The sequence below is a fragment of the Pteronotus mesoamericanus genome, unplaced genomic scaffold, assembly GCF_021234165.1.
Source record: "Pteronotus mesoamericanus isolate MK-2021 breed Mesoamerican mustached bat unplaced genomic scaffold, CSHL_Meso_final contig_74, whole genome shotgun sequence".
Lineage (NCBI taxonomy): Eukaryota > Metazoa > Chordata > Mammalia > Chiroptera > Mormoopidae > Pteronotus > Pteronotus mesoamericanus.
This window is the reverse complement of record NW_026555247.1, coordinates 6610568-6727084: the sequence shown is the minus strand read 5'-3', so window position 1 is coordinate 6727084 and position 116517 is coordinate 6610568. Positions and strand designations below refer to the sequence as shown.

At 42.6% G+C, this 116517-nt stretch overlaps 1 protein-coding gene, 1 non-coding gene and 1 pseudogene across 3 annotated transcripts; 1 reads left to right on the top strand and 2 right to left on the bottom strand.

Annotated features, from left to right (window-relative positions):
• Positions 1–376: 376 nt before the first annotated feature.
• TMEM241 (transmembrane protein 241) lies at positions 377–114706 on the top strand. 2 transcript variants are annotated; one of them, XM_054583447.1, is made up of 15 exons: positions 377–512; positions 4558–4604; positions 9058–9135; positions 24857–24938; positions 36691–36768; positions 40151–40176; positions 43669–43720; positions 45289–45337; positions 46098–46143; positions 47278–47313; positions 52169–52203; positions 62817–62886; positions 66858–66951; positions 104317–104381; positions 114623–114706. In XM_054583447.1, exons 1-15 carry the CDS (start codon positions 441–443, stop codon positions 114681–114683), a joined length of 891 nt encoding a protein of 296 aa, XP_054439422.1. In that variant the 5' UTR covers positions 377–440; the 3' UTR covers positions 114684–114706. The 2 variants fall into 2 exon arrangements, with proteins under 2 accessions (XP_054439422.1, XP_054439423.1); XM_054583448.1 differs by lacking the exon at positions 9058–9135.
• On the bottom strand, positions 21181–22857 carry LOC129078794 (60S ribosomal protein L4-like; annotated as a pseudogene).
• Positions 80113–80215, bottom strand: LOC129078953 (U6 spliceosomal RNA). The gene has a single exon (XR_008530022.1). It is a non-coding gene; the product is annotated as a U6 spliceosomal RNA (small nuclear RNA).
• Positions 114707–116517: the final 1811 nt, after the last annotated feature.

The following is a 116517-nucleotide window of genomic DNA, read 5'->3' as shown; positions in this document are numbered from 1 at the left end:
AAACTGGGAAAATTCAGTAAAGTACAAACAACATTTCAGTCCCACTGGATAGGGATAGCTATGATCATTTTTCTGTAGATGGTAATGGGGTTTAGTAACTGTTTTGTCAAATGCATTTTTCCCTTCTTTCATTTTCTACTTTTTTACAACTACTACCCATTCTTCCTCTACTGGTGGTTGGAGCCCTGGTTGACCTAGTTTCTCCTCAAAGGTCATTCTGCCTTTCAGGTGCCGCCCCGCCCACCTCGAGTAGGCCGGGCCCTACACAGACGCGACCCCCTTAAGAGCCAGGCGCGGGGGCGGGCGCGGGGCGGGGGCGGTCCCCGTGCCGATTGGTGGAACTCGGAGCCACGTGGCGGTCTAGGCAGAGGCGGCGGCCCAGCTCCAGGGGGGTTTCTGAGATGACCGCGGGGTCTCCGGGAAGGCCTGCAAGTTGACAGATGTGCATGAGGAAGGGCCTGGTCGGCCTCACCTTTTGTATCTGCTACCTGGCTTTTTATCTCACGAATAAGGTGAGGGGGGCGGGCGCGGGGAAGCGAGGATTCCGCGTGGGAGATTTGAGTGCCATAACTGTAGGTGGAACAAATGTAGGCTCCAGCTTTTTATCTGTTTTGGTTTGTTTGTTTTTACCCCCTGATGGTGCTAGAGAAGAAATCCACTCTGTGAGGGATGCTCTTTTAGAAATAGCATTTGTTGCACTGTACTGCCCCGTTCCCCGTCCTGTGCAGCATTCTGTACATTTCCTGGTTAACCGGATTTTGGGGGGGCAAGTTTGCAGGAACTTAATTTTCGGCAGTATGGACTACTTTTAAGGGAAAGAAAGCAATTGGCTCCCGTTCCCTCGGGGAAGGAAGAACAGGGAAAGAAATCGGACACATCCTGCCTTCTCTTCTAGACATGACCCCGCCCCAGAACCCCACAAGATTCCAGAAGCCTTTAAATGGAACGGAACAATCAGCCCATCTCCATCTGAGCCTCACACCACTGGTTCCCAAACCGGTTTTTAAAAGTGTGTGTTACCATCCCTCGCACTTCTGGCATATTCAAGAGTTTTTCGTGGAATTATTTGTAAAATAAAGTGTAAACTTAATTTTTCTAAAGTAATGTCATGAAACCCTTTTTATAAAGAGGCAGAAAAGCAGTGGCATCATGTTTTTTGTTTTGTTAGGAGTGGGAAGCTGGCCTTGGGTTTGGTACATGCAGGGAATGTTGGGTAGGGGGAGAATTACCCCCTATCCTGGGCTCTGGGCTGGACACGAAGCCAAAGTGGTAATACAGGGCAAGGACCACCTTCCCCCACTGCTGCTGTCTCTACTGTTCCCTGTACCCCGCCCCCCACCCAAAAAACCTCTTGCTCTCTAGGAAAGAACCGTTAACAAATAGCTTTTCCTTAGACTGTCTTTCTTAGTAGGTGTGGATGTCTTTAGCATATTCAGAGGATGCTACTGAAGGCCCCTTCCTTGTCCAGTTGATGTTTAGTTATGGTGATGGGCCTTTAATACCTCCTTGCTGGGAGCCCGAAGTGGGTTTGCATCCTGACTCCACTTATTTGGTCTTTGGGATTGTAATCTCTCTAAACCTAAGTGTTTTATATTTAAAACAGGATTAAATTTTTCCCCTTCTTAGGGTTGTCACAAGGATTAATCAAAATTGATGTTCTAAAGGTGTTTGGGTGAGTGCCCAACGTCATGTAATGTTCTCCATAAAATAAGTGGTAGTTTCTCTAGAAGAGGGAAGGGAGGAAGAAAAGACTTTTGCCGATGGTATGACACAGTAATTATTAGCTTTTAACAGATTTGTTTTTTCCTCATGGGACAGGGAGCTAAACTAAAAGATTTTTTTTTTTTTAGGATTTACTTAGAAATATGTGAATTTGTGAAATCTTGGCCTTTACATTTAACTATTTTAATTTGTCTAGCTAACTTGATGAATATATTGATAATGTTACATTTTAAAACAGGATGACCTTTCTTTAATTTCTATATAATCACCAGAAGAAAAAGAGTAACACATCTTTCTTGATAGCCCACAAGTTGTGGCGTTGGTTAGAAAACAAAATGTGTATCTCAGCAAAAAAATCCAGCAGGGAGACAGTGTTGAGATCACTGAAATGTATCCCCCTTCTGAATGTACATTTGCATCTGTCGCATTGTTTTTGTATTTATTGGGGCCTCACAGCATTTTGTAATTAATGTAATAAAGATGGAGTACCTTCTATGTGCATCATCTCAAGGTGCTACATAAAAATAAACGAAATCCTTGTGCCCCCTGGAATATCTGATCTGAGTAATAGAAATCAGATTCCCAAGGGCCCTCAGAATTTAAACAATAAGCCAAAGACATCCTTCTGCATTTTCCATGATAGTTTGGATGCTTTGCTTTAGGGCTGTTGGGAGGTATCAGGAACTAGATGGAGAGTAGGAGATTAACAGCAGAAGGCAGAGAGAAAGGGAGGCAAGGAAATAGTATAAAGAGGAAGGAAGAGGTGAAGTCAAGACTGATGGAGAGCAGATGCAAGACCCAGATAGGGGTGGAAAGGTGGTTGTTCATAATGGGACCCTCGTAGAGACTTAGTAACGTTCAGATTATGCTGCTGTTTCATCTTTTCAACCAGAGCAGTCTCGCTTCCTTCCAGCAGCCAAGGCAAGTGGGCTTGGACCGAACAGAGGCCAAATGGAAAGGGGGCTGTGCAGTGGCTATGCCCATGGGCATAGTCTTCTGCATCTAGTCTCTACCAAATGAAATGTTTTTGAATTAGTGAAGTTCTTTTGTATCTACAATAGAGGATCTTTTCGTTTTCCTCAAGTGCTTAGGACACTCTATGCTAGTTTCTTTATTTTCATATTTCTCTGTAGTTTTCTTCACAAACTGTTTCTTTCTCTATTTGTATAAAGAAAATTCATTAAGAAAATACTGTACGTCGATTAGTTTCATACCTTAGTCTCATTACTGTTTAAAAGAATGGTTGATTTTTGTTCATAGCTTGAACAGCAAGTGTCCTGGCTTCCCTGGCCTGGCTGGCCCAGGCAGGGTGGCATGTTCCCTGATGCTGTGGGCGGTTCCAGCAGCAGCCGGACCTAGGGCACAGGCCACCAGCTGCCCTTCCCCTCACGGATGTTAAGCCTTCAGATGGGAGGCGAAGTCCACATCTGCTCTCCTTTTAAAGGCTCCCACGTTGCTCCTCCTTTTTCCTTGAGAAGGTCTCACTGCCCTTCTTCCAAATAGCATTTTGCTCTCTCTGAGCAACACTTTTCAGTGATTTGAGGTGTTGCTGAAAGGGGGAAGGTTGAAGACTAGATACCCTTTGTCAGAGATTTGTTTGTTTTTTCACTGTTCTTTAGGGAGGCGAAGCAAGAGCTTCAGCGTTTTCTATCTCCCCCAGTATCTAGTATAAAGCTCAGCACATGATAAATTAAGTGATTATTGGTTATCATCACGAAGGTTGTTAAGGGTGATGCAGGTTATGGCCCAGATAGTCACTCAGTGCTTTCTCTATCTCTGTTTTAGAATGGGAATATCAGGGAAGAGTGGGGAGGAACATACTGAATTATGTGAGTAAATAAACCAGAGTAGAATGAAGGTAATTTCTAATAAATATGTACCAGGACACAGGCAGTTAGCCAGAATTGTGACATTCAGGAACTCATACAAGGACAATTATGTGTAGAGTAATCCATGAGGAAAAAATAGATGTGTAAACTTGTCCAACACTATTCTATTCCATTTTTTAGACCATGGGAAGAATCAGTAGAGTCCTTCCTAATGTCGTGTAATGGTTTTAGACTTTTAAAAAATTTTTAAGGTATGTAATAATAGAAAACAGCAAAAGATGTCCAGAAGGGCACAACACAATCCTCCCATTTGTAAAGTGCTGTAAATTTGATTAAAAGACAATAGAAATACAAGGTGACCTTAGCTGAGTCATTTTCTCAAAAATGCTTAAAATGCTAAAAGCACAGCAAAAATTGTGACATCTAAGCAGAATTAGTTAGAAGAAGGTTCTTAGAGAGCAAAAACCAAACAAAACCCTAAAAATGGAAAACAAAGGACAGAGTAGGATGTACTTCTTACTTGAAGAGAAGCAAAGAAGGGGGCTGGATTTTTAGGTAAATTGGGTAGCAGATAAAGTGGGTACCCTGAGAAAACAGACTGTGTTCAGGGGTTTGTCTGGTTTTCTCTGGAGTTGCTACAGTAACAGCATGACACTTGTGGGGTCTGGGAAGATGCTGAGTTGCCAGCCGTCCTAACAGCAGACGCAGCCACTGTCCCATTTTGTTCATAGTACCAGTTCCATCCCCTATTGAGGTGGTCAGGTGTCTGGTGACCCTGGAGCAAAGCAGACCCACAATCCTTAGTGTGACTTGGAAGGTCTTTTTTTACATTTTTTAATTTTTTATTTTTTGCCAGTATGTAATTTTGGTGGGGAAAGGATGGGAATAAAGACCTTTTTGAAACTTGAGTGTACTTAAGTTTCTTTGGTAGGGATCTCTTTGATTTTGTGTCCTATCAATTCTCTATAAGTTGAAAGTGTCCAATAATCTGGTATTTGTTTTTCAGTATGTCCTGTCGGTCTTGAAATTTACCTACCCTACATTGTTCCAAGGGTGAGTATTTTTTATGCTCTTTATATACATTTGTAGGAAATGTTCAACCATTGTCATCAAATGTTATTTAAAATACAGATTTTAAAAAATTTAAGTGTATTGGTGTGACCTTGATTAGTAAAATTATATAGGTTGCAAGTATACAATTTTATAATGCATCTCTATATTGCATAGTGTTTACCACTCAAAGTTGAATCTCTGTCACCATATATTTGACCCTCTTTACCCTTCATCTTTAAAATATTTTTAATGACTGCATAGATTTTTCACCAAATAGACATACTGTAATTTATTTAGCTATTGTATTAATGGACATTTAAATTGTGTCTCGTTTGGGTGATATAAACGCAGCAATGTTGTCAGACAGTTTTTGTATTTAACTCTGGCAAATTTCCAGCTATTTCTTTGGCATAGATTCCTACATAAGAGATTTGGGTTAAAGAATTTGAACTTCCTTAGTATTCTTTTTGAATATTAACAAAATCATTTTCAAAAATATTTTACCAATTTACATTGTTACCAGGCTATATATGAAAGTTTCTGTAATATTATTCTCAAACCATGACTGTTTTTTCTTCTCTCTGTTGATTTCATGAGCCCCAAATGGTATCACATTGTTTTACTTACCATTTTTTAGGTTATTCATGAGTTGGACAGTTTTCTTATGTTTATTGCTCACTTGTATCTTTTTTCTTCAGTGTATTTTCTATTTGTGCTTTTTACCCTTTTATTTTTACAGGAATTTTAGTATTTTTTCTTAGCAGTGTAATGAATTCTTCATGTTTTAAGAGTGCCACCCACTTGTCCATAATGTTTACTGGAATTTTTAAATTTTTTTTTGCAACTTGTTCTTTGCCTTTTCATTTTGTTTATAAGTATTTTTATTATTTAAATATTTAAAAAAGTGACATCATAGAGACTTTATTGTTTGAACGTGATACGAAACAACAGGGAGAACACGAGATGAATCCAGTGTGTGGTCTTGTGGCCGAGGGATACTCTTATTAGAAAGGAGACAGAAGGAAAAGATGGCGCAGGGTCAGGTCAGCCGTCGAGGTACCACCGTGGGAGCGACTTGCAGTGCTCTGACACTCACGCTTCTCTTTTTCGCCATGCCCGCCTCTCATCTTTTCATTTTTGAAATGTTTCATATTTATGTAGGAAAAAAATATTGATTCTTTTGTGGTTTACAATTGCTTTTACATTTATTCTTCTTCATCACAAGATTATGTTGCTATTCACCTACATTTTATTAAAGCTTTATTCAATTCTTGATCATCATCTCTTTATTTTAGTGTATGGTGTAATTTGAAGAAATCATTCCTCTCCTAATAGTTATATTTATTCTGTCCCCATTTATTATGTTTTATTCTGTAATACGTCCTTTGCCTTTGGGTTGTTAATATAATATATAAAGTTATTTTTCTGGGGTCTATTTTTTATTATCCTGGTAATAATTTTTTTCCTTTAGTTTTTGAAATTATCTTGGTAATACATTTCTTTTTCTTTGACTTTTTAAAAAAATTAACCATTGACAACATAGTTGTTTCAGGTGTACAATGTAGTGAGTAGACATTTATATAACTTACAATGTGATCACCCTGATAAATCTAGTATTGGGTCTATTTTTGAATATTTGACAACTTTTATGGAAAGGGGCTATGCTAAATTGTTTTAATTATTATAGCATTTAAATATGTGGGAGAGCTCTTCATCTCTCATTTTTATTACTTTTTTAATATTACACAAATGCAAACAAAAAAGCAGGGGCCATGATCTTAATGTCAGACAAGGCTGAATTCAGGACTGAAAACATTAAACAAGCGAAGACAACTATGTGTTATAATGCTAAAGCATGCAATTCAAAATGAAAGTAAAATGGTGATGAACATCTATACCACTGAAACCATAGGGCATCATCATTTATCAAACAAAAAGTGCAGGAATACCAGGGATAAATAAGAATATACTAGTAGTAGGAGACCAATTTACTGCTATATTTTCATGATAGTTCAATTAGACTAGTAACTTCACATATATATTAATTGTATTATTTATCACATATGTATATATGCTAAATATGTGTATGTGTACTTATATGCATTCAGTAGTACAATTAATATATAAATATCAAACACTGTATCTTGAAAATAGAGATTATGTCCTCTTTTCAAATGCCCATGGAATATTCACCATGAATACAGTGAGGTACACAGTAGGGAAGAGTAAGTCATTCTACAAATATTAATTGGGTGCATACTATGTGCCAGGCACTATTCTAGACACTCCTAGACCTCAGTGAAGAAAACAAAGATCTCTGTCCTTGTCGAGCTTGCTGTTCTCTTTTGCCTGTCCCTTAAATTTACCTGCAGTGCCCCATATCCTCCGTCCAGTTGTCCGACTCAGAAACCTGGTAGTTATTCTTGATTCCTCGGACTCCTTCATCCCTAACATACAATTAACCACCAGGACCTCCTAGACATGGTTAGAATCTGTCCACCTTATTCATCCAGTTGCCCCTTCCTGGGCCACTGTCATCTCTCAAATTACTCTAACAATTTCCAGCTTGCCTTCTGGCCACTGATTTTGCTTTTCTCAAAGATACTCTCTCCTTTGCAAAGAGAGGGAGCTTTCCCAAATGTAATTCTTTGTTGTGGGCACTGTCCTGCACACTGTGGGAAGGTCAGCAGCATCCCTGGCTTCAACTCACCAGGTGCCAGTAGCAAGCCTCCCCGCACCTGCTCGCAGTCTGACGACCGAAACTGTCTTCAGATCCTACCAAAGAGCCCCTGGGAGAAAAGCCATGTGGTTGCTCTAGACCAAACTGTTGGAAGGCGCCACCCGTAGCTGTCTGTTCTGCCTGTCCGTCAGTGAAAGTGCCACAAAGGAGCCTTAACACCTGCATCGTATAGAATAAGCAGGTGTCCACCGACACACAGGGAGATGCGAAGAACATTACAGGACAAGAGGTCAACATGGGCAAACTCTTACAAGTATGAAATGGCCTGGCAATTTCCCGAGACTGGGGGCTGCTCATTGTGGCCAGGATGTGGCTGTGCATGGCAGGCAGGCGGGAACTGATCCTGGAGGGGGGCGGGTCCAAGTTCCAGAAGGCTTGTGTGTCACACACAGATGACTTTATCCTGTAAGTCAAGGGTTCTCAGCTGTGGTGTCGCAATACGGAGGTGTGTCGTAATCATTTCTGAGTTAGTGTTTCAAGTCATAACTAAAAATAGTTTTAAAATTTATGAATGAGTCACCTAAAGTTTAAAAAAAACCAGAATGAAACAGGATGAAATTATGTCTGTAGTTTTCTTCTCATTCATTTGGTGTTTTTCTGTGCTTTCTGCCGTGGGAAAGGGCGGGATGTCTATTTTATAACCTATGCTCCCCCTAAACTTGGCTTACTGAGGAAGTGTGTCTTACATGAGCTTCATAACCCCAAGTATGTTGTGGCAGAAAAGAGGCTGACAACTGCTACCTGCAGCACTGGGAAGAACTGACCATTTTAATTTTCTATTTAAAACTTTTTTAAAATTTACTAATTTTAGAGAGAGGAGGGAAGAGAGAGAGGTGGAAACATTGATTTGTTATTTCACTTATTTATACATTTCCTGGTTGATTCTTGTAGTTTCCCTGACCAGGGATTGAACCCACAACCTGTGTATTGGGACGACGCTCTAACCAGCTGAGCTACCTGGCCAGGGCAGAACTGACCGTTTTTTTTAAAACAAGCGAGTAGCACAATTCAGGTTGCACAGATCCTTTGGCTTCAAGGTGGCAGCTGGTGGGGGTGGGACAACCCTGCAGAGAGGGGATGAGGGCTGCGCTTCAGCTGTGAGATGACCAAAGTCTGAAGTATGCAGAGGCGTAAGGGATGGAAGGGAAGGCTTCAGATTTGAGAAGTGTTATACGGATAAAAATCAACAGGATTCTGCAAGTAAATAAAGGAGGTGAGGATGGAAGAAGGGCTGGGAGGACATGTAGCTTTCTGGTCTGGCTGATTAGGGATCGTGGGAGGACGATCAGCATGGGCAGGGGGAAGTTTAAGGTAATGTTTCAGGCACGTTTAGGCATTCGGTGATGTTGGGAGCTTGTGGGGTGCCTGGGTGAGAAGGGGGATTTGGGAATGCTCAGTGCAGAGGCAATGGGAAGAGAGGTGGCTGTGAGTGAGGTTGTTCAGGGCAAGTCTAGAATTAGGAGAGGCCCAATGTCGGCACTTAATGGTACAGCTGGATTCAAGGGAATAAATGGAGGTTGGGAACGACAGGTCTGAGATTGGGATGATAATTAGGAGAGAGTAGGAGAAAAAGGTTGTAAGAAGGTTTGGGTGTGTGTAGTTGTGTCAGTTGACAGGTCTGCTGGGGTTGGATGACTTTCAAGACCGTGACACTATTAAATTCAGATTGGAAAAAAAATAAAATAAATTCAAAATGACCGTTATTCTTTTCAGGTGGCAGACGTTAATCGGCGGACTTTTGCTTCATGTGTCATGGAAACTGGGCTGGGTGGAGATCAACAGCAATTCAAGGTAGAGCCTCTTCTTGGCTTCATGAGTCATGCCCACTTCCTTTTTACCTTACTTCTTAAGTTTTACATTGGGAAACGTGGATGTTTACTTGAGTTGTTTGGTCTCTTAGTTGCCCTCTAGTCTTGAGATTCAATGATTTTATAATCAAATAGAACTTGAGTAGTGTTTTTTTTCTGGTTTATAATGCCACTAATATAATACTAAAATTAGTTGAGTTACGTAATGTGTGATACTACATTCACTTGGCTTTGTTTTAGTACCTCTCTGAATGAGTTTTTAAATACACCTCAAAAATTTTTAGTCAATTTCTATTTTGAAATTATTTCCTTATAGAAGAATTAGAAATAGGGTAAAGAATTTCCATAATCTTTACCAGATGCCTCAGTTATTATTTTACCATACTTTTATCATTTTTTCTTTTTATATAAAGATATAATATTTTTCTGAAACATTTGAGAATAAGTTCCAGATTTCAGAGGAAGATGCCTCCTCTAAGTTTTTTAGTGTGTATTTTCTAAGAGTAAGGATACTTTTTTACATGACTAGAGTATAGTTAGGAAAATCAGGAAATTAAACATTGATACAATACTTATCTATAAACCATTTTTGTATTTTTTCCAGTTTTCTCAGTAATATCCTTTATAACCCTCTCCCCACCCCATTCTGATCCAGCGTCCAATTCATAGCATACATTGCATTAATTGTTATAATTCTATTAATACAGCTTTTCAAATATATTTAAAAGAAATCTCAAAGGCTATGACATTTTTCAGCCAAAGTTATAATCTGACTTGACTATTCATTTTCTGGTTCATCAAGAAAAATTGTCATGATTCCTCGAGAGCGTCATGCCTTGCCTGAAAAGATGCACTAAATTAAAAGAAAATGAAGTTAAGTTTTACATGAATAAGGTAAACATCCCAACTGAAAAATCCGGCCAAGTCATTCGCCTTGTGGTCCAGGTTATCTGTCCAACTTCCCCAATAGTCAGGCAAACTGCATAATTGCTAGGTTATCCCTGTGCTTGGCGTCCTGGAGAAGCTTTAGAGATGTGTCCAGTGTAATTATTAATAATCTTCCAAAGATATAAAACTAGAGAGGAAAAGCTAGTATTAAGAGGCTTTATGAAGGAAAGGCCCTGGGAACAGAGGTGTGGATTAATTTCTCTGACCTGAATATATCAAAGTCTGTATGCTGAAACAATATTCCACACAAGATGCTTAACTAATCCAAAGGAGTAGTTCATTAAGTCAAATTTTTGCATTTCCATGATATAGTGCCTTCAACTTGGTAAAATAAAGATACTTCTGGGATTTTATATGTGATATTACTTTATTGATATGCTGGTAGTTCAGTAAGAACTAGGTCTTCATTTAAACAAATATGGACCCTGAGTTCACAAGGCCTGTGATAGTTCTAATATTCTAGTAGTTGAATAATGAAGCATTCCAACTCCAAATGTTGAATTTATTCCTCCAAAGAAGCAAGAGTGGACTAGAATGAAGGAATTTGCTGTCAGATTTTCAACTGGAGAGCATGGTCTTCCACTTTCACAGCGTTCCTGACCGTAATTATCCTATAATTTCTGATGTGAAGTGTTTACTTATTAATAATAGTCTTTTAAACATTCCTTAGTCATGTTTCCCTAAATGCAATAGCATTGTTCATACTTAAAAACTTTCTGTATGTAAAACATACATAGCATAAAATTTACCACTTATTAACAGTTTGTAAGTGTACAGTTCGGTAGCATTAAGGACGTTCACACTGTTGTGCAGTCATTACCACCGTCCATTTCCAAAACTTTGTCATCATTCCAAACAGAAATTCTGTTCCTATTAAACAGAAGCTCCCCATTCTCCCTTACCTCCAGCCCCTGGTAAAGCACTGTTCTACTTTTGTATTCTATGAATTTGCGTATTTTGGGTACTCCATGTAAGTGGAATCAGACAATATTTGTCCTTTTGTGACTGGCTTATTTCACTTAGCATAACGTTTTAAGGTTCATCTGTGATGTACCATGTGTCAGAAGTTCATTCCTTTTTTAAGGCTGAATATATTGTGGTATGTGTACCATATTTTGTATGTGTATCACATTATATATGTGTACCATATTTTATTTATCCATTCATCTGTTGATGGAATTTTTCATCTTTTTATTGCTTTGTTTTATGGGGGTAGCGGGAGGAATGACTAGTAGAACTGGGTGAGGTCAAAGATCCTCAAGATTCTTTCCCTGAGAGAAGCGGTCCTCTGACAGTACAACTTTGAGACCCACTAGACACTCTTGTCCCTTGAACTCACATGATGCTAGGTTCCACTAATCTCAGAAGATCCATGATCATATCCCTTCCAGTCCCCTTGCTAAACTTCTTAGAGATCTTTTCATCTCTGTCTCCTGGGCCTCCTTAGATAGTTTCACAGCCACACACATGATGTGAGCTCACTTAATCCTCTTGTCCAAGATCTCAGTGCCGTAGAGTTACCAGTTTCTATTGTAGTTAATAAATGTGGCACAGCTCAGAATTTCCAGTTGTCCTGGGCCCTTGGCAAAGGGGACTTACCAGGTGGCACACAGCAAGGGCATAGCACTGTGCCTGAGCTGGGTTTGTGTGTGCTGTGGCTGCTGTTTCGTGCTGGGCTTGGCTACCTGCTGATGTCATTAGGAAGCCCAAGCCCACCGTTGTTGTGTGACCATGTACTTGTGCGGAGATGGCAGAGGTTGGATTCTACAAAAAATGAAAACAACAGCAGGAAGATGGTGGAGTCCCTGAGGTCATCGTGGAGTGGGGATTATAATGGTGGGGCTGGAGGGTCGGTCCCAAATGGGTACTTAATAGCATATGCCAAAGAGAGCATATTCAGACTGTCCTTATAGCCTGGAGCAGAGCAGAATCCCAGATTCCCTCTCAAACAAGTTACAGAACTGGGTACCATATTTCTTATGTTGCAAAGAGGCCATATCTGCTGTGTCAGTCAGTCTCTGGTCATATCGTATTGACTCCACCAAGTAACCCAATGGAATTGTTCTCCTCTGGGATGTTTTCATGGCAACTGGTTATTACCACCAAGTGCTGGATGATGCCCATGAAGGCTTCTGTCTTGGGCAAGATAGCAGTGGTTCCCAGCTACAAGCTTGTCATTCATTATTTGGTAGCTACTGCCACTGCCAAGCCACTGCAGAATGTTGAAGTGGTTTTTCTAGCAGATGTTGAAGTCCTTTGCTGAAGGCTTCTGTATTTCTAAAAGCTAATCCCAAAAGATCTTTGCGACCCGTTTCATCTGGTAGGTAACACAGCAAGAACAGGGTGCTCTTTACTATATTCTTGAACCATTGCTGATCTCACTGGAGATTGAAGACCTCATCTTCCAGATCCTGAATTACCAGGCTACATGTTTAAATGAAAACACTTCGAAAGTAATTTTTAACCTACCTGCCACTTTTAACTCTCAAGTTTTCAAGTATGAGAAGTTATACATTGAACATCTGCTTCCAAAACACCTTTGTGACCAGAGATTTCTTAGAAAAATCCTCACCTGAGGATATATTGATTTTTATTTTTTTAGAGAGAGAAGAAGGTGGAAGAGAAAGAGAGAGAGAGAAAGAAACATCTGTTGGTTGCTTCCCATACATGCCACAACTGGAGATCCAACCCGCAACCTTTTTGGTGTACAGAAAAATGCTCCAGCCAAATGAGTCACCCAGCCAGGGCTATGACCAGAGATTTCTAACAGATGAGAGAGAAGCCCCCACCCCTTAATTTTCCATTGAGAGTCTTTGTGGAGAACCATAACATATTTTTGACATAACCTCCAAATTATCTCAGCTCTGTCCCTAAAGAAATGAACAGCGAGACAATCAGCGTCCAGACTGTACTTCCTTTTAATGTTTGGTTATTTGTTTTTAATTGAGAAGCTCACCATCATCAATACTATTGGTGGATGGAATTTCCCAAAAATGTTTTAAGTTTGTCCACCTTTAATTTTGAGTGACTCTTGCAGTTTTATAACAAGTCATCTTTGCTCACAGAGGAAAGTTAGCACTCAAATTCATGTGTTTTTGATATTTTCCCCTGTTGTCTTCTCTCCAGAGGAATGCGGCAAGTATGTATGTAGAAATTACTTTTGGAGGATAATAAAACCAACTTCCAAAACTTCCTTGGGATAGCATGCTGAATACTAAGTAAGATCTGATTGACGTCGGTGTGGTGACAGTGGTAGTTCCCAGGAGAAGAGTCCGCGTGACCAGGGATGATAAAAGAAAGGGATTTTTTTTTTTCAGCTTTACTGAGGTATAGTTGACAAATAAAATTTGAAGATATTTAAATTGTATTGGGTTGGCCAAAAAATCCATATGGTTTTTTTCCCATAAAATAAAAGAGGCGTGTTTCGTTTTCACCAATAACTATTTATGTGGACATTTTTTAGTATGTTGGCTATCTCCTGCATGGTATAATGTTGATTGTTCTCAGTTAAAGTCTTGATTTGATTTTTTGCTATCAACTTTAGCTGGTTGACTCAGCTGTGGAGCATCATCCAGTGAGAAATCTCCAGCAGAAAACTTCACAAACCACTTTTGACATGTTGGATCCGTCACAGCCTGTTTGCCATACACTGCACAAACCGTGTATTTTTTTTTTTTTGCATTCCAGTTGCATTTTTACCTTTTTTGACATGATAATGCATAATATGCCAAAAATGTTCTGTATTTTCTTCCATCTTAAGTATTTAAATGGCTACATAAAAATTAACCAGTTTTGACAAGTGTTTTTAAAAATGCACGCTGATATGACAGCTGTCACAATATAATCTAACAAACTCATTTCAAATGAAGCGAAAGACAGCTAAGCAATACTAGAGCCATCTTACAGAAGGAACCAAACGAACTTTTTGGCCTACCCAATACATTGTGGTGATTTGATATAAGTATATATTGTGAAAGATTCCTACCATCTAATTATTTAACACATCCATCACCTCACATATTTACCTTTTATAGTGAGAACATTTAAGTTCTACTCTCTTAGCAGGTTTCAATTATGTAACACAGTGTTATTAACTGTAGTCACCATAGATCCTCAGATCCTGTTCATTTTATAGCCGAAAATTTGTGTCCTTTACCAACTTCTCTCTATTTCCCCACCCCCTAACTCCTGGCAACCGCTCTTCTGCTGTTTCTATGAGTGACGTTTTTTTATTTTTTAAGATTCACGTGTAAGTGTTACCCTGAAGTGTTGTATTCATCTTTTTCAGGACAGGATTTTTGACCTTTGGTAGCTGCAGGCAGTGCCTGTCCTACCTGGTGCGTATGAATGAATCTACTGGACTCAGGCTTTATTGTAGACCACACCTCCTGTCCCTGCCAGTCTGCGTCAGTACAGCCCCTCTGGCCTCTTCCTGGCTGTGCTGGTGCTATGAAATGTAACACTTCCCAGACCTGAGATTGAAGGCGTGTGACTTGCGCAGTAGTTTGGAACTTTAGTCACTTGTGGACTATGTACTGGCATGGTGCTTGTACTGGAACTTTTTTTCCTCATTTTTATTAGAAATGAGATCTGTATATCTCCTAGCCTGTCTCACTTACTATTTGGGGACCGGGGTGACTTACTTTTTTTTTCACTTTTTTCTTTTTTGGTCTCTATCTCTTAATACTAGTATCTCCTCTGTTCTGTGCTGTCCCTGCAGCCTGTCCCCGAAAGCTCACTCCACATCAGCCTTGGCCCTCTCAGGGGCGGGCGAGGGGCCTGGGACTGGGGGGAGAGGAATCCGCTCTGAGGGGAGGCTGCAGGCGGCAGCTTGAAGGCTGCAGCGGGGTCCAGGCCTGAACTACACGGAGGGAAAATAGCGGTCTTTCAGCCAGGGCACTGTGGAGATTTGGGAACTGGTTTCTTTGAGGCCCTTGTTTGGCCTTCAGGGATTGTCAGAGCCTCACTAAAGGTGACAAGATTTTCATTTCAGCACAAAATGGGGTTACCCTTTGAGAATCTCAGGCCAGTAAATGAAATGGGAAATGGGAAGAAGAGATGTTTCCAAGTGGGGAGAACCACTTACGAAAGTGCCCTGAAAAATGGAACTTTATAGAAAAGGTGTAACTGGGTCCTTCGTGTTTAGCCAGGGGACTCTGCCTTGTGTATAAAGTCTTGGGCCCCCCAGCTTGTAAGTTCCAGAGGCTGGGACTCACTTTAAATCAGGAGTCAGGAAACAAGGGACAGAGAATAAGTATTTTAGGCCTTATAGGCCAGATAGCTTCTGTCGCAACTACTCAACTCTACCTTTGTCACATGACAGCAGTCACAGATGGTACATAAACAGACAGGAATGGTTGTGTACAAACAAACTGCTGTGTTCAGAACCAGGAAGCAGGAGGGGATTTGGCCCATGGGCCATGGTTTGCTGACTCTAAGTTATGCTCTGTGACAGAGTATCATCACAGGGTTCTTGGGACAAGTAATATTAGGGTTGAACTTTGTCAAAGGCCTGTGGCCTTCTCTGAATCAGAGGAAAAGTAAGGAAGGAGAAAGGTCTAGGAAAAGAAAGAAGGGAGGAGAAAAGGGAACCACATTCACCAGTAAGGACCAAACAAAAAAAAAGTAGGAATTTTCCGTAAGTATTCAGTTATTGTATCTAGAAGTCCTTACAAACTATAAAACAAATGTTGACTTTACGACTGTAAGGTATTACTGTTTAGGCCAGTGCCAGTGGTCAATATGTGAACCTTCGTATCTCGGTTGCTTGTTATTCCTACATTTGGAAACAGTTTATAGCTCCACTGGGTGTCAGTATAACACAGAGAGTTTTCAAGAATTCAGCTCAAGAAACCCTTCTGGCACTCTCGTTCAGATAAACTGGGTGTTTTCAAGGGAGCAGATGTTCCCGCAATAATGCATGCTCTATTTGAAAAACAAGTGATTTAATTTAATTAGCCTTCATCTCAATAATAACAGTTTTATAAGTCATGCCAACATTTTACATGCTTCTTGTAAAATGCCTTATTCATTAGCGTTCTATGGACAGTAGAGTGTGCACACACAAAAAAGTGAGTCCATAGCTCAAAGATGTGGTATTTGTGCTTGTGTGAGGTATAAATCATAAGCACTGTAAGAATAATTATGTCTCGGCACCATTTTCAAACCAGACCCTGTGGCAAATAGGCCTTCGACAGGGACTGCAGTCTGCAATTGTATAGCGTACAATCTTTCCCCCTAGAAGTTGCTGTGAGATCCCTTCCTACACACATGCGTGCACACACACACAGAGATATAGACACACACACATACATAGACACACATAGACACACACTCACTGGCTCAGCTGCTCCCCTGAGGCCCATGCAGCACAGAGACCCAAGGTTCTGCACGGACCACCTACGGATTTAATTCGTCTTGCCTCCTTTGTTGGCCCAGAGGGCAATGTAAGAAAAACCAGCATGGGAGGTCCAAATGGTGCCACATTGTGAATGAAAGTTGGAGAGAGAAAGAGTGCATTATAAGTAGTATGTGCCTCCTTTGTTCCTACAGTGGAGGCCTTTGGCTATTTTAGAATCATACAGTGTTAGAGCTATAATGGAGGGTGTCTTAGTGTGGGCTGCTACAACAAAAATACCATAGGCTAGATGGTTTAAGCAACAGAAATTTATTTCTCACAGTTCTGGAGACTGGGAAGCCCAAGATCAGAGTGCCAGTGTGGTTGGGTTCTGGTGAGGCCTCTTCTTGGTTTACAGATAGCTGCTCTCTTGGGTCTCATCTTCGAAGGGCACTAATTCTGTCATAAGAGCTCCACCATCATGACCTAGTTTCCTCCTAAATGCCCCACCTCCAAATACCATCTGGAGTGAGGGTATCAACATGTGATTTTGTGGGGGACACAAACATGTAGTTCATAGCAGAGAATGAGTCAGTATAACCTCTGGAAGGCAATTTTATGACAGTTACACACTTTATGCATGTATCTTTGAACAACAGTTGCACTTAAGGGAATTTATCCTGAATATTGCAAAAACATCATGAATGTAAGAAGAGAATATATTCAAGGATAACCATTACAGCATTAGAATAGTAAAAAATAGGATTAACTTAAATGTGCAGTAATAGCTTTGTATTTAATGATTAATAAATTGGGAATGGTTTTTGACATGGAAAGGGGTTAAGCAGATTATAAAGCAGTATATACACTAGGATACCATTTTTATTGAAGTGCTTATATACGGGCATGTGGCATTGTTTGGAAGGAGACATAACAAGGTCTTAAGAGTGGTTATTTTGGGTAGTAGGATTGTAATTGTAATGTTTTTGTTGATCTATTTTTCAATATTTGATAGCATGGATAGGTACTACTTTTTAATAAGACAATCAATACAACACACAGATGATGTATTATAGAACTATATACCTGAATCCTATATGATTTTATTAACCAATGTTAGCCCAATAAATTCAATAAAAAAAGAAAAAGAGATAAGTGATTGTCGGAAATAAAAAAGCCTCCATTCCAAGTTTCTACTAAGCTCATGTCTATTGAAGAAAAACATGTTTGTTTTTTAATGCAGTTAGTTTTTTGGTTGTCATAGTTATAAGTTATAACATGATTGGTATAAATGTTTATTGGATTTGAAACTGTTTGAATTCCCCGCTAGGGCCATTCAGAGAGGCAGCTGGCAGGATGCAGGTAATCTTTGCTCTCACCCATGCCCTTCAAAACTGACTAGCTGTAAGCACCAGCAGTTCTGTTCAGGGCTTGAGAAAAGCAGACAAAGAAATGTGAATTAGGGTCATGACTGGAGTTTCCTGATATATTTTGTTGCTGCAGTTTTCCTCTGGTACCAATCTAGAGGGTCTGTAATGCATCGTTCTCAGTGCTGGGAGCGCACAGTGAACAAAGCAGACAAAAATCCTTGCCCTCCACTAGCTTCTATTCCAAGTGAAATAGACAGACAAGAAACAAATACAGATGGCAGTGTATGACGTGTCAGATGGTGATAAGTGTGGAGACAAATAAAGCCAGGTAAGGGGATAGATGCGTGTGCCCGTGTGTGAGTGCCCGTGGGTGTGGGGCTGGTGGTTGTTATTTTGCATATGGAGGGTGAGACAGACTCATGGACAAGATGACTTTGTGAGCAGAGATCTGAGTGTGTGAGAGAGTGGGCCGTGCAGGTGTCTGCAGGGAGAGGGAGGGTTCCCAGCAGGGAAAGCAATAGCGCACCCTCAGGTGCTGGCATCTCAGGTGAAGAGCAAGGAGACCAGAATGCACTTTGTTCCACTTGTAAATGAAAACATCTTGGATACCATTAAATACATTAGAGAGTATTTTTAAGGTTTTTGATAAGTGTGGCCAAGTAGTACATACATACCCTCCAGAAAGATATCAATTTATATCTCATAACCATATATGAAGGAATTGATTTCATGAGTCTTATATTACATACTAACTTTAAGAAATTCCTAGTCTTGGAAAAAACTTGATATGTGATTGTCTTGAAGTTCTTTTATTATTAGGGAGGTTGGGTAACTTTCTATATGTTTATTGGCCATTTATATTGTGTGTGTATGTGTGAAAGAGAGTGAGAGAAACATAGAATTACCTGGTTTTGTCCGCTGATTTTTTCTTTTCTTTTTTTCTACTTTATTATTTTATTGTTTATTCCATTACAGTTGTCCCAAGTTTTTTCCCTTTCCCCTCCTCCACCCAGCCCACTCCTCTCACCCACAGTCAATCCCCTTGATATTTTTTTTCTTTTGTAGAGTTGATTTTTTTTCTCATTCAATTATAAGTACTCGTTATACATTAAGGATATTAAACTCCAGCCTGTTTTATATGTTGCCAATATGTTTTCCTAGTTTGTTAATTATCTCTCAATTTTCTTTATGGTGTCTGGCTTTTTTATGTAGGTGGATCTATCAGTCTTTCTTCATGGCTTCTGTCCTTGGGGTTATGGGTCGAAAAGCCAGAAGGAGGACATTTATTGAGTGTTGTTGCTGTTTTTCATGTGCCGTGCCCTGCCCCAAATACTGCATATTCATTCTCTTGGCTCATCTTCTCAATAGCTATCCAAGCATTATTATCCCCATTTTATGAATGAAAAAAAGTAAACTGAGTGCTTATTGCAAACTAGCTTTAGAGTAGGGATATAAACTTTCTATATGAAAGTTTGCCTGACCATAAAGGCACATTCTTTCCACTGCACAAAACCTCGGCCCTGTGCTTCTGCCCCCTGCCCCTAGATGACCCAGATGACCCTTAGATGACCTCAGCCCTAGATGACCTGACATAGAAGAAAGGGCTCAGTCCAGAGAGATGTGTGAAGTCTGTCTGTCCCTTAGTGCTACTGGTTGAAGTTAGTCAGCTAATTGGCGGGACGTTCCTTGGGAGAGAAGAGAGCTGATTATTCTTTCCAGTGATGTGTATAACGATGCCATTGTTGCAAGATTATACTCCCCAGTGCCCAAAACCCAGTATGATTTCCATCTGTTCTTACTGCACCTCCCTAGAAAACAATCCTGAGTTGTGGTGCCTAGAGTTAACTAGGATCTTAAAGTTATAGTTTTATTTTTTTTCCTGAAGAAATGATGTTTTAAAAATGTGCCAAGATGGCAAAAGCACAAAGAAGCACCAGCACCTTTGTAGCTCATGTCTTTACCTTGTTTCCACACTATTGCAAAAATATGGAACATAGGTGGCATGTATTTTACCTGCCCTGGGTAACTGGTCAAAGGTTTGACCCCTCTGTGTTGTGACAGCACATTAACAGTGGTGGAAAGCTTGAAAGGCAGAGCTACATTCTAGTTCCTGAAGCAGCAAGTGGAAGCAATTGTCCCAGTTATGTGAGCGCAGCTGCCAGTTGACTCCCCTCCTTGGAGCAGTTCTCTGTGGGCAGGGGGCCTGATGGTGCGCTCCCGTGACTGCCAGCTGTTTGCTGCCCTGTGTCTCACTAGCTTGTGAATTTTATGAGATCAATGTTGCCTAGAATTTGGGAATAAGCAATTAATGAAGAATAAGTTGGTGACAAAGTTTTACCAAACCGTAAGAGGCTCTTATTGCCGAGAATTATGGACCAAGGGGGAAAATTATGTCAAATAAAATACATTTGAATTTTATCCTCAAAACTGAGGGGTCAGGGGATACTGGAAAATCAAATGTAAGACATTTAATAGTGCCTTCTTGCTCACTGAAGAACAGGGGACGATCCACCTCAAGTTTGTAATAGTCAAGACTGAGCTACTGATTTTCCCACTCAAACCTCTTCCAGTTTTTCAAATGTTAGTGCACCACCATCCATCCACTATTCAAACTGGAAACCTGGAAGTCATTCTTGGTGCCTTCTGTCCCTCACCCCAAGTAGAAATTATCACCAGGTTCTATCAATTTCTCAAACTGGTCCATTCTTTCCACCTCCATTATCTCCTGTCTGGACCACTGCAGTGTGCACCTAACCGATCTCCTGCCCTCACATCCCTAACCCCATTCCATCTTTCCTCCATACTGTAGCCAATATTTGCAACATGCAAATTAGATTATATGACGTCTGTCCAGAGAAAGTCCAGCCATTGTTAATATAACGAGGATGGTTGGTACGACGTCAATGTAACCTGGCAGCCAAGGAGAGTAGACTGGAATCTCATGCGTGAACAATGACAACTTCACTGTACTAGTTAGTGTAGGTGGTAGATGCCACTGAGTGAGCATGTGCACTGTGTGGCCATGGCATTCAAAGAGACTGAGTAGGTAGAGCAACGAATGTTGTGTAAAGCCTGAACATTCCTCTGTGGAAACTATTTGGGTGATTCAGAAGCCACAGCTATGGGCAACTGGTGATTGGCAGCTTCGACATGACAACACGCTGGCTTATGTATCACATCTTGTGCAGAGTTTTTTGGCGAAACAGCAATTCACCCCGGTGACTCAGCCCCGCTATATCCCAGATTTGGTGCCCTGAAACTTCTGGCTTTTCCCAAAAACTGAAATCAGCTTTGAAAGAGAAAACCACCGATGAGGTTCAGGAAAAGACGACGAAGCAGCTGATTGGGAGGACTGTGTGAGGTCCCCAGGTGCCTACTCTGAAGGGGACTGAGGCGCGGGAAGGTTGTAGTTACTCTCGAGGGAGGCAGCTTTATTCCAGGTGCCATAAAGAACATCTAACTTGTGGAAAGCATTATTAGTCCAAACGCAAAAATGGCCCACATGCACACCAGGAAAGTTTGAAAATGTTCAGTTTGCATACATTGAGCGGAGTAGTTCTAGGGATGTTTCTGAAGACTGTGATGATATCATCATCCACATTATAGATGATGCAAAGTCCCCTGTGCTGGACACAACAATGGTTTCTCATTTTGTCTTGCCAGCTCTCATTCGCCGAGAGGCATGGGCCTTTTTAATATCATTCCAGGCCTTAAGTTTCTTAAGAAGGAAAAGAGCCTTCTTAGTTTCTTGCAGGCTTCAACTTTATCTTCAGCCACCAAAGGAAGTTCAAGAACTTCCTCAATATGATGACCTTTAGACATGGCCAGTGCTGGTAAGGCCGGAGCAGCCAGGGCAGAGCAGATGGCATATCGCTTCTTTGTGTGTCCACTCTGTGATGCCAGCGGCATCGTTGGTGCAAACACACGGCCCCCATGGTACATTTTTCCAAAAGCACCATGGCCAGAAGGTGTCTGACCTCAAACTCTGGGAATTTGAGGCACAGCTCTGCCAGCGCTCCACACCTCACCTCTGGTTTTGTGACCTGCTGATCATCACAGACAGCATAGAGCTGTCTGTTGTTTTTGAGTAAGTCAGTGTGAACAAAGGTCACAATATCTGATCAAATGGGAGCCTTGACACAGCAGGCAAAGCGACTTTTTTGCCAGACGATGCCCCCTTTTCAGAGTGCTCTGATGGCAGTGGACGAGCACACGCTGGGGCTTGGGGAGGGGAGGGCCACACTCTTCTCAACCCAGTGGCTCCCACAGGAAAGAGAAGCAATCAATTTTAATTTAAGATCTAGAAATATGCATTAATTTGCCAATCCTTTGGTAAGGTTTTTCTTTTACATATGGATGGTCAACTAGTATTCCCTTGAGTATTTTCTTGCATAGATGACCCTTAACGTTTACTCGGATTTTTAGTAAAATGAGAGCTTTGCTACTTTGAAACAATATGAGTACAGAATCCTTCTCAATTTTCCATGATTTTTTCTTATCTCTTTATCCTTTCACACTTGTCTTGCCCACACCTGGTTCGGCAGCAGTTTTTCTAGTGACTCACATTTGTTATTGCTTTTTTTAAAAAAGCTTTTATTTATTTATTTTTAGAGAGAGAGAGGAAGCGAGGGAGAAAGAGACGGAGGGAAACATTGATGTGTGAGAGAAACATCGATCAGGTGCCTCTCACATGCCCCCAGCTGGGGCCCTGGCCTGCAAACTAGGCACGTGCCCTGCCCAGGAATCAAACTGGTGACCTTGTGGTTTGTGGGATGATGCCCAACCCCCTGAGCTACACCAGTCGGGGCTCACATTTGTTATTCTTACTAGCAGCTCTAGTTTATGTTGGTGTGTGGTGGAGGAAGGCAGCTGTCTCACTGATAAGAGGTTAGGAGGTGGGCCACGAAATCTCTCTGCAACCAAAATCTTCGCAGGCGTCAGAAGTCCCACCGTGAGTGCAGGTTGCTCTGACTGCATCCACCTTGAGGATGGGCCCCGAGTGAGATGACGGGGCAGAGCGCAGGCACGAGCGCCTCTGTGTCTGGCTCATAGTCCCCATATTTGGAGCCAAATGCTCATACAGCTGCCCTGTAGCATCCATCTCCCAGGTATTTCTTTGATCCAACTAGACCTGTGCATATTTTTTGTAGTTAAGTTTATGTCTTCATGTTTTCAGAAAAAAGGGTTAAAATACAAGATGTTCCAAGCCGTGTTTTCTTTTCTTCCTGTCTGTGACTGCTCAGATACCCTAATGTCTCTTGGAGTACACGACTCGGCAGGAGTTTTCTTTGTTTGAGAGGGAATGGAGCACAAATGCATGGGGCCTCACTGACCTTACGTTCCAAAGTCCTGGGCCTGCTGCAGCTAGGCCAGCTGCCACTTCACCCGGAGCCTGCCTGCCTGCCTGCCTGCCTGCCGCCTCCCTCCCTCATCAGTGCTCCCTGCAGTATATGCTGTGAGCTTCCTTCCTGTGCACAGCGGGCCTTGGGTCTGGATCCTGTCTCTGTTGACCCTTAACGTCCAATGGGAAAGCCTTTTCCTAGAAGACAAGCACTTGGCTGATGTTACACTTGACCCATTAGGATAGAGGATGGCTTCTCCCTTCCTCTGTCCCCCTTTTGGTTGGAAGTGCAGACCTCTATTATGGCAGCAGGACTGGTGATATTCCTCAGATCATTAGCTGTTTGGTCCACTACCAGAGCAAAATCATGTTGTGTTTGCTGCCATTAGATAATGAAGTCCTTGAAGGTGAAGTGTAAAGGGGTGGTTAAAATCTGGGGCTTTAGCATCAGGTAGACCTGAATTCAAAGTCTGGCTTTGCCATTACTAACTCTCTCAACCATAGGCAAATTGCTTAAACACTTTGTGCCTTAGTTTCCTCATCTGCATGTTGGGGATAATAATAGTCACTTTCCTCATAAGACTGTTGTGCAGATTTTTAAAAAGGTATAATGTAGAAAACATTGAACATAGTGTCTGGTTTGTAGCTAGTGCTCAACAAATGTCAACTGTGGTGTTGCCGTTAATAAGATTTCTGGTGCTATCAGCACCTTCCAAGTTGCTGTAGGTATTTGCTGAATGAAAGGAAGTAGTGTTTAAAGGCCTTGCAAGAGAATGGAAACATTTTAATGCTATGTACCCTGGGAAGCAGGTCTGACCATGGATAGAGTGCCTGCTCATGCTAATAAAATTAACAAATATCATTTCTTGAGCAGACACCCTCCCAGGAGAGCAGTTCATTGAGTTAGTTGGGATTATTATGTTATATCCTGCTGGAATGGTTTCATTTATTTATATCTACTATTAGAATAGCTCTGGGAGCTTGAATTAGTGGACTGAATGCATTTGTAACTGATGAAGGGAAGCAAGTTATAACCTTTGGGATATGCACTCCACATAAAAATTGGGATTTTGCTTTTCTTGAGGAGAGCAAGATTCTAAATTGTAATGAAAAAGCAGTTCTTGGTGTGGCCGCATTTGAATCAAGTCCTTAAAGATTCCAGGAACCGACATTCCAGGTTAATGGTTGAAGAAGAACTTGAGCAGGGCCTCCCAGCTCAAGTTCTAGCACTCTCTTATTTTTCAATTCTGCCCTTTGACACTGTGGCTCCTTTTGTTGTGGAACCCTGGAGCCGTTTGATATATTGCCTAGGTAAATAGCCTTTTAACATTTTTTAATGGTTTGGCATATGTTCAACACTTCTGGGTACTTAAAATCCAAAGAGTAATGTTTACTGTCCCCTTAAAAAATTCTATTTGTTCTCTCTCCCAACCTGTGGGAAGGCTTTTTCCATGCCCAGCTTATCTATGTCCTGTTGGAGGGTCAGTAACACTAGGGAGGTAGCAGGGTGGTGGGCCGTAGGCAGGGTGGCTTTGTTAGCCTCCATCACTGTCAGTAGATACAGACCCTGTCACGCTTCTCAAGTCACTCAGGGATGTTTAGATAACTGCTGTCACTGTACTTAGTGCATCTGAAGGGTGATACCTTCCAGCTAGCTCTTTTGGACATAAAGTAACAGAAGTATTTTGGCCTCTTTTCTTCTTTCTAGATCTAACGTTTTGACGTGGCTTCCTGCTTCGGTGCTGTTTGTGGGCATAATCTACGCTGGTTCCAGAGCATTGTCCAGACTGGTAAGTGTCAAAGATCTTGAGGGACAGAGTTTCTCTCTTCTGCCCCTTTGCCCTTTAACTTATTGCACCCGGATCAATAGGGAACGAAGTGCTAGCTTTAATGATGGTATAGCTAGATTGGAGAACAAGCCTTGGACTTGAGCCCAACAGGGGGACCTTTTACTTCCTCTCCCTGAATTGAAGCTAAACAGGTAACAGGGAAGGGCCAACACATTTTATCAGATGGAGGGGCACACAGGGAGATGCAGAAAGAAAGGAAAGAGACATTCGTGGGGTCTGTCACAGATAAGGAAAGCCTGCTCTCCCTGAGCATAGTCCATCCTCAGGAGCAGGGAGAGAGCCTGCCCCTTGCCCCTGGGGAACCGTAACCCTGCCCATTGGTCACGTGGCCCAGGGCATGCTGGGTTCAGTTATGGATGCACATTCCTGACACAGAGTCAATACCCAGTAACAAGGGGAGTCTAGTGAAAAAGTCTGTGTCCTCCTACCCTAGTCCCCCTCCCCGGATTGAGCTCCTCAAAGGTGGGGCCTGTGAAGAACAAACTCCCTCCAGTTTCATTATATGGAACTCCAAAAATTTAGTTATTTTGCCATCAAAAAAGAATCCATAAATACCACATTGACCAGAGACTCAGAGTGCAGCTTAAAAATCGGTAATGGGAGTAATGCCTTTTCCTGTTTTTTATCTTGACTACTAACTGTTTTTATGTATCAGAAAATGATTGCATTCTTATTTTTGGGAAAATGCAAAATTTGCAAGAACAATTCAGTCTTTTTATGTAAAGTATATTGTCATATTGGTCCCTTAGCTCTCAGATATAAAAACAGTAAAAAAAACAAAGAAGATCTGCCTAACTGGATAACAATATTATTATTAACAACTCCAAAGTTGCAAAATAGTGGTTGAGAATGAACAGCAGTAATTTATAAATTACATCAACATTTTTTCCATGATTTATAAGTTGATGAACTTTCCAACTACTTAAGTAGATGGGATGATGTGTGCAGTGCGGGGGGTGGGGGCGAAACGTTCTGGGTGGGCCGAAGAAATAACCCACAGTGCACCTTGGTGCTCGGCCCAGGCCAGGAGGCCTGTGCTGGCCTTGGGCTGCCTCTCCTTGCTTCTGCCAGGCTCCTGCAAGTCTGTCACCTTACTTTACAGCCTGTGGCCTGCAGAGGGTGCCTCCTGTCCTAGTATAGCATTTGATAAAAAACAATGTGTTGTATAAGGCCTTTAAAATTTTTATAGGATCTGGGTAGTTATTGATTACCTTGAATAACTAAGTTTGAAATTTGAGTAACTAAGGTGTTGTGCCAATAATAATACTTGTTATTTGTACAGTGCTTTTGAAGTTTGAATAACTAAGGTGTTGTGCTAACAATAATACTTTTTATGTGTGCCGGGTTTTTTCATGTTTCCAGAGTGATTTTTTTTTTTTTTTCTGTATGTCATAGTCACCTGATAGGTGATGGGTGAGGCTGACGTTAACCGCAAGACAGGAAGGAACTCAGGTGTGGAGAGCCTTGGTCACCCGCCTCTGGTTCTAGATAGTGACAGCTCTTCTGACCTTTTGCCTTTTCAGATTCGCTCTTTAGGACCAATGTCTATGGATTTTAGAACAGACGCAGGGTACGGTAGTCATGCGTAAGTTCAGACTCCTGGTTGCAAGTGTTGAAAAGCTCATAAACTGGTCTAAATAAAAGGGAAATTTACTGGTTTACATAAATGAAAAGTCAGATGGCAGATACCTACTTCAGGCGAGGCTTGATCCAGACAATCCAATGATGTACTCAGAATCCAGCTTCTGTCTCTCTTTCTTTTAGTTGTGCTCTCTGTCTTTGCCCCATTTCTGACCTTTTGCCAGGCTCTCCCCTCATGGATGTTGTTGACTACAGACTCACATCCTCTCAGTTTTAAGTGTAATGGAAAGAGACTGTTTTCCGTGGAGCTCCTGTGTGAGTCCCTGGATTCACGCTGGTTGGCTCAGTCAGGGCCACTACCCATCCCAGGTCTGAAAGCTAACCTGGAGCATGGAATCATGCCGGCTGCCTGGCCCTGGACCAAGGCCTCCCTCAGCCAGTCACTGTGGCCGGAGAGACACAGAGCGCTGTTCAGCCAGCCCTGGTCATACAGGATCCCTAACTGGATCTTACGGACTGAGAGAGGGTGTGGCAGAGCCTCAATATTGGGGTGCTTTACCAAAAGAAGGGATAAGGATACGTGGTGGCAAAACTCCCTCAAAAGTCCATCATAAATGTCAGTCTGGTATGTCCTCAGGCATATGGGCAGTTCCATAACATGGAAAATGCTTCTTGAAGTGTGGCGCCCCGGTGGTGCAGGTCTGTGATCTCTGTGTTACCTGTCCATAGGAAAGGTACGTCAGCTTCTGCACTGACCATACTGTTCAGCTGCGCTGACATCTTATTTTTAAGCAATACCGTTTGTAGAAGGAAGCAAAAAATTGATTTACATCCTGGTCCAAGCTGCTTATCTTCTTGAGGACCAGCACTTTGGGTGGCATTGACCTAGAGCACAGCCTCCTTTAATAGGCGAAAAGAAGCTGCCCCAGTTCAAACTCTGAGCAAAGGGAAAGAGCCAAAAACCCAAATACACCCAATCAGGGAGGGAAGATGACAGAGAGGAGACACACATTGTTTTGTAGGTGAAATAACAACCCAGCCTATTTTCTTTGTTTTCTGAGTTTTTTATTTTCACATAGTTGCTTAAAAAGTCAGAGTGGATTAAACATGGGGCACTTGTACGGCTTGTGTTAGATGGAAAACAGGCATCAGTATGCTGGTGCCGAGCTGTCAGTTCAGTGGATCCAGGAGGAATTGGGGGAAAAGTGCTCAGTTAAAATCTGTGGGTGCATTGTTATGCAAAACACTTTTAGGTAGCTCTGCTCTGTCAAGGCCTCCTTTCTCTGACAAGACTGAAGCTCTGGTCTCCTGATGTGCAGCCCCTGAGAGGAAGCTGGTTTAACTCTGCCAAGTCCCAGTGGGGACATACTTTATTGATTTTCCTACCTGAAACTCACAACCAAATTCTATACAGAGATAAGGGAAAGAGATTCTTCTTGTGGCTACCCATTCAGCAAATATTTATTGAGGATCTGTTATGTCCTGTGGGCTTAATGACAAATCACAGTCCCTGACCTTGAGGAACTTCAAGGGGAGTCAGTGAGAGACACACAGCTCACTATGGGAACAGCCACCATGAATATTCAGGGTTAGTATGTGTTGGGCACTTCCCATAGCCAACCTTTATGACTATATAAAGTCCGACTTAATTACTCCCATTTGCAGATGAGGAAACTGCGATGCAGATTATTTGGCCAAGGTCAACAGCTAGTAACGGTTGAAGTAGAGACACAAACCCAAGCCCATGAACTTTACAGTGCATCTCCAAAGTTTACCCTGTTTCCCTAAATTTCACAGACCAAAGGAGATCAGCCCATCTGGACTGAGCAGGGTGAAGGGGAGAGGAACCGTATTGTTGTTCTCTCTTGTACTGGGGCTAATTCGAGTCTGCTTCTCCAGCTTCCCTACAACTGAATAAAGTCACAATGCTGATGGCTCTGATGGCATGAGTGCCAGTCTTTGGAGGGACAGAACAGTCCTGACTAGTCATGATTACTCTTGTTATAATTTTCTGGCCAGAGCCATTTCAGCTGGACAGGATTGCCTCAAAGCCTGTGCTGGTGAGTGTTTAGAACAGATGTGCAGATTCGTACATTAGGGAGCTTGCCTGTGAGAGGCTGGGCTGGTGGTAGTGGTTTGGCTCCTCAGACCCTGCTGTGTCGTTGCTTGGGGAAGCCAGGGTCAGAGGTTGGAGAGACTCTGCAAATCTAAGTTAAGGCATCTTGACAGGACTGGACTTGGTTTGTTACCCAGCTCTTTGATCTTGGTCCTTCCCTAATTGCTTGTCAGGATTTCTGTCTTCCATGAGCACAACATTCACTCAGCACGTTAGGATGGAGATTGGATGGGGGTGTTGGTGAGGAAACACACATGGAGTAAGTTACTCAGTTAAGCGAGCTGGAGCCCATGGATCATGTAAAAGAACTTGGATCCACAAAGGAAAAGAATGTAAATGTGGATGTGGAGTGGAGACTCTTCCTCTAATGTTCCCTGTCACTGCTGGGGCGAGGCAGCTCTCTCCTTTCATGTTGTTTTCTTATCAGAGCGAAACAGAGTGCAATTGCAAGGACTACTTATTAAGCTGTGGGCTGTCTGGCAAATCAGTAAGCCCCTTCTCTGGACCTTATGTATCTACTTGTTCCATCAAAAGATATTCTCCATAACCCTTATAAAGTGAGTTATTAAAATGGGGCTCCAAGGGGAAAACTTTACAACATTGGATTGGGCAATGATTTCTAAGCTATGATAACAAAGACATAAACATCAAAAGAAAAAATAGACAAGTTGGACTTCATCAAAATGAAAAACTGTGGTGCATCAAAGGACACTATCAGTAGAGTAAAAAGGCAACCCACAGAATGGGAGAAAATATTTGGAAATCATTTATCCGATAAGGGATTAATATCCAGAATATATAGAAAACTCAACAACAAAAACCAAACAACTTGACTCAAAAATGAGCAAAGGACTTACATAGACATTTCTCCAAAGAAGATATGCAAATGACCAATATACTCATGAAAAGATGCTCAACATCATTAATCATTAGGGAAATGCAAATCAAAACTATAATGAGATAACACTTCATACACATTAGATTGGCTGTTATCAACAATACAGAAAATAAGAAGTATTGATGAGGATGTGAACAAATTGGAACCCTTGTGCAGTGCTGTTAGGAAAGTAAAATGATGCATCTGCTATGGAAAACAGTGCAGTAGATCCTTAAAAAATTAAAAATAGGTATTTGTATTCTTACGCTCATAGCAGCATTCTACACAAAAGTCAAGAAGTGGAAGCAATCCAAGTGTCCATTGATGGGTTAATGGATAAACAAAATGTGATAGGTCCACAAAATGGAATATTACTCGTCCTTAAAAAGGAGGAGATTCTGATGCATGCTACAGGGGTGTCCAGCCTGTGGTGTCTCCGGGCCACCCTGGGAGAAGAAGAGTTGCCTTGGGCCAGAGAGTAAATACATTGTGACATGTAATCACAAAAAAATCTCATAATTTTTAAAATAACTTTACAATTTTGTGTTGAGCCACGTTCACAGCCATCCTGGGCTGCATGCGGCCTGCGGGCCGCAGGTTGGACATCCCTGTTGGATGAACTTTGAGGACATTATATTAAATGATATAAGCCAGTTACAAAAGGATAAATGCTGTATAAATCCATTTATATGAGGTACCTAGAGTAGTCAAACTCATATAGAGGCAGGAAGTGGAACAGTGCCTGCCACGGGCTGGGGGAGAAGAGAATGGTGAGTTAGTATTTAATAAGTGCAGAGTTTAATAGGTGCAGTGTTGCAAGATGAAAAGTTTTTGGAGATGGATGGTGGTGATGGTTGCAGAACAGTGTTAACATATTTAATGCCACTGAACTGTACTTAAAAATGGTTAAAATTATAAATTTTATATGTATATTTTACTACAATTTAAAATATATATTTATTTTTAAAAACCCTGGGTTCCAATAGAGGTTTTCTTGAGGACCGATTCTATGAAGAGGATGGGATGATAATGTTCTCTCACTTGCCTCCTTCAGAACTCCTTTGAGTGCTGTAGGATATGCATATTTATTTCTGTGTACTTGGGTAAAGTGTGAGAGAAATAGCCATTCCTTCAGAGCAGGCCAGTCTGCCCTGTGTTCTGTCCTGTCCGTTTACGTTCCCAAGTGAGTGAGCTGGAGAACTGATGCTGCCCTTTTGGCCTTTTCCTATCCCAATGCACCTCACCAAGCTGGAGGAGCTCCTGGTGTTTTAAGATGCCTGCTTTTCATATGGCAAGGCCCGTAAACATCGGTGAGATCCACAGGAAGGACTGAGATGGCCTCCAAGCTGGTACCGGGGACATACTGAGGAAGAGGGATGTCTGGTCCTCTGCCTGTAAGGAGTTTACCATCTAATGACAGAATAATGAAACCACTGTAAATAAACACTTACATTTATGTCATGCAGATCAATTTACAAATGTGTTCATTTATCCCTACATATGTACATGTACTAATAATACCTCATCAGCCTCCAAAAAGGATGTCTGGTGGCTTAAAAGAGTAATTATGATTAAAATAAGACAAACATTTTTTTATAAATAGAATTTTAAAAGATATCTAGGTAAAGGGTACCAAGAACTCGATGATGTTGCAGGGATAGTTAACACATAGGAATTTATGCTGTGATATTTTACAAAATAAACATAGTCGGCCCCTGACTTCAGCTCTCAGCTTTCCGTAGCCAGATAAAGTTACAGACTCTCGGTGCTTGTAAGATAATAGCAGGGACATTGCTGAAGAAAAGCAAAGCTCTTCCTTGCTCTCAGGTCCTGAGTCCTCATAAAGGGTAGACAGGGCTACTTAGCGAGGCAAGGTCTTTAGTAACGACTTAATAATGAACACAATGCTAACCTAATTTCTAGGATTCGTAATGCATGTTTGAGGCATGATGACCTAGCACAATTCAGTAGGAGCAGTTCTCGGGGTAAAGCCACGGCTTTCTAGTTTTCTGGCTCTCTTCACAGGTGGGCAGATTGCCTATAGGTGGTCTTCTAGGAATATTGTTCCCGGCATGCACAATTTTGATAAAAATTGGGCAGCCAAGAGTTCAAAGTTACATTCTTTTTTGGTCAAGGGCCTGGGGTGCAATTATTCTGTACTGTAGACTAATGCCACAGCCACTCATCGAAAAATCAACCAAAAAGAAGGTAGGGCAGACATTCTTTCACAAGTAGTAGAAGGAGTCGTCCACACCTCTGCAGAGTGACCCAAGGCCGTGCCTGTGAGTAGGGCCACGATTTTCCATAGCAAACTGTTGTAAGTCTCAGCCCTAACACCTGAACAAATAACACGTCTTTAAAAATTCCACTCTGGGAAGCATGGGAATAATAAAAATTTTAAAGTAATAGTTGCCAATATCTCTTCACTGAGAAAAATTTCCAGTGTTTTATAGATGAAATGTCAAATTTTAAGCAAATGGGTTCTAAATTAGTTGCAAATTGTGCTCTTAAGTAACTAAACGAATTGACCTGCAGTGTGTAGTTGAATTTGGTCAATTACATTTTGTATAAAAAGTTATGGCTTTATGGTAGTTGATCTTGGGCCATTTTTCCTGATGAAAGATGATCGGACCTTTTGTTGTTGAGGTCATTCCTAGAGTCTTGACCATGTGGAAGACATGTTTATTTTTCTGTTCTCTTCAGCAGGAAGCAAGTACCTGGATCATTCAATTATTAAGAGGCAGGTTACAGAAGGAACCAGACTATATCCCTTTATTTTCTCATCTCTGTGATGGTGATGTAACAGTATTGTCTTCACAGAGTTATTATGAAGATTAAGTATGTAAAAGCAGTTAGAACAGTGTTTGGCACATAATAAGCATTCAACATATCTTAGCTATTATGATTGCCTCTTATCATTTCTCAGAGTTTTTGTTGGATTTGACAAAGTAAGTCCTGCTGACCCTCATTCCATAAAGACAGTAAAGGGCTGGTTTTCTGAAGGAATTAGTCTCTAGCAGGTCTCCTGAACTATTTGTACAGATCAGACTGAGACTTGAGCCCAGAGTTAGAAGCCAAGGAAAAACCAATAATTAAATTTGCACACTGCCTTCTCTGTGGAGACTGATACAGTCAATTGTAGAATTATTTTTTCTAAAATAGAAAAAAAAATGACTTGAGAAGTTCACATTTAATTTTTTAAAGTAGAAATGGAATATATTCCTTTTCAAAATGGCAGACTTTATCCTGTGTTCATCCATTTTCGATCATATCAGTTTTATTACTGAAGCAAGCAGACTGGCAGGATTTGGAACACACCAGTTGTATTGGACTTTGGAGAGCTATAGGTCCAGGAGGTTTAAACTGGGGGCTTGAGGTAATGTGGATATGATAACATTGAGACTAGGAATGTAGCCTTTGCAGTTAGACAGGCCTGGATTGGAGGCATGGCTCTGTCCCTGAACTAGCTGTGAGACTTCAGCAAGTTACTCAATCTTCTAAGCTTCAGTTTCCTTGCCTATAAATCAAGGTAATATCACCCACTAACACAGTTGTTGGGAAGAGGTTCAACTAAGACAATGCAATGAAAATAATTATCCCAGTGCTTAACACATCATTGGTAGCTATTATTAGTGTACTTTAAAATCTGTTTTACATGTGTTGATAGATTCCTTTCCAGAATCTATATCTAATCAGAATAGGACTTAGGGAGATTAAGAAACCTGTCCATAGTTTATAAAATTGAGAAAATTAAGCATCCTTGGAGCCTAGATTTAAGGTCTAGGTGTTCCATAATCTTAGTCCTGAATCTGGTCTCATTATTGGTTTTATAGTCAAGTTGGCAAAATATTTAATATACAGTCTTAATTTTAAATAAATAAGATCCAGTCCTGGCCAGATGGCTCACCTGGTTGGAGCACTGTCTGAACACCACAAAGGCTGTGGATTCAAACCCCAGTCAGAGCACATACCTGGGTTGGGGGTTTGAGCCTCAGTCACAGGGCGTATGAGAGGCAACCAGTCGACATTTCTCACTCACATCGATGCTTCTTTCACTTTCCTCCACCTTAGACAAATCAAAATGTACAAAACAAAATAAATCAAAAATAAAAACAAACTAAGCAAACAGCTAGAACAGAAACAGAATCACAGAAATGGAGATCACATGGATGGATATTAGTGGGGAGGGACTGGGGGAAAAGGTACAGGGAATAAGAAACATAATTGGCAGGTACAAAATAGACAGGGGAAGGTTAAGAATAGTATAGGAAATGGAGAAGCCAAAGAACTTACATGTGCGACCCACGGACATGAACTAAGGGTGGGAATGCTGGCGGGAGGGGATGTACAGGGTGGAGGGTGATAAAAGGGAGGGAAAAAAATGGGACAAATGTAATAGTGTAATCAATAAAATATACTTAGAAAACAAAATTTTTAAAGGAATAAAAATAAGCACAAAAGACAAATAAAAAGAAAATAATTATGATTTTTTAAAAGGAAAAAGTTTGAGTTGAATTTTTAATGAAAGATAAAATAAGAATAAAAAACATTAAAAAGGCAAGGAAAATGTAAGGCAAGAACTCAAAAAGAAATAAAACAGTGAAAATCAGTACAAAATGCTAAAATAGGGCAGCACTATGAAGTTATAAAAACTTTAAAAACGAGGTAAAAATGTTGGGTTGGCCAAAAATTTCTTTTGTTTTTTTCCGTAAGGTGGCTCTAGTAACACTTAGTTGTCTTTAACTTCATTCAAAACAATTGTGTTAGACTTCATTTAGACAGCTGTCATATCAGTGTGCATTTAAAAAAACATCAAAATTGGTGAATTTTTGTGTAGCCATTTTAAAATTGAAAGTGGAAGAAAATACACAACATTTTTGGCATATTATGCTTTATTATTTCAAGAAAGGTAAAAATGCAACTGAAATGCAAAAAAAAAAAAAAAAAGATTTGTGCAGTGTATGGAGAAGTTGTTATAACTGATCAAACATACCAAAAGCTGTTTGAGAGGTTTTGTGCTTGGAGATTTCTCGCTGGATGATGCTTCATAGTCGGGTAGACCAGTTGAAGTTGATGGCAATCAAATTGAGACATTAACTGAGAAAAATCAATGTTCTATCATGAGGGATATAGCCAACATACTCAAAATATCCAAATCAACAAAGTTATTGGTGAAAGTGAAAAATATGTCTTTTGTTTCATGGGGAAAACTAAATGGACTTTTTGGCCAACCTAATATATCCTCCAAAAAGATAAAGACTACATCCATCTGGAGGCAGGCAAGTAGCATGATCTTTAAGCAGTTCCTTGAAGCTGGGACAGTTTCCCAATTCAGGGTCCTGTGGAGGCTGCTGAGGGTGGGCTTGGTACCCATTGATCCAGACAACCTTCTGAGCAGTGCTCCTGGACCACTCACTAAGCCCTTCATGTGTCCATGGTTCCTCCCAGTAGCTCCTGATCAGAGGTACTGTTACCCTCATGCTTCAGAGGAGGTTAAGGCTTGGGTAAGTGTCCTGTTACACTAACAGATGGTGGAGCTGGGGTCTGAAGCTTGCCCTGATGCTGAAGCACATGTATGTTATTTACCTTTTTCTGCCTTTTAGGAAAATCATCATCAACAGCAAAGACAGTTACAAAATCCTATTCCCCTTAATTCTTCCCCTCACCTTGTCAAGATAATCTATCAAATTCAGAAAGACTGCCATTCTTAGCAAATAGTCCAGCTACAGTCAATGTGCAGTAGGTACTCTGTGTGTCTTAATAACTGGAGTGTTACTTTTTAAAATTTATTCCTCCCCCCTTTTTGTTTTTTGGTGCAAAGTTGATTCCATTCATTCTAATATTAACCTCAGTTCAGTTTCCTATCTCCTGAACGGGGAGATTCTTCTTCATCTTCGCTACTACCAAGTTCAGGCCGCCATCTTGTCATTCCTCGTCTTAGTTTCCTGTGGGTGTTGTAACAAATTACCACACACCTGGGTGTCTTATATAAACAGAAATTTATTCTTCCTCTGTTCTGGAGGCCAGAAGTCGAAAATCAGTATCACTGGGCTGAAGGTGGGGCAGCAGGGCCACACTTCCTCCAGGGACTCTGGGGAGAACATGGAGTTTCTTGATTTGTGGCTTTATCACATCAGTCTCTACCTCTGTGGTCACATCCTCCTCCTCTGCATGTGTGTGAGATCTCTGCCTATCTCTTATAAATGCATGTGTTTACCTTTAGGGCCTGCCCACATAATCCAGGGTACATTCCCCATCTCAAGATTCTCAACTTAATTACATTTTCAAAGATCCCTTCTTACCATGTAGGGTGGTGTTCACAGGTTCGGGATTAGGATGTGGCTGTTTTGAGGGGTGAGGTGTTCAGTCTACCATACCCTTAGATTTTTGCCACTGTCGCTGCCTCCTGTCCTCTGTGCTGCAGACAGCTTTAAACACACAGCTCAAATCAGATCACTGTCTGCTTCAAAACTGTTCAGCAGCTCCTGTGGCCCTCAGCACATCCTGATTCTGTGATTTGGCGGGAATCACCTTTCTACCTTCCTCCCCCCAACTTCTCCCTTCCAGGTTACGTTCCACCCTGCTCAACGCCCCCCGGTTCTGTTGGAGCCGGGTTCACTCTCCTTGGGGCCATCGTGTGTTCCTCTGTCTGCCACACACTCCATTCTGTTTGGCTCACTCTAGTTCACCATTCCCTTCTTGGTTAGACTTTGGACTTCCCTTATTCTGGGAAGACTTGCTCTTCCCTGAGTGGATTAGGTGTGTCTTTCTGTGTGCCCTGTCACATGGCTCTTACTGTAATAGGGACAGTCTCCCTAACATGCATCCACCTTGTTCAAGGGATGTCCCCTGCACCTGGCACAGTGCTTGACACAGAGCAGGTGCTTAATAAATGTGTATTGGTGAGAATACCGTAGGAAGGTAGTCTTTTCATCCACCCTCCTAAGAATAATACTACAACCAAGAACATCAATCCATCCAGAAAAGTTGCTGGAGAGGATTACGTATTTGAATGCCAAAAATTTCCATGGAGCTTTATTTTTAAGCAGAAATCAAGAATTATGTAATTATGAGATCAAAGAAAGTATTTTCATGCTTATTATTCTGTTTTCTTTCAGGCCATTCCTGTGTTTCTCACTTTGCATAATGTAGCCGAAGTTATTATCTGTGGGCACCAGAAATGTTTTCGGAAAGAGGTAAATGATAACGCAAAATGCTAGTTTCACTTCCCTTGCTTTAAATTTCAAAAACATGCCTTTTTTTTTTTTATGGCTCAAATTAGTATCTACCTTTTCCTGACATCTGTTTTTAGTCAGGACTGCCTGACAGCAGTTATTAATTTCAAGGACCACGGTTTTGACATTGACCGTGGGCCTGCTGGTTCCCACCCAGAGCTCGTCCCAGTGCCATGTGGACGTCAATGTCAGAGCTTCACAGAGGGTGCTGGGGGCATTCGCCCACCCCGGGGACAGACATTCCTTTTTCCTCCCTGCCTCAGCTCAGCCTCAAACCAGCTAGAACAAGTTTCTTTACCTCTTTGCCTCCGTCTGTGAAAAGGGGTAGTAACCCCACCTAGCTCATAGGGTTGTGGGGAGGGCGTACCACGGTGCACTTCTTAAGTACTTCCAACACTTCCTGGCACGTAGTAGGTGCTCTGTACATGTTAGTTGTATTTATTGACATTATTAGCGGTGATTTTAATTTGGTCCCTCTTTCGGGAGTTCTTTTTTCCTAATATCTCCCCGTTTGAAATGATTTCATATCAAAATCTTGGAACTTTTAAATGGGAGAGGCTGGTAGGCCCTCAGGCAGCATACTTCTTACAGGCCTACAGGAGAGGGAGGTGTCCTTCCCCTGGCCGAGGCCACTCTGCATGCCTGGGCGCCCTCTGTCATCCCTGCCTGCTACTTGGAGGCAGCTCCATGGGTTACCTACCTTCTTCTTTCATGGACCTTTAACCTCTACCTGTCTGCTGACTTATTTCCCTTGGCCCATAAACATGCTCAGGGTTCTCAGTCCCCCATGGGTGGAACAGGCCCTAAGACACCCACTCACATCAACCCAGCTCTGGGACGCTGTGTTATAGAACCAAAATTCAGCAGGAGAGCCAGCACACTGCTTTGCCTGTGCACCTCCACCTCCACCCCATCTCGTTCCCGCTCTCCCCGCCACAAGTGCCTTCACAGAGGGTCGGCCTCCATGCCGCCCACAGTGTCCTGTCCCTCTCCCCTCCAACCACTCCTGCTTCCGCCGCCGCCATTAACCTGAAATTGCTCTGGCTGAAGTCACTGATGGCTTCATTTATGCGACTCTGTTGGTCTTTTGCAGTGTTCATCAGCCTACACCCTTTTCTTGACTCTCTTAGCTCAATTGATCAGCATTTCCCTTTCCCTGCTGGTCTCTTCCTGAGTCTCTGGCTCTTTCTTTATAGCCGCCTGTCCTTTCCTTTGTCTCCTTGTCAGGGTCTCCTAGGGCTCTGTCTCAGGAGCCTTTTGTTCCCATGCCACACACTAGCTGGATCATCTCATCCACACCCATGACACCAGCTACCTTCAGTTCGTTGCTGACTTCCAAGTCCCCATTGCCAGCCCAGACCTGTCCCTTCAGCTTAGACCCCGTGGCCTGCTGGCCTCCGGTTCTCTGCCTGGCTGTTTCCTGGGCATCCAAAATGTAAAGGGATCAAAATGGAACTGATGTGTTTCTTCAGAGTCACTTCTCACTTGCTAACCCTAACTTGATCATCATCTCCCAAGTCAGAAAGAGCAAATAAAGGCTAGTAGCCTGGAAGGGCTGGTGGGGTGTTATTGCAGAACTGGCAGGCGGGCTGTGGCAGAACAGTGTCATAAAGGATCATGCTCTGGAGCTAGGTCACCTTGGCCTAGGCCTTTGACCTTGGGCAACTGACCTAATTTCCCAGTGCCTCGGTGTCGTCATGTGTAGCGTATAACCTAAGACTGTTAATTAACTTGTAACGCAGTCAGTGCTTGAAGAGCATGTATAACAGCATCGACACAGAACGAATAGCCCTCAATGGTACATATTTATTGTGATTTTTGGCAATGTGACTTTGGAGGCGTATACTGACCCAGTCAGAACCCTGAGATAGCACCAGGACGTATTACTGGGTGATTTTTGGACTGAGGGGCGTGAAAAGGTAAATACCCCGTCATTGGCTCCCCCGGTGTTTCTGGAGCCCTGGGGCTCTGGAGCTCAGTCATGAATTTATTGTGTGTCTCAGGTTCTGGGCTCCTTCAGTCTGAGAGGTTTAAAATGAAAAAGGATCTTCTGGAATGGGTGAACTCTTTCAGCTACTGGACTTATTTGCTGCTCTGTAACAGAAACCATCAAACATCTGCTGGGTAAACATGTTACTAAGAGTTGGGGACATTCCTTTTGTCTCTCTTCCTCTGTTCCACCAGTCCATTGAGATATTGGTTATATTTAGCCCAGACTGTTTTAGTGATACATTTTTCCCCTAATGGGGACAATTATCCAGGTGTTGAGAGCCAGGCCACCTTTGCGTGGACCATCCTTTTTGTATTGAGGGGATAGGTGTCCCCACCAGGGGGCAGTGGAGTCAAAGTCGCCATGTCCTCTCTACCCTACTGAGACAGGGTCCATAAAAAGAGCTTGAAGGATCTGAAGATGCAAGCCACTGCTTTGCACACAAACAGAATCTGCTTATTGGAACTGTGCATGCTGGGTTATTTAGTAATGTGTGAAGACTTAAGCTCTCCTTCATAGCAAACCACACGTTTCTCTTGATAGCTCTTCTGTTTTAAATGATATGGTCATACTTCATACTTATCTAAACTGGAGTCAAAAAATTGTAGTTTGTCCTCTACCAGCGAAGTAACCCTTCTGAAATGTTCAGAATTAATTCGTTATCCTACTTGACCATTTCCCCTATCAAATATAGAACAATCTGTGCTTCTCCCTGCTAGAACTTTCTTCCTGGGTGCAATGACTAATTCCTTTAAACTGACTCACAGCAAGGAGGTGATCCAGGTACAGTCTGCATTAGAATTTCTTCATTTCAGGGAGCTTTTCAGTGCCAAGTTGAGACTTCCTCAATCTGCTCTTTTTTTCCCTTCTTTATAGGGGTGGAGTCAAGTGTCCCTTCTTTTTTCCTGTTTCTTAATTTACACATCATACCAGAGAATTTATAGCACTGCTGAGAGTCAGGGCTGGATTAACGAAGGGAAAATTTAAAGAGACAGAGCGGAACAGAAGTTGAACACAAGCTTAATTTCTGTCCTTGCAGAGGTTACATTGATCTCTCTCTCTCCCCTTCATGGTGTGTAAGATATGGGAAGGCTTGGCCCTGGTGTCACTTTGTTTTTATTCACAAGTAAACATCATGCAAACGAGGAGAGTGGTAAAGCTGCACATCCAGGGCGCTTTGCCGAGGTGACTCAGCTCTGAACCTCTGAGTCATTCTTCATTGAGTCCAAGAAGAAAAAGCCTCAACAAACACTAAAGTACAACAAGCTGTTAAGCCCCCATAAACTTGATCTATTTTCTTGGAAAAAATAAGAAGTTTTTCAAGACTAATTATATCTCTTTATTCTTGCACAGAAAACATCTCCTGCAAGGATCTGTAGGTAAGTTTTAAAAAAACCCACAAACCTGTAAAATACAAGATTTAACCAGATTTTTAACTTCGATGATAAACTGTTGAAGATTTATACTTGAGAGTTGACAGAGAGATTTATTATAAATACTCATATATCCCAATATGAGTATTTTGTGTCTAATTCTAAAATTTACTATCTTTTTCTTGAAGTATTTTATTCATAAGGCAAAAACAACCCGTGCTAGATTCCAGTCGTTGATGCCCAAAACTTTACTAAGAGTTGTGCAATACTGATGGAGAATGAAAATGGAAAACATGGTAATGACTTAAAAATTTAAAAATAATGCTTGCAGTTTGTTGGGTTTTTAAGAATTCCATGGTAGAAAACCACCAGCCTGTGAGTCCAGGGACCTGAGTTGTGACCCTGGGCCATGCAAAGTGACACTGGGCAGGTGTCATCGCCCTCCGTGCTTCAGTTTCCTGGGCTGGACTCTGAGGCAGATCCCTGTGCCCAGGTGTGCTGAGTCCAACCTGAGCGCCTGTTTCTCTGACTGCTTCTTGCCTCCTCTGCAGAAGCTAGGAAGCTCAGTCCTGTAGATAGAAAACCAGGAGAGATGCTTTGATACATGAATTTAGGACTTTTTGTTTCAAATATTTCTGGGTTTTCATCCAGTTTCTCTCTCTCTCTCTCTCTCTCTTTTACTTTATTACAGGCTGCTACTTGGAAAAAAAAAAGAACCATAAGAAAACTTATCCTCTTGTTTAAAAGATTAGCAGGTATTAAAGAGAGGCAGGTCCTGGCCAAGTAGCACAGTTGGTTAGGGTGTCATCCTAATAAGCCAAGGTTGTGGGTTCGATCCCCAGTCAGGGCACATACAAGGATCAACCAATGAATGCATAAGTGGGTGGAGCAACAAATCAGTGTTTCTCTCTCTCTCTCTCCCCCCTCCCCACCTTCCTCTCTGTTTCTAGGGAATCAGTAAATTAAAAAAAAAAAAAAAGGCATTAAAACCTAGTAATACCTGATACAATCAGGTATTACTCAAGGCCAAGTTTGGTGGGAAACCAGGGTCTGTCTCCTACCAGGCTGCCCCCATCTCCTCCTTTCCCCCTCAACCCCAAGACATTGAGGGGATCTCTAATGCTCATTGCCTGTGGATGAGGCAGTGTCCTATTCCTGGGCAGTCCCAGAAAACCTTCCTGACAACGGCCCTCCGCTCATCCCACCCTTCGCCTCCGAGCCCCTCGGCAGTCTGGTGCCTTGGAGTTTTCTGTTTGTGTGTGTGGTGTGTGTACGCCTTGAAATTTGGCAAGGCTGAAGGGAAGAAAATGCTGGTAGGGGGGAGAAAAATAGTTGGTGGCCTGGAAGTGAGAATCTTCCTGTGCTTGGGCTGTCGCATATTGTCCTGGCCTTCCCACGTAGTGAAGCCCTCGCCCTGACGATCCCTCCATGCCAGTCCTCCTGCCTCGGGCCCCCCAACCCGTGCCCGTCGTTGGGTGCACAACTACACATGATGACAGCACTGAGGACTGTCGGGGTGTGGGGCTGTGGACAGAACTGACTATTGTCATGTATTTGGGTTTTAAATATCAGGTTGCTGTGTGTTACATATATATGTACATATAAAATAAGGAATTCTATTTGTATGTACAATATATATTGGTATGAGATGTCATATTACAAAGTCCTCTAAAAGTCAAATTGCCATATTTTCTGCTTCTGTCCATGCCTTTGAGTCTTTACTGTTTGCTGGCTACTGGAATGGTCAGTCGTGACAGGGCCCAACATTACATATTTTGTTGTATTGTAAAATGGGAAGAGTATGTGATAAATTTGGTTTTGTGTTTTCTGGTGCCTTCTTTCCTGAGGAGAGAATGGGGAAAGCTAAAGGGCAAGATCCTTTGCTATATGAAACCTAGAAGAGCCAATGATTACTCCAAAAGATAGCTCTAAATTGACTTTCCAATGAATGAGGGTAGCTTTCTGAAAATATCTGTGGTTGGCAATGTTACTTTTTTGTGCAAGAATTAAAAAAAATTTTATTATGGACACCTCTAAACATATATAAAAGTAGACAGAATAGTATAAGGATGAGCTGTATACCCATCACCAGCTTCAACAGTTTTCGACTTATGCCTCCACCCAGCGCCTCCTCACTTCAGCAGATTGCAGGCACCAGAGCATTTCGTCTGTAAATATTTTAGTGTAGATAAGAGATTTTCCTAGGAAACCTTTTATTTGGGAAAAAAGTTTAAGCCTACAGAAAAGTTGCAAGAATATTACAAGAAACTCTCATATACTTTTTAATTAGATTTACCCATTGATAATTTCTCTTTGCATTTGCTTTTCTGTCATCATATATAGATGTACATATAGATCACATACAATAAATAAGAAAATATATAATTACTTTTCATTTTTTTCTGAATCATTTGAGGATAAGTTGTGAAGATAGAGACCTGTCCCCTAAATACTTTAAAGTGTATCTCCTAAAAATAACAATCTCTTGTATAAACAATGAAATTATTAAATTTAGAAATAATTAACTTGTATCATATTATTATCTAATATTGAGTCTATGTTCAAATTTGGCCAATTATCCCAATGCCGTCTTTTATAACAATCTCTTCCCCCAAAGATGTTGTGTCTCTTGTGCATTTTTTAGTCTGGAAAAGCTCCTTTGCCTTTTTATTGCCTTTCATTGCCTTTGCATTTTTGAAGAGTGTAAGCCCACTGTTTTGTGGATGGTCCCTTAATTCGAGTTTGTCTTAGTGTTTCCTCACAATAAGCTCAGGTTTTGCATATTTGGCAGGAAGGCCACGTGAGAAATGCTGTGCCCTTCTCAGTACATCATACTGGGAGGCACGTGATGTAAATCTGTGCTGTTATTGGAGACATTAAGTTTGATCATTTGGTTAAGGTGATACACAAAAGATATTAATGTGCTTTTCATGGTGTTTTATTTTTTGTAAGTGGCATAACTGTAGTCTGATTGCCCAATTTTCCGCCAATGTGTTTTTGGGGATCTGTAGTTTATAAAAATACAAATACTTTATTAATAATTTTAAATTCATCATGGGACACTGGGTGGGTTAGGGGAAAGGGGGATAATTGGGACAACTGTGAAAGCACAGTCAATAGATATTTTTGAAAAAAGTAAAGAGAGGCAGTCGTCTGAGGAGGCATAGTTCAGGAGAAATAGAATGGGATCTGTCGTTTTTAAAAATCTCCCTTGATTACGTGTTTCACAGGCATCCTGTTTTTCTTGGGTGAGCCAGCTTTGGTTTTGCAAGTGTCGTACATATGCCTGTCTCTGGGGAAGTGGCTGGTTATCAGTGGAGCACACACTGAAAACTGCTTAAGTTGTGGGGTTCTCACAGGGTGGACAGGGGACCGGGGCTTGGTCTCACCAGATCGTTGCCTCAGCTAAGCTCCCGTCGATGTACTTCAGCCTCCACACTTTGAGAAGTTCTTTGAGGTTGAGAAGTGAAGTTGCTTGTCTAATTTCCCTCTCCACAGCGCCCTCTTCCTCCTGGCTGCTGCCGGATGCCTTCCCTTCAATGATGCCCAGGTAAGGTCAGGTAAACGCATTTTGCCTTGCAAGTATACTTTACTATCTGAAACTCGCGTGTATGAGCAGAATTTCCTAGTTCTTCCTTTTAGAATCAGAATAATCCTGGCCTATGCAAAGGCATTTAATGCTTTCAGGCAGGTACCTTTTGGCCAAACCAATGCTTTTCCTCAGGTCTTACCTACTCCCCACCGTGGCCTGCAGAACGCTGGCCTCTGGGGGCTGTGGTGGGCGCAGTCTGCCCTCTGTATGTTCTTGCAGAACCTGCAAGCTGGTGCCCAAGTCGCCCCAGCCTTATGCATTCAGGCACATTGATTTTTTTTCTTCTTCTCAGCCCAGGGGCCTCATCTGCACAGAGATTTTCACTTTGTTACCCTGTTTTTCTTTATGAGGCACCGAGGACTCACCCTCCCAGGAGTCATTTCATTGCTGGGTCTTTTTCTTTTCTCCCCTGCACCCCACCATTTATTAAGTCTCCATTAAGTGTCAGGCACTGAGCCAGGCTCTGGGGGCACAAAGAAGAATTGTCCTCTTCCAGACAGAAGTCGGAGTCTAGTCCGAGCAAAGGGGAGGAGGACCCCAGGGCTCTGTCCCGGGAGGTGTGGGTTGCTGCGGGACACCTATGAAGACCTGGGGACTCAGGAAATAGGAAAGCCAACAATTATAGGGAGCCTGCTGTGTGCCAGGCTCTGTGCCAACGCTTTATGTGCCTTGTCTAAAATCTCACAGCAATTCCACAGGGGATTATTTTTATCTCTATCTCATAGCTAAAGAATAATGCAGCCCAAAAGGTCACCAGCTAACAAGTAAGTGGGATTTTAGAATGTAGCCCAGATCTTTGTGTTGCTAGAGCCAGGCTCTGCTTACTGGACTTAAATCTTGAAGGGTGAGGAAGAATTAGCCAGGAGAAAAAAGCGGATGTGGGCAGAATCCTAAGTATGCTGGGATTCAATTTTTCTGAGCACCTACTGCATGTGTGTGTGCTCCTATGCGAATTCCTGGCTTCCTGGAATTTACAATCAAGTCGGGGTAGGGAGCAGTGGAGACAGAGACAGGTAATAAGTGAAACAGAGTGTGTGGAATGAGATAAACTCCTGTAGAGACAAGGAAGGGAAGATGACTGGGGGCTGAGCTGGGGGTGGTGGGCGGGGGTTGGTGCATTCGTGCCTGGGGAAGTGCAAGTTCCTTTTCTCAGTAGATGGCACTGGAGAGGTTGACAAGGGCTTGTCGTAGAGATCCTTGGGTGTCATGACTTTGGATTTTATTCTGAAGTCACTGGGGGACTGTTGAGTGATTTTAGGCAATAGGTGACATCATCAGATTAGCCTTTTAGAAATGCTGGTTAGGGCCATGTGGGGAATCAGGGAAGTGGCGCTAGAGGCAGGAATGTTTGGAAGATGCCATCGTCACCTGCGTGAGCAATGAGGAGGGACTGACTCAAGGCCCCAGAAGACCTGTCTTGGCACCTGTGCTTGGCACTGTGCATTGACATTTAGGGTTTCTGGTTGCCCCACTGGTTTCTGTTTGTTGGTACCTATAACCATTTTTTTAAAAATCCTGTGTTACAGTTTGATCCAGATGGATATTTCTGGGCTGTAATTCACTTATTCTGCATGGGTAAGTTTTAAAAGAATGCTTGCTTAAATAATTAAGGCTTATTATTTAGATCTTATTGCATATCCACTTTTTAGTGATGTTGGACAATAGATTAAATACAGGGTGTTAAGATTAAAATCAAATAGACATTCTCTGGTTTGATTTTCCTGTTTTGGAGTTTCCTGAAGTGTTCCATTTCCAATATAGTCTCCTCTTTTTCGTGACAAACATTAATTAACTCACCACGGCTCCGGCTCTGCTTGCTCAAGTCCACTTGCAGGATGCTGATCGGTTTTCTCTAAAAATGGTGGGAAGAGATCCAGAAGTTTGTGCCAAAGACTCTCATCAGTGTACAAAAATATAAAAAATGTAACTGGGTGAAATAAATGGACCATCTGACTATATTTCAAATCACATGCTTAGTGTTTCTTGTCTGGTCCTGGCGGGGGAAGCAGTGCCCTGACTTTGTTTTGGCCCCAGTGGTGTTTCTTTCTCCTGCGCACCATGCAGTGGCAACCAGCAGCCTCCTGTTAATCGCGTCCTTCTGCTGATCATGAGCCTTCCCCCGCCCAGCATGCTGTATTGAACCGCCTTATCACCAGGATCATCCAGTCTGCTTCCTTGAAACTCTCCAAAGTGCTGGTCACCCCCTCTTGGCCGTGGGAGACCCTCCTAGGGAAGAGGGTCTTTCTTCCACATGGATTTTGTGCTTCCCTGGAAGTGCAGGCAACCCCTTACACAGAATGCCCTGTGCCAGTAACACGTGTTGCTCCATTTTCAGGGGCTTATAAGATACTACAGAAGTCCCAGAAACCCAATGCATTAAGGTAAGCTTTTAGAGTTGGGTCCGTTGTTATTTGGTTAAGGAAAGTGGTAAGACCCCATGGTGCCGGGAGCTGCTGCTTCTGTTCAGCCAGACACTGTGCAAGTCTGGGTTGCAGTAGGGGCAGCAGGCTCGACCCCCAGAGCCCTTTCCCTTATATTTGAGCCATTCTGGCCAGGTCCAGTGGGACCTGCACTGTGCCCGGGGTCAGTGACATGTGAAGAGCAGGGAAGTCTCTATCCCCTTCCTTCAGAGGCAGTCATCAAGATGACAGGTTTACAAAAATCATGTGACCAGCTCTTGGGCCCCTTCCGGCTCAGCCCCTTTCTAACTTGACTTGCTTTAGACCTGCAAGTCTCCCCAGTCAGTAGCTCTGTGCTGGGGTAAAATGGGCCCTTTGTTGTGGGTAGTCAATGGGCCAGCCTTGGCGACTGTAAATGAAAAAGAGAATTCAGGCCGCAGATGGGCTGGAGCTGTGAGACCAGAGCCCCTACCGAGCATCCGCCTGCTGGGTCCCAGGGCCCTCCTGGAGGCCGAGAGGAGGTCCGCAGGGGATGGCTCCTGGGAGCGGGTTATGTGTTCTGAGGATGTGTGACTTGGGGTCCCTAGAGCACCTTTTCTTCTTTTAATTAATAACAAAAGGCCAGTAGAGTTGCCAGATAAAATATAGGATACCCAGTTAAATTTGAATTTCAGATAAGTAATTAATAATTTTTTTAGTGTAAACACTTACTATATAATATTTGGAGCATACTTATAAAAAAACATTATTCTTTATTTGAAATTCTGATTTACTTGGCTGTCCTGTGTTGTTATTTGTCAAATAGAGTAGTCTAATCAGCTAGTCCAGTGGTCTGAGATAGTTGACAGTCCTTTAAAATGTCCTTTACAAATGAACATATAAGAAATAATCAGCCTCACGTACAAATGTGTGTGACTGTAATAAACTTGAAATGTTTTTTAAAAATGATCCAGGGACTACTTTTGAGTATGAAGTACTCTTTGTACTATTTATTGATAATTTGTAAATATGGTAACTTATACATAGATATAATTGATTAACACAAGGGAATGACTACTTTGTGTATGTAAAACACTTCTATTATTTTATGTATTATCTTTTTCTCTTATTCCTTAGTGACATTGACCAGCAGTACTTAAACTATATATTCAGGTAAGGTATAATTTGCATTTTCAAAGAGTAACTCATATATTTCTAGAGCTAATGGTTTTTATTTTCCAGTAATATTTTGATTTGGGAGTTCTGAACCAGTGTGTCTGACAGGAGGGCAAACTAAATAATTTGTGAGGTGAGCAGAAATTGATGCCCAAGAGCAGTCCTGCCTTCCAACCAGACAAGATGGGCCTTTGTCTGGCCCCACGTTTCAGAAACCTGTGTGTCTCCCCATTGGCTACGGAGTCTGTAAGGCTAAGGGGACATTTTTTCCCAGATCCCACAACCTCCCTTCAAGCCTGGGCCCTGGAATTCCCTACTCAAGTGGCCGGAGTTCGATTCCAAAGCCTCCCTGGATCTGTCTTTGCAACTCATTCCTAGGCCCAGGCGTGTCCAAGGAAAGGCTGTTTGTGGAAGGGCTGTGGGTGGAGGGTACAGTTGCAGGCTGAAGTGTCCACATGCTGTGTGTGAGCCCTTGGGTGCAGGGTGCGGGATGCAGGATGTGGCCTGAGGTAGAAGAGGGGCACTGGGAGCTGGGAGCCAGGGGCTGGATTCCCCGCTTGGTGCCACATTCTGACAGGAAGCTCAAGGACTCCAGGATTCTCCATTTTAATCTGGACCTACAGGTTGTTGTGAGGGCATATTTGTTCAGGTAGGATGAGGCCTGAGGCTTGACTTATAACACTGAAATATGGTAAATGGCTTTCCATTTGTACCCTTGCCCCAAGCCAAGCAAAGAATAGGGGTCTGCCCGCTAACTAGAATGGCTGGGAAGGTTTCTGGACTTCGGTGGTCTCCAACTGTGTGCTGTGGGACCTCACTGAGAAGCGAGTAGTGAGAATAGCTGCTGGGAACCCAAGGCTGCCTAATGCAGCAACTTTCAGTATGAGCACAAGGTCAGAGAGGTGCCTTTCAGCATTTCTAGAGGAAATGCTCAGCTTAAAACACTCAGCATTAGCTGTATTCTGCATTTGCAGGTAAAGCTTATAAATATCTCAGTATTTATTTATTTTTTAAGTATATTTTATTGATTATGCTATTACAGTTGTCTCATTTTTTTCCCTCCCTTTTATTCCCCTCTGCCTTGCACCGCACCCCCTCACCAGCCTTCCCCTCCCCACTTAGTTCATGTCCATGGGTCGTACATATAAGTTCTTTGGCTTCTCCATTTCCTATACTATTCTTAATCTCCCCCTATTTTGTACCTACCATTTATGTTTATTCCCTGTACCTTTTCCCCCATTCTCCCCCCATCCCCTCCCCACCGATATCCCTCCATGTGATCTCCATTTCTGTGATTCTGTTCCTGTTCTAGTTGTTTACTTAGTTTTGTTTTTTTTGTTTTTTTTTTTAGGTTCAGTTGTTGATAGTTGTGAATTTGTTGTCCTTTTACTGTTCATTATTTTTCTTTTCCTTTAGATAAGTCCCTTTAACATTTCATGTAATAAGGGCTTGGTGATGATGAACTCCTTTCACTTTACATTCTCTGCCAAGCACTTTACCTGCCCTTCCATTCTGAATGACAGCTTTGCTGGATAGAGTAATCTTGGATGTAGGTCCTTGCTTTTCATGACTTTGGATAATTCTTTCCAGCCCCTTCTTGCCTGTAAGGTTTCTTTTGAGAAATCAGCTGATAGTCTTATGGTAGCTCCTTTGTAAGAAACTCTCTCCTTTTCTCTTGCTGCTTTTAAGATTCTGTCCCTATCTTTAATCTTGGGTAATGTAATTATGATGTGCCTTGGTGTGTGCTTCCTTGGTCCAACTTATTTGGGACTCTCTGAGCTTCCTGGACTTCCTGGAAGTCTATTTTCTTTGCCAGATTGGGGAAGTTTCTCCTTCATTATTTTTTCAAATAAGTTTTCAATTTCTTGCTCTTCCTCTTCCCCTTCTGGCACCCCTGTGATTTGGATGTTGGAACGTTTAAAGTTGTCCCACAGGTTCCTAAGCCTCTCCTCATTTTTTTGGATTCTTACTTGTCCTTCTGTTCTGGTTGATTGTTTATTTCTTCCTCCTGCTCCAAATCACTGATTTGAGTCCCAGTTTCCTTCCCTTCATTGTTGATTCCCTGTATATTTTCATTTCACTTTGCATAGCCTTCCCTTTTTCCTCTATTTTGAGACCATACTTAACCATTTCTGTGAGCATCCTGATTACCAGTGTTTTGACCTCTGTATCTGATAAGTTGGCTAACTCTTTGTCGCTTAGTTATTTTTTTGGAGTTTTGATCTATTCTCTCATTTGGGCCATATTTCTTTGTGTCAGTGCACCTGTTACATTGTAAGAGGTAGAACCTTAGGTATTCACCAGGGCAGGGCAACCCATATAGCTGCACTGTGGCACTGCATGTGGGGGAGGGGTCAGAGAGGGAACAATGCCACTTGCCCGGCTCTCACCCTTCTTTCGGTCACTTCCCCTGCTACCCACAAGCAAATTGGGCCCTTTTGGTGCTGATTCCCAGGTGGGTGGGTTTGGGTACATTCTAGGCATTTAGATAATGCCCGTTGATCTCTCCAACGAACATTCCTGTGAGGCTGGGAGTTTCTCCTGTCTCTGCAACCCCCGTAGATTTTCACAGCCAGAGGTTTTGAGACTTTCTTTTCCCGCGCTGGAACTCTGGGTTGCGTGGTCCCTCCCCTGTTGTTTCTCCTGGTTTATCTGCATGCAGATGTGGGACTACCAGCCGTCATCTCACCTGGCCGGTCCTCTAGCCGCCACCTTGCCACACTTCCTCTCTGCCCCAGCTGCCCATCTCCACCCCTCCTGCTAGTCTGGATGAATGTTTCCTCTTTAACTCCTTGGTTGTCAGATTTCCATACAGTTCAATTTTCTGGCAGCTCTGGTTGTTTTTTGTTTTTAAATGTGCTGTTGTCTTTCTTTTGGTTGTGCGAAGAAGTGAAGTGTATCTACCTACATCTCCGTCTTGGCCGGAAGTCTCAGTATTTATTGGAACACCTGCTTGAAAGCAGGATTCACCCTAAGGATAGCTGTGGGAGGCTTTTGTGCTCAGTGGAAAACAATCATTAGTTTCACTCTGCGCAGACCCACCAGCTCCCTTTTCAAGAGGCCCCTTTAGGCAGTTCTTTTTCTCCAAAGAATTTAGAGCCAACTTGAGCAGCAGAGGTGTAAAGGGATGGAAAAGTGAGCCTCAGTGAGCCTCTGTGACTCTGCTAGTTCTTCTCTCCTCCCTCCCTCCCAGCCCTTCACCTTGGGTAAGCCTGGTGCTTGAGGCTTCCTGGCTGAGCCTATTGCTGAGCCCACGGCTAAAGCCATGATTCTATTTCCAAGTCTTCTATCAGCACAAATGACGAAGGTATGTGAATCAGAAAGAGGGACACGATTCAGTTTGCCACGGAACTGGACACTGAGGGCATCCCACCCAGAGATCTGTGGTGGCTCAGATCTGTGGGGCCTTTGTGCTTGTAGGAGCCAGCCTTCAGCTTTGCCTTCCAGAGCCGAGAGCTGGTTTGATCTCTTCATTTTTTTGGAAAGTCAAGGAATTGGACAGTCTCTACTTTGGCACATACTCCTATTTTCTTGAGGATGTACTTGCTCCCTGTCCTGACTCTTTGGTGTTTCTCTTATAAGTAGAGGCCTAAGGCCCATGGTAGGGGGAAAGGATGAAGGAAGGAATGAAGGAGGAAGTTGTACATGGCACTGAAAATAAATGGAATGGTCTAAAAATGGCATGGCTTTGATCAGCATTTTGAGGCATTTAGGTAATTTATGAGAAATGAATATTATGGAATATATGGCTAGCACTTTTTAATATAAGTAGACACTAATTTCTCCTCATCTATTAAAAACTACTCTAATGTTCTCTATTCATACCACACCTCTTTATTTTGCAGATGAAATGTGTGTGTGTGTCAAAAGGAAGTAGACAGGTGTTCTCTCTGGGGTATGATTTGTAAAACAGAACAATGTATTGGAGTTTAGCCTATGGAGATTATATTTTTCTATTTTATTTCCCATGAGTGTAAGAATGTCTTCTATTTTGTGCACTTCCATATCTTCAAATTAGAACAGTACCTGGCACTGACACTTATTAGGCACTCAATAAACATTTGTTGAATGAATGAATGAATGAAAAGGTATGCTGTTTATTTGGCAGCATATGCCTTTTGTATTAGAATTGGATAGAGAGTTTCATTCCTAACCTCTAACTAGATCAGCTGCCTGGATGGCATAGAATAGTAATGGAAGAGAGTATGGAAGGTGGGCTAAGGCCAACGAAGGTGCTGCCGACAGGCACTGGGGGAAGGGAGGAACTTTCAGGGAGGGAGATGGGAGGGTGGCAAGGACGAACAGGACCCACATCAGAGGAAGACTCCTCCTGCTCATTTTCATCCTTTTTGGCATCAATTGCCAGTTGGTCCAGGTGGTTTTCAGGCACATGGTAGATGGGATGGATCATTTTGTGGGCTGGCTTCTTGGACATATCACCTACCTTCTATGCAGTTAACTTTGTGGCAAAAAAGAGACTTAGCTCACGTTCAACGGCTAGCTTTTAGAGTGCTGCCTGTTTGTAATTTAAAGTTTGCTATGCTTGGCTTACAAATGCTGTTTGTAGCCTAGGTGAGTATGATGATAATTAGTGGCTTGGCTGACCCTCAGAGTGGGGCATGGACCCTTAGTCCGTCACAAGGTAGATTCAACCCTCTGGCCCAAACCTAAAGCATTTCAAGAGATTCTCACTCCCTCACTGAGGAGCTGGGTTTAGGCAGAACAAGACCATTCAGGGAAGATAATTTGCTTTTAGGCCAATTTCATATTTCCAAGTAGAATGGTTGGAAATGCATGTTGTTTTCTCAGTGCTGGGGAAACTTTCTTCACTACTCTGCTGTTTCTTTTACAGTGTTGTGCTCCTGGCGTTTGCATCTCATCCCACAGGTAAACATTATTTTCTTTGTTTGTTTTACATTGCCCATTCAGTGCAGTGCCTTGACCTGGTTCTGTGTCTGAGGGACATTTTGTAAGAGAATGTGGTTGCCTTCCAGGATGTCGAACTCAGGGGTTAGAAATGGCCCACATACTTGAGACTGTTCTTAATAACCTACTAGGGAATTACTGCCCATGAATTTATTTTTACCCTTTCTTGAATTTTGTTGTATATGTTTTCATCTGGTACAATCCTAGATGTGGACAGGTTTCATATCTTCCACTTCTGTGTCCTTTCTGATTTCTTCTTTAAGCACCCAGAATTGCTCTTCAGCTCTAATGCTAAAGGATTTGGTGAAAAATTTCAAATTTACCTTATTTCTAATTGACATCCTTTTACCACTTCATATCATACGTTATCATATCATATTTTTTATGTATTGATTTTGTTTTAGAGAGAAAGAGAAACATTGATATGTTGTTCCACTTATTTATGCATTCATTGGTTGCTTTGTATGTGCCCTGACTGGCGATCAAACTTGCAACCTTTGAGGATCAGGATGATGCTCTAACCAACTGAGCTGTCAGGGGCCTGTTATCATTTTATCTTTGGAATTCCAGATTAAAGTCAAGTTTTAAAACTTACCTTTACTTTGTTGCTGCATGAATTACTCTATAATTGTTTTTCAGATTCAGGAATTGTCCACAATACTCTATTTCATTGTGATTTTTTTTTTTTTTTTTTTTTTTTTTTACTTTGAAAGGTTTGAAGTCGATGTCAAAGACAAAGCAATAATATCTGTATGTGGTATGGCTGAAAATACATGTTTTATTGGCCACCCTCCTTAAACTAATGTTTATTGACCATTTGCTATGCATAAGGCCTTTCCTAAGCCCTCAGGGTCTCAGTGCCCTTATCTGCAAAATGAAAAACGTGGACTGGATTATAGCTAAAGCTCTTTCTAGCTCTCTTGCTGTGCCCAAAACAATGACAGCTTTCTGTTTCTGTTTTGAGCTATTTCAATTCTATTAGAACTGCATCCTTAGGGAACTGCTAATAGTGACCCAGGTACTGATTCTAGATTGTATGTGACAAAATAGAGCCCGCGTTGTGTAAGAATAACTTGAATTACTTTTCTCTGCACAAAGTGCATCATTTGACACTTGCCCACACTGAAGCACACCTGCCGTTTTCTGCCCACTTCCACAGCCCGGTGCTGTCTCACATGTATGACGTGTGCTGTTGAGTGCCCTCTCCATCATCATTGGTTGAAAGCCTATCCTTTGTATTGCAAAAGAAGAAATTGTATGAAACCATGATGTTATCCCTAAACAGTTTCTGCTTATCTGTGCTGCTGGGTGCCTGCTTTAAATCGTGCCTCACCTCCTTCCTTCATGCAACCAGAAGGCTGCCACCCAACAGATACTTAAGAGCCTTCTAAGCATCCTCCCCATTTGAAATGTATTTTAGTCAAAGGCCTTTGGAAAGTTATGTTCACTAGTTCTCCTTAGTTGATATGTTCATTTATTCCCTGAGTGATTTCTCATGGGTTTGGTGAATAATTTTCACCTAAAGAAATCACTCTGCCTTTCAATGAACAGGTTGTGCTTGTTCATTGGTTTACACTCATGGTTATCGAGCTGGAAGGGATTCTGGTGATTACCCAGGGTGTGACCACATTCTACCAGTGAGGGAGCTGAAACCCAGAGGAGTTAAGTGAGGTACCAAGATGATGCAGAGGAGGTGAGCAGCAGAGGGAGACTGGAGTTTAGGTCTGTCTCCTGACCTGCTCTCCAGGATTTTCTTTATAAACGCTTCCTTTTTAGTGATCTTATACTTCTTGAGTCTCTTGAGTGAGTGAATACTTTTCTCTGATGTCCCTAAATTTCTTACTGGAGCTTCTCTTAGTTAGGAGGGCATGTAGTTCACCAGGTGCCAAGCATGATGACTGCTAGGAGTCATTTATACATTTTAGGCAACATTCCCACATTTTACCTTGAGTAATTACTAAACTTTTAGGTCAGTGCTAGAATACTTTGAGCACATAGTTACTCTCTGGGATACAAAGTGGTCAGCATCCTGAAGTTATAGATTGGCCTGGGCTGAAGAGTGATTTAAAATGGACTTTGTTTTCTTTTGGAGGCTATGAGGATGTCCTGGAATTAGGTGGTGAGGATGGTTGCACAATTCTGTGAACACATACTTAAAACCACCGAATTGTAGACTTTAAAAGGGTAAACTTTATAGTATATGAGTTATATCTCAACAAAACAAAACGTATAGGGGATAATAAAGGCAAGCTCTTCTATTTGAGAGTCTATTTGGAGCTCATGTATGCCTGAAAAAGATACTTGCAATGATTAATTTATCTCCCAATTATATTTTAAGTTAAAAAAAGAATGGACATTAGACATCAAATGCTCTTTTCTTGTTCCCTCTCCTGCAGGCTTTGATCACATCATATAGTGAATGGTTGAGGGTAGGTCTGTGGTGAGCAGCTCAGGAAGCTGTAAAATCTATGGGATTCATCAGAGAGAGGCGTGGTATGTCCTGGAAGGACTTCTGGCTGGGTCTTTGGTTTGTTGCGGTTTTCGGGTAGTTGAGGTGGTAGCTTCGAAGAGGCCAGATATAGGAAGTGGCTTCTGAGAAGGATTTTGCTGGGCTGATGGGCCTGGCTGTGACTCTGTTGTCAATGGTAGAGATGACCTTGGCCTACCTTGTTGTATGTTGCTGAGGCTCTCCCTTGAGGTCCCGTGAGCCTTAGTAACCGTCATAGCAGGGCTCGGGCGAAGGCCCTGTAGAAGGCTGGTGGGGGTTATGCGCAAACTGGTGTCAACCTTCCAAAAGAGTCCGGAGATTTCCATCTAGACCAGCACCAAGTTCAGTATCTAACCCATGAGCACCCCACACTTAGAGTTACCTGTATTAAGTAACCTAAAGGTACTCTGTGTGTGGTCTCCATGGTCATGTTTGTCGACTTCCTAGAACTTTTACAAATTGTGTGTCAAGGTGTCTTAAACATGTGTGTCTGCTTCTCCTTTCACCTCCTGTCAGTGGAACATTGTTGACGTGAAACGTTGGTAGCCGTGGGGTTGGTCCTTGAATGCCTGCTTGGATGAGGACTGCTGAGTGACAGAACGGTCTAGTCTAGACTCTTGACTAGAGTTGGGATCTACTTCTGAAATCCATATAAAAAGAGACCGCCTCTGCTTTTAAAAAATATATATATATGTACATATATAATCGACATTTAACATTGTATCCGTTTTAGGTATACAACATAATGATTTGATATATGTGTATATTATGAAATGGTCACAATAAGTTTAGTTAATTAACATCCATCACCACACATAAGTACAGTATTTTTTCTTATGAGAACTTTTGAGGTTTCTCTTAGCAACTTTCCAATATATAATACATTATTGTTAACTTATAGTCACCATGCTGTACATTACAACCCCAGACTTATTTATCTTATAACTGGAAACTTGTGCCTTTGACTACCTTCACCCATTTCACTCACCCACCACACCCAACCTCCAGCAATCACCAATCTGTTCTCCGTATCTATGAGTTCAGGTTTTTGCTTTGTTTTTGTTTTTAGATTCACATGTAAGTGAGATCATACAGCATTTGTCTAATTAGTTCATTTACCATAACTCCCTCAAGTTTCAACCATGTTGTCACGAATAGCAGGATTTCCTTTTTTATGTTAAATATTCTGTTATATATGTACCACACTTTCATTATCCATTCACCCACCGATGGACATTGAGGTTGTTTCTGTACCTTGGCCATTGTGAGGAATACTGTTCAGGCTTTGATCACCTTTAACTTTTAGAAACCCTCTGGGCCACCATAGGCAGGTGTGGTCCTGCTCTCTGAAGTCACGCAGTGCGCAGTCCGCGCAGCTGTGAGCAGTGGCCCACAGCTTCAAAAAGCATTCAGGCACAGCAAAGTGCTTATGTTTGTTTGTTAGAGTGGATAACTAAGGCAGCAAGGTATTAGGGTAGGAGTTTGGTGTGAGCATTGGTGGAAGCTCACAATCTAGAATACCCCTGGGAGATCAGTTGTCTGAGCTTTGTAAACTCAGGTCAGTTACACTAAACTCCTTGATGGATTCTGGTGTTGTTTTCTCCTAGTAGTATACTGTTGACTGCAAAGTTTAAGCAAATATAACAGTTGAAGGAAATTTTCTTTCTGCAAAAGTATTCAAGGACTGGTGGGATTGGGTAGCTCTGATTCCTGCAAATTTGTTTATTTTCTCATTGGACCTGTGGGTAACCTACCCATTTTTAAGTCAGAACAGCACTTTATTTTTTCCCACTTGCTTATGATACTTTCTTTTTTTTAATTTTTAAATCATGTTTATTCTATTACAGTTGTCTCAATTTTTCCCCCTTTGCCCTCTCCACCCATCCCACCCCGCCCCCGCCTCCCACGGTCAGGTCCCACTCTGTTGTCCATGTCCATGGGTCATTCCTGCATATTCTTTGTTTAGTCCCTTCTCCTTCTTTCCACCATTGTCCTCTTCCCCTATTCCCTCTGGTCACTTTCAGTCTGCTCCATGGTTCCATGCCTGTGGTTTATTTTGTTTGTTAGTTTATTTTGTTGAATAGATTCCACTTGTAGGTGAGATCATATTGTATTTGTCTTTCACCGACTGGCTTATTTCACTTAATATAATATTCTCCAGTTCCATCTGTGTTGTTGCAAAAGGTAGGATTTCCTTCTTTCCTATTTTTTTTAAATCCAGATTGACTTTATTTATTTTTTTAAATGTCAAAATACATTCCAAAATATTAAAAAATTTAAATCCATTATAAAGTCTCAGCAGTTAAAACAACATGACACTGGGACAAAAATAACCAAGTAGATCAATGAAATAAAATGAGCATTGTAGAAACAAATGTATATCTCTTCTAACAATGATTAAATTGATATTTCAAATCAATGGGGAAAATAGGGCTTTTTCAACCAATAAGGTGCATAGACCACCATTACTTGAAATAAAACAAATATAGAGCCCTATTTCACACATTATACAAAAATATTTAGGTGAGTTAAAAATCAATATGTAAAATCTAAGGAGTTATAGGAGAAAATACAAAATATTTTTCTTATCCTGAAGTATAATATTCAAACCCAGAAGCTATAAAGTAAAACATTGACAATATGACTATATTAAACATTTAAGACTATACAGTAACACACATATAAAAAAGTTAAAGGACAAGGAATAGAATAGAAAAGTATTTGCAACACATCTAAAAAGGGTTAATAGTTTTTTATTTCTTTTTAGGGAAAAAAGTTCTATAAACATTTAATCAAAAAATGGATAAAGAATACCAAGAAGTCATTTAAAGCTTTTTAGAAATAATAGAAGTAGGCAAGATATATACAAAAACAGGTTTAGTTTCAACAAATAATAAAGTAATAATTAAAATAACACATTGTCACAATCAGATTAATAAGTATTAAAAATATTGGTAATATCAAGTATTGGTGACTGTGAAAGGAAGTGGGTATTCATAGACCCTTTTTCTTCATCTTATAGCAGTCCCTTTAGCATATCTTGCAATCATGAAATGGGCAAATGTGTTGAAAGAGTCTTAAAAAAATTCATCAAAGCTGGTTTGGTGGAGGTGTATTCTTTCAGCCATCTTCTGTCTGAGAAACTCCTTATTTTGTTTTCCATCTTAATTGAGAGCCTTGCTGGGTAGAGCAGTCTTGGTTGCAGGCCTTTGCAGCTTTTCATGACTTGGAATATTTCCTGCCATTCCCTTCTGGCTTGTAGTGTTTCTTTTGAGAAGTCAGCTGCTAGCCTTATTGGGGCTCCCTTGTATGTTACTGCCTGTTTGTCCCTTGCTTCCTTTAGGATTCTCTGTTTGTCTTTGATATTTTCCACTTTAATTATGATGTGTCTTGGAGTGGGCCTCTTGGGGTTTCTCTTGAATGGGACTCTCTGTGCTTCCTGGACTTGTGTGACTTTTTCTCTCCTCAAATTAGGGATGTTTTCCATCAATACTTTTTCAAACAGGTTTTCTATCCCTTGCTCCTCTTCTTCTCCTTCTGGTGTCACTATTATATGGATATTGTTATGTTTAAGGTTGTCCTGCATTTCCCTAAATGCCTCTTGAGCTCACTGAGCTCACTGAACTTCCTTATAGTAATTGTTTTGAACTTAATATTTGATAGTTAACTTGCCTCTATTTCATTTAGTTCTCTTTCTAGGGACTCCTCCTTTCATTTCGATTGGGGGTTGTTTCTTTGTCTTCCCATTGTTTGTGAGACTCTTCTTTTTTGCTTATTCTTCTTAAATTGATCTGTCTTGATTTCCTGACTTTGAGGTGTGAACTTCTATGGTAGGAGACTGCTGTTTTTTCTTTCTGGATCTGCCTCTGATGATGTAAGATGTTGACCCTGTCTGACCTTAGGCAGTCTGTTTGAGACTTCTAGGAATCTAGTGTCTGTGGCAGTCTACTTCAGCCATTAATTTAGTCACTCTGCACTCAGCAGCCCGGCTTAGACACCACAGGGTGGGGCAGAGTCCCTCCTGGAGGCAGGATTATTGGGTGCTCTCATGCTGCTGCTGCTTGGGGTAGTGGTCTGCCTGAGCCAGATGGCTGCTGCTGAATCAGGGAGAAGTCAGCACTGGGATCCCACTGGCTACTCTTTGTTCTCTCCCAAAGCCTCTGTCTCCAGTGTCTCTAGACCACTCTGCACCCACTTTAGCCAGGGATCTACTATCTGTGGTTGCCACTCTGTACTCAGCAGTCAGGCCTTAGCATTACCAGGCTAGGACCAAGTCCTTCCTGGGGGCGGGGTTATTGTGTCCTCTCACTGTGCTCCTGCTCAGGGGAGTGGTCTCTGCCTGAGCAAGATGGCTGTTGCCATATGGGGGATGAGTCAGCACCGGGATCCTGTCCACTACTCTCTCCGTTCTCTCCCCAAAGCCTCCTTCCCCAGTCTCTCCTCAGGTGTCTCTAGCCCACTCTTCCCCTGCCTTTGTCGCATCCCAGGGTAAGTGGCTGCAAATAAAAATTTATGCATTGGCCCTTAAATGGTTCTTTGCATCTCCAACTCCCTGTCTCTGGCAGAGAGCAACTCTGCTGCTTTTCATAGCTGGCTGTTTTCTGTGTACTTTTTCGGCTCTGTTGCTGTAGACTAGAGATCCCCATTTTTGGTTTAGACCTTGCTCATCTTAGGAGGATCCAACTGGCTTTTTCAATATCCTTCTGGTACCACCACCCATGGGCACCCTGCCCGCCTTCTTGAGTCTCCACCGCACTCCTTACCAGTTAGGTTGTGCTAAAGCTGATTCTTCTATCTGTCCAAGGTTATAAGGCTCCTCTCTTGCTCTTGTTCAGTTGTTTGTTCCAGGTGATTTCTCCACAATTTAGTTGTAATTCCAGATTGGTCCTGGGATGAGGTCGGTTTGACCTCCACTCACTCCTCCGCCATCTTGATTCTATCCCCCACTCCAATCTTTCAACCTCATGGTTCATGCAGAGGCTCCAAGAACATGGGAACCTTGATTCCCCTAGAATGTTGTAAGCAGTAATAAAGAAGAGAAATTCCTCCCATGTTTGAAAGTTTGCTTTTCATATTTGTATGGGAGCCCTCAGCTGTGGTGGTCAAGAGAGAGAATCTCAAGGCACCAGAAGAGCTGGGAGAGCCACAGGAATCTGACCCAGAAATGACCTTGGTACCTCATGTGTCCATTGCTCGTGTGTGAGATAAAGCAAGCAGCACTAATCACTTCTTGGAACTGACCTTCCATTTTCCTGCTAGTTTTGAGGTCTAATTGTGGTGAGAGGAAATTTTCTTGATGTTCAGATATTAATTACGCTTGAATGCAGTAAGACTGTGCTACACTTACACTGTGGCAATTTCATGCTCTATGATCTTCAGAGAAATGGGATTCACTCTGTCAGTCAGAGATCCAGCAGAATTTTAGCTGTGGAGCATGGGAATGAAGGCTCAACCCAGAACTGATTGCATCAGCTGCATGTTGATGCCACAAAACATGGTCATAACTCTTGAGCCACCTCATTTGTACTTAAATTGTACATCCTGCACTAGATGGTGCAGGAATGTTGTTGTTGTTTTTTTAACATCTTTACAAATTTTTTAGGCCCCTGGATCTAGTCTTCATGTGGTTGGGGTCAGCCAGCCACATACCACAACAGCTTCAGGGTTATATGTAGCACAGTTATTAACCTTGGTTATTTAGAGGTTGGTATGCACCCTATCTGTCTAAGAGTGCTACTTCAGCAAAAGAGGAGGCAGGCTGAAGGCATCAGAGGGCAAACATTTGGGTCAGTTTGAAATTTAGGACCGGCATTATCAACTAGAAGGTGTTTAGAACAGTCTCTCCAAAGTAAGCAAGCGGGGCTTAGGTCTCTCAGATACTCTTAGTTCAGTAGTGATTACTGTGTATCAGCGATGGTCCTAACCCAGTGGGTACAAGTGATGAGTTAAGAGACAGTCGCTCTTTTGAGGACTTGATAGTTTTAGAAGGAGAGACAGACTTGAAGTCAGCTCAGGGCCATATGAGAAATATGTGGAGCTTTTAGGAATGTCTCAAAGAGTGAGCTATTCTCTCTCTCTCTCAATAATTTACAGGATCAATGTTCAGGATTTGGGTGAGGGTTTTAATCTAACTGGTGAACTCCCTAGGAGGACGGCTCTTTTGGTATACTTCTCGCTGTCTACCTCTGACCCTTCCACAGCCTGGGCTGGGCTGGAAAGGTCGCCAACACACCGTGAGTCCAGTTCATCTCCTGATGAAAGGCTGGGTGCTGAAGAGGCAGTGCTCAAGGAATTGCAAGGTCCTGCATTTAATTTATCTCCCTTTCTGTCCATTCCTCATTATCACACTGACTGTGCTGCAGTTTCCCTCACGCTGAGAGGGAAATTGGGAAAGGGCCAAGAACCAACAACTGCCAGAGAGGCAGAGCACATCCTCCACGGACGTCCCTTCCGCCACCTGAGCAGGGGACTCGGGCCACCCTCTAGGACCAGGGTGCCAGGGATACCTCAGTTGTCACTTCTGTGGGGAAGGGGACTTCATTTTTACTTTTTATTTTTATTTTTTTAATCATGTTTATTCTATTACAGTTGTCTCATTTTCCCCCCTTTGCCCTCCTCCACCTATTTCACCCTGCCCCCTCCCCCACAGTCAATTCCCACTGTGTTGCCCATGTCCATGGGTCATTCATACATGTTCTTTGTTTAGTCCCTTCCCCTTCTTTCCACCATTGTCCTCGGGAAGAGGACTTCAGATGATGGTCTTTATGCATAAGATGTCTGAGCCTGATGATGTCATTTACAAAGTCCCTCCACCAATATAGGTCTCAAGTAGACATTAAAGGTACCCAGTGGAATCATGGCAGAAAGAGGACAAGAACTCTTAGCCTCTTATTATGGTGGATGCAAACCAGATCCCATGAGACCCCCTCCTATTAATTAAACACTCACACATACGCATAAATGGGACAAAACAATAGTCATGATTTTAAAAAATACCCAACCTTCCAGAGAAATGGAATTCAGAACTTTTCCTTCCCAATAGTAGGTGGTTGGATTGTTTGAAATCATTTAGGTCTCTGAGGAGGTGTAGCAGGCCATGTGGCTTTTGTCCTGAAACTCTTGGTTAATAAGAGTAGTGATGAAGAAAGTGCTATCTGTACACTTCACATACTGTGAATACTCAGGAAAATCATCCTTTCTTGCTCTGGTCCATCCATCAGAGAGGCAGACAGAGGCTGGGGGCCTGGAAGGCCTGGCTCCTCACAGCCTCCGAAATTCCAGATTTGGAAGGATTAAGCTATCTGCTGTGGAAATGCTTAATTCCTTTTCACTGGACATTTTTGGAAGGCTTTCTGCTTTTTTAATCTCCTGACTTCTTGTTTGTGACCAAGTTCAAATTCCAGGGAGGGAAGCAGCCAATATGTGTGATTATTTCCTCTTGCACCAAGTGGAACTAAAAGAATGAACTTACTTCACTAGAAATAAATGTACCCTTTGGACCTTAAACTAAAATGAGTGTGCACAGTCGGTCTGGTCCCTGCACCGTTTGTGCAGTAATTCAATACAAAAATGAAAAAAAAAAAGATGTCAGAGGCATGCATTCACAATCTTTTTTTAGCTATAAGTCAGAAAAGAATAGAACTTTTTGAAGACAAGACTTTTTTTTGGTTCTACACTCCGCCTTTGGCAGGGATGGCTGCCTTGGCAGAGAAGAAAGATCCGAGGGCTGCACTGTGGCTCCATCATTCAAGAATTGTGCAGTCTTAGGCAGATCTTTTAACTTCTTTGAGCCCCAGTTAAAATGCAGATAACAAACCTTCACAGAGTTGTTATAAAGATTGAAAGAAATAATGTACATAAAGCTTTTAGTGTGGGGCCCTGTGCAAAGCAGACTCTCGCTGAATTGGCATTATTATTATAAGGAAATGCCAATAACATAGAAACCCTAAGAATGCCAGCGTGGATCCAGTGCAGGGCAGCTTGGCGCCCAGTGGGCTGCTGTGATAAAGACCCTCGCTTGCGTTCATGGGACTGCCGGGGGCTGCGGGCATGTGGGCCACTGCTTTTCCCTTGCTGTGCCCCTCAGGTGATCTCCTCAGCGTCCTGGACTTTCCGTTCCTGTATTTCTACAGATTCCACGGCGGCTGCTGTGCCAGGTAATCTCAACTCGTAAAACCTTTGCACTATTAGTTTGTGTTTCTATACTACCAGCAGTGTCTTCATTTCCCTGAAGTTCAGGGTTACTGCCGTCATCCAGATGAGTGGCAGAGCGGTGGCGGATGCAAGAGTGGAAGCAGCTCCCAGGCCATCCATGGGTTGTTATGAACACTGTCAGGTGTTCAGGGCTGGCCTGGGACTTTGGAGGACCCCTTTCTTCCAGAAGTTTTTAGGCCACAGCAGTGGTTTTCAAACTGGCTGAAGAGCTAGGATTTCCACTTTTGTTTTGTTTTCTGCATAAGCAATTCTTGTAACTTCAGTACATAACACTGATGAAACTGATTGAGTTCAAGGGAAGATTTGGATCCACAGTCCAACCCTCTCAACTTCCACCTTGGCATCTCTCTTGCTCCTGAGGGCAACCTCCAAAAACAACAACAACAACAACAACAAAAAAACCAAAACGAAACCTCAGCTGAACCACAAAACTATGAGGAAGAGATTTTGGAAACCATTGATTAGGAGATGTCTGGACAACAAGGTGATCATTAATATTGGCCTTGGGAAGTACTCAGGGATCTAGACCAGTTAAGTGGATAGAATTACAGATGCAGAAGTTTGTAACCGTCCTGTTTCCCTTTCCTGCCGCACACCCTTTGCTTGACTTTATCATGCTCAGAAGTGGAAAGGTTTCTGTGGGCAGTCTCAAAGCTTGTATTCTGCTATGGTGGAAAAACCAGACTTGGGTTGAATCCCAGCCCTGCTGCTTCCTAACTGTGTGGTCTTTGGTCAAGTTTTCCTAGTTCTCCCAAGCCTTCATTTAGTTTTCTCATCTGTAAAATGGAAAAATAATAGCAATGCAGGGTAATTGTGTGTATTGAGTGAAGTATTTAAAGCCCTAGCATTGTTTCTGGCCCAGTAAACTATAGTCATTATTGTTATCGGCTCAGATCAGCTGCAAATAGAATGCCAACAAACCATGAGCAATTGCTACATGGAAGTCAGACCACCTATTTCCACACATATAGGATTGTACCTTGTCAAGCAGTGATTCCTTACAGAGAGTCAAAAAGCTGATATGCAGCTAGGTACTGTTTCCAACGGGGGTGTATTAGGACCAAAAAATCAATATTATAGAGTTTGCTTCTGTTTGAGCCTCAGAATGATTTATGTATCATCCTCAGAAAAATTTCAGAACACTGACAGAATTCATCTTCCCAGTCCCTATCGATTTGGCGAGGCCTTGTCACTTAGCTGGGACTGTGTGGCATGGGTGTTAGTGCTGTTCCAGTGCCCATGGGCTTGTTTGCTTGTGGTGCTTGGCAGCATGGCAGACGCATTGTGGAAGAGATGTGGTTATTTGGAACAGGGCAACACAGTTCACAGCCCGTTGTTGTTGGCTTTGTGAGATGACATTCTGGCTCCATTTCTGCCTCTTTTAATCTGAAACTTTCTCATAACCCAAAATGAAAAATCAGGAATTTTTATTTGAAAGGTTTGGGAATATTTATTTGACTCGATTTAATTCTCTGTCACATTTTACCCCCGGCGCCTGTACCAAGCTTAACCTCTTTTAAGCGCATCTCATCTCATGACTCCTCAAGGCTCTGGGGGAGCTTGGAAGGGGCTACGGAGGCCTGAGGGGATAGTATTAGTAGCCACAACCTGGATACCCCATTAACAAGGAGCTCAGGCTCTTTCACTTCTGGGGCTCTCCCACTGATTTTAAGATCTGCTTCTATTGCAAGAGGAGAGCTGAAAATGAAAGTGTGGATCAAAAACCAGGAGAGGCTCAGTTCCAGCGAACAGTCTGTGCTGAGGGGCGTGGCCCACATGGAATCATGCCTTTCCTCTGGCTAGAGGTGGAGAGGAGATGAAAGGACGGGAGGGGATGGAGGTGTGGGAAACTGGACAGGCACCTGTGAGGCTGATAGCTCCTTGGATGCAGGGGGTGGCCGCCCCCAAGAAGAGCCCTGGGCGCTGTCTGTCTTTCTTTCCACACCCAATCTCACAGCCAGGGGCACCTGCAGCATCTCACGCTGTCTCTTTGGTCAGGGGCACCCATGGTGAGGTTTGAAAAGCCATGGAGAATTATTGAAAGAGCCGGGAAACCTGGATTATAATTGTACCTGTGCCTCAGTTTGCTTGTTAATAAAGTGAGAGTTGGGGCTGGGGAACCTTTCTGTTCTGAAAATCTCTGATTTCCAAAAGGTAGGATGGGAACCACTATGCTCATTCCTGCTTTAAGAACATAGCACCTGAGGCAAGGGAAAAAAGGGGGAAAGAAAAAAAGCGGGTATCTGGTCAAGGTTACTAGGGCGAATGAGCACAGCCAAGAACAGAAATTCAGGTCACTTTGATTTTCCTTGCCGTGTGGGTATGAAAGCCTCAGTGTCTTGATCCATCATGGCCCAGCCTCCCATCGCTACAGCTGCTAATATGAATGCATTTGCTGGTCAGCCGGGCCAAACAGGCTGATACGCACACAGAGGAAGCCTAATTCCTATCTCGGCTGCTGCCCCAAGAGTGTGGCTGTGAACTAATATAATCTAATAAAGTGAAGGCACAGATTTCGGTGAAATTTGGCCTTAATTTAATTCAAGCTGCTTCCAAATAAGCCTGTAAAACATTGATGTAATACCTACTATGCACAAGATTCCATGCTTGGCCCCTTTGGGGAAAATACAGAGAAGCCCACGGTCAGGCCCCGCCCTCTCAGAACTCGTGACTGAATTGGAGCCACACACCAGTGCCTATAATGAAGGTCAAGTGGCAGTGTGGCACTCGAGGCCTTGGGAATACAAATAGGTACAGCTCATTAGACTTGCTCCTTTGGTTTGGGGCACAAATGCAGTCGTGTCTCTTGCTTTTCAATTTTTTTTCTTTGACAGATTTTATTTATTTTTAGAGAAAGGGGAAGGGAGGGAGAAAGAGAAGGAGTGAAACATCAATGTGGGAGAGAAACATGTATCAGTTGGTTGTCTCTCGCACGCCCTCAGCCAGGAACCTGGCCTGCAACCCAGGCATGTGCCCAGACCGGGAATTGAACCAGTGATCTTTTGGTCCATGGGATGACACCCAACCCCCTAAGCCATATCATTTGAGACTCCTGCTTTTCAGTTTTCAATTCCAAATAAAAGTCACACGCAGGAAGTTAGCCTCTCTCATGGAGTCTCTCAGCCATACTTTCTTCCCCAATCACCCTGCCTCCAAATGTCAGGAAGAGGGACTGTTCTGGCTGGAGTTCCCTTTGCTTTGGACTTGGCTGCACAGCGTCACTTTTGAAAATGGCTCTAGCTCAAGCCACTATTTCCCTGTCCACCGCCGTGTCAGCGCCTTGCCGGTGCAGACCTCTGAATAGCCCCCATGGTGCTGCCCCAGCCTCAGGCCCCCATGGCAGGAGCTCCTTCAGGTCACACACCTGGGCATGGGCATCGTCCCCAAAGCCTGGTTTCTGGGTGGGCAGGCCCGGTGTGGGGGACTTGTGTTACTGGAGCCAGCCCTCCCCTTTCAGATTCTTCCCTTGAACCCAGGGCCAATACAGTCCAGACCCTCTGTCCGCATATGGGGAATTTCCCTTTGGAAGTCTCTTTCTGACAGTTTGTTCTACTTGAAAAAAATGGAAGCTCTACCTTGGCAAGTGGCAAGCTCCGTAAGTAATATGGGAGGGAGTAGAAGGTGTTGTCCTCTACATTTTTCTTTCTTTCATGATTTAACCAGAGATTTCCCAAATTTCTCTCCCCCGCCCCCCCCCCCCCTTTAGTACAATGCTTTCATCAAAGCTTCTTAGAAAAGTAGAGCTTAATGGGTTTTTAAGTTTGGGGTGTTTTTATCTAGAGATCACTATAAAATACCAATGAAATAGATGTGTAATAATTAGAAATTGGCTGGTAAACTGTAACAGAAAACAGTTACCTATTGGCTCAAAGAAGACAAGCCTCACTAACAAAAAAATATTTTCTCCTTTCAGTGGATTGTTAGGATTCTTTCTCATGTTCAGCACAGTGAAGCTAAAAAGCCATATGGCCCCGGGGCAGTGTGCAGCCTGGATTTTCTTTGCTAAGGTAAGAGAGGGAGGAGGGGTGGGCAAAAATGATCTCAGGGGCCTTTGTGACCAGTGTCCTCAGAGCCTGTGCAATGTCAGAGTCGATCTTCATGAAATCATTTCTAGTCACTGGCCCTCCGCCTGATCCTCACTCTTTCAGGTAACAATTTGTGAGACCTTTATCATGCTCCTGGGAGGTGAGCTGTGGGAGCCCCTTCACTTTGCTGAGCCTTCATTTCTGCGTCTGACCATGAGAGATTTTGCAAAAAAAAAAAACAACCAAAAACCTCTAAAGCTCCTCCAGTTTAAGAGGCTGGACTCCTAGACACACAGGGCCTTTCTTATGTCCCTTCCTGGGAGCTGTGGGGATGTCCCGAACTCAACTGACTTGCCCAAGAGGTCTCAGCCCATCAGAGGTGATAAGAGAAAGGAAAATGGGCAAATGGCCAGTTTGGGGGACTTTGATGAAGACTTCAAAAAAGCGACTATTATAAGAATGCCCATTGTGTATCTGGTTGACCACGGTTGAAGCGTAAGATAGAGAGGTGGGAAAAGAAGAAGAAACCGAAGGAGCAGTAAAATCGCTGTGGGACACATGGTCTTAGCTGAAATGCTTTGGGGCTAGTTCCTCCTAGTGGAGCATTTCATTTCTCTAATGTCTGTGAAGGAGTCAAGTTGCAGGGCCCTACATGCTGCTTCCAAGGAGTGGTATTTCTTAATTAATTTAATCTAATGAAATAATCATTTAACCTTGCATCTTTAGTCATCTTTGTGGTTGATTTCCCCTCCAGAAGACAAAGGCAAACATTTCACTTTGAAACTAAGATTTCACAGTGATATTTTCACCTGCATGGTCTACTTTTTTCCTAAAATTTAACAATCCTAATTCCAGCAGAACATGAAGAGTGGCTGAGATACTGACTTCCAGTTTGACGGCATGAGTAGAATGACAAATCCTCTCCCCCAAGTCAGCTAGAAAGCTAGACAAAAACCCTCAGAAATATCCATTTTAGCTCTGTAAAAACTGACCAAAGGCATACAACAATCTGGGAAGCATTTATTTGTTCATGAACACTACTAAGCTTTGGGCAGGAACAGCATGAGTTTGTGGCATTCTTGCCTAGGGTTGCTCCCATTCCCTCCTCCCCAGCTCTGTCAGTGTGGTATTTAAGCAGAATAGGGCAGACTACAGAAACCAGCATTCTTGTCGGTGCTTCCAGCAGACTCCATTTAGAATATTTTCAGTTAAAGCGGCCATGCCAGTGGTAAGCGAATAAGAGCCAGCTCCACTCTTGTGTTTATAGTCCTTTCTGGGACAAGCGATGGACCAGTGGTCTAGCTGGGGACTTAATAGGTAGTCTTGGGAGATGAGAGCGCTTGATAACTCACCATGTATCCCAGACTGACCTTAGTCTATGTGCACAAGCAGCAGAGGTGGAGTGCGCCGGAGATATCCGCACACCTCTGGCCAACAGAGCCTGTGTGCACACAGGGAGGAGATGTGAGGGAGCCAGAAGAAAGTAAAGTGGGGCAGACAAGACGACCACCTGAAATTTGAATGTGCTCCCCAGTCCACACACATAGTCAGAAGCTGAGAGAAGAGGGCTTTCTGGCTCAAGGTGTGTGAGCAAACCCCCTGACTAGTCTTTACCAGAACACTAAACTATGCAGATATGGGGATGGCCCCCAGGAAAGCAGGCTTAAAGTAAAAACAAGGAAAAACGTGGATGAAGGCCTCAGCAACTCTACTTTATATGGGAGACAGACTTTACAGGTTTAGGCCAGGCAAATTATTAAACAAGCAAAACAGTACCAACCGCAATGCTCTGGGAGAAAATCAGAATCTAGGGTTGCTAGCATATACAATATTATGTAAAGTGTCCAGTATTCAACAACAACAACAAAAAATTGGAGGCATTCAGAAAAACAGGAGAGTATGATTTATGCACAGGATAAAAGCAATCAACAGGAACTGTGTCTGAGTGTCCTCATATTTAGAATTTCAGAGAAAAAGACTGTAGTGCAGCTATTTAAATATGCTCAGAGATATAAAGGAAGCCATGTTTAAAGAATTCAAGGAACGACTCAATGAATAAAAAATCTCAATAAAGAGAGAGAAATGATTTTCAAAAAGAGAAACAAATGGAAAATCTGGAGTTAAAAAGTATAATAGCTGAAATGAAATGAAAAAATCTCTAGAGGAATTCAGTAACAGATTTGAGAGGGCAGAAATAAAAATAATAAGTGAACCAGGAAATAAAACAAAAGAAACTATTGAATATAAAGAAAATGTTTTTTTTTAATTGAAGAAATGTAAACAGGGTTTTAGAGACCTGTGGGACAGCATCAAGCACAGCATCACATACGTAATAAGAATTCCAGAAGAAAAAGGAAGAGGGATAGAAAAAAAAGGAATAATGGGTGACTACTCACAATGGAAGATTGTGGAAGACAATGGAAAATAGCACATTGAACATGCTGGAAAAAAAAATATCTCCAACCAGGAATTCTATATACAGCAAAAATATGATATGAACCAGAAATAAAGATACTTCCAATTAAAGACTGGGGTATTCATTTTTAGCAGCCATGTCAATAAGTACATTAAAGGTAAATAGACTAAATACCCCATTCAAAAGTCATAGATTGTCAGAGTGGATAAAAAAGCAAGACTCAACTATGTGCTGTCTACAAGAGACACACTTTAGATTCAAAGACACAAATAGGCTGAATCTAAAAAGATGGAAAACATAACCATGCAAATAGTAGCCATAAGAGAGTTACCTGGAGTGACTGTATTAAAATCAAACAAAATGGACTTTATGATGAGACATATTACTAGAGAAAAATAAGGACATTGAATAATGATTAAAGGGTTAATGCATTAGTAAGATACAAGTTACAAAGGTATATACACTTAACATTGGCACCCCAAATTATATGAAGCAAAAAATGACAGAGTAGAAGGGAGAAACAATAATTGAAGGTTCCAGTACGACCCTCTCAAAAGCTGATAGAACAACTGGATGGAAAAGCAAGGTTATAAAAGGACATGACTTGAATGACACTGTCAACTACATAACTGCCATTTATATGACAGCCCACTGATTGACTGCGGAATACATACTCTTCTCAAGCACATATGGAACTTTCTCCAGGATACATGTTATGCTGGGTCACAAAACAAATCTCAAATTTTAAAGGATTGAAATCATATTAAACATTTTCTCTGACCACAAACAGAATTAAATGAGGAATTTATAGCAGGAAAAAATATCTAGAGAAATCCATTTATTTGTAAATTAAATAACATATTCTAAATAGCTTGTGAAGCAAAGAAGAAGTCACAGGAGAAATTAAAAATATTTTGAACCAAATGAAAACAAAAACATGTATCAAAGTTATGGGATGCAGCTACAGTATTACTAAGAGGGAAATATATAGCTGTAAACACCCATATCAGAAAAGAAGAAAGGTCTTGAATCAATAACCTAAGCTTCCATGTTAAGAAACCAGGAAAAGAAAAGCAAACTAAACCCAAGGCAAGCAGAAAGAAGCATATGATAAAGTTTAGTGTGGGAATTAATGAGATAGAAAACAGAAAAACGATAGAGAAAAATCAAGGTTGGCTCTTTAAAAATATCAACAGAAGTGATAGAACTCTAGCTAGACTAAGAAAATAAGAAAAAAGTACAAATTGTCAAATTAGAAATGAAAGAAAGGCTATCACTGCTGATCCCATAGAAATTAAAAGCATTGTATATTATTCACATTATGAATAACTTTATGCCAGAAATTTAGACAATTTAGATGAAAGGGACGAATTACCAGAACAACACAAATTAGGAATATTGACTCAACAATAAATGGAAACTCTGAATATACTCATAAAAAGTAAATAAATTTAAGCAGTAAATAAAAATCTTTCCACAAGGAAAAGCCTAGACCCAGCTGGCTTTACTGATGAATTCTATCTCATATTTAAAGAAGAAATATTTTTAGAAAGTAGAAGAGAGGGAATAACTCCTCATTTATTCTGTAAGGTGAGTTACCTTGATATTATCGCCAGACCAAAAAAAAAAAAAATTGTAAGAAGAGTACAGACCAATATTCCTCATGAACATAGATCTTTAACAAAATACTAGCAAACCAAATTTGGTAGCATATAGAAGGTAACATATACTGTAATCAACTGAGATTTATCCCAGGAATGCAAAATTGGTTTAACATATGTAAATGAATGTAATACATTCTATTAATGAAGTAAAAGACAAAAATACATGGTCATGTAGGTACAGAAAAACCATGTTCAACATCTCTTTGTGTTAAGAACTTTCAACAAATGAGTAATAGAAGGGAACTTCCTCAGCCTTATTAAGGCATCTGTGAAAAATCTATAGCTAACATTATACTTAATGGTGAAACTGAATACTTTCCTCCTAAGATTGGGAGCAACACAATAATGTTCACTCTTAGCACTTTATTCAACGTGGTACTAAAGGTTTGGGGCAGTGCAATAAAGACAAAAGTTGTTTGTATTCAAAGATGACATTATCCTATATGTAGAAAACCCAGAGGAATCTAGAAAAACACTAATTGAACTAATCAATAGTTTTTCAAGGTCTCTGGATGCAAAATCATTGTATAAAAATCAATTGTAGTGTTGTATATTGGTAATGAACAGTCATATTCATAAAAATGAAATTAAGAGAAAATTTTATTCACAATTGCATCAAAAAGAAAAAATGCTTAGGCATTTAACAAAGAAGTGCAAGATTTGTACACTGAAAACTACAAAACCTTTCTGAGAGAAAGATCTCAATAAATGGCGAGACTCAATGTTGTTAAGAGGGCAGTTCTTTCTAAATTGATTAATAGATTTAATGCAATCCCCATCAAAATACAAATTCACAATATGATCCTGAAATTTATAGTAATGCAATAGCCAAAACAATTTTGGGAAGGAAAACCAAGATGGGGGACTAAAAACTTCACAGTTTGAAAACTCACTATAAAGATAGAATAATGAAGACATTGTGGGATTGAAGTAAGGATAGGCATTTATGATCTATTGATTTTCAGTGAAGGTGCCAAGGCAATTCAATGGGAAATTCAATTCAATGGGAAAAAATTTTCTTTTGAACAAATGGTGCTGGGACAGTCATATCCATGGGCCAACTATTTCCAAATGGTGCACCACATGAATTGTTAAAATATGCAATGCCTGACTGTTTAGTCAGGGGTACTACCTTCTTAGATTGTCAAATAAAAAAAATGACAGCAACCAACACAACAATAGCTGTCCTGTGTGAATGAATCAAAATTATACCTATTTTTTTAGTCAGAGTGGCAAAAATATTTTTTGGTGTGCCGCAGAATATTAGTAATTAGTTTTTGTGTACCATGAGGTGAAAAATGTTTAAAATCACTGCCATAGGCCAAAATAAAACAAAAACATACTTAACACCCTTGCTTACCATTGTTAACTCAAAATGAATCATGGACCTAAATGTAAGAGCTAACAGGAGAATACTTGTAGAAAAAAGATGTGAAGAATCTTAAACAGAGTTCTTAGATTTGAACCAAAAGCATGAGCCATAAAATAATTGATAACTTATTTTGCCATTCAAAAGACACCATTAAGAAAATGAAAAGAGAGGCCACAGACTAGCAGGAAATACTTGCAAATCATATATCTGATAAGACTTACATCCAGAATATATAAAGAATTCTTACACTTCATTGAGACTACATACAACCCAATTTAAAAATGATCGGAAGATTTCGATAGGTCCCACTCACTGAGCCACAGCCCAGGACGCAGCAACCTCTCCCTGGAGCCTCTCCGTGTCCTCTCTGCCCCTGCAACCCCCCGCCCCTGCAGCCGTCTGAAGCCTTTGCTGATGCAAGTAAGAATGATGATCTGCTTCCCGCTGGTAGTGAGGATTATATCCAGATAAGAATCCAACAGAGAAACAGCAGGTAGACCATTGCTGATGATTACGATAAAAAGAAACTAGTGAGGAAGAAATTTGCCTGCAGAGGTACTGTAATTGAGCATCCAGAACTTGGAAAATTAATTCAGCTACAGGGTGACCACCGTAAGAACATAGGCCAATTCCTTGTAGAGATTGGGCTGGCGAAGGATGACCAGCTGAAGGTTCTTGGGCTTTCAGTGGTTTGGGCTCACTGAAGCTTAAGTAAGGATTTCCCTGTGATGAGCAGAATTTCCCTTCTGCCCCTTGTCATGAGTTTGAAAACCTCACAGCTTGTATACTGTAAACCACTTGGGGGTCTACTTTTAACTTGGACTAGTGTAACTTTTTTAGGCAATAAACTGAAAAGAAGATACATGTATGAATGTTTCATAAGTGCATGAAAAGGAACTCAACATCATTAGTCATTAGGGAAATGCAAATTATAACCATGATGAGTTACCAGTACACACTCATAGGGTGGCTATAATTTTTAAAAAATAGACAAAGTGTTGGCAAAAATGTGGAGATACTGGAACCCTTATAAATTACTTGTGGCAAGGTAAAATGGTGTAGCCACTTTGGAAAATTGGTATTTTCTTAAAAGGTTAAGCATAAATTGACTGTAGAGCCCAGAAATACTTTTCCCAGGAATGTACCTAAGAGAAATGAAAACACATATCACAAAAGACTTAACCATGAACACTTACTGTAGCATCATTCCAAATAGCCCCAAACTGGAAATAATCGAAATGTCCATCAACGGGCGAATGTATAAACAAGATATAGTATATACATACAATAGAATACTATTTAGCAGTAAAGAGGAATGGACTCCTAATACATTGCCACAACATGAATGAATCTCAAAAACATTATGTTAAGTGAAAGAAGCCAGTTGCAAAAGAATACATATGTGAATACATATGTGATTCCATTTATGTGAAATTCCCAGAGAAGGCAAATGTATAGAGATGGGAAACATCCTGATGGTCACCTGGAGCAGAGATTGACTACAAACGGGGTGATGGAAGTGTCCGGAAACTGGGTTGTGGTGATAGCTGCACCGTCATTTAAATTAATTTATTAAATTTGTTCATTTAAAAATATTGAATTTTACATTTACAATAGGTGGATTTTATGCCATGCAAGTCATTCCTGAAGGCTGTGAAGTAGTAGTGCTCCAAAGCATAGTGCTTAGATCTTGTCTCTTTAAGACGTTTCCTACATACATGACTTTGCCTGTTTGGCCACTAGTTTCATGAGTCTCCTTTTTGTTTATCGTATTTTTGCTTTTCTTCATAAACTCTGAGAGAGTCTTATAATTACCTTCTCTGTAGTTAATTCAAAAAGTAGAAGAATTTTTAATCCTTCTTAAATGTGAAGCACTGGCTAAGATGAGCCATTAAGGATTCTTCTAGCCTCAGTATCTCAAGATATCTCCCCTACCCCTACCCTCTCTCCTTTTTCTTTTCTATTTAAAAATAAACTCTGTTATCCTCAATGGCGTAACATGCACCCATCCTTTGGGCTACCTACATAGCAAACAAAATGTGCTGACATTTGAAGCACAACATAAATGTATTTAGCAATACAGCATTTCCCTATGACGTCATTGTGACCCCACTGGGCGCCAGCATATTCAGAAAGCGACTCAGAAGGATGCTCCATTGGCCCCAGAGGTGAATTTGGATTTTGTGAAAAACTGATAGATACACAGGCAGGGAGGTCATTCAGAAGGGGTCTGGGGTGCCTTCTTCCTTGCTCCAAAAGGATCCATTCTCTGCCATTTTCCAAAGAGTTATCATGTCAGCTTCATCACTTCCAGGTTCTGAGGGAAGGCATCATGCTTCTCTCTGCTTCTCATCTTTCTCAGTATCTTTCTTGGGTCTCAGAATGCTCAGCAAGGAAAAGAAGTGCCTTCTTAGTGACTGTATACTGTTATCACTATTATTGTTTTTCTTTCTGGGAATTTGAGTAAAATTCTAAACCTAAAAATAACAATATTTAGCGACCTTTTTAAATTCCTCCCTTTATTTTGGTAAAGTCAACTATGTGAAATCTAACTATCTTAGGATCCCTTCCCATTTGTAATTAAAAGCATTGATGCAGGAAAAAAGTGATTGAATTTAAGAGAAAAGCAATGAAATGTGTAGACATATAAGGAAGATGTGGTAAGAGTTTATATTTCTCTGCTAGTGGGTTTTTCCAGCAGATCAAGTTTTCATGAGAATTCTTTCTGGATGGAGTAGTGCCTGGTGTCACCCTTCCGAGGGACAGCAATTCTCAGCATCCATTGGGAAGAGGCAGCTGGGGCCAGAGTGGGTTTATATTGAGGTTGAGCCAGGAGGGGAGAAGCATCCCCGAGTAGAAGCGCTGGCCCACCAGGCTCTTGAGGATCCAGCATTTGCTCCCCATTTCAGAAATGTCTCCCCAAGAAGACAGCTTTTTCCTTTAAGCTAATGCCATAGCTGCTGCCGCCATTTCATATTCTGAAGGTTGTGGTAGACCAGAAAACCAACTCTTAGTTTGTTCTTTTTATGACCCTGGGAAAATAATTCCCAGTAGTTTGCCTAGGACGTGTATCTTGATTTGGTTTAGTTTGTTTCTTGATTGTTAGAGTTTCATCTTTCCAGGCCAGGGCTAGGGTGGCTGGCGCTCTCCGGGCCGTGCAGTGTGGGGTCTGCGTGTGGTATGACTCTCAGGGTCTGCTGAGAGAGGATGAGCACCTCCTCGAATGTTGCACCCTGGGTGCCTCGCCTGCCCCATCTCCCAGGTCCTTCTCTGGCACTCTGTCATGATGGACTGCCTGCCTGAAACAGCTGTGCATTCCCTGGGATTTTAAAGTACACTAGATTTGCCCTGTCGGAGACACTGGAAGTGTCTTTGAATGGCCTTTTAGGACATGGTTCTACCAGTCAGTCAACATTTATTAGGGAAAACTTCAGAAACTTTGGAGTACCTGAATGTTGTGTGGTGGGGAGAACGCATTAGTAGAGTAGATGTAATGTTTGCCTAAGGCATCTTATAATCCAGGGGAGGTTAAAGGGACAAGGTGAGACCAATAGAGGACATTGCTGAGCCAGGCAGTACTGACTTCCGGAGCTGGGCGGAGGGCGTAGAGGCAGCAGAGAGACTGAACTGGCCCCTGTCAGCACTGGTTGCCTGGGAAAGGTGGGAGAAAGGAAAACGGGCTGAGTGGCAGGGGCCCCAAGTCAGATGTGCGGGTGGGGAGCCATAAGGAGGAGGGCAATAAGGGGCAAATTGGGCACAGAGAGTCAGACTATAGGAAGCCCTAAGAGCCATGCCACAGAGACCACTGTGAACCTCCGAAGGAGACTGGCTGAAGGCAGTGCTTCAGGCAGGTAAATGTGTGATGGCGCCAAGCATTTGGAAGGGAGGTGAACCAAGGTAGCGATGACAAGGGTAAGGATAAAAGGTCAAGTCTAGCTGGCACTTTGAAGGGAAACACATCTTAATTACATGATTTATCCTATAATTGATGTGATAAAAGAAGTAGACAACAAAGACTCATCATTCCAGGACGTTTTAGAAGAGGGAATGAGTAATGATAGTTTGCATGCAGGGAGCGATGGGTAGGGATCACACATGGCTCTAGGGTTTGGAACCAGAGCCCTGGGAAACCCATGGCATTACAGACAGAAGTCAAGGTGATTGTGAAAGGGCGCGTTTGGGGAGGAAAGCTGGTGCGGTCTATCGCTGACAAATGTATGTGGTGAAAAAACATCTAAATGGAGCTGCTTTCTGTTCGAAAGATGGAGTGAAATGTAGGTGAGAGCTCAGGACTTTGCATGCACTCCACCTACAGAGAGATGGATTGAAATCGGGAAGTGAATAAATAGATGAGCTCACTGAGAGAGTGAAAGGGTTAGGGGAAGCAGAGCAGGGGCCGAGGACTTAGCTGGTGACTAATAATGACAAGAGAGAGAAGTAGTAGCCAAGAGGTAGAAAGGGGGAACCAGGTAAGTTCACTGTGGAGAAGTCTAAGGGAGAATTTTAAGGAGAAGAGCAAAATGCCACCAAGAGGTTGGAGAGATCCAGACTGAGAGAAGACGAGAGCAAGGATGTTGCTAGTTTTTGAAGAGCCACTGTTAGCAAAAGGGTGGGAATGGGAGTGGGGCAGAAGATGGATCATAAATATTGACGGACACATCAGAAGAGGATAGAAGGTGGCGACTGGTGTCGGGCAGGGGGGTAGCCAGATCTAGGGAAAATAGTGTCTTCCCTAGGAATAGAAGGACTCGGGCGTGGTTGAAATTAGAAAAGACACCCACTGACAGACTTAAAGATGCTAGAGAACAAGGGGAAGCAGGGAGAAGACGTTTCAATAGAGAGGTGGAAGCAGTGTGGGTAGCTAGCTTTAGAGGAAATGGAACGCCTTTTTCCTGAGCCTCAGGAGAAGGCCAGTGATAGACAGGAGGGAGGCTTTTCCATGAGGCACATGGTAGGGGACTGGGATCTCAGGGAAAAGGAAAGGAAAGAGCACTCACTGTTTGTCTTTGATGCACTGAAGCCTTCTAGTCCTCATTTGTTTCTTTTTTCTTTTTTTTTTTTGTATTAATTTTGCCTTTTTTTTTAAGGGTTTTATTTATTTATTTTTAGAGGGGGGAAGGGAGGGAGAGACAGAGAGAAATATCAATGTGTGGTTGCCTCTCACATGCCCCTACTGGGGGCCTGGCCCGCAACCCAGGCATGCACCCTGCTTGGGAATCGAACCAGTGACCCTTTGGTTCACAGGCTGGTGCTCAATCCACTGAGTCACACCAGCCAGGACTCTAGTCCTCAGTTGTTTCATCCATAAAACAAGGAGTCTGGACTAAAGGTGTCTAAAGATAGCTCAAAAATGTTATGACTTTTTTTTTTAATGTTATGATTCTAATGAGCTGAACAATGTCATCTGTATCTGATTTTTTTAAAAAAATATTTTTGATTTAAGAGAGAGGGTAAGGGAGGGACAAATAGAGGGCAAGAAACATCTATGTGAGAGGGAAACATTGATCAGTTGCCTTCTACATGCGCCCCAGGGCATGTGGGGTGGTTAGAGCCTCCAAACCAGGCATGTGCTCCAACCAACTGAACCACGCCAGCCAGGGCTGTATCTGATATTTAATACTAAATGCTGATGGCATTTATATTTAATTGTAGGATTTTATATAATGATGATCTGTTAGGAGCCATATCATTAATTATCAGTGCCTACTTATCAAAGCATTTAGCTGATTTAAAGTGCTTCATAGAACCATCAGAATAAAGTTAGGAAACCATTCAGCAATCAGACCTTCTTCCATCCCTATTACCAAATGTGCCCCTGTTTTTATTTAGAATTTGGACGGTCAAAATTCATGCTTATGGAATGATGCTTAGGAGAGACTGCTGCTCACACGGCCCAGGGGGAAGATGGGGAAGCCTTCTGAGACTTGGTCCCCTGTGAGTCTTCAAACCTGGAGAGTGTGGTGGGTGCAGAAGTGGAGTGAGGAGGCCAGGAACAATGTGTAAAGTATTATAATATTAGAACATTCTAGAACATGGACTCCTCAGTGTATCAAGATAAAAGCAGAACATATGAGCTAATGTGCATGAAATGGCTGGGGAGTAACAAAGTGCGGTGCAAACACAGAGCATTCTGTAGTCATACGGTTTTGATGTAACTTTGAAATCCATGTCAGCCACTTTTTAGTTTATACTTTATTTTCTCATTTGTGAACAAATATAATAATAACGTCTACCTTACTGAGAGGGTTGAATAATATTTAGACAGCTTTTGAATAGTGAGTGCTGGCAGTTGGTAGGCCCTGCTTGGCTATGTCAATCACTAGTTAATTCTTTCACCAAATTAACCGGTGATTTCCTGAGTCTGAATTTACCATTTGTATTTACTGGTTCTAGGTGGAGAATTTAGTGGTGGACTGCCCACTTTAGACAGTACTCCAAGTCCAGCATGCAAGAGAACAAGGTTTCTCACAGCTCTTTTAGCCAGACATTGTCTAACAAAAGAGGCAATTGATGACCATTCACAATGTTTTTAAACCTATATAAAGAGTCATTGATTCAGAACAGTTGCTGTGCCTGTGAAAAAGTATGTTTGATGGTTTCCATGGAGACCACCCTGCTGGCTGTTCTGCCGTCACTAGCCTTAATTATACGCTGGGATTGCCAGGGAGCCTTCAAAGCTGTCTCCATAACAACACCTTCTTGTGTAGTAACATGACCGCTGTACTGAACTGTACTTCCCATATAGGAGTTTCTCTTAAAAGAGTTCAGAAGGTTCTGCTGGTAAGTTTCAACGTCCATTTAATTTTTCCTGATGAAGAACTCTTAGCTGGATAGGAATTTTTCTGAGTTTTGACTGTCCGACTCTCAGGCTGTTGTGCCAGGTCTTGGGAGAATGGCCTCCCTAATGTCTTCCTTTTTTCAGGACATGTTGACATTTCTCCTGAGTTTTTTGCCAACATATGGAACTAAGAAGGAGTGTTGGCTATGTCAGTTTGCAAGATAAAATTACCCTGTTTAAGTACAGGATGAACTTGTAAAAGTATTGCCAGTAGATACTGTTAGGGTTTCATATTTGAAACTTCTAAATGTCTCCAAGACCATTGGTAAAACTCTTGCGGTTTCTGGTATAATTAAACAACAGGAAGAAAAAGAAGCAACAGCTTAGTGTCTTCTTAATGTGGAATCACATAGATTTCATGACTTCCAAATAACATAATTTCTTACTTTCCACTAATTTTTTTTAGATATATTTGTAGGGAAGTTCTAAAGCTTAACATTGAATCGTACCTTAAACTTCTGAGGAGACGACAAGTAAACAAATATATCAGGTTTTGGAATTAGACTTTTTTTAGGCTAAATTTCTGACGCCTGATTGCGTGTTGCGCTCACACCCTCGCCCTCCTCCCACCCCCACACCCCGCACAAGAGAGACTATTGAAAAATCCTGGAAGTGTAGTTACAATGCCCGTCACGTTTTGCTCTCGCCAGGGCAAGTCTGTGCTAAACAGAGTGTTAGTACTCGTCCTCCTTCTACTTCCTACTGTTACTATTATTTTTTCTAGTTTTATTGAGATATAATTGATATGAAACATCATATAAATTTAAAGTATATAACGTGATCTGATATTTGCAGATGCTGTGAAATGATCACAATACGTTTAGTCAGTATCTGTCATCTTACATGGTTACCAAAAAATGTGGAACGCTTCCCAACTTTAGGCGCCATCCTTCACAGGGGCCGTGCTAGGCTCAGCATCATTCTAGTTTTAGTGTTTGTGCTGCCGAAGTGAGCACTCTGGCTTCTTTTCCTTTACTCCTTTCATCCCCATCACTCTCATCATCATCATCACCCGTTGTTGGTTGTGGAGAAACTGTTGCTCTCTTTCTGGATGGTGAAAGTTAATCACAAAAGAGGAGGCTACCCCTCCTCAGTTCACTATTTGTATTCTCATTTTCTCAGCATTGTAAGACTCTTCACCCCTTCTCCCTGTTGCATTTAAAATCTCATTTGGAGCTATAACTTCCTGGGTTGCAGTTTTAGTGTTCCTTTATTTTCTCCCTTCAGTTGTAACTCAGCACCTTAATGTGTTCTGGAGTGATCTGATGAAAATAAATTATTAAACTCAGTGAGGCCGTGCTGTCATGTAACTTTTATGTTGAAAGAGTATGCTTAAAAAAAAAAATCTAATTATGGCTGTTTCCTAATTAAATCATTTTTCTCTTTCACAGTCTAAGCAGCTGTGGCAAGGAGAGTAATTTTTCATGGAAAATTAAAACCTAGAGGCAGCAGCATAATTTCCTTTACAGTCGCTAGCTGGGCAGTAATAACAGCATGTCGCCGTCTTTCCATGACATCACTGTTGAAGCAACAGGAACATGAAGTGGCAAGTTAGGGAGCTGCTCTGTTATTGTTGAGCTGTGTGGAAACAGCGCAGAAGTTAGTTATCTGGGAATTACTTGTTTCTGAACAAGATTTTCCCAGAGGGCACATGGGAAGGGAAATACAATTTTGGATTAAAGAAAAAAGTTTAAATTCCATTTCCTATTGTCAAAATAATTCATGGGGAAGTTAGTGATGTTAATGGACATTTTGCTATTTTGGATAGGTTGTTTTTCTTGTGTCTGATTATGAACTCTTAATTTTTTTCTGGGCTATTTTTAGTGCCATTGATCATCACAATGTTCTGTGCTGCAAAAATATGATAACAATTCTGGGTTTCACAACTTTTGACCTGAATGAATTTGCTTTAGTTTACTTATTGAGGAAATACTTTGAATTTCTGTAAATTTCCTGACTGCAGGGTTTTTTATGGGTGCTGTTATTATCCAAGATAATTTAAAGTACCTAAAATTAAAGGAGTTTTCGCAACATAAAGTTCCATTAATGGGGGACGTTTTACAAGGTTCCCCCTGGGGGACGAATTGGACAATGGACTGTGTACTCAGTCCATTGGAGGAGAGTATGGAATAAGTGAGTGCTGAGCTGATGTTTAAATACACTGATCTTATTTTATACACCTTTGCAGGTTTGTGCCCCCATAGCAAAAGTGGAGAAAGGTGGGCCCTGGCTAGCGTGGCTCAGTTGCTTGGAGAGTTGTCCCGTAACCAAAAAGTTGGGGTTTGATTCCTGGTCAGGGCACATACCTGGGTTGCAGGTTTGATGCCCGGTCCTGGTGTGTGTGTATGGAGGGCAACCGGTTGATACTTCTCTCGCATCTATGTTTCTCTTTCTCTAAAAGCAGTGAAAAAATGACCTCGGGTGAGGATAAAAAAAATTGTTTTTAATTGAGAAAGGTGGAATTCTACATGTATCTCGTGAAGGTGCCTTCAACGGCCCCCAACAATGTTCTTTTTGTTGTGCCATTTATTGTATGAGAACACTTTTCCTTATAAAGACCCTAAAACTGAGTTCCTCAAGGTGTGGCCAGACAGAGGCTAATCAGCAAATAGCTCTTTGGGCCCTGTACACGCCCAAAGCAGAGGGCGCTCCATGGGCAGGACTGAGTGCCTGTGCCGTGAGAGAATGAGCTGCCATGGTCAGAGCCGACAGAATGCAGCCGTTCTGGCGGAATCTGAATGAGCAGGCTTTTATTACTTGAAAGCTAGGTTTTGACACGTAATCAGAAGGAATGACATGTGGACCTGAAGGACTTAGTAGATACTTACTTGTGCGAGATTGTGACCGTGGTGTCCTGACACCCCGCAGGATCCTTCCCCACTCCGTTGTCCTGTTCTCTCCCCCAAAGTGTAATTTGAGTGTAAATAGTAATTTGCTCATTGTTTACTGTTTAAAATTTCTCTCTTACAAAAAAGTGGTCTAAACTTATTCCTCCCCCTCCCCCCCACCCCGTCTCTGCGTTGGCCCTTTCAGCTGACTCAGGCATTCTTTAGGTTAAGTTTTCTGATGTTTTCGTTTCTACACTAGTGGACTGCATCTGACCGTAAGGCCAGACAGTTAGCTACAAGCAGGTTGTGCTTGTTTATATAACTTTAAAATAGCCATCAATTAGTCAAATATATGGCAAAACAAAACCTTTTTGCAGTCAACAACGCATTGCCTGACGCCATGTAACCTCAATTAGCTGGTAATTTGCGTTTGTAACTTTATTTGATTGTTTGTGTGCTTTTCTGGAGGGTGCTAGTGTGGGGAGGTTTTATGGGGAACAGGCTCTCCTTGGCTACATGTCCACATCCGTCTTGTCCTGTGACTTCTGAGGGGCAGGGGTGCACAGGGAAGCTGGCCCACAGTTGCATCTGTCCCCAAGAAGAATTCCATCTTGTTTCTTTTCTGCCTTACTTTAAGCCATTATTCCCTATTTGGGGCTTTGTGTGTTTTCTGCATAAATTTCTGGGCATGTCGTTATGTTTGGCCTATAATATGGTAGGTGATTAGTCAAGATTTGGTAAATAAAATGCCCGCCATTTTTCTTCACCTCCATGTCAGGAGATTTTTGCTTCAGAAGAGGATTTACACTTTTATGGAAAAAGCTGTTACCATACTAATGTTGGCCTTTTATAAAAGCAAAGTGGCATAAAGTGAACTTTGAGAAAGCGGGGGTACTGTTTGTTTTATGCTCTTCTGCCTTTCTAAAGATTTCATAGGAGCACTTTACTTTCAGATAAAGAAGGGTAACAGAAGTATCAACCCTAAAGATTGTTGGATGAGTCTTCAGTAGGGAAATGCAGTTTTCAGTATGTATGAGACTGGTTGTAAGACAGTGGGAATTGAGACAAAAGTGGTATAAAATCTGGTGTGGTTTGATGGCTAAAATGTGAGAGACTGGCAATACCAAGTGTTGGTGAGGATGGAGAATAACATTTCCGGTTTAGAGACACTACAGCTCAGTAAGGTCTGTGTTACAACTGAGCAGTCCCACCCCTGGTACAAGCCCAAGAGAAACGAAGGCATACATGCACCACAGGACGTGTTCAGTGTGACGGATTTAGATGGAGGTGAGGGTTGCGTAACTTTTGAACACACTAAAAACTAATGAATTGTTGCTTTAACTGGATATGTGCATTTGAAAGAACAGTGAGACAGTTATTTTTTTAAAAAGACATCTTCAAGAATATCCATGGTGGTTTTATTCATAGTCGCCTCAAACTGGAAGAAATAGTCCCTACATCGGTCCAGGAGAAATAGATTCTGATCTGTCCATACAGTGGAATACTACACTTCAGTAAGAAAAAGCCCGCAGCCACACCGATGGCCCAGGACGGGCGCGTACTGATGGGGAAGGAGCATGAGAGGAGCCCTGTGAGATACTGGAAGGTTTTGTGTCTCTGTCTAAGGATGGTAACATGGATGTTTACAGATGTAAACATTCAGTTAGCTCTACACTTAAGATTCAGGCTCTTTATGCACTTTACTGTATTTATGTTTTATTTCATTAAAAAAAAAATATGGGTGCTGGAATGGCGTCATCCTCAGAAAGCACAGCCCACAGCGCTGAACCTCCTCTCCTGCCAGCACTGGGAAGGCCCAGGTGTTGGGCGCAGCAGCTATTCCAGTAGCCTCCCCCCACCTCCGGCTTTGACATTGTCTGTGTCCTGCAGGTGGCCGGGGGTTCCGCTCACTAGGGATAGGAAAGAACCCACCTGCTGGTGTCTTGCTCTTCTGGGCGGTGGCCACCAGTTCTCTTGAATGTCATTGTTTGAGAGGGTTTCTAATGAATACTCAGCTCAGTGCCAAGGTAAAGAAAGTGAGCTCAGGCTTCCAGGTAGCATCGCAGAGGTATTTACTGTTCCGCTGATGCTCCTCAGGCGACGCCCATGCCCTGTCAGGTGTACTTTTCCCTTAGGGGCTGAACTAATTAAGGAAAATGGCAGAGCTGCCATGCTCTCGGGCCTTGTGGTTTGATACCAAGAGAGCTCTGCTCACCACTGGGCTCTCCTGCTGAGCCTGACCAAGCAGCCTCCCTGGGAGACGCTCTCAGGCTTGCTGTGTTTGTTCCCCTCCCTCATGCCTCTGAGGCTCCCCTTGGCCTTATGGCTTTGGAGCTGGCAGTCGGTCATGTCTGGATGCATGTGCATGTTAACATGTACTGTGGCTGCGGTGATGGCGAGGAGAGGAGAAGCTTTATGTGGGGGTGGAGGAAGGGCCAGACCCCCCGGGGCTAGGGGTGGTGACCGACCCTGGAGGGCCTGCAGACTAACCCGTGCCCTATGGTCAGGCTGCGCCCCACAGGCTGGTTGCTGCTGCTGCAGGGAGAGGGCGAGGGGCACCCGTAGCCAGGCCTGTGCGGTGAGAGGGCACCTTCCCGATTCCAGGCAAACAGAAGCCCCGCCCTCCTCTCCTGTGCTATTGGCAAAACATGATATGATTTTTGCTCCATAGGATGCAGCTCATTAACCAGTCAGATTTTAGATCTACTTAACCCTCACCGAATACCTGAAATAATAAAAGTATAAAGTGGTCACAGGTAACATTGTACATTCCCAGTGTGCCAGTCCATGTGGTTGGTAGACACACATTTCTTATTTAATTCTCATCATGATCTTGTGTGGCCCAAACTACGTGCTTCTCTCACCTCTTTAGACAAGAGGAAACAGAGGTGTTACGTAACTGGTCTAAGCCAGAACAAAGGAGTCGGACCAAACCCAGGTCTTGACTGCAGGAGGCGCCCCTTCTGGTGGGTCTTTTCGGAATGACCCCGTCGCAGAGAGTCTCCTTCATAACAGGGGTGACATTTAGAGGCTGAGTCTGAATGTGATTGTAACGTGTTACCACCCAGGGACTCCCCCGCACGTCATCGTTCCAGTTTTCCTTACTGAGTAACCACACAACATAGAAATCACCTCCGGGAAACTGGGAGGCTGACGGAGACGAATGGGAAGCAGATAAAGTAAAGGGACTCACCCTGGCAGCGCAGAACCACGCCGTCGGGATGTGCCGTCGGGATGTGTCGTCGGAACACCCGCGGCTGCCGTCAGGGCAGCTGTGCCTGGCTGGGTGGCAGGAATGTGAATGGCGTGGGCCCTCGGTTAGGTCTTGAATTTTCTGGTAGGTGTTTAACTGCAGGGTCTGTTCTCCGCTATTGAAGCAGATAACTTTTTTCTTAATTCGTAACTTTAATTTTGATCTCCTAGGAAAAAACCTTAGAAACCATTAGTCTAACTCCCTTCCCTTAAAAACTTTCTAAAGGCTTATTACAGAAAATGTAGAAAGCTAAGTTAAATGAAAAAGCTTAGGTGATCCCACCACTGTGGATATTTTGAGGTATTCTTTGCCACTTTTCTCTGTATACACATAACTGGGTTTGTTTGTCTGTTCTTACAGAAATGGATCATTCTCCACCTGTTACATTTTTATGTAACAGTATTGGGGCTATTTCCCCCTACGTGGGGTGGGTGAGGAAAGTGAGGCCCAGAGAGGTGAATGCCATACACTGCCCCGTGCAGGGCTTTCTCGGCCCCGCAGAGGCCTGAGACCTGTGAGTCCAGGGTGCCAGGCTTATCAGAGGCCGGGTGTTTAGCACAGCATCTCACACGTGACAGGCCTTGATAAAGGGAAGAAGGTTAGAAAGCAACTGGCCCTGTAGCTGAGGCCTCCCCACCCTCCCCTGTCTCCGTGCCTGGGCTGCCCAGGAGTGCGTTTTCAGCAGCCTCCTTGCTCCCCTGACAGCCCTGCTTCCAGAGCCTCCCGCAGCCATTGCCTTGGTGGTGAGCTCAGAGGTCTGCAGCAGTAAGTTTGCAGAAAAGGTTGGTCTTCCCTCTGGCAGCTGCACGACTACAGTACACACATTCCAGCAGTTACGATCCTGGCTGTAGGGTGGGTCACATTCCCCTGATTTCATAAACATGCCACAAAGTCCCAGAGGGCCTTGGCAGGTTCAGGTGGCAGCTGAGGGGCAGGCCACAGATTTACACGCAGTTAACAGGGAGCTCTTGGCTAAGATCCTGAGCAAACTGGAGTTAACTCCGTGTACTTTTTTTGGTGATGTGGCTCAGAAGTCCTCTACTTACAAATGAGCCTTGTTGTGATCCCCCTCTGGATCCAATCTGCGGGTTCCTGGACGCCACAGGTTGGCCCAGCCTCGCAGTCTGAGGAGGTCAGCAGGTGAGATGGTGGCCCTGCTCTTTCCAAGTCTCAGCAGTCCTGTGCTCGGTCCCTTACCTGGGGAAATCAGCATAAAGGCTAGCTACACATTTATATTTTCATATTTTTGTGTAATTGACATTTCTTGGCTGAAACTGAAAAGGAGAAGACACTGAACACCTGAGTGAACCTGGAGGTTGATGCGACAGGAACTTTGCAGTGTCTTCGTCGGAACAGAGGAATGAGCACCCTCTTCTCTAACCACTTTCTCTTGGTCACAACTCTCTCACACAAGAGAGGAGGTAAAGTCACACACGTCCCAGACGAAATCCATCAGTAAAATCTTCCCTCTTTGTACCTCGGGTGTACGTTGCTTAGAGCCTCAGGGAGGAGCCCCGTCTCTGTGTCTCACACATGCTCCTCTTGGCCCAGGCCTATGTCTTTTGCTGGATGAGAAGGAGCCCCTGCCCTCTCTGCTGGGTCCCAGGAGTCAGCTGCATCATTTATTCATCCAGCAGACATGTACTGAGCACTCGTAGGTTCTGGGCCCTGCAGGGCCCCGGGGACTCGGTAGTGGTGCCGACGGCCCTGCCACTTTGGTGCTTGCAGGTGTATTGTCAAGCATCAGGGCGCCCATAGCCATGAGTCTGCGTGTGGGAGAGCCTGCCCCGGGGCCCACTGAGACCTTCCACCATTTCTGCTTTTGCTCTTCTTGGGCCTTCAGCGGCCAGCACTGAGCCATGGTCCTACTCCCCTGCCACCTCCGGCCTGGCTGCATTTACACCGACTGAGCCTCAGTCTGGAGGGGTAATTCTGAGTTTAAAAAACCAAATTTGGGCGGCCGGTGTGGCTCAGTGGGTTATCCCATACACTGAAGGGTTGCAGGTTCAGTTCCCAGTTGGGGTCTGTGCCAGGGTTGAAGGTTGGATCCCCGGTCAGGGCACATACGGGAGGCAACCGATTGATGCTTCTCTCTCGCATTGATGTTTCTCTCTCTCTCTCAAAGCAATGGAAAAGTTTCCTTGGGTGAGGATCAAAATATGGACAAAAAAAAAGCTGCGGAGAGAGCTGGCACTCGGTTCCTTCCTGGTGGAAATGCCAGTTGTCTCAACTCAGTGGAGGGCTGCTTGGCAGGACAAACTTCACTTACACATGTGTGTACCCTTTCCCCAACACTTCCACTTGTGAGAACTCACCATTTACATATGTTCCCACCAGTCTAAAATGGCATATGTGTAGTGTTGTTAAACAACATTATAGGAGAAAAGACAGAATAATCCCAGTGTTCATCAGCAGGGACCGGGGGCCATCTGGCCAATCGAATACTGAAAAAAAAAAAAAAATCGACGATGCTTTCTATGTACAGTCAGGGAAAGAGCTCCAAGATCTATTACTAAGTGAAAAATGCAAAGAATGAAACTGTATATATAATATGCTAGCTTTTGTGGAAAAAGAAACCAAGAAAAACAGAATCTGTATTCACATTTACTTACATAAGCAGGAAGAAACTTTAATACATGGGGAGCATGATGCCCTTGGCGGGAAGGGAGGCCTGAGCAGGTGGGAGCCTGGGGGCCAGGGAGGTGCTTCGCTGTACATGTTTACAGTTTGTGGTTTCAGAATCATGATTGTATCACCTATTTAAAAATGAAATTTGAAAAATAAAATGGACTGCAGTGTACCCCTGACATGTCGCGAAAATAGTTACACTTTTGTTTATACAGAGCTTAAACCTGGGTATGAGGATTTTGAACCATAAAGAGTTGATTGATTGCCAGACACCTATATCTGAAAGAAAAAAGGTAGAAGTGGCCTGGGGTGGGTCTCATTAGGGGAGAGAACAGGGTTCCAGGAAAGGTGACCTCCTGAGTTTGAAGGGATGTGACCTTTGAGAGCACCAGGAGAGAGGGCTGGCACTGTGGTGGCGTTATTTGAAGTACTGAGGGTGGTCTGGTCTGCCCAGAGGGCAGTCAAGGGCAATTTTGAACAGAAGTTTATCTGTGTTGGCGACTGGAGTCTGAGTCTCGTCACAGGGAGTAGATGCTTAGGAGATGACCACGTGAAATGTGTGTGTGTTGCTGGTACCATGACACAAGAGGGCAACCGGCAGACTCTACTGTATAATGAATAAACCAGCTTCCTTGGGGCACTGCCAGGGAATTCTGAAATGCGTGCCCCTTGCCTTCAGATTCTTTGCATGTGCCTTGGACCGCACAGTTTACCATATCTTCAGTGAAAAGTTGCCGCTGCTGAGCACTGTCTTCATGGAGGACATGAAGACGTGGGCCACCTGGGATGTAACACTGATGTAACCTGGAAGCCAAGGAGCGTGGACTGGAATGTGCATGCATGAACAATGGTGACCTCACTGTACTAGTTAGTAGGGGCAGTAGATACCATTGAATGAGCATGTGTATACTGTGTGGCTGTCGAAATCAAAATGACTGTGTGAGTAGAGCAATGAATATGCATCAGTGATTCAGAAGGCTACAGCTCTGGGCAACTGGTGATTGGCACCTTCATCACAACAACAAGCCCACTCATGCATCGTGCAGAGTTTTTTGATAAAACATCAAATCATGCAGGTGACTCAGCCCTGCTCTGGCCCAGATTTGGGGCCCTGTGGCTTCTGGCTTTTCCCCAAACTAAAATCACCTGTGAAAGGGAAACGATTTCAGACCGTCAGTAAGATTCAGGAAAATACAACGGGGCAGCTGATGGCAATTGGGAGAACTGTGTGAGGTCCCAAGGTGCGTACTTTGAAGGGGACTGAGGTGTCATTGTCTTATGTACAATGTTTCTGTGTCTTGTCTCTACTTTTTATATTACATGGCTGGATACCTTCTGAACAGACTATAAATATAAATATATATATATCACAGCTTTTTTATCCACTTGTGTTTTGATGGGCACTTGGGTTGTTTTCGTATCTTGGCTATTATAAATAGCACTGCAGTGAACATAGGGGTGCACATATTCTTTTGAATTAGTGTTTTAAGTTTCTTCCAGACATACTCAGAAGTGGAGTCACTGACTTATAAGGCAGTGCCATGTTTAATTTTTTGAGGACCCTCTGTACTGTTTCAGTCTCCAGTACATTCCTCCAAACAGTGCACAGAGGTTTCCTTTTCCCCACGTACTCCCCAACACTTGTTGCTTATGGATTTATTGATGGTAGCCATTCTGACAAGTATGAGGTGATATGTCATTGTGGTGTTAATTTGCATTTCTCTGACAACCAGTGACATTGAGCATCTTTTCATTGTAATGACTATGTTTTTAAGCTTGAAAACTCTCACTGGAACAAATCAGGTAATGAATAAAATCACCTCTACGGTCTTCAAAAAAGAGATATTGGGTGAGAGAAGAAAATTCAGTCCCTGAGAAATAGTTTGTAGATGATTCGTTTGTCTAATAGAGGAGCAAACAGAAATCCAGAGAGAGCCTTGGCCTGCCTGAGGCTACTCTGAATTTGTAACACAGCAAGGGACACCCAGGACTCTCAGAGTGCTGGCCCACAGCCATGGCTCAAGAACAGGTGCGCACAAAATTGAGATGAGCTCTTTTGAAGGCCAAGTCAAGGATTACCTCTGGCGTGCTGGTCAACTACAAGCCCAGTTGTTCTGGGACCAGCTGCCCATTGTCTTGAAGTGAATAGGGTTCTCTGTGAGACTTTCCTTTTTTATTTTATTTTTTTTAACTATTTAAAAAACATTTTTTGGGGTGACTACTATATTTTTATTTTTTATTTTTTTAATATTTTCTAATTTTATTTAAAAAAAAAATTTTTGTTCAAATACATTTGTCTCCATTTTCCTGCCACCCCTTCCCCCTGCCCCACCCACCCCCGCCTCCACCCTCAGTCTTTCCCTACTTTGGCTTTGTGCATGGGTCCTTTATACATGTTACTTGATTTGACCCTTCCTCTTCTTTTCCCCGCTCCCCCCCAAGATTTTATATATGTATTTTAGAGAAAGGGGAAAGGAGGGAGAAAGAAAGGGAGAGAAACATCAATGTATGGTTGCCTCTCACATGCCCCCTACTATGGACCTGGCCTGCAACCCAGGCATGTGTCCTGACTAGGAATTGAACCAGTGGCCCTTTGGTTCACAGGCCAGTGCTCAATCCACTGAGACACACCAGCCAGGGCACCATGAGACTTTTTCAGTGCCTTGCTAGGAAAGGTTTCTTTTTCCAGCTCTTGATTCTTGTTTTCTCATTAGGATTCCTTGAGTTTTAATGGTGGCCACCACTCGTTTTACCCTTTGTGCTTCAGTTAATAATCAATGGTTTAGAGATTGCTGAGCTTATTAATGTTGTTCCTTCAATGTAGAAAGCCCTTTCCACCATCCCTCACTGGGTAATTTTTATTTGTCCTTCAAGATTAGCAAAGGCATTCTCTCTCTGTGGGGCTTCTCCCCCGACATTCAGAGTATACCCATCTCTTAGCACTTAGCATATTATACTGAAATTATTAGCTTAGTGACCTCTAGAATTAGCTGAGCTAGCACAGGGGTGCTGGGAGGCCAGGTTCTTGCCTTTCATTTTTGCCTCTTTTGTGCCTAGTGTGGTATTCAGTGAGCACAATTTGGCCTCTATTTCATTATAGCAATAACTCAAGGCCCTTTTCCTTTTTTACTTCCAAGTCAGTTTCACTTCTGAAACAGTTACTCATTGGTTGGTTTTTTTTTATTGTTTTTTTTTATTGGTTGTTCATTTTTTAAACCCTCTAAAAGAGCAAGGAATAATGTCTTAACTCAGGCTGCTTAAACAAAATGCCATACACTGGGTGGCTTAAACAACAGACATTTATTTCTCACAGTTCCAGAGCCTGGGTGGTCCAAGATCAGGGTGCCAGCAGAGTCAGTGTCTGGTGAGGACTCTTTCCTTGATTTGCACCTGCCCTCTGTCTGTGTTCGCACATGGTGGGGGGTTGTGGGGGAAAGAGAGCACTACTCTGGTCTCGTCTTATAAGGACACTAATCCCATCATGAAGACCCCATCCTCATGAACTTATTTAACCATATTAATTTTCAAAGACCATTGGCACTGGAGGTGAAGGTATCATGTGAGTTGGGGAGGAGGAGGGGACACAATTCAGTCCATGGCAGAAGAGTTTGCAGGTGACTTATTGACATTTTGCAGTGAGTGCCGAGTTGTATGCCAAGTTTCAAAAAGTCTTCATGGTTTGTGTAAGCCCTTAAGTGGAATTGAGCTGGTGGAGTGAGTCTTGTGCAAGCTTTGTACATTTCTAAGGAGTTCTCTCACTCTCTGGTCTTGTTAAACTGAGTGTGACCAGATCTGGAGCTAGGATACAGCCCTTGACACCATGAGCTCACTTCTCCCAACTGATTCTAACTCAGGAATTGTTGGGAATGAGGAAGGAGGCTGGTCAAAGGTAGCACTACATTTCCCATCTTTGAACATTTCCAGGAGGTTTGTATGTATATCTTTTGGCAAATGTAATCTTTCATGTCCATTATTGCTAAGTATAACAAAAATTGAAGTCATTGTTATACCAAAAAGAGATGAAAAAACCCTCGCAGCCTTGGAGTAAGTATAATTATGGTGCTTTTATTTAAAGCTCCTTTGAGCTTAAATTCAGTTCATTTCTAAAAATAAACAGCAGAGATTAGATCTACCCTCTGAGTGAATCAAAACAACTTACAAAATAAAAATACCTTAGCCACATGCCCTTCCTTCCCAGAAAGAGTGCTACTTGGGGGACTGATAGAATGTTTTAATCAGCAGGACAAAAGTTTAAAATATGACTTTGGCAGAAACTCATCATTCTAAAAGTAAGTTTGACAGTAGATGAGTACATTTACTGAATAAAATGAAACTGAGAAAATTGAGATAATGAAAAGTACTAGAATGAAGAATCTGTTGACTCCACACCAGGCTGTCAATGAATTGAGTTAGAGAGGAAAATAGGGTAGTCCCAAATTCCCCATTTGTCTTCTGCAATTGAATATTTTAAGTATGTATACATTATTTGGCTTTTCATACTACTTGGCAAAGATTCAATACTTGGCAAATCTATAACCTCTTTATTTAAAGAAAATAGCAAATAAAACAAACAAAATCCACCCAAATCAGGTATTTTAGGATGAGCTGAAGTGGTACACCTACAGAGAGATAAAAGGAAGAAACCTTCCAAAGGTACCAGAAAACACAGCTTCAGCAAACATGACATTGCTGTGGCCTCCTCAGAAATGTGAGTACTAATGAGAAAAGTCTGACACCCAGATCAGGGAACGGCGAACACCTTCTGCACAACTGTGCCAGGAAAATTGCAAGTCCATGAGAAAAGAAAGGTCCAAAGGTTCACAGACTTCTGAAGTTATAACCAAAGGACCACTGTCAGATGGTATGGAAAGTCAAAACATAACATGTGTTAAAGTGTTCAGAGTTTTGGTACTTGAACTCTACTACCCACTCTTTCTTCCTTCTCGGAATATAGACTCAGAGAACATATGGACAAGGAATCATACGCAAGTGGGAAACAAAGTTGTGTTGAAAAACTCAACCTTGGTTTAGAGACTTAAAAGCTTTCTGCTTTTGTAGGAGGCATGGCTTCCTCCCCATCCTCCACTTCTACCTCCAACAGGTAGAGACAGAGAATCAGGTAACTTTATTTCATGGATTCAAGAGAAAAAAGAAAGCGTGTGGAGTCTGGTTCTTGCCTTTAAAGCCCTAGAATCCCACTAACTAGTATAATGAGCCACAGTAAACATACAGGCAGATGAATAACTTTCCATTGAGTGAACTTGGAAGAGAGTGAAATAATAGAAGGCAGAAGAGTTTCTCTTCCTTTAGGCAGAGAGAATCAAAAGAAACTGAATGTTCTCCTCACCTCCAGCCTGTCTTAGTAATCACCATCAGTTGCATCATATCAGAAACTCTATGTCTGAAGAGAGAGACTGTACCCATCAAAAAGTCCTGTTGCTCCAGGCTGTTTAATATATAGAGTCCTAGACTAAAATAAAAAAAAAACTGCTAATTAAAACTGTAATGATAAGTTAACAAGATTGTCACTGATCAGGGAGATGTACAGAACAAATGAAATAAAGCCTCCCACCTTGCCTCAGTATGAGATCCATGGTGGCTCTAGGGAAATAGTGGTTGGCCAACCCTGATTGAAAACCAGTGGCTTAGACCATCTCTCTGGGTCTTATTTTTTTCATCTACATGTTGAAGGGAAACCTTTTACTTCAGAGTAAAATATCATACATTGTGACAGACCAGCATTTAACTAAAATAACTCGGGGTGGGGGAACTGCAGAAATCATTTTAAAAGACACTGGAGATCTGTGAAAGTAGTAAGAACTAAATTAAATAAATTTCCAGAGAAAGAAGAACCATTCCTAGGTATACTGAGTAACATAGGCTATTTTTTTTTTCATAAGGATGGGCAAAGGGGGGGGGGATATTTGTTGGTACTGGGTGTGGGCTAAGGATCTGGCTTGGTTCAGGAAGAGGAAATATTCTGCAGGAAAAAGAAACTAAGAGAGCTTTTGGCAGTTATGTGGAACTGGCTTGATAGATTGGAAACTAGAGGAGTCCCAAAGGCAAGTACAGTTTTTCCATGAGACATTTACTGAGGTCTTGGGGCAGTTCAGGAAACTGCAGGCTAGCCCAGAAAAGGAAAGTGAAAACTCTCGTAGACTTGAGGTGCTTAGGAAATAAAATCCTGCTGGAAAGAGGGGGCTGCAGCAAATGTTCAAGTGCCAGATTTTGAACCTCTGTGGGATGGGAGGCTGAAAAGCTAAGGTCAAAACTTCTGAAAGTTAGAACTTTCAGGGATCAGAAGATAGAGATCCACCAAGGTCTTAAACACGAGTCTGTGAGGGCTGTACCTGAAGGACAGGATAAAGATGGATTGAGTCTTACTAGAGCTGCAGCCCGTTTGTGCTTCATCCAATCCCTGACTGGATTGATCCATCATCCTATTAGAGGAAAGGGGCAACAATCCTGGTTGAAACTATCAGCTGGAGCCTCTGCAGCTTTCTTATACACAATGTCCAGCTTATAATCAAATTTATAGACATGTGAAGAGTCAAGAAAACATGGCTAAGTGGAAAAAATAGTAGCAACAGAACTACAAATGATCCATATATTAATGCCAGTAATAACTTAAAAGTGACTATGAATAATATGTTTTTTAAAAACAAAAAATATTGAACTCTGGGAGAATTTCAATGAAAATTGAATCTATAAAAAATAAAATAATTATTGAACTGAAAAATATATCTGAAATTAATAACATTAGATGAGTCTTAAGAGCAGACTGGACATGGTGTAGCAGGATTAGTGAAGCATAAAAAGGGAAAAAGAGTGGAAAGAACAGAGCAAAGCGTAAGAGACATGTGGTAAATTGTTTTAAAAGTATAATGTGTAATTGAGGTTCTAGAAGCAGAAGAGAGATTGGGGAGAATCAATATTTGAAGGGAGAATGACTGAGGATTTTCCAAAATTGCTGAAAGACATCAACCCACAAACAAAACCATACCTAATTACTCCAAGGCTTAGCCCAGTCAAACCGTTGAAAACCAAAGATAAAGAGGAAATCTTGAAATCAACCAGTGAAAAAAGAAATTCCCTTAACTTTAAAATGCAACGGACATTTCAGCTGAAACTATGAGTACCAATAGGCAATGGAATGACATCTTTAAAATGCTGAAATCTGGGGGAGAGATTAGATAACCTCAACACTTTATTACTCTATTTCTACTTTAAAGAACTGGTCACCAGTCTCTTCAAAATTACTGTGAATCTATTAGGAGAATTTACTACATAAGGTTTTCTAGATTCTTTCATTAAATATACAGTAAGTCTTCATTAACATTGTCAATAGGTTCTTGGAAACAGCAACTTTAAGATTTTATTTATTTACTTTTAGAGAAGGGAAGGGAGGAAGACAAAGAAGGAGAGAAACATCAGTGTGTGAGAGATACATTGATTGGTTGCCTCTCACTTGGCCCACAACCCAGGCATGTGCCCTGACTGGGAATTGAACTGGTGACCTTTTGGTTCACAAGCTGGTGCTCAGTCCACTAAACCACACCAGCCAGGGCTGGAAACAGCAACTTTAAGTGAAATGAGGTAATGAAACTTGTTTTACCACAGACTAATTGATGTATACAAGAGTTAAGTTCCTACAGCATATTCCTGGTCACAAAATATCACCAAACTTCTAAATAAAGACCCAAAACACTAATATTAACATTGAAATAAATGTGAGCTGTATCTTAATTGGAATCATAAGCTTAAATAGACTTTTTAATAACCATTTTGCACAAAAAAAAATAAATGGTTTCTCCCCGGCTGGTGTGGCTCAGTTGGTAGGAGCAATCCTGTAACTGAAGGGTTGCAGGTTCAACTCCCAGGCAGAGCATATATGTAGGTTGAAGGTTCAATCCCCGGTCTGGATGCATGCGATCCCCAGTCTGGGCACATATGATCCCCACTCTGGGCTCATACAGGAGGCAGCCAATTGATGTTTCTCTTACACATCAATTTTCCTCTCCCTCCCTTTTTCACTCCATTCCTTTCTCTCTAAAGCAATGGGGAAAAAATTCCTTGTGTGAAGATAAAAAAATAAAATAATAAAATAAAATAAATGGTTTCAAAATTGCATGCTTTTTTCCCCAGGTTTTTCTCTGTAGTACAATAAAGGTGATATCTAGTATCATTAGGCAGAAAAATAAATAAATGTGATCTTTATATACATTTAAGAAAGATTAATACAGGCAACTAAGGTAATTATTTTCCAACCTATTTATTGTAGTTCAGGGCACAAGGCAGGAACCAACCCTGGACAGGACACCATTCCACCTCCAGGCACACCCACACCCACATTTCACTCATGCTGGAACACCTAGACACGCCAGTTCACCGAAAGTACACATCTTTGGGATGTGGGAAGAAACCGGTGTACCCAGAGAAAACCTATATAGACATAGGGAGAACATGCAGACTCCACAAACAGTAACTACAGCTGGGAAATTATGTTTTGTTCTCATCAACATAACAAAATGTAAAATGAAATGATATTATTTGAGGATCTGCTGCATATGTTTATTAGATATCTTAACCCCCGGGTACCTGTTGAATCACAAAACCTCAGATTCATATCACATAGCATGATATTGGCATCTTTCCTAAAATCACATTGGAAACTCATTATGAATCAAATAATGCAGTACATGATTTGGATAATGTTTTAAAATAGAAAATAAGTGTTTGATGGTAGAATGAATGAATGGCTCTATAAAAAGTAAACCACAATATAATGTATGAATCCTGTATAGTGTTAGTTACAGTATTGGACGGAATAGTGATATACAATTCCATTCTACTCAGAATGTGGCCTTAACATCAAAAACACAAGCAACAAAAGAAGAAAATAGATAAATTGGACTTCATCAAAATTAAAAACTTTTGTGCCCCAAAGGACACCATTAAGAAAATGAAAAGACAACTTACAGACAAATCATACAAGGGGGGACCCAAAAAACCCCAGAACTATCTTCTAGAGGGCTTCCCCCACTAGGTGAGTGTTCTAGGAACCCATCTGTATCAGTGTACCAGTTGGCATTGTTGTGAGAGGCTGTGTTTGGCTTCAGTGAATTTTGTTTTTGAAGACTCAAAAGTGTTTGCCCATTTTGTGATGGGTGATTTATGAGCCCACCTGCCCACACTGCGCTGAGTGTTCAGCAGTTTTTGACCAAAAAACAGTTTGACCCCCATGCCCCACCCTCCCAATTCACCCAGTCTTTCCCTGAGAAGCTTTTTTTTGTTTGTTTCCCCAGATGAAACGTCTTCAAAGGGGAAACATTTTGCCAATATGGAAGAAGTAAAACAAAAAACAGTAGAAGCACCAAAAGACATCAAAATTGATGAGTTCAGAACTGTTCTGAGCAGTGGAAAAAAGCCTTGATAGGAGTATTGCATCAAATAGAGAATACTTTGAAGGCCTGAATTTTAAACATGTAAGAATAAACACGCAATTTTTTAAAAATCTGATTTTTGGGTCCCCCCCCCTCATATATCTGATAAGGGACTTGTATCTAGAATCTAATAAGAACTCTTAAACTCAATAGTAAAAAAAATAACTTGATTGAAAAATGGGCAAAGGATCTGTATAGTTTTCCCAAGAAAATAAATAAGTGTCCCATATGCCCATGAAAAGATGTTCTCATCAGGGAAATGCAAATCAAAACCACAATGAGACACCACTTCACACCCACGAGGATGGCTGTGATAAAAAAGACAGATGAGGACAAGGGTGCGAAGGGTCGGAGCCCTCCCACGCTGCTGATGGGAATGTTAGGTGGTGCAGCAAATGCCATCTGGGATGAATAGTGGTGATAATGGCGCTGGTGATGATGGTGAAGCCTTTTTGGCCGGGTTCTCTCCTATGCATCAGTGCTTGCAAGTGTTTCTGTGAATTTTTGGCAGTTTTATGGACACTTCTGCTCAGACTAAGAATCCATCATTAATCATGAACTCAACCCTAGCTTCTTAGGAGAATCACCAAGGGATCTTTTTTAAAGTCCTGATACCTGGGCTTCATTATAAGATATACCATTTTGATTGAGATGGGAGAGTAGTTTTTTTTTTTTTCCAAAACTTTTCAGGCTATTTTGATGTGCACACAGGCTTGAGAACTACTGAGTCAAGGCGATATCTCCAGGGTTAAGCAAAGCTACCACCAAGGGTAGGCTAGAGTTGGAAAAGGAGGATTGACCTAGTCTTAGCTCCAGCTCTTCTCTTGTCATGACTGTGCTTTGAGAAAGGTTTTTAACCTCTGGGAGCTTCAGTTTCTTCATCTGTAAAATGGGGCGAAGCACCTTCTGTGTGGGGCTGCTGCGAGGAGCACGTGAGCTCATACTCTACATGTGACACTGCAGAACCTGGTATCAGTCATGGACATTTTATGCCCTCCTTAAAGTTTCTTTACTTTCCTCCCTTACCTTTCATGAACTAACCGTTCATGTCACTTTTTTTCTTCTAACATTATTCTCTTGTTTCTTCTTCTGTAAAATGTAGGAGTTTGTTAAGAGTCATCAAGTAAACTGTAATAGAAAAAAAAAAAGTCATCTCAGTTTTCTGTAGGTTTAAAACTTACATTTTCTTCACGTGACCCTAATCTCTTTTTGTTTCACATCTATCTGTATTCTCAGACCCATTATGTTTATGTTAAGTGTTTTTTCCTGATACCTGACAAAATTAATGGCTCATTGTATATTTTAATGAGTTGATACCAAATATTTTTAACCATATTCAGACTTTAGCATGAGCTGTCTCTAATTAATAATTACACTGATCATGTTAATAAATCATAGAATTGGTAATAAGAGTTCATAGAGTATTTTTAAAATGTGAAATAGAGTTCTCAGCCTTAGCTGTGGTTTCTGTCTGGTGGACTTGGAATAGTTCCTTAGGTTCTGGAAGGAAAGGAGAGACTGCTCTTGGACCGTAAATTTTTGTTAGATTTACTCTTTAACCTAAAAGGAAGTCTGGGTTAGTAACATTCGTATGTGATGCTGCAACACAGACAGACTCCAGGACGGTCTGACACACGCCTCTGGCTCTGCAGCTCGTGAGGAAGCTGGAGTCTGCCCTCCCTGGAAGATGTGGCAACGCCAGTGGACAGAGCAGGTGCTGAGACAGTGCTGGAATTGGAGGGTGTAGAGCAGAACTCCTCACGTTTTAATGTGTGTGCATATCATCTGGGGACCCGTTCCAGTAGCACTGCGGGGGGGCCTGAGGTTCTGCCTTTCCTACAAGCTCCCGGATGATATGTATGGCAAGGGTATAGAAGGCATCTGTTGTCCAGTCTGCTCAGCACTTTCCCTGCTTTCCTCCAGGGAAATGTTCCCTTCTACATTCCAGCCATGAAATTCAAGGGGAGCTTCCATGTTCTTACATGACTCTGCCTCCCAGGCCACAATCAGTTGGTCCAGGAGCCAATCAGAATCTTCCCTGGCATTTTTGGACTAGGAATCAGAAAGCTTGTCTCCATCCTCTCTGTGGAGCTCTTTCTAGCCCCATGGAGGTGATTGGTCAAAGAAGCCGAGATTGGGGGCAGAGAGAGTATCCCCATAGTTTTCAGGTCTAGGCTCCAATCATCCCTAATGTATGAAAAGGAATTTTAAAATAAATAATATTTTGACCTCTGGGGTTATATAACCATCAGGCACTTACCATGTGCAAGTCTCTGCTGCTAGGCCCCGAACACACAAAGATGAGTAGTGCACACACACCCTGACTGCGGAGACCGCACCGTTCAGTAGTTTGGCCTACCTGCAGTGGCAGGTAGTTAGGGAAGGCCCCGGACGTTGCCTGATCCTCTTGATGTGTGGGTAGGCGAGGTTCAGGAAAAGTATTCTAGAAACGGCTTTTCAAAAGGTGAGTAGGAATTACATGGGGAGGCCTGTGCGGTTATTCCAGGCAGAGAGAACTTGCTGAGCAAAAGCAAGATGATGGTGTGAAATTGTGTTTGAAAAATGACAGCCAGTCTACGTGGGGGGTGCATGGGCTATAAGTAAGGCAGTTCCAGGGAGGAGCCTTCTGTTCATGCTGCAGCCACTTTTTAAAGAAATTCATTTATATCTAAAACAACAAACAAAAGAAAATCAGTAACAAATAACAAGCCAGGATCTCTGATTCTCCGCGAAATTTATGGTCATCTGGCAGGTTCCCATTAACATCCACTCCCCTTTATTTTCTTTTAAACAAACAGAAAATTTGTTTTAGGATTGAAATGAATGTTTAAAAAACAAACCCGACCTGCTTTAAATACCAAACTCTGTTTCAATAACACAGGGGTTGTGACATCCGTTGACAACACCAGGAGGTTCAAAGCCCCACTGCAGACACAATGTATTTGGTTCTGCTGTTGTTGGCACCCTCTGCCTGCGGCAGGTCCTGTTGTTTGTTATTCAGATCTGCGTGTGTGAAGGAGACATTCCTCAGACAGCAAAACTCTTTCTTCTTTGGAGAAATGTTTGTGTTTTTAAAAAATGCTTTATGTAAGCAAGAACCGTTTGTAGTAATGGCTGCTGCTTTTGTGTCTCTTGAATGTCAAGTTCTAAGAGTAACTTCAAGCCTTTTTCAGGAACCGATTTTAGCCATTTAAAGGTTTAAAAAGAAAGTTCATGCTTTTACTGACATCCATCTCCAGAACTTTTTCTTCATCCCACACTGAAACTCTGCACCGTTAAACACTAACTCCCCATCCCTCCCAGGCCCTGGTAACCTCTACTCTATTCTGTCTCTGAGTTTGACTACTCTACCTATCTCCTGTAGGTGGAATCATACAGTATTTGTCCTGTGTCTGGCTTACTTCACTTAGCATAATGTCCTCCAGGTTCATTCATGTTGTAGCATATTGCAGAATTTAATTCCTTTTTAAGGCTGAAGAGTATTCCATTGTGTGTATACTTCATATTTTGCTTGTCCATTCATCCTTCAGTGGATACTTGGGTTGCTTCCAAATTTTGGCTAGTGTGAGTACTGCTGCTATGAACATGGGTTTGCAAATACCTGTTTGAGTCCCTACTTTCAGTGGATTCTTTTCCCCCACCAAAAAGCTACACGGGGCTTAGGAGACCCTTGAGTTTCTGGCTGTGAGAGAAGGCTGACCTGGGAGTTGGGGCGTTGGTTCTGTTGCTCACTGCCATGAAGTGGCCAGGCTGCTGGAGCAAACACACATCGTCTCTGGGTTGCAGTTTCCTCACCTCTGCGCCTCTGAACCTCTGACTGTGCGTGAGACTTTCTGTGCCCAGACATGCACACTTGAGCCTCCCCTGGCTTTTGTTTGTTCCTCAGTGGAATTAGAAGTACAGGTTTATCATTCACACCTTTGAGGTTCTCTTGAGCAATGCTGACAGCCATGGCTTATAGAAATCTGACCCTTTGCTGAGGCATGAATTTGAACCTCATACACAGTGAGTGAGCGTGAATATAAGTCACTAAGTGGTTAAGTTGGGCTGACCAGCTGCCCCTCAGTGAGATGATGGTGGCTGCTACTCATTCTTACGTGGTAGAACTTTGGTGACTGTGTGTGTGTGTGTGTGTGTGTGTGAGAGAGAGAGCAAGGGTAGGGGGTGGGGGAGAGAAAGACTCCAAAAAGAGCTGACTGCTACGGCTGGCGATGGAAATAAGGTAGAGAAGCCTAAGAAACTGAGAATTCTTGTGAAATAGATAAAAAGATGGCCCATTTAACTCCACAGTAGCTCGACAGTGCAAACAAATTCACTATACATTCTCTGTGAAAATAAGACAAATCTGTTTGTGAAGTTTCAGTGATCAGCCAGCAGACCATTTGCTCATCGAGAGATAAAAAGTTAGAGAAGTTTGAAAAAGTGACCCGGGAGAAAGGCAGGAGACTATACAAACATTTCCAGGAAGCAGCAGATGGCAAAGGCACCAGTGTGGCTACTAAACCAACCTTATTTTTATGTAAGGGCTGGTCTGAAAACTTTTAAGATGTGTTTTTCTTGGCAAAAGGTGCAGGGAATAGGTACAAGCAGGCCAGCTGTCTATCTCACAGAAGACGAGGTTTTCCTGCTCTAAGGAAGCTCACAGAGGAACAGAGGCACAGGTCCTAGGCGGGGACTGTTCAGGGCCTGTGGGAGGTGTGAGCTTCACAGACTTGACTGAAAGCCATGAAAGAGCCAGTCAGAGAGTAATATGAGAAACTGATCGAAAAAGGTCTTGACCATACATGTATATCAAATCATCACATTTGTGCACTTTAAATATATACAGTTATGTTTGTCAAGTATTCCTCGATAAAACTGGGGGAAGAAGAGAAAAAAGCTGGTAAAAAGGCGCAAAGGCGATAGGACAATGGCGGAGAATTAGGAACACTTTCAGAAGTTTAGTGAGGTGCCCTATCACAGCAGGCTTCCGACATCCCTACCGCCCTCAGGAGAATGGAACCTTGTGTTCCAAGAACTATGTCTCCATCGGCATCATCCCAGGAAATGTTCAAGGAGTTTCGAAAGTAGAGAGGGATTAGAAAGATTAACTTTGGTTAAGACTAAGGAAAGGGGGAAAAAAGAAAGGTAAAATGACAAACTAAGAATGAAAGGGAAGGTGATAAAAATGGTACAAATGAGATAAAAGTATTATTTTCCCAAATAGCTAAATGTAATAAGTTGGAAAACCTAGATGAAATACATGTTTGGAAAAACTGAAAATGGCAAACCAGAATAAAAGAGAAAGAGAAGATTTGATGGAAAAACTGAAAATGGCAAAATGGAATTAAAAGTAAAGAGAAGATTTGGTTAGGACAGTGGCTATTAACAGTCGCCCCCAACTAAAAGTTTCTGTAGTAAAGATCGGCTTTACTCCTTACATGGAAATAAGGGAAGCTGATGAACTAACTTATGTGGTTAGTTAACCTTGTTTCCAAAACCAGACTATTGCATTGTGAGATAATAAAATTTTAGGCCCACTTCATATATACCATAGATGCAAAGGTCCTAAATTTAAAAAAAGGGGGCGGGTGGAAGAACAGGTGCCATTCATCATACTTTTTGAGATAAACCCCACCACCCAGCACTGTGAAAAATTTCTTTTTTTGTCATTTGGGCTTTGCTTTTCAATTGGCTCTCTGATCCTGTTGCCACTTCTTTTTTGTTCCTGAAGACAACACAGGTCTTTTTTGCTGTCAAAGTTTTTTGGCTGCAAATCAATAAAGGGAAGCAAACAGAAAGCAACCCCATATGAGTAAACTACAAAGGTTCCAAATCGCACGAAGTTTATATACCCAGGGTCCCTGGTTTAGATTTCAAGACTTCTTTTTGAGATGGTAAATGAATGAGGATGAGACTCTGTAAACGCACGCTTTCCTTCTGACCATCTGCTCGCGTGGAGGCCTGAAGAGGCCTCTATGACAGCACATGAAGTCCCCTTGAGTGAGACAGTAGTTGACATTTCTGAGGGCGTCCAGGCTGAGTGACCCATCCCAATGCAGCCTGCTTCCTTCTTCTTTTTGCACGAAAGCCAGTCAGTCCTAAGGGTGACCTTCTTCATGGAAGCTGTTTGGCATTCCAGCGTGCAGAAATCTGGGGTGGAGGGGGGATCCTCTCCTGAGCAGACATTCGAAGTGTTGGCAAAATTGGGCTTTCGGTTCACATATATGCTTTGTGTCAACAATTTAGAGTTACTAACATTCCTGGAGTCCTGTTACTGACATTCCTAAGACATTTTTCTGTAATTTCTAGCTCAGAAAGATGTGGGAGTAACCTCTTCCCCCTGCCCCTCCCCCTACCTTCTAGATATTTGCGAATAATTAATGATTTAATTGTTTTCTTCCCCAGGAAGCACCTGGTTTCTTAGAATATGTGATGTGGGCCAAAAAGACAGAGAGGCATTAGGATGTGGAAGGATGGTGCTATAGGCAAAGGCAGGTTGACAGATATTTTTTATCTGGAGGAACTGGGGACAGGTTAATGAGAACCACTGACCTTAGGAATTAATTCTGCGCAGCTGAGACAAGATAGAAATAAGCGTTCTGACTGTGCCCTGCCCTGCGGAGAGATGAGTGAGATGTTGGCTCTGTGCCTCCTCTTTTGAAGAGTTTGGAAATGAAATACTTCTTTGAAGATTCCCACCTCCAAAATAGACTAGGATTTGGCATTTTCCACACCACACGCTTGGCTCAGCGGCAACAGTAAATACAGGGGACGAGGAAGTGTGGCGAAAGGACAGGAAGTGGAAAGAAATGTCAGTGTTGGGGATCTGAACTCCCATGAGCTAAGCTTGTGAAAAGTGACTTTATAGGAGCTTACGGAAGTCCTACCACTCCCGTGACCTTTTGTTGGAATTGTTTCCGCAGGTGATCACAGCTGGTTTCTCAGTATTGCTGTTTGATATGATCCTGACCAGTGCAACCGTGGGATGGTGAGTCTGTTTGCATGGGGGGAGAAAATGAAAAGTAGCTGTCAGGTTTCATCAGGATACTAATTTTTGCTCTCAAATGTTGAAGAAGGGCTGTGTGTGTTCGGTTTATATTTTGTCAGCATATAAATATACATTCAGAAGAGTGCATATATTATGAATGTACAACTTGGTGACTTTCCACAAGCTGAATATATCATACCTACAACAGCCATTCAGATAAAAAACAGAATGTTACCAGTACACCTTCCAGCCACTCATCACACAAGAGTAACCACTATTTTATGTATAGAGCTATGTTTGGATTTTTTCTTTAATCCTCCAGTTCATTTTCTCTTAGACAAACTCCAGATTGTCTCTGTTTAGAATGTACTCCTCACCCATCTGCTTAAAAACAGCACTGCCTCTGTCAATGATGTTTGAGCAGAGACCCGAAGGAAGTGAGGAAGTGAGTCATAGGGTTATTGGAGGGAACAGCACATGCAAAGGCCCTGAGGTGGGAGTGTGCTAGTTCTGCTTGAAGAGCAGTGTCACCAGAGCAGTGTGACAAGAGGGAAAGTAGCGGGAGATGAAGCTAAAGAGGTAGGTGGCAGCTGACCACGTGGGGCCTTAAAGGCCATTGTAAGGGCTTGGCTTAACCTTGAGTGGGAGGGGAATGCGTTTGGAGGATTTGGGCCACACATCCCTCCGTCTGCTGTGTGGGGGCTGTATTGTAGAGCAGGCGAGGAGGAAGCAGAAAGACCAAATAAGGGCGCTGGCCATGATCTAGCTGCAAGATGGCTAAGACCAGCCTGACAGCAGTGGATATGGTAGGATGAGTGTGGTAGGGTGCCTGCAGTGTGCTGAGAGGAAGGGCAGTGGGATCTGAGAGGGAAAGAGGAGGCTGGGATGACGTCTGAGTGGTGGAAAAGAGCAGTTGCCTCTCACCGAGATGGAGAATAATATGTGAAGAGCAGAGTTTTGCAAGTTGGGGGTAGAGGGTTATCAGGAGTTGGGTTGGATATATTAAGGTTGAGGTGCCCATTACACCTGGGAGTCAAAATATCAGTAGGTAGATAACTGAACTGGTCCAGAGGTCAGGAGAGGGGAGCACCTTTCTGTGCCTTGCTCATGGCGTACACGTTCCCACCTCAGAGCCGTTGGACTCACCCACTCCACCTGGAATGCTTTGTGGTTGTCCACCAGCTTTCCATCCTCCAGGTCTCTCCATCCAGGCAACCTCAGAAAGGCCTTCCCAGCCCACATTCTATATAAATTCTGCTGGCCACTCCATGAAGCCTTGTTTCTTTCCTTCCTGGTGGTTCTGATGGTCGTTACCTTGCTTGTCCATTTCTCTGCTTTTTGTGGTCTGCTTAGTACCAAACTCTGGATGCAGGAGAGAGCTGGTGGAGGGTATTCAACAGGGGCTGACTTGAGCATGTGGCCACTTTAGTAGGATGGCTGAGGCAGCCACATGGGACAGTGGCTGTGGTGAGGATACCCAGGAGATAGTTGTGGTGGCTCTAATGGTAACTTTAGGTCACACCTCCTGCAAAAGGCCACATGACCCTGAAGCAGAGCCTCAGAGCCTGTGATTCACAAAGGGAATTTGGCTGACTAGTAACAAGGATGTGTGGAAATTGCTCAAATTCATTACTACCATAGCACAAGAGCCCCGCTGGAGCTCCTTGTCTTGTTCTCTAAAAACAGACTGCAGATCCCTGGCTGGGTGGCTCAGTTGGTTTGGAGCATCATCCTGTACACCAAAAGGTTGAGGGTTCAAATCCCCACCAGGGTCACACTTAGGTTGCGGGTTCAATTCCTGGTCAGGGCATGCACCGGAGACAACCAGTCGATGTTTCTCTGTCACATCGATGTTTCTCTTTCTCACCCCACCCTTCCTGTCTCTAAAGTCAATAAAAACATCCTCTGGTGAGAATTAAAAAAAATAAAAGCAGACCTCGGAGCTGTCCCTTTTGTGACAGAGGCAACAGGTCCTTTGGGCTGGTTGGGGCCCCCTGCCTCTTGTGGTTGTGCCCCAGGGCCAGGCGGTCACGGCCACGCTAGGCACAGCGTGAAACACTGCCGCGCGTCCCACCTCTGAGCTCTCCACACAGACTCTGCTCATGGAAGAGCTGACCAAGTTAAGACTGACCGACTCCAGATTACAATTTGCAGACCAGTCAGTGCCGTCATTGTCATGTCAAGGCTTTTGGTTGTCATCTGCAGGGGAGAGGAAGGTGGAGGGGGAGTCATGGCGAGTTTAAAGCCTTCAAACTGCTCATTGCTCCCCTTATCAATGTGCGTGCTTCATTTGGGGGCATATTCTGTGTTTTTGAGCTATACAGTGACACATGCTATTTGTGTTTAAAACCATACAGACATGCATTGAGTGAAAGTAGAGGACTGTTACCTCCTACTCCCCGCTATCGCCACTCGCCAGAAGTCGTAACAGTTTGGGTTACCGGGGAGAGAGATGCAATGTTTGATTCAAGGATGTGCATGCCAATGAGGTGGGCTCCGTTGTCTCCAAAGTGAAAACCCACGGAATGGTGCTTTCGTTGTCACCCAGGAAGGGCTCAGGCCTTGCTGGGTCTTGGCCCTGCCTACAGGCTGCTGGCCTGGGGGCACGCAGCTTTCCTGCCCCTGTGACCGCAGCTGCCAGCCGCCTGGCCCGAATCACTAATGCAGCACATATGGAGGGTAGTTCATATTTTTGTGGCTGCTTACTGGTCTTCTAGCCTTTGTTTTAAAAAGAAAAACAAGCCTAGGGCCACTTTAAGATAATGCTTGTTTCCATTCCCGTTTTGAGATATTGTTTAGCAGGTTTCCCCCTGACTCCCACCCATTCGAATGACACTTCAAAATTGAAGTATAGACAAGTTTTAGGATTGGTTTTTACATTCCTCTACCAGTGTTATGGGCAGAAAATGCACATTGTTGCATAGCTTTGCTCAAATAAGCCATACTTTTAGAAAATTGGTATTTTTTTCTCATGCTTGGGATTAGAGCAATCCCCCCTTTTTTTGCCTTTGTCTGCAAGTTGGACCTGCAGAACTGTCACCTGTTTGACTGAAGGACCTCGGTGCTGGTTGGTGGGAGACTGGCGCAGGCGTGCCATGGCAGTCTCTGGTCTCCCAGGGTTTCCTGTGAATAAGTCCCTGGTGCTGTCTGTCACAGCTACAGAAACTACTGTATGATTTTCAAACATCAGCAGGAGATTCCTGCGGGATAAATGAGAGGCAGGACCAGGCTCTGTGGATACCATGACGAGGAAGTCCAAGAGGTAACTTTGCCTCCCATATGGCTTTGGGCTGGAAGGCGTTCATTCAATAAACAGGTATTTACTGAGGGTTTAATATGTACCAGGAAATGTTCTTGGATAAAAGTAAAAATCACTGCCCCTGTAGTCTCCAGAGTTGCTCATCCTCCTGCATGAGTGCAGGTCCAAATGTAAACCGTCCCAGGTTGACAGAAGCGAATCTTCAGGCTCCCAGAATTCAGAAAAAGGGATTCTTGTCCTTCTTGGGAACCCCTAACGGGGGTGTTTCCAGACCCCAGGAAAAAAATGGAAAAAAAAGGAAGAGTTAGGAAATAACTTCCATACCCTCCTCTTCTTCTTTCTCTTCCTGATCTTGACTTCTCTTCCTTTTAATAATAATAACTAATCATTTACTGAGCAACCATTATGTTTTGGACATTCTTGCATTAATATTATCTCATTGAGTTTCACAATAACCCTCCAAGTTATCCTCCTTTTAAAGATGAAGAAGCTAAGGTTCAGAGACATTTAAGTGATTTTCTCCAAGATTTTATAACTACTAGGTGATTGGACCAGGATTCAAACTGAGGTCTATGTGTCCAAGGCCCCGTAAGCTGCCATATACCCTTCTAGAACTAATTTGGAAAGCACCAAGGATTTGCCGCCAGTGTAGGTAGTGTCTAGGCAGAAGCAGGTCATAAGGGAGATGGAAGAAAAATTGACCTAAATGTTCCTCTTCCTACCAGTGTGATCATCTATAAAGAGCATCTGGTTAATTTGACAGCACACAGAAGTAGTGTTACCTAGGACGAGACAGCTCTATTTCCTGTTCAGGGATTGACCTGGTGGACTGAGAATTCCAGTAGAACATTTTTTAGGGAAAAGGTCTCATTGGCTTAGATTTTTAATGCTTTAAGCAATAATTCTATCAACCAGCTAAAAATACTTGAGTGACTGCTCTATGCAAAGTATGTAGAAGTCATTAAGAAGCATAAGACATCATCTAGTCCTGGAGGAGTTTTCAGGGGAAGGAGAAGACACAAAGTAATTTGCGGGGTAGGACAGTCACTGTTTGATAGCGAATTCACAATGAGTGTGAAGACTGAAGGAGGCAGAGAGGGCAGAGTGATCAGGGCCCCGGAACTGGGCCTTATGTAGAAGGGAGAGGCTTCGCGAGGCCGTGGGTGGAAGGAGGTTTGGCTTCTCTGGCCCCAGGGAGACAGGGAAGGAAGGAGAGGCAGGAGGTGCTCATGGTGAGACAATGATTTATAAGTAGAGCTGGGGCTGAGCGGCAGGGAGCTAATCCGATGCTTCCCTCCTCTTCCTCTGCACCTGTCCTTCTGGGAGGGCATGACACCAATGGTGGGCAGTGACGTCCAGAAACCCAGCTGTCAAGTAGTGTGGTACATTCTTGAAACTGCCGTTCCCCAAATTTCTGTGTCTTAACCTTCACAAGTGATCATCTAAATTCTTGACAGTATTTTTCTTTCTCACAAATAAGCCTTCATTTCCTACATTTTGTAAAGCATTTCAGAATGAACTGAAAAAAAAAAAAAGAGAGAGAGAACAAAAAACCAGCCCAGGTGCTGAACTGAGCACGGGCAATAAGATGGGCGGGCCCTGCAGCGGGAGGAAATGCTCGGTCTGAAGGTTCGGCAGCGTCTGCGAGAGGCCGTGTCTCTGGGCTGTGTCACATCCTGTGAACTCGACGGAAGGGCCCGAACAAAATGGAGAGAAAGTCTGTGTGCGCCCAAATCAAGGAAACAGCAATGGTGATTATTGCAAAAGGAACCTTGACTTTGGAATTTCCTGATTTTTGAGAACTGTTGAGTTTAAGGATGGCATGTTTTCAGCCTCCAAGAATTTTCCAACCACAAAGTGAACCACCAGAAGAGGAGTGTCAGGCTGTATTTCAGATTTTCTGTCTCGTACACAGAGCTGGTCTGCATTATCCGTAAACTGGTTGTTTTTCTAGCCCAGACTGGGTGACCAGCTCTCAGCCCCTGGGCAAGGGCGGGCCGGTCCCTGTCTTGTGGGAGCTTAGATTGGTCAGATGTCACAAAGGGCAAGGGCTGCAGGCCTGTTTTGTTTGCCTGGGTAGTTATTGTTTCTTGTTTTTTGCCTTTCAAACTTTTAATTGGTCAATGTTTAGAAGTCAGGTGATTTCCCCGTAAAAGTCCAGATCTCCAGATTCCTTTGAAAATGTGGAAGAGGTGTTAGGTTGGGCCTGCACTTCTCCTTGGCAGCAGTTGCTGGAAGGGGCGGAGGCTGCCCCCTCCCACAGACGTGGGCCCTGTGGGTCAGCTCTGTCTCCATCGCTCTGCCCCTGCCGCCCGCTGAGACAGGAGGACCCTGTGAGCACCTCCAGGAGAGGAACCATATTTTATTCACCTCTCTGTCGCTCCACCAAGTGCTAAGTGCTTGCTGAATACACTAGTGGCCGGCCTTCTAAATATATACCCAAGAAAAATTATAAATTTAAGTATAAATAAAGGCCTGACTTGGTCTTTTAACATCTTTAATTAAAAGCAACTGCTCTTATCCAGATAATGATCTTATTTTTAATTTTATAAAAGTCTATGGCAAGCCCAGTAATTTAAATATCTAGATTAATATTTAATAATTTTTAATTAACAGTTTTATCATATGTATAAATATGAATTTCCTCTTCCAAAATATCAGCAAGGAGAATTTAGCACATGCAAAAGAAAAGAAAAGAAAAAAGGATTCTGAACTGTGAGTAGTGTCCCCATCAAGTAGAATCAGTTGTGGGCGCCTCCCCTTTGAATCCTTTTCAGTCTAAGAGAGTCACTCTTGTCCTTGGAATGGTTTAGAGACAAGGAGGGAAAGGAATAACCAAAACACAACCATTTTGTTCCCAGGATTCCATGATCAATGTAGCCTTGCCAGTCATTCAACTGACCCTGCCATTGATCGTGGGTTATCAATATGAGGATCCCTTGACCTTCATCCCAGCACACAGACCTTGCTCCCAGTAACAGTCTTTAGAAAATGATCTTGTATCATGTTTGAGTAAAGATGTCTTATACCTTTAATTTTAGAGGTCTGCACGGAGACTACCCAAGTCTGTTTATAGGAAGAATGAATTTAGGGGTGAAAAAGGAACTTCTCCCAACACACTGCAAAAATGCACCTAGGATCACAGCATCTGAAATTTGAGTTTTCCATTTGGATTAAAAATGTGAAACCTTGTCTTTAAAATGTTAAGAAGGGCCTTCTAAATAACTGTTGCTTATTACCTCTCAAGAGTAATTCAGCAGATTATGAACTGTCACTCAGCAAGTCCCCAAGGGAATGGCACGTTATTTTAAGCAGATACATTTGGTGAGGAAAAGAGAAAAGAACAAAAATAGTATGAAATATGGATGGGAGAAGGAAGAGCAAGTTTAAGAATTCCATCTGTTGATGGAAGAATATCCAAACCTGTAGAAAAGTTTCACAAGAGCTTATTTGAGCCAGATTTAGAGGACATGCCCAGAAGCAGGATCTCAAGGGACTGAGAAAGTGCTCCGAGGAATGGCAGTTTTCCACTTCCTTTTATGCATTAGAATCAAAAGAGGAAACAGAAGGAAGGTACATGACATCAATTGGTGGGAGAAAGCAAAGCCGGGAAGTTTCCAGTATTAGATGAAAAGCAAAATGGAGTAACACACTTCTTTTACATTAGTGGGTTACTCCCACTAATGAACATTTACAGCACATAGAGACGGTATACGGGGAATAAGATAACAAAGAGGTTCTGTGGTCTCCTTCTCTGGTGCCAGCAGTTGTGCCTTCAGGGGATCTAGACAAGAAAATTACTCTGACATTTCAAAAGTATGTGATCCTAGATGCATAAAAATAACAGACAGAGCTCACTTAAGGTAAAGATTGACCTTTGCTCAGGAAGCTGCAGGCCTGGGCCGCGACTACCCACCATGACCTGCCCAGTTAGGAATTTATGATCAGACCATCCTGTGTGGTTGCTTTCGGTCACTGAGCTTGTCAGGCCTGCCACGTGGCTCCCTCCCACCACCTCCCTGAGCTTGTTGGATTTATTACATAGCTATTTTTTTCATTCACACATCGTTCATTGAGTAAATATTTATCGGGTGCTACATTAAGTGCTAGACATACAACTGGGAAAAGGATAGAGTCTCTGTCCTTTGTCTAGTGGGTTCAGTTGGAATTCATTGGATAACCACAACAATAAATAAATGTAAAATTGAGATGGGGCCTTTGGCTCCCGATAAGAGAAAAGAAGAGGACTGGAGAGACGCTGAAAATAACCGCCTGGAAGAGAAGCAAGTGATGAATATTTCTGGCTGGGTATGCTCTGCAATCTGATGTTTATGCCTTAGTTACATGAAGTTTGTTCATTTTGGGAATGATGGGGATTACAGGATTTGCAAACAGTTCAGTAAAGCTCTGACTTAAATAGTTGTAATGCTATTAAGATTCCTGCACCCCGCGTCAGCTTCTCCTGCTGTTTAGAAAACAACATCAAAGCTCACCTCCCTGGCTCTCTTCACAGTAAACTGAACCAAGGTTTGTTTTCACTTTAGCACCCACTAAGCTGCTTTGGTGTTTCAGAAAATAGCTAAGCCAAAGGGATGAAGTGCAAGGTTATTACACTTCAGCGTGTTCTAAGGCTGAGGGAGTAAAAGTGGCGGAGAGCCAGCCGATAGCCTGTTCTTTTCCCTGGTGATTAAGGAGGATTAGTGGAAACTGTAGAAAACAGGGAGCCTCCCCCCCCACCCCCCCCGCACACACACCGTACATTTGCAGAAGTAAAACCCTCGCAAACCCCAAGCTCAGTGCAGCCCTTTCCTCAGGTCACGGTGACTGCGCTTGCTCAGGTGTTTAAGACAGCAGTGTATGGTGTGTGCACCCTTTAAGGGATGTTCAAGGGAATGAGAGACCTGCCTGAAAGGAAAAACCAGGTCTTTAGAGGTGAGCCTGTGGCTTCCCCTTCGCAAGGAGGATCCTCCACTGTCTGGGTCGTGAACTAAACATGGGACAAGCACAAATGCGTCATATTTCAAAATATGGTCTTTCAGAAATTGGACCCCAATTTTGCACAGAAACAACCCTATAAATGATGATTGTGGATCTAAGAAAGTCCTCAGAAATTTATTCGGTTCATAATGTAGACACATTACCTACATTATTAGAAAGCTTCACCTACATTATTATTATGAGTTAAATGTGTTAAAGAGATTTTATCAGCTTACTGTTGTTGAGACATTTCTATAGGAAAAAGGAAAGTACATTCTGACTTGGAGCTGAAGACACTAGGCGAACACCCCTCTCTGCCCCAGTCCTTTCCATCCCAGCTGTTGGCCTGAGGGGGGCACCCTCCCACCCTTCCCCAGGGCCTGGCTTCACGAGCACTGCTCTCTGCCCACACCCAGAGGCCATTCGTCTCCAGCGAGAGGAGATGCTGGTGGTTTGGGGGGTTTCCCTACTCTGTGGGTTTGACAGTTGGGCGATGAAGGAGTAGACTTGTTCTCCGTTGCTCTAGAAAGCAGAACTTGGGCTCGCAGGTGAGGTTGTCAGAAGCAGCCGTTGGGTCAGTACAAGGATGGGCTTCCTTGTGGCGGGAGAAGCCATGTGCCTGCGGCCTTCCGCAAGCAAGAAGGCCGTCGGCGCTTGCCGGAACCCCACGGAACCCCCTCAGCAGTGGGACAGGCTGGCTTTGCCCTCACTAGAAGTCTCCAAGCAGAGGCTGAGAAGCAGCTGGGAGGGCCAGTGAGGAAGAGGCTGCTGCTCTGGGAGGGCCGTCTGCTAGAAAGTAACATTTTACTACTTGTCCCTTATAGGCCACACACAGGGGTAGATTGCTTCAGGTATATAATATCCTTCTAAGCCTCACAGAGACTGTGAGACGTGCTCTCTGCTGTGGTACAGATGAGGAAACTGAGGCTGAATAACATGCCCAGGATTACACAACTAATGAACACCTGCACCATTATTTGAACTCTGGTTATTGTTTATATATTCTCGCACTTAGGTGATTTATTCCTGTACTAAAAGTGGTACATGGTACAAATTATCTCTATGTCGGAGTCGCCTACATAAGTGACATTTTTCACTAGAAAGATACCGTGCATAGCCTGTGTGTGTTTCATACACTCAGGACCCCAGACAGAGGTTAGAAATATGCAGGTGTCATAGCAGAACGTGTGTGTGTTGTGTGTGGATGTAAGGAAGAAAGGGGTAGAATTAACAGGGCTCTTGGCTCCCATCAACAGCCAGTGCTTCGTCACTGGGGATCCCCTCTCCCTCATCATCCTTTACTGGTCGCCCAGCCCAGCGCTTGGAAGTGCTTTTTGGGAAGAATGACAGGGGATTCAGGCAAACATCAGATTGTCGGCTGAGAAGTGTAAAAGAGAAAACGTCTAGACCTTTGAATGTATTACATTTTAGACATGTTAAAATATTCAGCTCTTTGTTTTCACAGTCTTCAGTTCTCCCACTACTTGTTCATTTTCAAACCCCTGACCATGTTTATTTCTACTCTGGTGGGAAATTCATGATTCCCCATTAGTATTTTCATCTTTAAGTGTTCAGTTAGTCTAAATGAAACAAAGGATTCAGAGGCTGGCACCTTACTAATTCTCTGATTGTGGATGCCTGCGTGATTTCATGGCCATCACCCCTCTTTAGCAAAAGGCACCAGGCTGTTCTGCGGAAAACCTTCCTTGATACTCCACCAGACAGCATTAAGCTAAGCACAGCCACCTCCCCCTGGTCAGACGAGTGGACACATCACCTTCTTCCCCTAGGGCAGGCATCAAAACCCACCCTGCAGCCCACTCCCCTCCCTCCACGTAGCTGCTGTTTACTTTGGATGATTGGGCGGTTCCTGGGCCTGACCTGGAGGTGGAATGAGTGTCCCAGCGGCAGAACAGGGGGGCCATCCGTCACCTTGCTGCATGGGGGTGCCAGGCAGCCCCCCGGATCTAGGCAATGGAAAGCTGACCTCTTGATGCTTTTGCAGCCTCCTGCTCGGTGGACTCGGAGAGGCCTTGCTGGTATTCTCAGAGCGGAAGGGCGCCTAACGATGACCGCAGGGAACGGAGACCCGCCAGCGGCCCACCGCCGAGGACAGCCCCAGGCTGCGGAGTTTCTTCCTAAGTGTGTTAAAAAGGAGAAAGAAAGGGCGGTGAGACCGCTGCTTCTCCCTGCGTCAGGAACTCTTACTGCGGAGAGTGGCCTGTGTTGTGTCTTCCCTCTGTGAGAGGTTCACTTGAGTCATGCTGTTCCCAACTGTGCAGAAGCAGATGCAGGCTGGCTCCGCTCACCTCGACTGGCGTGCAGGCCTGCTTGTTAAACGCCCTTTGCCGAACACTGCTTTCGTTCTGTGGGAGCAGGGCCAAGGCATTTGGTTACATTTGTGGTTTTGTTTTGTGTTTTTACACCTTGGGAGCCTCTTGGGGATGTCCTTTCCTTGCTCTCACACTGGCTTGTCTAGAGCCCTCACTCACCTGCTCACACGATTTCCTCGCAAGGTCCCCCACTCGGCAGAGTGAGAAGCCAGCAAGGACACTACTACTTGAAGGCTGAAGCCTTTTTGTGATCGTGTGTTCTGCTGTGTTGTGCTGTATTAATTTTTTTTTCCTTACCATTTAGTTAACATGATACTAAATGATCACCAGAGGGAATAGGGTTTATGAGCACTGATGATGTAATCCCTGGACAGGTGAAAAAACAGCCCTTTAACATAAGGATATGCACACATTCATATTTATATTCCTTAAAGCTTTAACTCATTTGGTAATTACCAGTATCTTAGAGTAAGTTGCAAATCATTGAACAGTGAAGTGTATTTTTCAAGCTAGATTAAAAAGTGGACTAAAACTCTAAACCTTGCCTCTCTGGGAGTCCAAAGAAATGAATTTGCATGAAACGGTTATTTGATTCTGAACCCACAGTGAAGGTTTAAGAAAATAATGTGTAACTCCAAATACTGCTGCTCAGAGTAGGTGTTTTGAATACCTTACTACCCTGCTAGGTGTCGGTTTCGGTCACTTCCAGATGCAGCCGATAGTGAACTGCAGTGAGTCTTCTCCAGGCCGGCGAGGCCCTGCGGTGCTGGACGCCCTCCCCCGTGTCGTCAACGGAGAGGCCCCCGCGGCACCTGGGAGGTGAGCCTTGTCTGTTCTCTGCCCTGCGAAGAGAGAGTCACCTCAGTCAGTGGCCATTTTTCCACGTTCTCTCCGATGTGTTGAGAAAAGAAAAAGAAAATGAAACAAACAGGAATGGATTTGTATATCTGGAATTAGAGAACCTTAAATTCATTTCCTTGTCTTTTCCTGGTCTCTGCTTGCCATTTAGAGATCTTCAGAGTGGTCTTTACACATAGTTTCCTTTCGTTCTTCACCTGAGATGTCAATTTGTATGTTGAGGATCGAATGGGAAGTTTGGGTTTAGGATTTTCCTTATTCTTTTGCTCCCACAAAACCCTCTCTGTATAAGTGGGGCCAGTTCTTTTCCATTTGTGGAACGAGGCATCTGTCTGAATGTCATCTTATACCTGTCTCTCCAAGCGACATTTATGTAAATGGAGATTCCTAAGGCTAGAAAGAACCATGTGCAGTTAACAAGCTCAGTCCCCTGTTTCCAGCAGGACTAACCTCAAACACTTCTGCTGAAAAGTTATGAACATTTTTTTAAAGAATCTCTAGCAAGTGTTTTTTATTGTTGTCATCGTTTTTGTTTGCTTGATTTTTTTAAAAAAATCATATTCCAGAGCCCCATTGTTCTTAAAAATCTTCAATTTCTTAGATTGACATCGGCAAGAGGCAGAGGATAGGGTGTTTCTTCCATATTCCATCCCGTTTCCTTCGACTTATATCTCTTCTTGGGCTTTTTTCTTCAAGTTTCAACCACCAC

Coding starts and splice junctions, on each gene's coding strand:
- TMEM241 (XM_054583447.1), top strand. CDS start 441: ATGTGCATGAGGAAGGGCCTGGTCGGCCTCACCTTTTGTATCTGCTAC. Junction 43,721..45,288: donor TTCCCTTCAATGATGCCCAG/GTAAGGTCAGGT, acceptor CCTGTGTTACAG/TTTGATCCAGATGGATATTT. Junction 46,144..47,277: donor CAGAAACCCAATGCATTAAG/GTAAGCTTTTAG, acceptor CTTATTCCTTAG/TGACATTGACCAGCAGTACT.